Source organism: Periplaneta americana, chromosome 15 (genome assembly GCF_040183065.1).
Source record: "Periplaneta americana isolate PAMFEO1 chromosome 15, P.americana_PAMFEO1_priV1, whole genome shotgun sequence".
NCBI lineage: Eukaryota > Metazoa > Arthropoda > Insecta > Blattodea > Blattidae > Periplaneta > Periplaneta americana.
Window position 1 is genome coordinate 4,372,629 of NC_091131.1, and position 144,179 is coordinate 4,516,807.

The window sequence follows — 144,179 nt, forward strand, 5'->3', positions numbered from 1 at the left end:
CGATCTTACTCGTGTTAATTACGTAAGCATGAGCGGCTTACAGCTGTTTCGGTGCTATTCGACACCATCCTCAGAGCCTATTAGATCTCGGCGCTATCTCAACTTCGCTGCCTGTTGTGTGGGTGCGTTCGTGTGATGAAGAGTTGTGTCAAATAGTGTGTGTGTTCTGAAACTGATCTGTGTATTGAGAATTTGATCAGGGTGTGTTTTAGTGTGTCTGTATATTTCATATTGTTCTAGTATGTTGAGTTTTTGGTTTTCGGGTTGTATGTGTAGGATTTCCGTGTCTGTATTTATGTTATTGTATGTGTGGTTAGCATTAGTTATGTGTTCGGCATATGTAGATGTATTGTGTCCTCTGGTTATTGCTTTAATGTGTTCTTTGTATCGAGTTTGGAATGATCTGCCTGTCTGTCCAATGTAGAAACTGTCGCAACTATTGCATGCGAGTTTGTATACGCCTGTGTGGTTGTATTTATTTGTTTGTGTGTTGAGATGTCTTTGTAGTGTGTTTTCTGTTCTGTATGCTATGTTGTATTTCTGCTTTCTGAATGAAGATGCGATCTTGTGTGTGTTTTTGTTTTCGTATGTTAGTGTGATGTATTTTTTGTGTTCTTGTGTTTGTGTTGTGTTTTGTGTGTTTTTGTGTTTTTGAGTTTTTGTTTGTCTTCCGTATGACGTTGTCTATTATGTTTGGGTTGTAACCATTCTCTTTTCGCTTTGTGTTCATAGCCTATATCTTGTTTAGCGTGTTTTGTTTGGTATCTAGGGACTATGTATACTAGAAAAAAAAAAGAATACGTAGAATAAAAATTATTCGTTGAAGGAGGCCATGCATGATGCTATTATTTCTTTGCTGTTAAGTTACCAATCTCGGAATTTAATAAAGAATGTTCTGTCATGTTGGAAATTATGTCAAGGTCTGCTGAAACAGAAATTCCGTCTGGAGTTGTTATTAAAGCCAAACAAGCTGAAGATAAGAATAATTTCAGGGAGCCTCACCTGAAAGACTAGATTTTCAAGCTGGAGATAAGTTGTTGCCAATTAAATTTAAAGACACTTTTTTTTGGCCTTAGGGCCTATAAATGTTTTTTAGACCTGCAAAGGTGTAATGGGCTGTATTACAGTACATCATATCCATGGGGAAACTGAACAATTATGGATTAGTATGCCACAATAGTAATATACGTTACGAGAGCGGTATGTTGAAGTTTTCATGTTCGAGGGAAAGTTTAAAAAAGCGAAACGTAGTTGAGCTTTTTTAATTTCCGAGAATTGAAAGAAAACATACCGCTCGTGTATTGTACATTATTTTGTGCGAAGATCGTTTATTACATACCTGAAAGACGAATTTCTAATTAGTTGCAATGAAATCTCCATCTTGGTTTCTGTTCAATGAGGCCAATTTGCAAAACAAAAATATCTATCTTCAACATTGTTGCTTTAAAATGTTTTCTGTGTTTACTATACTCCAGCAGGCCGTGATATACGTCTATCTTTTTTTCCCCCAGTCTATAAATGCGAACTTCAAACAAACGGTAAGGTTATGTAATGATTTATTTTTCATTTTAATATTTTAACAATATTATTTATATAACATATTGCAGTAATAACATCTGCAAGTTTAATTTTGCCGGTCAAGGAGATGTTTAGAAATGGAAAATATCTTTGACATCTAATTCTGCACATTGAAATTAATTGTTACATTTGTGCAGTTATTCAGAGTCACCACCACCACTTAATTTTTGCAAATATTTAAACACAATAATTAACAGTGCAATTTAGGTGAAATTGCAGTGGTAAGTTTCCTATTTATAATTATTACTATATTGAACGTCTCTAAAAATAATATGTTAAAAGCCTAAAGCAGTAAAATCAATATGTCACTTAAGCGGTAAGAAGAAGGAAATTGTTATGTGTGTTCGGTTGGGAATACTGAATGTGGAATTTTAGACTTTCCGCGGAATGGTTTTTGTGCGGAAACCAAACAAATACGCACGATCTCGCACAAAGATATAATGGGCTGTATTACGGTACATACAGTACATCATATCCAAGGGGAAACTGAACAATTATGGATTAGTGTGCCATAAATGCAATTTTGACTTTGGCTTCAGCCTCAATGCGTTTAGAGTTCTCGTTTGAGGCAAATCATTTTTTTGAGTGACCAGAATGTTTCGAGTCAAGATGGAAAAAACCACACAAATTTCTTAGCTGGAGTCATAGGTGACAGCGACATTCTCCTCTTCTGCACAAAAGTTGATATAACACACAGAATGCTGTAATGTCCCGAGACTTGAACTCAAGACTCTGAAGAATTCGTCGCAGTGCGTGTACGCTATTTGTTGTGTTCTGGCGAAATACGGAGTCCATAAAACAATTCAAACTTTCCCACAAATTTAGCTACACTATAAAAGCGACTGCAGAATAGAGTAGGCCTACTGAAAATAACAGCTTGTCCTGCACGCATAGTGATTTAGGAGCTGCATTGAAGCCTATAAGTGACAGATTCAATTTACATCCCATTTCCATCAATATTAAAACAACTTTATTTTCAATCTCGAAATATATTTACATAAAACTGGTAAGGGGTCACACTGAAACTGTTGGCAAAGGGAGAGGGGATTGTTCAGCCAATTCTGAGCCCACAAAAAAGAAACTTAATAGCTCCCGTCCAATTTCTTACATTAAAATTGCTTATATTAAACAGAGTTAAAGAAAGCGATATTGGAAGTGGGAAGGACAATGGGTGCGAAGTACTAATACATCAGTCACAAGAGAGGTTTATTTATCTTCAGTGGCAGTAGAAAACCATTTCGTGCACACTGTAATTATCGAGTTTGCATCTCGCCATGGAAAATTTGGCCCCTACTTTGAACGCTTCGAAATCAATTCAAATTAATACAGCAAATCAATATTTATGTAAATAAAAATATTTACAATCAAGGTTACTATTGTAGGGGCAGGTTTTATAGATAAAGAAGGGGAAAAGATGCTAAAATAAGAAAAACAAAAAGGGGACGAAAAGATGCTCTTTCACTTAACTATTTCGGTAAACGCTCCTTGTCCTAATTTATCTAATTGAAATCAACTCAATCGAAAGCAGTAGGTTGCATGCCATTACTCTAGCTGACAGCCGTAAACTACATTCAGAGATCCGCGTATTAGAAATTAATGTTTCTTACTCAAACACAGCGTATGAATCAATATATTAACCAGCCAACCAGTTTATATTTATTATTTTAGCTGTTTTCAATCATTCTTAAAACTAAAATATAAGCGTTGCAAACTAGAGAATTTCAACGACCGAAAAGTGTACCTCTAGCCGTGTTATGCGTGATGTCTCAGCCACCCTGTACTTCCTAATCATCTCCAAATTTCATGGCTCAACTGCTGATGAGGTATCCGTGTTTATTTAGTATGCAAGTCATCAATCAAGCAAGCATTTTCGTTTAATAGCTACTATCGACTTCAGTACTATCGACTACGCAGCTTTCGATCATGACTTCTGACGTCACATCCAGCTATTTAGTCATCTAGTCAAAAGTGTGTCATTTTCTTCAAATTCTCAAAATTGTTATCATCTTTACAGAAGTTCCCTAAGCTGAGGAAATTTGGTCAAATCTAGCAACACTGGGGATCAGACTTTGACAGGAAGCAGCTAGCCACAAGAGAATCGAACCCCGTGCTTCGCCGCGATGCTTCGTTACAACTCTATCCTGAAGGTGCTCCACCCATCCACCGAGATAAGCACTTCACAAAATTCTCCCCTCGGGCGACATTGCTGCCGGTCGTGGGTGCATCAAAGAACGAGAGCCATCGCGTGCAGAAGTGGCAGTGAGAGAAGTGCCGGGACGCCAGGTTTTCGACTCAAACTTGCAACCGGGACGGAAATATAAGCCACAATTCCTCCACGAATATTTCAAGTTATTTATGTATCTTGTATATAAGAGGCACTATTTTCAGAGCAGGAATAAATGTTCTATAATCTATACAGAGTGTTAAAAATAACGTGTACAACGTTTCAGGGATAATAGAGGAGGTAAAAACAAATATCTTTTGTGCGAGATCGTGCGTAATTCCTTGGTTTCCGCACAAAACCAATCCGCGGAAACTCTAAAATTTCACATTCAGTATTCCCAACTAACACACACAACAATTTCCCTCTTCTTACCGCTTAAGTGACATATTGACTTTACTGCTTTAGGCTTTTAACATATTATTTTTAGAGACGTTCACTATAGTAATAATTATAAATTGGAAACTTACCACTGCAATTTCACCTAAATTGCACTGTTAATTATTGTTTTTAAATATTTGCAAAAATTAAGTAAACTCTACAACTCCACTAAAGTTACTGCATTCGTGATGCAAGTAACATTAAGGAAGGCGTGAAAAAATCAACAAGATTCCAGACTCATCATAGACTGGGGAAAAAAAAAGACAGACGTATATCACGGCCTGCTGGAGTATAGTAAACACAGAAAACATTTTAAAGCAACAATGTTGAAGATAGATATTTTTGTTTTGCAAATTTGCCGTCATTGAACAGAAACCAAGATGGAGATTTCATTACAACTAATTAGAAATTCCTCTTTCAGGTATATAATAAACGATCTTCGCACAAAATAATGTACGATACACGAGCGGTATGTTTTCTTTCAATTCTCGGAGATTAAAAAAGCTCAACTACGTTTCGCTTTTTCAAACTTTTCCTCGAACATGAAATCTTCAACATACCGCTCTTGTAACGCATTTACTATTGTAAGTGACAAAACTTTGGCAGATGCCCCGTTTATTGTGTACGTGTTAGTATAATTCATAAAGAACAAGACCAATTGTCGTTTCAGAGGTGGTGTTCAAATTGCCGTCCATTGAAGGCATTGCACAACTGGTACCTTCGTACTGAGGAGTGTCTGCAACGCTAAAAAATACCATTATTGTCTCGAATAACATGTGCAGCTTCAACAACGCGAGCAACTAAGTCTTTTGTCGTATCGTTCGGCATCTCACACACAAAACGTTTCACGTCTCCCCACAAAAAGAAATCCAGTGGGGTTAGGTCCGGTGATCGAGGTGGCCACGGTACCGGCCCACCCCTGTCAATCCAACGATCGGGGAAAGTGGCATTTAGGTGGTTCCTGACACTAAGATCAAAGTGTGGATGGACACCGTCATGCTGAAACCATATTCGTTCTCTGATGTTCAATGGGATATTTTCTAAAAGTTCTGGTAGGACATCGCGTAGAAAAACAAAATAATTACCACCACGGAGACTGTTAGGCAGCAGATAAGGCCCTACAAGATGGTCGTGCACAAACAGAACTAACCAGTGTGTGTTGTGACGGAAGTCAAGTCATCTATCCTTCAGGCCATCTAGCGGCAAAACGGCGCATCTACTAAAGTTTTGTCACTTAAAACAGACGTTTGTTTTTACCTCCTCTATCATTCCTGAAACGTTGTAAACATTATTTTTAACGCCCTGTAGATACAGACGCGATTTTTTTGTATTAACGATAAAGACCTATGCGAAATGTGTTAAAATTATTTTATGCATGGAAAATGCATATCACTTAATGAAAGACCAAAATTAAGTTGAACATATTCGAAAATTTTCGCGAAATTGATATAAAGCCCCGAGATTACTTTACAATCACGACATTTTCAAAAAAAAAAAAAAAAGTTTTAAGAACAATTGACGCGAAAAATGACTCTTCCAAATAAAACGTGAAAATTTTATTCGTTATAAAATATACATGAACATTTCTACATATTTCATTGTTCAGCATAACATCTGGCAACGATGTACGCGTAGTTTCAGGAACTACTTCCAGGGAGCAGCGCAAACAGACAAGGTTCATTTCTCTTTCTCGCAACAATGCTTTCGTGAGATCAAGAAGGCAGTGCCGCAACCCGCTCACAGTCGAATGAAATTCAATTATGAATTTTATTAATGACGAAAACAATTTTTTGTTAGTTTCAAAGGGATTTTTTCAGTAATTAAAAGGAAAAATATTATTTTATTATTAATTTCATGTTTCTTTAGGGTACGAAATATGCACGAATAGCATGTTTTTTTTTAAGAAATATTAAATGAAATTAAGCCATTTTAATCACCGAAATCAGTGTAAAATAATCACATAAAATCACACTCCTATCTATAGACTGTTTGGAGTTTAGAAAATACCATTTTTAGCGGACATAGTAACATAACTAAATTAATAAGTTACTAAGACATTCGATAAGTAATGACAACAATGCTGTAAATCAGCGCTCCTAGCGGTGACCATTGAAATCTTGTACTACGTGATAGAGCAGCGCTTGTTTCATAAATTTGCAACAATGAAAGTCTCGAAGTAGCCATGTTTTGTAAATACAGTGGCTGTTTCTGATTTGTAGTAAACAATGCAGCCCTAAAGGTACGAACAAAGGTGCTTAATAAAAATCCAAGTTGCAAGAGAGAAACATGCAGCTCGGTGCTTTATGGCATTACAAGAAGCCTGTGAGAGAGAAGTCCTACCATACTGAACTATTGCAAGTTGGGTGGAAGCGAAGCATTCGCTTTCAATCAAGAGTTGACATCCGAAGAGTTTTAGATTGGTCAGTGAGAGAGAGTCATACAGAGTTAGTGTGCACTCAATGTTGGTTGCTTGACGGTTGTCAGCCCACTTTGAGGTCTGTGGATACAGAGGGAAAAATTGGATCGGTGCCTGGTAGAGTTCTCGGGTAGCTCAATTGGTAGATACTTGGTACGTTTAACCAAAGGTCCCGGGTTCGATACCCTGCCCCGGAACAATTTTTCCTTCAAAATTATTCAAATCAACTTTACAGGGAGTTATACCTGAAAGCTTGATTTGCAGTGAGAGAGATATCTTGAAATTCTGCTGCAGATGGAGTCCGCCGTCTTCCAAGAATTTGGCAACGTATTGTTGACATGGCAGGAGACTATATTTGAAGTATGTAATGTCAAAAGTAACCTAAGTAAATGTAGTGTGAAACAGTAATTATGTTGCCCTAGTATTTACGTATATAAAATAACAGAAGTGGATCCAATTCTGATTGCTTAAAGGTGTTTGGTTTCGTTTCACAATCAACTAAAATTCTCGCTAAGAGTTCCTCATTGTTCACAGGTGACGCTTTTCACAAGGTCTAGAGGAAATGTTCAAGGTCTGGGGGGTGTGGAAGCCAACTAGCAGAATCCTCTCTTCAGATCCATCTTTTGGTGTATCGTTGATCTATGTGCGACGATTTTAGTGGAATGTAGCGTCGTACTGGATTATGGGTTCATTAACAAAGCCTATTCCTTTTAACACCGCCTTTCTCCCTACAAAATCTGTAACAAATTCACTCGAACATCCTGTAGGCTACTTACATGAAATGTACAATTAAAATTTATTGTATTACGTCGGAAGCCAAACGATATTTTAAAGTTAGGAATTCTCAGAGATAAAATTATATATTATGTTGTAAGTAGGAAGATCTGTTTGAGACAACTGAAAGGTGAGACTAAGAGAATTTGCGTAAGAACTGAAAGCCAGAAGCCGTACAATTAATTTCAGCATCTTGTAGTCTGCGATTATTGTTTCGTGAACTGAAAACTGGTCGGAAAAGATTAAAACAATCTCACGTGCATCACAAAACAAAAGAAATATGAATAAGCTCCGTTGTGGTCGTTAGTGTTCTTCCTTCAGGCAGATCCAGTTACCATAACAACGTTTGCCTTACGGACGATGCACATTTCTATCTCGGTGGAATCGCTAGCAAACAAAACCAGTGAACGTGAAGGAACAGAAAATCCTAACATTCACACAGACTGCAAGTAATGAAATAACGCTCTTTCTGTTCCCTCTATTAGTGCTCCAATGTTCTTAGAGCAGACTGTAAACGCAACCCGTTATAAAATCACATTACAACGGGAGAGTTATTTCTATTTCTTCTAAGAATGTGTAATAGTCTCAATGACTTTTTTCAGCAAAATAGAGTGAAACTTTCTAATTCCAAGTAACTTATGTAACGACATTGTCTACCATCACTTTGGCCATATCCTTGTTCCTTACATATAATAAGTAAATTATCAAAGACGTTTTTACCAACAACTCTGGCTGAAAAATTAAAGTCCATACGTTATTTCACGCAGTAACGCCAATATCCACAAACACAAAAACATCGGAAATTTGTATGTCAGTTTTCTTCGTAAAAATCATGCTTCGAAAAACTACTGTTACCTTGACAACACGTACTTTCTTACTATACGTTTCATACATTTCGCAAGAATTCAGTTCCTTAACATTTTCCTGGAGAATTTAGTGAATAACTGTTTTCAGAACTTAGGAGGGGTGGTACTAGGAGGAGGAGGAGGAAGAAGAAGAAGAAGAAGAAGAAGAAGAAGAAGAAGAAGATGAAGAAGAAGAAGAAAGTGCATAAGATTTGCTGATGATATGACGTTGTTAGCAGAAGAGGAAACGATATTAAGGAATATGCTTACTTACTTATTGGCTTCTAAGGAACCCGGAGGTTCATTACCGCCCTCACATAAGCCCGCCATTGGTCCCTATCCTGAGCAAGATTAATCCATTCTCTATCATCATATCCCACCTCCCTCAAATCCAGTTTAATATTATTTTCCCATATACGTCTCGGCCTCCCTAAAGGTCTTTTTCCCTCCGGCCTCCCAACTAACACTCTATATGCATTTCTGAATTCGCCCATACGTGCTACATACCCTGCCCATCTCAAACGTCTGCATTTAATGTTCCTAATTATGTCAGGTGAAGAATACAATGCGTGCAGTTCTGTGTTGTGTAGCTTTCTCCATTCTCCTGTAACTTCATCCCTCTTAGCCTCAAATATTTTCCTAAGCACCTTATTCTCAAACATCCTTAACCTATGTTCCTCTCTCAAAGTGAGAGTCCAAGTTTCACAACCATAAAGAACAACCGGTAATATAACAAGGGATATGCTACTGGAGCTAAGTGACAGCTGTGAGCAGTATGGGTGAAGATAAATGCAAATAATACGAAGACCATGGTCATAGGAAGAAAAGTAAAGAAAGTAAACTTGCGAATTCTAAATGAGGCAATAGAGCAAGTGGACAGCTTCAAATACTTGGGGCATAGTATAAGCAGTAACATGAGCTGCTGCCAGGAAGTCAAAAAGAGGATAGCAATGGCCAAAGAAGATTTTAATAGGAAACGGAACATATTCTGCAGACTTTTGGAAAAAGAACTAAGGAAGAGACTAGTGAAGTGCTTTGTGTGGAATGTGGCATTGTATAGTACAGAAACATGGACATTATGACGAAGTGAGAGAAGCATTTGAAATGTGGATATGGAGAAGGATGGAGCGTGTGAAATGGACAGACAGAATAAGAAATGAAGCTGCGTTAGAAAGAGTGGGTGAAGAAAGAATGATGCTGAAACTGATTAGGAAGAGAAGAAGGAATTGACTGGGTCACTGACTTAGAAGAAACTGCCTACTGAACAATGCACTGGAAGGAATGGTGAACGGGAAGAAAGTTCGTGGCAGAAGAAAATATCTGATGATGGACAACATTAAGATATACCTTACGGATCGTATACGGAGACAAAGAGGAAGACGGAAAATCGGAAAGATTGAAGAATGGTGGATTTGCAGTGAGGGACCTGCTCTTGGGTAGAAAACTATGAATGAATGAATGAATGAATGAATGAATGAATGAATGAATGAATGGTAGTTTACTGAATCTTACTCCATTTAAGGGAGAAACCTAATTTCAGGAAAGAGGACGCAAATTTCCGCCTGGATTATGCCTTCAATTCATGACTGGGTGTGATGTGGGCAACATGGAAACATTGCTGCCACGGAGCAGCTCCGCCCGGCTTGATCTGTCGCAGTGCGCGATTCGTGTTAATAAAGCCGTTCAGTGCAGTAATTTGTGAGCTGCGCCTGCATCAGAAAATCGGCCAAAAGGCCCGGGAGATGTCAAGCCTGTGACATTAATATACATCAAGCACAGAGCTGGGGGGAAGAAGCGTGGGATGAACAGGGGTGTCACGACACGACGGGACGGGGCGAGGGGAAGCAGAGTCTTTATGGAGAGAGGGGAAATGTGAAAAGGAGTAAGGCAGAGAAACAGGAAGGAGAGAAAACGTTAAGAGAAGACAAGAGAAGGAAAAAAAAGTAAGAAGGCTGGAAATTAAGCAAAGAAGACAGGAAAAGCGAAATAAGGGAAAAGTAACGAACATGAAAGCAAGGAAGAGAAAGGAAAAGTAAGGTAAAAAGAAGGAAAGGCAGAGAAAATTAACAACAAATTAAGAGAAAGGGGTGCAAAGAAACGATTAACAAGGAAAATCAAGGAAAGCAACAGCGAGTTAAAAGAAAAGAAAATCGAAGAAAAGTGAAGGGAAGATAAAAGAAAGGAAATTTAGAGGCTGATAAGAGAAAGAAAACCAAAGAAAAGTGACAAGAAAGGAAAATACCAAAGAAAAGTAAGAGGGAGTTAAGGGAAAGCAAAATGAAAGAAAAGTGACGAGGAGATAAGAGAAAGGAAAATAAAAATGTGACAGAGAGATAATATGAAGTAAAATCAGAAAAAGTAATAGAGAAGTGAAAAAAAGAAAAGTAAGAAAAGGAAAAACAAAAGAAATGTAGGCCTACCAGTGAGGTAGGAGAAATAAAAATCAAAGACAAATAACAGAAAAGTAAGAGAAAGGGAAATCAAGGAAAAGTAACAGAGACAGGAATATCAGAGAAAAGTTGCAGGGAAATAAGAAAAAGAAAAATAACATAGAGGTAAGAGAAAAAAAATCAAAGAAAAGCAACAGGGAGATAATAGGAAAGAAAATAAGAGAAAAGTGGCAGAGAAGTAAGAATAAAGAAAATAAAAAAGACTAACAGAGAGGTAGGAGGAGGGAAAATGAAGGAAAAGTAACAGAGGGAAATAGAAACGAAAATCAGAGAAAAGTTACAGCGAAGTAGAAGGAAGAAAAGTAACGAGTAACAGTAAATAAAATCAAGGAAAAGTAACAGGAAGGTAACAGAAAGGAAAATGAAAGGAAAGTAAGAGGGAGGTAAGAGAAAGAAAAATCAGAGAAAATTAACAGGGAAGTAAGCGAAAGGAAAAAATCAAAGAAAAGTAACAGAGAAGTAATACAAGGGAAAATCAGAGAAAAGTAACAGGAGGTAAGAGAAAGGAAAATAAAAGGAAAGTAGCAGGGAGATAGGAGAAAGGAAAAGTAACAGGGAGGTAAGAGGAAGGCAATTGAAAAGGAAAATGTTAGAAAAGTCGAGAAAATACACAGTAGGTGCTATACTTTCTCATTATAGTCCACGACTTGCGTGTTTCAGAACAATTCAGTTATCACATTGCTAATGATACCAGTATCAGTGTCTTGAATCGAAGAGTATGCAGAGGAAAAGCAATGTATGTCATATTTCTGTCAAGGGTGGGATGATAAGTAATTCAATATATTACTACAAAATGTATCGCTGTTCGTGCTGAAAATGACGGAAAGGATGACTACTGTATGTGTGGTGATCTCTTCTTTGCCAGTTTTTACAAGAACACACGAACAACATTAAAATTTGAAATAATCTATTGAATTAGATAATGATGTCACCCTTAAAAAAATTGTGGCAGTCATTCATGGTTTTTCCTCTGCACCCCACAATGATTATTATTATTGTTGGTGAAAAAAGTTGTATCTGTACCAGTTCATTCGTCACAAATCGGAAACAATACCTGTAAAATGTGTTACAAACGATTCAGTAGGCCGCCATTTCGCCCATTTTTTTTAAATAAAACCGATTAATGATTTAGCAAATGGGATTACAGTTGACCGCTCAGCTCAGGTTGAAATGCGTGTGCACGAGGCAGACGTGTGTGGGTAAATACGAGAGAGGCGCTGGAGATGACGGACAGCTCCATGAATATGCAGCACACACGACCAGGTGCTTATTGTACCTACAACAACAGCGTTGAGCGTAGGGAGTAACGACAGGCTAAAATTCAGGAATAGAACTACGTCCAACATGAACTTCATTCCAACTTTCTGCGAAATAATCTCACCGGTAATTTCGCTACCTTCTTTCCTTATGGTTTATGAATAATATTAATTTACTTATACATTCATTCATTCATTCATTCATTCATTCATTCATTCATTCATTCATTCATTCATTCATTTATTCGTTTATTTACCCACTTAGCTATTTATTTATTTATTTATTTACGTATTTATTTATATATTTATTTATTACTTATTCCCACATTTATTTATTTATTCACTTATTTATTTATCTACTTATTCATGTATTGACTTATTTATTTATTTATTTATTTATTTATTTATTTAATTACTTCCTTATTTATCTACTTATTTATTTATTTATTTATTTATTTATTTAATTACTTCCTTATTTATCTACTTATTTATTTATTTCCTCATTTATTTATATATAAATTTATTTATTTGTTGACTTCCTTATTTATTTATATATTACCTACATATGTATTTATTTTTCCATTTATCTATTTATCTATCTACTTATTCATGTATTGACTTACTTATTTATTTATTCATTTATTTACTTATTTACTTATTTATTTATTTATTTATTTATTTATTTATTTATTTATTTATTTACTTATTTATTTATTCATTCATTCATTTATTCATTTTTCTATTTAATTAATTACTTCCTTATTTATTTATTTATTTATTTATTTATTCATTTATTTATTTATCTACTTATTTATTTATTTATTTATTCACTTATTTATTTATCTATTTATTTATTTATTTATTCATTCATTTTTCTATTTAATTACTTACTTCCTTATTTCTTTATTTATTTATGTATTTATTTATTTACTTATTTATTTACTTATTTATTTATTTATTTACTTATTTATTTATTTATTTCTTCACTTATTTATTTATCTACTTATTTATTTATTTATTTATTTATTTATTCATTCATTCATTTTTCTATTTAATTACTTACTTCCTCATTTCTTTATTTATTTATGTATTTATTTATTTACTTATTTATTTATTTATTCATTCATTTTCTATTTAATTACTTACTTCCTTATTTCTTTATTTATTTATGTATTTATTTATTTATTTATTCATTCATTCATTTTTCTATTTAATTAATTACTTCCTTATTTATTTATTTATTTATTTATTTATTTATTTATTTATTTATTTATTTATGTATTTATTTATTTACTTATTTATTTATTTATTTATTTACTTATTTATTTATTTATTCACTTATTTATTTATCTACTTATTTATTTATTTATTTATTCATTCATTCATTTTTCTATTTAATTACTTACTTCCTTATTTCTTTATTTATTTATGTATTTATTTATTTATTTATTCATTCATTCATTTTTCTATTTAATTAATTACTTCCTTATTTATTTATTTATTTATTTATTTATTTATTTATTTATTTATTTACTTATTTATTTATTTATGTATTTATTTATTTACTTATTTATTTATTTATGTATTTATTTACTTATTTATTTATTTATTTATTTATTCATTCAATTTTCTTTTTAATTAATTTCTTCATTATTTATTTATTTATTTATTCATTTATTCACTTTCTTATCTATTTATTTAGTTATCTATTTATTTATTTGCCTATTTACTTACTTCCTTATTTATTTATTTATTCATTTATTTATTTATTCATTTACTTATCTATTTATTGATTTACCTATTTATTGATTTACCTATTTATTTACTTACTTCCTTATTTATTTATTTATTTATTTATTTATTTATTTATTTATTTATTTATTTATTTATTTATTTATTTATTTATTTATTTATTTATTTATTTTATTCAATAAATCATCGTCCTAATCATCATGACATCATGGCATAAGAGAATCTCCAGTTCCCACCACTATTAGACCCATATCAGAAATGGACTCTTTCCCATCTTTTCCTTGGTCGTCCAAGGTTTCGTCTTCCTGCTGCTTTGGATTCATAAGCTTGTCGTGGAATGCGAAATATTGGATCCTTAAGACGGGACCTCAACCTGTCCGTTTACTCGATGTGTTTTTCATGAAGAGCAAGTTTTCAAGCCCGTTACGAATATCTTCATGTTTAATTTTAGCAGATTTAGAACATCCCTCGATATCTCTCAGATATTTCAGGTCTGCTGATTGAATTGTATTCCAATCTCCTCTTCGTAATGTCCAAGTTTTACTCCCGTATAGCCATAACTTTGTAGAATTTTAAGATTGTATTTCTTCTAGCATTCTTTTATAAAGTTCCAGCTATAATTCCTATTCTTTAAATAATACTTATTTGTTATAAAATTGTATCATCAACTAATGATTTTTTTCATCGTATTGGACATTTTCTTACAAAAGCTACGACTTTAATTCTATACATAAAAATTTTGAACCAATAATTGAGGTGTTTCCTAGAACAACAACTTAACATACCGGCATATAACTCCATTTTTCCGTTTCTAGCATATCCTATATTGAATCCTTTTTTTATTTTTTTATTTTATTGGGTTATTTTACGACGCTGTATCAACATCTAAGTTATTTAACGTCTGAATGATATGTAGGTGATAATGACGGTGAAATGAGTCCGGGGTCCAAAACCGAAAGTTACCCAGCATTTGCTCGTATTGGGTTGAGGGAAAACCCCGGAAAAAACCTCAACCAGATAACTTGCCCAGACCGGGATTCGAACCCGGGCCACCTGGTTTCGCGGCCAGACGCGCTGACCGTTACTCCACAGGTGTGGACTATTGAATCCTTAATAACACATTTCCTTCCTGCCAAAATAATATTTACCTTCAAGAAACATTTGAATGTCCTTCTGCGCAATGCTGTTATACGAGATCTAAAATGTTTGATACTCTGTATCTCAAATTCAGGCTTTTGTAGTTAAGTTCTTGTTCCAGAGAACATTTAATTGCTACAATCTTCCATTTCTTAATTCAATATTTATTTTTGTACCTTTTAATTATCTTTATTTTAACTCCTTCCTCTCGCCACAATACTTCCTTCCGCACCTCGTCTTCTTTAGTGCTTTTCCTTCTTTGGCCGGTTCTGCACACTTTGCCCAGCCCTGGTCCGCAAGGCCTGGCGGCTGCCACGGCGGCGCTTCTCCTTATTTAGCTGTCTTCGGATCCAATCCCGAGGAAGACAGACTAGTTCACCTCCTAATCAATGCCGCGTTCTCTCCAGACGGCCTTTTTCATGTTTTTTTCTCTCCATTTAACGCGTCGTGCGTGCAATACTCTTCACTTTGAGGAATTCGCAGAATCTGTCTCCTTCACTGGACTGCGTGTCTCTTGCTAGACGTGGTGCATACTGACCAGGATGTAGAGATGGCTGATATTTCACAAACCGATATTTTGTCACAGGTATTTTTTTGTCACAGATAAACCTGTGACTGATGACGCGAAATATCTGTGACAAAATATCGCTATCGAAATCTGCTCCGTATTCAGTACTCTGTGACTGATATTTTCTCCTCTACGTCGTTGATTTGCGCATGCGCATGATACAATAACAGCAATCTGGGGGTAGTTTCTCCATCTTATTATAAATGATGTAGTTATTACACGATTTAAATAATAACACCATTGGTTACCAGTACTTAATCTTGTGCAAAATCCTGTCTGAACAACTGTTTTGTTTTGTAATTATTTTCCAATGTTTTTCCGAATACTTATGTTTCGTTAATTTTTATTCTATGACTCAATATTATAATGTTAATGTACGACTTAAAATAATTTATCCATTATATTATATACAATAAAAAGGATCAATTTTTTAAATGATTAGGATAATAATATAACCTCAATTTCTCCATACCCAACTACATTTAACAATGATCAACTGGTTCAATATCTACAATATAACCTTTTGGTACATGAGGTTATCTTTCGACATGTTACTGTTCAGTTAGGTATTTATTTGTTAATGGTACATGTACATAATTTCTTTGTTGGATTTTCCCATATAAATCACTGATGAGTGGTGTGTATAGAGAAATCGTATTCATATTTCATTGCTCTTCAATATTTCCTGCTAATTTTTATCGGTGTGACAAAATATCGGTGTAATTCATGCATATTGAGCTTACGTATCGATATAAAATATCGGTGTGACAAAATCACCGATAAAAGTCACAGATATTTAATTGTCACAGTCACAGTTGTTACAGATACTTGAAAATATCGTTTAAGCTCATCTCTACCAGGACGCGACACTGCTGTGATATCACGCATCCTGGCATTCTGACCAACCTCCTGATCACGCATAAATCACTTCTCTAGTTAATCTTCTTCTTCCTTCAGGCTTAGGTCACAGGCTGTTCAAACTAGAGATCGGATAAACTGTTCCTTTTAAGAAACAGTTTCGACTGTAACTGTTTCATGAACGAAACTGTTCCAAAATAACAGTTTCATAAGAATATGTTTACAACATCAGTGCCAACTGTTCAAAGTGTTCCAACTGTTTGAACCTGTCATCTGCTTCTGGAAACATGTTTCAAAGCCCTTGAATCGTCTTTAAATCAGCTGTTCAGTATATTATAACAACGAAAGTCATTTTTCGTAGGTTACTGTTAAGGGTACAGTAAATAACTACAGAGTGATTTATATAGAACTGACACATTTCTTTCATTAATTGTTTCAAAACGAATTGTGCTAGCGACAACTTATTATACCTAAAATGTAGAGGAATTTTGGGAGATTATTTACCTCTATAGAAAATGTTGAAAATGTCCTCCATCCTGCATAAGGCACAACTCAACAAGTCGTTCCATGTTACTGGCCACTCGTTGGAGGACTCTGTTGTCAATAGCTTGAATCTCCTGTGTGATGTTGTGCTTCAGATCGTCCAATGTCTGGGGACGTGTGGCGTAAACCCTGTCTTTTAAGTAACCCCATAGAAAGAAGTCCGGCGTTGTCAAATCCGGAGATCTCGGTGGCCACAAGTTCCTGGAAATTATTCGGTCGTCAAAGAAACTTGCAATTAGTTCCATGGATTCATTTGATGTATAGCATGTAGCACCATCTTGCTGAAAATATCCTTGACTCAGCTCTACATCGTCCAGCTGCTCAACAAACTCCATGAAAATCAGTCGGTACTCTGCAGTGTTCACAGTCTGGTTAAAAAAATTGGCCCCACTATTCTCTGTGCGGATATTGCGCACCAAACTCCGATTTTAACCGGGTGCATAGGTGCTTAATGGATGACATGTGGATTTTCGATGGCCCAATGGCATGAGTTCTGTGAGTTCACATAAAGAGTCGTTGATTTAATGTGTACTGCATTTTCACATTGACACAAAATGTCGAAAACAGCTGCCAACAATAGGAATAAAACATAAATATCTGCGCATCTAGTGCTGTCAACAATAGGAATAAAACATAAACATCTGCGCATCTAGTGCTGTCAACAATAGGAATAAAACATAAACATCTGCGCATCTAGTGACAAGGAATCGAAACTCCAGAACATTCTGCTTAATTTGGTGCTAAAATTGGGTCATTGAATGAATTTCCAACGGATTAATTAAAGAAAGAAATGTGTCAGTTCTATATAAATCACTCTGTACAATTCAAAATAAATCGATTTTAGTAAAAATAACGCATATAACCCTAGGAGAGTTTAATAACGATGACATTAGCCAATGATATTTTTCGCGGTATATTAATAATTAACACTATGTTAGGGCACCATGAACATATTCTCCATCAATGGAAAGCTAATAATTAGGAGATTTGTTGGGGTATTTGATTCCTACAATTAAATTGCGCGACCCTACATAGGCTACTGTTGCACGAAGGCCGTGTGGGACATGGATATTACATCTACTTTCGATTGGAGGTCTATGATAGCGCCACACATGGCCTTTGCATACAGCAAAGAAGAGGAAAACTGTTTAGAAACTGAAATGTTTATCTGTTGGAACCATGTGGAACCTTGAAGTTATCACTGGAGCAGCGTAACACTCTTTGGAACAGTTGGAACAGGTTATTTCAAGAAACTGTTTCGTATGGAAACAATTTCAATTGTGAAACAGTTTCAAATAAACTGTTCCAGCTTTGCAAATCAAGATTTCAGGTACAACTCCCTGTAAAGTTGATTTGAATAATTTCGAGGGAAAAATTGTTCCGGAGCCGGGTATCGAACCCGGGACCTTCGGTTTAACGTACCAACGCTCTACCACTGAGCTACCCGGGAACTCTAACCGACACCGATCCAATTTTTCCCTCTATATCTACAGACCTCAAAGTGGGCTGACAACCGTCAAGCAACCAACTTCGAGTGCACACTAACTCCGTGTGACTTAAATTTGTTCCAGCTTTTTTTTTACCCATCTCTAGTTGAAACTTCTTATTAAAACATCTAACCTTAGGTCGGCCTTGTGCTCGTTTACCGTTTACTTACTTTACAAATTTGCACGTGTCGAATTATTCACTTTGTTTCGCAGTGTTGTGAGAGTCGTAATTCTATTCACCACTAGCTGAAATCACCCGTCGTTGCCTGTGTTTTCCTTTCTGCTTCTATTTTTAATTAAACTGGTTGTTAGGCTTTTCGGAAATCTCGGAAATCCAACTACAGACAACCAAAACGAATTGTCTTTACTAAGCTTTCCTCATCCCTAAAAGATTAATCTTTCTATAGCGTTCACGTACATGAATTAGTGAACTTCTCAGCCAAATGCCAAAGGAACACACCCACACAGGAAACAGAACAATTGGCGCCAAGACCAACAACGACCAGTTCTGAAGATGACCCATACATAGGTCGAAACATGTAAACGAGGTACGTTGAAATTTAACACAGGAAAGTCTTATCATACATATTCCGAAGTGATACAGTGTTAAAAGTTGTGTAATCAAGATGTATATGTAGAATAATTAATGTTTTAGGGCTTTAGGGTATCTATACGCACTTTGAAGGGAATGTAACCCCAGCTGTTATTGAAATCGAGATCAAAACAAGATTAAATTGGATTCTAAGAGATCAGGGGGAGTGAATTTAAATGTCAAAGCATACAGCCAGAATTGTTCGTTTCTCGCTACAAACGCCAGACAAAGAGAACGTGGTTCGCCTTTCCTATTCTAGCAACAGCTACTCGTTCCTCACATGTAATCAGTTATGATCAATATTTTTCATCCGAGATGGAATGTCTAGAAGTCTAATAGCCGGTTTCTCCAAGTAATGTTAGCGCATTTAATGACTGTTAAACTATTGATACTCTGTTAAATATAGACCCTAGTTTATTCAACACTAGTTTGCTTTAGCGGATTGATATTTGTTAACTTTAAATGTACGATTTTAGGCAGCTAAATCATATTTTGACAAGTACTAGTTAAACATGGCGGTTGACATTACAGCTGTTCAAACAGAAGTTATGAAAATATTTTTCTCTCTCTTCAGAGAATGTTTCAACATGACTGGTAATGTAACTTTTAAAAGATACTTCAGAATGTTAAATACATTAATGTTAATAAAGAGGAAGGTAATTTTTAAAAGTCAACTGATTATGATATTGGCTGCTTATTTTGATGCTGAGCTATTACACAGGGTGAATGGTAATCTCTGCACCAAAATTTAAGAGGTGATTCTACATGTTAAATATAGCAAAACTTTTATTATACTGTTCCTTCGATGAAGCACTGTTAAGCAGGAAAAAATAGTCTTTGCCCAATGTTTGCAGCGCTCTATTGTGGTAATGGCCCAAGAGAAATCACTGATTGCTACACAAGCAGGTAGGTAAAAATAATCTGAACGGTTTAATGTATTGAATATTTTTTTGCAAATTAAACAGTTTAGCCATGAATTTAAATTGAATAATAGCGAAAATCGTTTAATAGTACATTATGCAACGAGCCTATAATGAAGGTAATTAAGAAGCGAGTAGGGATATTTATGAAACGAGCGCAAGCGAGTTTCATAATTTTCATACGAGCTTCTTAATTACCATTATAGGCGAGTTTCATACGACTTTTTATGCTCGACCATATTTCTAACTTGAAATTATTAATTTTCTTTGTATCTGACATTGACCAATGTCCCGTATGTTGTGAGATGTTGGCAGACGCGAAAGTATTGATTTTTTCCGAGGAACAGATGTTCCTTGCTAGGCCATAAGAACCTACAGAGATAACATTGAAATTAAATTAGACATTGAAAAACGAGATGACAAATTGAATTTATTTGAATATTATTTACAATTAACGCTAATTATTATAGTAACAGAACATAACCTTCTGCGACAGTATTGGATTTCCAGCCTCCGTGACTTTTCGCTAATTCTCTTTTGATTGCATATCCGAGAATAATCGATACTTGCGGTTTTATAACGGTAGAAAGCTGACCTGTCATTGGCTGAACAGTTGTAGCCTGAGTCGTCATTGGCTGAAAGACCTGACCTTTAATGAATAGGTGTACTTTAATGACATGCATTATAGGTCTGCTACCAGGTGTATAATTACTACATTTCGGCATGGTCGAGCATAAATAAATATTACAACGCAACCCATGTCGCGTGGTACCGACTGGGTACAGCAGAGGGGAAGGGGGAGGTAATGAGTGCAGTCCGCGCTTGCTTAGAGTTATTGCAGTACCCGTGATGTGATGTCGAACGCTTCACAACGGTTTCCTCTAAAACGGTGACTGTTAGAGAAAAAACTTATTTCGATTTTTCAAATGTCTCTTCATGATCTATTACCAGTTTCATTTTGGTGCAGAAGTTACCATCCACTCTGTATATTATACTAAATATTCAGAAACTATGGGGCTTGAACGCGGCATGGTAACTGGGAATGACGATTTACATACTGTCCATGATAATTAATAATTTGTAACTCGACGTAGCCTATATTTTCCTTAAAATTTTGCAATAAATTGAAATCAGACTTGAATATCCAACAAAAAAAGGTCACTTACTTCAATTCAGCATCTATTACTTAGGCCTACTTTGCATTCTATGCTACTGGCTCTTTTCAACTAACTACAGCCGATGTCAGTATTGTTTCAAAATGAACTGTGAGTAAATATAGATCATCAAAAAAATTTAAGCAGTAATTGCTTCTTTGAAACAACATTACACAGAACTTCCACATGAACTTGAAGCAGAAAAGGTAGAGAATTTTATGCAATACGGAATTTTCCTGGGTTTTGGATACAGTTGCCTACACTCACATCCCTATATTGCCACCTGGTGCCCACAATGCTGAGATTTTTCGAAACAGAAAGTCATGTTTAGCATTTTAACTGTTTCACCTTACTCTATAATAAAATTATTATTCAAAACAAGTCACCTACAACTTTCATTTGTCAGCTTTTTGTTTATGGATCACGACCTACTATAACAGGATGCGATTTTATAAGTTACATGTTTAATGACTTACTCTACAATACAGAATCTAAAGTACAATTTCAGTCCATCAAAAAATTGTCTTACATGTGCAAAATCATTACCAACCGCTGCTGAGTAGTTCAAATAGTGTTAAGAAATGTTACAGTTAAGTAATGGTTGTTTTAATTAAGGAAACGTTGAAAATAAATAGATTTAATTTTAACATTACTTAGTTACTTACTTACAAATGGCTTTTAAGGAACTCGGAGGTTCACTGCCGCTCTCACATAAGCCCGCCATGGGTCCCTATCCTGTGCAAAATTAATCCACTCTCTATCATCATATCCCACCTCCCTCAAATCCATTTTAATATTATCCTCCCATCTACGTCTCGGCCTCCCCGAAGGTCTTTTTCCCTCCGGCCTCCCAATTAACACTCTACACGCATTCATGGATTCGCCCATACGTGCTACATGCCCTGCCCATCTCAAACATCTTAAAGCCAAGTTAAACATTACTTGGAGAAACTGGCCACAAGATTTACAAATTACGACGAACTTTCGAGAACACACTGCCTAGCCTACCGCCTATTTGGATAGTACGGGAACACTGCTGAATATATCTTTAGGAAAAAGAAAGAGCTTAAATTTGGAGGGAAAGTTTTGTACGTGTCTTAACAACCCATCAAAGACGAAGGCGTTGGCCGCGCCTTCTACTATGTATGACATCTAACAGTCCAGGTTCTTATCCTCACATGTGTGTGGGGTCGGAATTCTTGTGTTCGCTTTTGCTCGGAATTCAAGCCTGGAGATGTGACTCAACTGCTGTCGTTTGGATGTAAACTGGCCCCTGTGTGCTATACAAAGCAGCGACACTCATTAATAACGGGCTGCGTGCTGACAGGTGCAGGGGCAGGCTGTCATTGTTGCCACTTACTTGACGAGGGCTGTACAAAGTCAAGCGTGCGAGAGCCAGGAAACAAGAAAGAAAACAAACGGGGAAATGATTGAAGGAAGAGAGGGGGAAATTAGTAAAAAAAGGAACAAAAAGAAATAAGCAAAAAAAAAGTGCAACGAAGGTGACACATGCTTTCTCATGGTACGTTTTTCGAGCTTAGCAACAATGTCATGTTCGGAATTATGTTACTGTATATACTTCATTTTCTTACATTATTATTTGAATAGATCCAAAAATGACTTACTTACTACTTACTTACTTACTTCCTGGCTTTTAAGGAACCCGGAGGTTCATCGCCGCCCTCACATAAGCCCGCCATTGGTCCCTATCCTGAGCAAGATTAATCCAGTCTCTATTATCATATCCCACCTCCCTCAAATCCATTTTAATATTATTTTCCCATCTACGTCTCGGCCTTCCCAAAGGTCTTTTTCCCTTCGACCTCCCAACTAACACTTTATATGCATTTCTGGATTCGCCCATACGTGCTACATGCCCTGCCCATCTCAAACCTCTGGATTTAATGTTCCTAATTATGTCAGGTGAAGAATACAATGCGTGCAGTTCTGTGTTGTGTAACTTTCTCCATTCTCCTGTAACTTCATCCCTCTTAGCCCTAAATATTTTCCTAAGCACTTTATTCTCAAACACCCTTAACCTATGTTCCTGTTTCAAAGTGAGAGTCCAAGTTTCACAACCATAAAGAACAACCGGTAATATAACTCTTTTACAAATTCTAACTTTCAGATTTTTTGACAGCAGACTAGATAATAAAAGCTTCTGAACCGAATAATAACAGGCATTTCCGATATTTATTCTGTGTTCAATTTCCTCCCGAGTGTCATGATCCAAAAATGACAAGGCGGAAAAAATCAAGGCTCTGTGCAATATTTGAGGCGTAGGGTAAAGGTTGGTAAATTGTGATAATTCTTCTTGAGAATTTATTACAATTTTACTGAGCGAGAGGAAGATCGATTTTTTTTTTTGTGTCAACGTATTAAGGGAACGTTCTTGGACAAGTTGCTGCACAAAACCGGTCCTTCTCTCGCTCAGTAAAATTGTAATAAATTCTCAAAAAGAACTATCACAATATTACTCGTATCACAATTTACCAGCCTTTACCCTGTACAAGGGATAGAGTGTAGAGGGACACAGGGGATAGAATTGAAAATCTACGTATTCCTCAAGGACAGATCACATCACAATATTAGACGCAGGAAACAGAGGACCGATGTAGGAAATTTTTCGTTTTTAAGTAGACCATGACAGACTGGAACCAGCTGCCTGCAGTCGCTTTTGAGGGCTCTCTGCTAACAATTAATAGATTGAAAAATGACTTAGATGTGTTGTTATTATTTATTATTATTACTATTATTATTATTATTACTATTATTATTATTTATTACTATTATTATTATTTATTACTATTATTATTACTATTATTATTATTATTATTTATTATTGCTATTATTATTTATTAGTATTATTATTATTACTATTATTACTGTTGTTATTATTTATTATTATTATTACTATTATTATTATTTATTACCATTATTATTATTACTATTATTATTATTTATTATTACTATTATAATTATTATTTATTATTATTACTATTATTATTATATTAGGGGAGAGTCGGGTAGTATCGGACATCGGGTAATATCGGACAGTGAGTTTCTTTCATCTACCACACGATGATAGTACCTGATTGACGTGGTTACGTTTCTGTGATGTCGCATAGAGAAACGTAACCATGTCATTCAAGTACTACCATATGGTTGTAGATGAAAGAAACGCACTGTCCGATATTACCCGATGTCCGATACTACCCGACTCTCCCCTACTATTATTATTATTATTATTTATTACTATTATTATTAGTATTATTATTACTATTATTATTAATATTTATTATTATTACTATTATTATTATTTATTACTATTATTATTACTATTATTATTATTTATTATTATTATTGCTATTATTATTTATTAGTATTATTATTATTATTACTATTATTATTGTTGTTATTATTTATTATTATTATTACTATTATTATTATTTATTATTATTATTATTATTATTACTATTATTATTATTTATTATTACTATTACAATCATTATTTATTATTATTACTATTATTATTATTATTATTATTATTATTATTATTAGGGGAGAGTCGGGTAGTATAGGACATCGGGTAATATCGGACAGTGAGTTTCTTTCATCTACCACATGATGATAGTACCTGATTGACGTGGTTACGTTTCTGTGATGTCGCATAGAGAAACGTAACCATGTCATTCAAGTACTACCATATGGTTGTAGATGAAAGAAACGCACTGTCCGATATTACCCGATGTCCGATACTACCCGACTCTCCCCTACTATTATTATTATTATTATTTATTACTATTATTATTAGTATTATTATTATTACTATTATTATTAATATTTATTATTATTATTATTACTATTATTATTATTATTATTATTTATTACTATTATTATTATTTATTACTATTATTATTATTTATTATTATTATTGCTATTATTATTTATTAGTATTATTATTATTACTATTATTATTGTTGTTATTATTTATTATTATTATTACTATTATTATTATTTATTACTATTATTATTACTATTATTATTATTTATTATTACTATTATTATTATTATTTATTATTATTATTATTATTATTATTATTATTATTATTTATTATTATCATTATTATTGTTATTATTATTATTATTATTATTACTAGGGGAGAGTCGGGTAGTATCGGACATCGGGTAATATCGGACAGTGAGTTTCTTTCATCTACCACACGATGATAGTACCTGATTGACGTGGTTACGTTTCTGTGATGTCGCATAGAGAAACGTAACCATGTCATTCAAGTACTACCATATGGTTGTAGATGAAAGAAACGCACTGTCCGATATTACCCGATGTCCGATACTACCCGACTCTCCCCTACTATTATTATTATTTATTACTATTATTATTAGTATTATTATTACTATTATTATTAATATTTATTATTATTATTATTATTATTATTATTATTATTATTATTATTATTATTATTATAAAAATTCATATTGGCAATGTTTTATATCTACCACTCTTCAATAAAGTTAAGCATAGATTTTGAAACGTAGCCTACATTAATATACAGTAAGTCAAGTCCTCCCCTTCGCTACCGCATTCCTTCGTTGTTGAAGTAGATTCAATAGGTCCAGCTACTCCTGGATCAGAAGATTCACACGACTGTATGGCGTTGCTCCCCAATCAAATTTAGCACTGCCTAGGAAGTTCATATGAATGGCAACATTTCTCTACACGCTTTTGACCAGTTCTTAAAGTAAGAATATCATTATTCATGTGTTACGCAGTTTTTATTTATTTCACAACGATCATTTTACTCAAAACAATCGATTTATGCATCTGAGTGGGGAAGAAATAAAACTTTAATTTCAAGACACCATAATTCCTGGAAGGGATTCATACCTGTAGATTCTCAATAAGCGCCTATTTCAGCCCTTAAATCGCAACGCACGCATAGAATTTCGCTCTCATGGAGTTCTACCGTGGCATGATTCATAACAGATGAACGGATGCTGAATGTACAGCATTAATATTTAGGAATGACTGCATTTCAGTTTGGCAATTGAAAAATCCCCAGATCTCTCCCTAAAATATCCGACCTGACCCCCCCCCCCCACCCAAAAAAAAGTCGCCAATCCCAAACATGAAGTTTAGACGCTATATGTTTATCAAATACCCTGGATTTAGCGACTTTTTGTCTAAATTGGCAACACTGGCTGTGAATGTGTTAAGGTATACGTCTCTAGAAATGTACGATTTATTTTTAAAATTTGGTAAATAGTGTTTTCGCCTCATCTGGAAGCTCATTTCTTCTAGTTTTCAAAAATATATAACTTGTATTACCCATTACCTCTATAATTTCGTAATTATTTGAGGATTTATAATATAAGCGCAGTATACTTTCTACACCTTACGCCATCTTCAGTGTCTGTTTTGTCCTATTTCACATTTTCCGACTTTTTTATCCTTCTGTCGGGCAAAAAGTAGACTCCCAATTGGGAAAAAAACTACATTAAAGTACAAAATTAAAGAACAGACATGTTTTAAACTATTTTTTTTTTAATTTACCCATATACATATATTTTTTTTTTCTAAAGTGCCTTGAATATTTCAAGATAAACAAATAATTTTAGTATGTAACATTCTCCATGGGTAAGGGATAATTTTGGCGAAAGCAATTTTACCCTAGGCCAATTTCTAATGAACTTAGGTCGGTCCAAAATTTTATTAATCTTTAAATTTTTTTTTCTTTCGCCCCCAAATTCGATTTTCAAGTTTGAATTATATAAATTGCCTAGATTACTTCCAAGAATTATGTCTCCAAAGTTTGAAAGACGTTACCGAAAAATGTGGATTTTTATCCTAAGAGTTGATGTATACCTCAATAATTAAAGCGATCGGTCCCTAGATATAACGAAGACGGGGAATCACGAGCCACACAACATTGTTATAATATTTTCTTCAACCAATAATAATTATTTTTATTTACAAAATGATTGGCTTGCATCAGTCCATGTGGAGCTAAAAGTATTCCGACAATTTCTTCGTCAGGGCTTGTTTCTAATCAATATTGTTATAGCAAAACAAACATGACATTGGCTTTGTTTTGGAGTCTGTATTGACACAGCCGTCAAAGGTTAGGACTTCCTTTTGATAAGTTGATGAATACTGAGAACTCTGAGTAAGCAACACATCTGCAGCTGTTGAGAACAAGGCAACATCTGCTAAGATGGAAATTTTACAAGAAAAATACAGAGGAAAACTTTGGTTGTACTCACATGTGCTGAACTTCCAGGCTTCCTCTGCTTCTTCCTCGTTCTCTTGCAATCTGAGGACCAAAACTTCGTTACTGCCTCCTCGTAACACCTCTGAAAGGAAAAAGAGACACACATCTCTCATTTTACGCGTGTATACAGTCTACAATCGGCGAAAGACACCTGGAGTATTGTATTGTATTGTATTGTATTTATTAACATTCCATGGTATTCATACATTGCTTCACAGCTAGAATATGGAACAAGTCAAAAAACTTAATACTATTATAAAGTATTAATTTATACTCACAGTCTAGATGAAATATATACAGACGAGATTTACAATATAGTCTACTAGTACAACACAAAGTTTTAGTATCAATTTCATGAAGTGTTATTGAATGTCATGAATTCACCTACAGAATAGAAGGCGTGAGAAATTAGGTACTTCTTTAATTTGGCCCTAAATAATATTATGTTTTGAGTTTCATTTTTTTTATATCCATAGGGAGGCTATTAAAATTTTTTACTGCCATATAATGCACTCCTTTTTTTTGATAGCATGATAGACTTGCCGATGGTGTATGAAAGTCATTTTTTGACGTGTATTTATGCTATGAACTGTTGAATTAGTTACAAAGTTTTCACGATTACATACAGGAAGACTATTAATGAAAAGATATACTGACAAGCCATGGGCATTATTTGTAGTTTTTTTTTTAAATAGTCCTACACGATTCCCTAGATTTGGCACCTACTATTATTCTAATTACTCTTTTTTGGAATAGGAATATACTGTTACTATCTGTGGAATTTCCCCAGAATATTATTCCAAAACTCATTACCGAGTGGAAGTATGCAAAGTATATTGTTTTTAAGGTATTGATATTTACTATCTTTTGCATAGATCTAATAGCAAAACATGCTGAATTTAGTTTGGGGATAATGAGTGGTTTGGAATAAACTGATAGGAGTCCTAAAGAAAATTGGTGTGGATTGGAAAGAGAAGAGGTTGTTCAGTAATCTTTATATGAAACAACGAGTCAAAGTCAGGATAGGAAAAGAAATGTCAGAAAGAAGTGAAACAGGAGAGGAGTACGACAAGGATATGTATGTACTTGGAGGATTTAGTGAAGAACTATTTTTAGAACATGGGAGAAGTGATAGTAATAGAAGAAAAATAAAGTGCATAAGATCTGCTGATGATATGGCGTTGTTAGCAGAAGAGGAGATGATACTAAGGGACATGCTACTGGAGCTAAATGACAGCTGTGAGCAGTATGGGATGAAGATAAATGCCAACAAGGCGAAGGCAATGGTCATAGAAAGAAAAATAAAGAAGGTAAACTTGCGAATTCGAAATGAGGCAGTAGAGCAAGTGGACAGCTTCAAATAACATACTTGGGGTGTACTGTAAGCAGTAACATGAGCTGCTGGCAGGAAGTCAAAAGGAAGATAGCAGTGGCAAAGAAAGCTTTTAATAGAAAAAGGGAGCACTTTCTGTGGACTTCTGGAGAAAGAACTAAGGAACAGATTAGTGAAGTGCTTGGTGTGGAGTGTAGCATTGTATGGGACAGAAACATGGACATTACGGCGGAGTGAAGAGAAGCTACTAGAATCACTTGAAATGTGGATATAGAGAAGGATGGAGCGTGTAAAATGGACAGACAGGATAAGAAATGAAGCTGTGTTCGAAAGAGTGGGTGAAGAAAGAATTATGCTGAAACTGATCAGGAAGAGGAAAAGGAATTGGCTGGGTCACTGGCTGGGAAGAAACTGCCTACGAAGGATGCACTGGAAGGAATGGTGAACGGGAGAAGAGATTAGGGCAGAAGAAGATATCAGATGATAGACAACATTAAGATATACGGTATATATGCGGAGACTAAGAGGAAGGCAGAAAATAGGAAAGACTGGATAATGCTGGGTTTGCAGTGAAAGACATGCATAACACTATGAATATATATATATATATATATATATATATATATATATATATATATGGATACCTATATTAAGAAACAGAAATCAGCATTCTGAGTTTACAGAAGAAGCTAAGGTGATCAAAATGGGACACAAGAAGAAAGACACCGGAAAATTGTAGTAATCATGTCCTTAATAAGGATCATGGAAAGGCATTGAATCGCACAATATTATAAATCCTACAAGATGTATGGCTTCTATCAGCGAATTACTATGAAGGTGAAGTTGAGGAAGGGTCACGGCGAAATGCGTTTCATCGTAAGTGGTTATCAAAATATGAGTGTGACTGGTTTGTGTATTCTAAGTGAAAGGAGTTCTTTACAAAATATATGTTTTTTGTCTCTATTTCTCACACAGTTCAGGGTCGATATACAACAAAACCCGTCAATAGATACAAGGATTTCCACAACATAACATATAAAGACTACAAAAAAAGTAAGTAATATAGGAAATCTGCTGAGAGAGCCAAGAATTTCATAGATATGAAGGAGAGCAGGACTGTAGGCATCACAGAACAAAATTAATACTGCAGCTCATAATCATACAGAGGCCCAACGTGGGAAACTTGCCTCAGTTGTGACCACCACCACGGTACTAGATACCACCTGGTACTTCAAGGAAAATGTCAAACAGGGGTGTGTACTGAGGCCGGCGATAAAGTTATAGGCCTGCAACAATATTGTAAAGTACACGTCTTTTGGTACGTACAATGAGCTCATAGATACCTATTGTGAAAAATTAAGCTGCGAATTTGTCGAACAAGTTGTAAGTTAACCGCAACTGCAGAAGAAACTGCAGAAATTAATGATATCTACCAACGTTACATAGGAGCCAGGCTTGTGGGCACTATTGAAATTAAATCCTAGTTACGCGGGAGTTCCTCAGTCTCACTTCCCATAATGAAGTTAAAAAAAAAAAATAATATCCTATGCTTATAACAACATTGTATCAGTCCTGCCCCGACAAGGCCCGGAAAAAATCCTGTAAGTTGTCAATATAAGGTTATTACGTAGTCGATAACTCAGACAATAGGTTTCTATACAAAATGTCTTAGACATTACCGTAATACAATAAGTAAATTTGTAAAGCCGTCAATCACAGAATCTGTACGATTAATTATAATATCAGGTTAATATTAAATCAGAAAAGCCTTAAATTACAATTCATTCAATTTACAAAAAATCAACTTGAGAATAAAACCAATTCCGAAGATCGCCAAAAGGCAATAACTTTAAGTATACACATATCCATCATATTCAGTTATCAAAAAGATCCTATAATTACACGGTAAGTAAATCATTAAAAGAATAAATTACATTTTAACTTAATCATCCATATCTTCATTTTGAAAGTCAATCCCTCACACAGTCAATTAGACAGTAAGTCAATCATACACATCGTCAATTAGACAATAAGTCAATCATTCACATCGTCAATTAGACAATAAGTCAATCATTCACATCGACAATTAGACAATAAGTCAATCATTCACATCGTCAATTAGACAATAAGTCAATCATTCACATAGTCAATTAGACAATAAGTCAATCATTCACATCGTCAATTAGACAGTAAGTCAATCATTCACATAGTCAATTAGACAGTAAGTCAATCATTCACATAGTCAATTAGACAATACGTCAATCATTCACATAGTCAATTAGACAATACGTCAATCATTCACATAGTCAACTAGACAATAAGTCAATCATTCACATCGTCAATTAGACAATACGTCAATCATTCACATAGTCAATTAGACAATACGTCAATCATTCACATAGTCAACTAGACAATAAGTCAATCATTCACATCGTCAATTAGACAATACGTCAATCATTCACATCGTCAACTAGACAATAAGTCAATCATTCACATCGTCAATTAGACAATAAGTTAATCATTCACATCGATAATTAGCCTTTTTGCTATTAAAGATCGCCAATTAGTAATTCGATCATTAAGGTCAATTAGAGAGCAATTGAATCATTAAGGTGGTGAATAGCATAAGAAGTTAATAATAAAGAATGTTGTTTACACAGGAATGCAGTGAATATAGCCTAATTATTTTAAATTAGACAAGAAGTAACATACTGTGAAACGTACTAAAATTAAAAGCCAGGAAGTGAATCTATTTGATACGTAGCAAATTCGACAGATTGTGAATACTTAAATATTCGGATTTGATTAGAGTCAGTCTGAAAGTCAGAGAGATAAATTTGTCTGTCACAAAGTATACGTGTAAGCCAGTCAACCACTCCTGTCGACACGAATCTGTAGTCAATGAAATGCCGGCCGAACGTACAGAATTACGTGAATACGTGCCAGCACGGCTTGGATGGGACACTAAACTTCCTGCAAAGAGAGATGAAAGACCTCGTGCACAACATTTCCTGGACGCGTAGTGCAGAAGCCGCCACTGCCCCTACATGATGCAACAGCCGCGGGCAAGGCAGGCGAGATGCGACCTTGAGACTGACTGGATTCTGGGCGACATCGCGAACGATGGGATCCCTTCCGGTTTCATACAACACGCTACGAAGCTAATCTGAACGCGCACACAATAAATTAGCAACGGATTCTTATGCAAGTCCATCTAACAATGCGGAACAAGTTGCTGTCGTTATAACAGCGATTCAACTGTTTAGTATTAATTAATGTGATGCACACAGTTCGTTACTAGGGAAGATGTGCATAGCAACGGATTCTTATGCAAGTCCATCTAACAATGCGGAACAAGTTGCTGTCGTTATAACAGCGATTCAACTGTTTAGTATTAATTAATGTGATGCACACAGTTCGTTACTAGGGAAGATGTGCATAGCAACGGATTCTTATGCAAGTCCATCTAACAATGCGGAACAAGTTGCTGTCGTTATAACAGCGATTCAACTCTTTAGTATTAATTAATGTGATGCACACAGTTCGTTACTAGGGAAGATGTGCATAGCAACGGATTCTTATGCAAGTCCATCTAACAATGCGGAACAAGTTGCTGTCGTTATAACAGCGATTCAACTCTTTAGTATTAATTAATGTGATGCACACAGTTCGTTACTAGGGAAGATGTGCATAGCAACGGATTCTTATGTAAGTCCATCTAACAATGCGGAACAAGTTGCTGTCGTTAAAACAGCGATTCAACTCTTTAGTATTAATTAATGTGATGCACACAGTTCGTTACTAGGGAAGATGTGCATAGCAACGGATTCTTATGCAAGTCCATCTAACAATGCGGAACAAGTTGCTGTCGTTACAACAGCGATTCAACTGTTTAGTATTAATTAATGTGATGCACACCGTTTGTTACTAGGGAAAATGTGCATAGCAACGGATTCATATGCGAAATGTGGATTTTTACTGAAGTCCATCTTGAAGAATTGTTTCGAAAGAGAGAGCATTTAAATTAGAGAGAATGTGGAGAACAAGAACGTCGTCACAGAAGTGCGTGGCGTAATGTAATATTGAAATCAGTGGAGGAACGCCCGCTCAGGGGAGGAGAACCGGCCAGTTGATTACAAGGGTGCGGCCTGGATAGGAAGCCGTGCTTTCATTTCTTTTTTCGTAGACTTGAACAAGGCCCCACCCCGGAAGCGACATGATTGAACTTATAAAAATCAACTCCAATCTGCACAGCACGGAGGTCAGAAGTAAGAGCAAGTCAAGAGCTTTTCGAATGAACTTTTTCCGATGTTAGCAAAATGTATGTAATTAAATTTGTTCACACTGCCATTGGGTATAAGCTCGGTGGCAGTGGTTACCAGAAATTATTATGATAAGCAAATCAATTATTATACCCTTTTTATCCGTACAATCTTATTTAAATGAACTATATTAACCTAAAATTGCTACAAGCTATTTTGGAGTGATTTGCATTTCAAACCTAAATAATTCTGTGGCCGGGAGGAAAAAGGTCTTAAGTAAAAATTTTATACTTTTCAGGAAAGCAGTAGAAAGGTTGAAATTGGTGTCAATTATAGAGTTTTTTTAATTAAGAGGTTTTTCCTGGATAATATTTGTTTATATTTCTTCTAAAATAGGTTATGTTGCTCATTTAATAATTTTCTTGATTATTTCCAAAAATAGCCGCACGTAATCTCTTTTAAGACTAGAACCCAAACTGAGTAGAAGGGACTATGTAACCATAAGACCTTTTTCACGTCAAAATAAATGAGAAATGCAAATTATTAGGAATGCAAAATGGGTCTTAAACAATTATAGGACTGTTTACCTGGTGCTTAAAGTTTTAAAAGGAAAGGGCATCAGTATGTGATAAAATTGCTAAAATACAAGTCAGACCTTTTTAATAGGGAAGCATGGAAAGTAAACATGTAATGGTTTGTAAGGAATAAAGTATTAAATATTCTTAAGTCCTTTATTCTGTGTGTGCTCGATTCGAAAAGTACTTAGGACATTTGGTAACGCTCTATAAATCCAGTCAGGAGGCTTATTTGACTTTAACCGTTTTACCAGATTGTAGAGAATTGTTTCCGATTTCAGAATATATAAAAATCTCATTTTCACAAAAAATTGACTTAAGATCTGTTTCCTCCCGGCCACAGAATTATTCCTCAAGCTGGTAAATGACGTCACCTTAATGCAACGTAAACTTTTTCAACAATTCACAATTTAGAGATACAAGTTTAAAGTAATTTTTAATCTTCTTAAGAACGACAACCCTCAAAGAACGATGCAGGTAGCTTATTTCAATCGTTTATAGTTAGACTGAAAAAGGAGAATTTACCCACGTCCATTCTTTGTTGCTCACATTTAATTTTGAACTCATGATCCTTCCTACAGTAGTAATTTGGCTTCTCTAACTGACCCGTTATGTCTACCCATACTTACTTACTTACTGGCTTTTAAGGAACCCGGAGGTTCATTGCCGCCCTCACATAAGCCCGGCATTGGTCCCTATCCTCAGCAAGATTAATCCATTCTCTATCATCATATCCCACCTCCCTCAAATACATTTTAATATTATCTTCCCATCTACGTCTCGGCCTCCCTAAAGGTCGTTTTCCTTCCGGCCTCCCAACTAACACTCTATATGCATTTCTGCATTCGTCCATACGTGCTACATGCCCTGCCCATCTCAAACGTCTGGATTTTAAGTTCCTAATTATGTCAGGTGAAGAATACAATGCGTGCAGTTCTGTGTTGTGTAACTTTCTCCATTCTCCTGCAACTTCATCCCTTTTAGCCCCAAATATTTTCCTAAGCACCTTATTCTCAAACACCCTTAACCTATGTTCTTCTCTCAAAGTGAGAGTCCAAGTTTCACAACCATAAAGAATAACCGGTAATATAACTGTTTTCTAAATTCTAACTTTCAGATTTTTTGACAGCAGACTGGATGATAAAAGCTTCTCAACCGAATAGTAACAGGCATTTCCCATATTTATTCTGTGTTTAATTTACTCCCGAATATCATTTATATTTGTTACTGTTGCTCCAAGATATTTGAACTTCTCCACCTCTTCAAAAGATAAATTTCCAAAATATATATATCCATTTTGTACAATATTCTCGTCACGAGACATAATCATATACTTTGTCTTTTCGGGATTTACTTCCAAACGTATGTTATGTCTACCCATATTTTTTTTATCTATATATGCTCTATACAGTGATGTTATCCTAGTGTTTCTACGTCTGTTTTTCAATGATTTCCATTTAAATTCTTTTATCATGTAATTTCGATGTCCTCTTTTGCCTTTAAGAAAATTAGTCGCCCAATTGAGATAACGATTATGCTCCGACAGTAGCTATCTCTCGCATGCAGTGTGTTATACAAAGGTCTAAATCCAAATATTTAGTACTTATTCAACGAGGTTAGCTCATAGTTCACAGAGGGAAAGTAGAATTGTCTGTGAAGGTAGTGAAGGTCGTTGCCTTCGTCGTAGGACGTGTGTGGATTTATTTCACGCTAAAGACCTTCAGCAAACCGCTGTGGCTGTGAAAATAACTGGTAAATCTAGAAAATATAGGTTCTTCCAATTTGATGCTCCAGTTTTCATACAATTGCATTTCAAAAGTAAATAATAATCTTCACATTTTCGTGTTCATGTGATTAGTAAATTTTAATAATGCAGAAACACTTTCATTACCATATCGACATTAAGTTATCGGCAAACGATTTCAGAAGTTTTCCACAACTTCAACAAGTTTGCAGATCAATGATTTTAAAATTGCAATCTTCATTACTTCAATAATATGTTGATATCCTTATTTACGGTACCCTTCATAAAACCCCGCGAGAAATAATCAAGATGATGAGATAGATTGAGTACGGTGACTAGGACCATCCAGAACCGAAACGTTTCGCAAACCGATCAGATTAATCACACAATACTCTCTCATAAAAATACTAATAATATTCAGGATTTTGTTTGGGGCATAAGAAAGATCCTGTAGTGTTCAAAATTAACACCTATTTGCTTGGACAAAATGAAGAAATTATTGTTCAAGTAAAGAGCTATAAAGATGTACTGGATCTGTCAAAATATTAGCCCAAAAAATGTCATCAGTCAAAATATTGCTCCTACAATGTCATTTTTAAAATATCGATCTAATAATGTCGTCTGTCAAAATATTGTTCAAAATGTCATCTTTCAAAATATTGGTCCAACAATTTCATTTCTAAAACTATTGATCCAACAATGTCATTTATAAAAAAATATTGATCCAACAATATCAAGACATCGTTGTTTCGAAGCCTTTGTCTTAATTTACATTAAGTAATGAGTGCCTTTTTTTCCTTTTCTGTATAAGTATTTTAATAGTAGTCTATGTTGCAATACTGGTGTAGAAAGGCATATTTTGCACATAACCGAGGGCTGCATGTCACACGAATCGCAACGTGTCTTTGTACACGTGGGTTACATAAGTTATTTTTATACTACTATAATTTTAAAACATAAATAACATAGTACATAACGTTTTAATGTTTTGTTTAAAACCTCACAATGCTACAAAACGCAGCCAGCTTTTGTTACTTTGTTACCATGGTCAGACAACTGTTCTACTTAGTAATTATTGTTGCTTTTGTTTCAAGTTAGTTTGAAGACTGCGATAAATAATTATGGATAATTATGTAAGTGAAGAAGAATTGATGGGAAATCCACCCGATATCGGACAGTGTGAGAAACAAGTTGCTTCCTGGAAAACCTGGACAACGATAAGACAGAAGATATCAACTGTTCGCAGTTTAGTCCAGGAATAAAAAGGTAACTAGGATCACAGAAGATCTTGTGTTAGCGTATTTCCTACAGAAATCTAAATTAATTAAGTCTTCAACTTTAAGGTCTATTTATTCAATGTTAAAATGTTCGCTGAATTTGAGACACAATACTGATATATCCAAGTTCTGAAATCTGATTGCATTAAAATGCCATTTACGAGTATATATAATTTAAAAGCAGTGCGGCAAAGTATTCTAATGCGGAAAAGCAGTGCGGCAAAGTATCCTAATGCAAAAAATCAGTGCTGTAAAATATCCTAATGAGGAAAAGCAGTGCGGCAAATTATCCTAATGAGGAAAAATATTGCTGTAAAATATCCTAATACGGAAAAGCAGTGCGGAAAAGTATCCTAATGCGGAAAGCGGTTCGGCAAAGTATCCTAATGAGAAAAAGTAGTGCTGTAAAGTATCCCAATGTGGAAAAGTAGTGCTGTAAAGTATCCTAATGAGAAAACGTAGTGCTGTAAACTATCCTAATGAGAAAAAGTAGTGCTGTAAAGTATCCTAATGAGAAAAAGTAGTGCTGCAAAGTATCCCAATGTGGAAAAGTAGTGCTGTAAAGTATCCTAATGTGGAAAAGTAGTGCTGTAAAGTATCCTAATGAGAAAAAGTAGTGCTGTAAAGTATCCTAATGAGAAAAAGTAGTGCTGTAAAGTATCCTAATGAGAAAAAGTAGTGCTGTAAAGTATCCTAATGAGAAAAAGTAGTGCTGTAAAGTATCCTAATGAGAAAAAGTAGTGCTGTAAAGTACCCTAATGAGAAAAAGTAGTGCTGTAAAGTATCCTAATGCGGAAAAGTAGTGCTGTAAAGTATCCTAATGAGAAAAAGTAGTGCTGTAAAGTATCCTAATGTGGAAAAGTAGTGCTGTAAAGTATCCTAATGAGAAAAATTAGTGCTGTAAAGTATCCTAATGTGGAAAAGTAGTGCTGTAAAGTATCCCAATGAGAAAAAGTAGTGCTGTAAAGTATCCTAATGTGGAAAAGTAGTGCTGTAAAGTATCCTAATGAGAAAAAGTAGTGCTGTAAAGTATCCTAATGTGGAAAAGTAGTGCTGTAAAGTATCCTAATGAGAAAAAGTAGTGCTGTAAAGTATCCTAATGTGGAAAAGTAGTGCTGTAAAGTATCCTAATGAGAAAAAGTAGTGCTGTAAAGTATCCTAATGTGGAAAAGTAGTGCTGTAAAGTATCCTAATGAGAAAAAGGAGTGCTGTAAAGTATCCTAATGAGAAAAGGTAGTGCTGTAAAGTATCCTAATGCGGAAAAGTAGTGCTGTAAAGTATCCTAATGTTGAAAAGTAGTGCTGTAAAGTATCCTAATGAGAAAAAATAGTGTTGTAAAGTATCCTAATGTGGAAAAGTAGTGCTGTAAAGTATCCTAATGAGAAAAAGTAGTGCTGTAAAGTATCCTAATGAGAAAAAGTAGTGCTGTAAAGTATCCTAATGAGAAAACGTAGTACTGTAAAGTATCCTAATGTGGAAAAGTAGTGCTGTAAAGTATCATAATGAGAAAAAGTAGTGCTGTAAAGTATCCTAATGCGGAAAAGTAGTGCTGTAAAGTATCCTAATGAGAAAAAGTAGTGCTGTAAAGTATCCTAATGAGAAAAAGTAGTGCTGTAAAGTATCCTAATGCGGAAAAGTAGTGCTGTAAAGTATCCTAATGAGAAAAAGTAGTGCTGTAAAGTATCCTAATGAGAAAAAGTAGTGCTGTAAAGTATCCTAATGCGGAAAAGTAGTGCTGTAAAGTATCCTAATGTGGAAAGTAGTGCTGTAAAGTATCCTAATGAGAAAAAGTAGTGCTGTAAAGTATCCTAATGTGGAAAAGTAGTGCTGTAAAGTATCCTAATGAGAAAAAGTGGTGTTGTAAAGTATCCTAATGTGGAAAAGTAGTGCTGTAAAGTATCCTAATGAGAAAAAGTAGTGCTGTAAAGTATCCTAATGTGAAAAAGTAGTGCTGTAAAGTATCCTAATGTGGAAAAGCAATGCGGCAAAGTATCCTAATGCGGAAAAGCAGTGCAACAAAGTATCTTAATGCTGTAAAGTAGTGCCGTAAAGTATCCTAATGAGAAAAAGCAGTGCGGCAAAGAGTCCTAATGCGGAAAAGCAGTGCGGTAAAGATACTTTGCTGTACTAATCTTCAACTCTTTTATTTCAGTGTAGTAAAATCATGTGCTTCAATATTGTAAAATCAGGTAGGCAAATGTTACATTACGAAATGGTAGTATAAAAACATTTTTGTTTGCATACTGTAGGGCTATTTTGTGAAAAATTTTTTGCATAATTTCCGATGTCTGACAATAAGAAATTGAACTGTTGCAAAACGCAGAGAACTTATGAATGGGTACGCACGTGTCGTCTTAGGACCCTTCTCCACATATCTGATAAGCCCGTCTGTATGTAGGCTGTATCAGGTATGTGACGGGCATCCTTGCCTTTCAATTTACGAGGGGGCGGCACAAGGCTGCGGTCATTAACTATTTATGTTATTTGCTCTCCTTGACGGAAGGTCGTCCCAGCAGGAAGTCGCATAATGGGGATATGTATAACTTGATAGCATTTGCATATTTCATCCGTAGTTATGTAAGTAGAGGGCTTTCGAATCAATTCCTGACACGGCACCGAATCATCCCTCCTTCCTAGAACTGTGAATACGCAACAGACACTGATCGTAACTACAAGTCTGAGTTACCTAGAATGGGCACATTCAACTAAAACTTATACAAGAGGTCTGTAGGCCTATTATACAGGGACATCATTTTATTTTTACTAACATTTTTAATATTAACCTGGCTATACCTTTGCTATCCCTTTCCACGACTGGAGTTCGATGATACTGGCGTAAAATACAAACAAGTCACTTTACTAGGTACACGAGGGAAGAAAACTAGTACATCCATTTACGTAAACTAGAAAATTTCGCAATTCTGAGTTTGATCAATGGGAAATGGGAAACTTTGGAAAACAGACGTAGGACAACTAGAATAACATCACTGTATAGAGCACATCTAGGTCAGAAAGCATGGGTAGACATAACGGCTCGGTTAGAAAAGCCAACGTACTATGGTAGGAACGATCATGATTTTAAAATCAAATGTAGGAAACAGAAAACGGATGTAGGTAAATTCTCATTTTTAAATAGAACTATAAATGATTGGAATGACCTACCTGCAGCGGTCTTTGAGGGCTGTCCTTCCTTAAGGAGATTCAAGAATAATTTAAAGAGTTGTGTATAAAGTGAAAATTAAAATTAAGATGACATTCAACATTTAATTTTTTAAGGTGGCATGTATTTATCTAGCCTGACGAGTTTACTTCCTTGGTTTGAATTGTAAATTATTTAAAAATAGCGTGTAAGAGGGCCTTAGACTAGAAATGTTTAGTTTAAATGTAGTTCTGTTTATAAGTATGCATAAGAATGCAATTATTTGACTTATTTGAACTGTTGTATCAGTGAAGCGAGGTGAGTCAGTGAAGTTATGGTTTTACAGTGCAGTGAACAGTTCCGATCAGTGATAATTTATAGCGTCAATGAAATGTGTTCTATAGTGTCAGTGAAATGTGTTACAGAGTGTCAGTGAAATGTGTGCTAAAGTGTCAGTGAAATGCGTCATAGTGCCACTACAGGGAATGAGATGAGAGTAAAGTGAAAGACTATTGAAAATTATGTAGGACCTATACATAATCATGTAGGTTGTGTTGTAAAATTAGGTGTTTTATTTTATGTTTTATTATTATTGTGTTAAATTGTATTGTGTATTCTTATTGTATTGTGTATAAAATTGTATATGTGTTGTAAATTTTATTATGTATTGTAAATTTTATTGTGTATTGCTTATCATTTTAACTGTGTATTGTTAATATTGTATATACCACTGCCACCGGGTGCTTGCCCACTTGCAGTGTAAATAAATACATACATACATAACGTTTTTTTTAAATCAAACTACAGTACAGTACTACTTACTTACTTACTTACTTACTTACTTATTGGCTTTTAAGGAACCCGGAGGTTCATTGCCGCCCTCACATAAGCCCGCCATTGATCCCTATTCTGAGCAAGATTAATCCAGTCTCTACCATCATATCCCACCTCCCTCAAATCCATTTTAATATTATCTTCCCATCAACGTCTCGGCCTCCCCAAAGGTCTTTTTCGCGCCGGTCTCCCAACTAACACTCTATATACATTTCTGGATTCGACCATACGTGCTACATGCTCTGCCCATACTACAGTACAGTATTAACAACAAGTGTTTTTACTCACGAACTGAGTTATCCATGCGAACGTATTCATTATGCAGTGTATATTATACTGTCTACAGCACATTAGCGTACAATATAGAGAATGAAGTTAAATTGAAAAATAATCATAATATGGATATTCAAACACATTTTTTAATATGGTGGCCGTTCATTTCGATATATGTGCATATTATCGCACTATAAACTATCGTATCTAATTCCAATTACCAGTTTCGTCCTTCGTACTAGTAACTCATGTTGAAATAATTCTGTACCTACTCTATAAAAGAGTACCTTACGTACTGTAAATTCAATCTTCACTTCTGCCCTACCCGCACAGATAAAATTACTCAGACATACTATCTACTGTCCGTCCAAGTGGTTATGTCGCAGGGTCGTAGAAAGGGGGGAAATCACGTGACAATTAATTACTTAACGAGGTCCTTTATTTAAGTTATTTTAAACAGTTGCTTAATATTACGTAGACGTCCAATTCCTAACAGAAATTATTGTTTTCAGAAAAGAGCTAAGACATCCAAGTCACTAGCTTTTACAGAGGGACGAGCAGAAGCAGATGGGGGAAATCGGGATGCGACGTAGGCAAACGGACGACAGTACCAGTGCGAAAATATTATTCAATATTGAAAGCTCTTTCGTCACTGGAAGACGCGAACATATTTCTGGAACGTACTATACTCACTAACTCAGTACTGTTTACTATATACAGCCTTCGTTCTGTGTGGAGGACAGTTGGAACTTCATTAGTAGAAGGGGTGGGAGTGAAAAAAAATGATGTCCCTGTATTTACTGGCAGAGTTTCAGGTTTGAGAAATAGAAATTTAGGAGCCTAAAACGCTTTAACTGCTGTGCTTTGCTTAGGTTCTATGAAAGTGAAAAATCTAATATTGTTCACAACTTCTCATATAAGTACATACGAGTAGACACATACTGTAGACTACATTACATAAAACACAACGAAATGTAACATTACATTTTATCATATTATTGCATAGCCTAGTACCCGAAATGCTTACGTTAATTGTGACAAGTCATTCTTATACACATGGTGTTTACAAAAGAATTATAGAGTTCCAAACCACTGCATTTTATGTATTTTTTTTTTATTTTTAATGACAAGTTTCAATCGAAAGAATAACTGTCCATGTTTGCTGTGCTTCACTCAAAGGCCCTCAATACGTGCACCTCTGGTCACCCGGCACACATCTAAGTGGTAGTCAAATTCCTGCGATATTCGATCGAGCATGTCTGGTTTAATAGTCTGCACAACACGAGTGACCTGTCCCTGGAGATTCCGGAGGAAACGAGACATTTGGGTTATGTTAACTCCGTCTTTTATATACCCCCACAAGAAGAAATCACATGATGTTAAGTCCGGGGAATGTGACGGCCACCGGAGGAAATGCTTGTCCACATCTGAATAGTGATTGTAACGATACATTTTTCAACAGGATGGCGCTGCCTCTAATGTCCATCAAGATATGAGACTTCACTTCAATCATGTACTTCCACAGCGCTGGATTGGACGTGCTACAGATGTTTCGCAGTCAGACACAAAGTGGTGGGCTCACGTTAAAAGTTAAACCTGTTAAATTGCGCAAGAAACAATATTGTATCTAGGACTATGGGCCACAATATTGCCAACCCTAGAAGAAGTATACTAAGCTTAGAATAGTACAGATAAAACGATTGTAACGTGTAGTGTAGGAGATCAATGCACATTTCTAACACCGTTTGAGTATATAAATGCTACACAACTGTCATAATAAAATAATTTGAGTGAACACAGTTGTAGACATGGAATTGCAGTTGGCCTACTCCCAAAAATAATGTAACTAATAAACGACACCTGCTATGAAAGGATGGATTACGCAGGAAGATAACAAACCACGGACCTATTGTGCTACTTACAGTGGAATTCACCTGGGTAATTCTCTTTCAGGACAGAGTACATTGTATCTACGATGTTACTAGTGTGCAATGAACTTGCAGGAATGTCATTCCTTTATACTGCTATTTCAGTTAGAAGCAAGGAGCTGTGTTGTCAAAATATCTCATGATTCATATCTTCCTGAGCCCTATACCATACTTCATACATGATCATGATACAAGATGTAATATGTGCAGAGACCCGAAGTATAGTATAATATACCTGTATTTGTGCCCTAACTATAACCTGCAGAATTTCTTCAGCATTTTTTCCTAATGTTAGTGACTTTTTATGTATGTGCAGAAACCCGAAACTACCAGCTGACACACCAGATTCTATGATATATACACATCGTAAATATTAAAGTCTTGGTCTTTTTAGGGTACGCTGGGAATCCACGCTACAACACATTAACGGCTTAAGAGTATTACACAAAACTAATGATCCTTACATTACTTCCACTAGGGACCTTATCGAGGAGAGTAAAACATGTTTAAAGAGCCTTAAATTAACTCCTGCTAATTCTTTTTTAAATAATCGTGAAAATTTTGTGGACTCTCGAAAAGTTAGAGACGCTTTAAGAGACAAAGAATTTGAAAATTGATGTACATTGCAACAAAAGGGTAAAGGAGTGATTCTTAACAAAGAGTTCCCCCAGCAAACAGCTGGATAAGAAATCACAAAGGTCTAACCCTCTCGGAATGGATAGACGCCCTTAAAATGGTAGGCTATGTCGTTCCGGTCCGAGCTGTACCGGGTAGAAGTCGGGATGGTACCCGCTGTAGGCGCTGTCTCAGCGAGATTGAAACTCTTCCCCATATCCTTGGCTTCTGCCCCCTATAGTGAGGCCCTTCGCAACATCCGTCACCATGCGGTCCGTTCTATGCTGGCCGAGGCACTGAAGGAAGTAGGGTTTACAGTCCATCAAGAGGTGCAGGGACTAGCCACGCAAGGAAGTGTTCGGCGAATTGATATCATTGCCATTAAGAACAACTCGGCATACATTCTCGATCCCACCATCAGATTTGAGACACATGCAGATCGACCGCATGAGGTGGACAGTGAAAAGAAACGGATCTATGAACCAACAATCCCGTTCTATAAAGATAAATATAGCCTGTCCCACATTGATGTAATAGGTCTGATGGTGGGAGCACGAGGTACCATACCCTCCTTCTTTGCCAACAAATGTAAAAACCTGGGGCTAACACACAGCATTGTGAAGGAAATAGCCATTAGTGCCCTCAAAGGTTCGGTTCAGATATTGAGAAATCATTTGTATGGGAGTGATAATGGAAATTTCAAGTTATCTTAACCGATGGCTGTTGTGGTTTAGATATCAATGCCAATCACTCCGTATTATTATTTTTCTCGCGGCATTCAAATCATTCTAACCTATCTGATGATATTTCCACCCCCCCCCCCTTTCTTAACTGTAAATGAGCACAAACTCTACTTGCGTATAAATTTTTCTCACCTTTTGCATATCCGATTCCCTAACCGTTTCAAATGTATGTCATTTTACCTTTTAGGTGTGTTTCCAAATTATATGTAATACGCTTTGTCAAATCTGGCAACTTTTTCATAAGGGAAGCTAAATTTATTATATTATTACCTCCATTGTGACCTAACTATAACCTGCAGAATTTTTTCAGCATTTTTCTTAATGTCAGTGACTTTTTATGTATGTGCAGAGACCCGAAGTATGGTATAATATACCTGCATTGTGCTCTAACTGTAACCTGCAGAATTTTTTCAGCATTTTTCTTAATGTCAGTGACTTTTTATGTATGTGCAGAGACCCGAAGTATGGTATAATATACCTGCATTGTGCTCTAACTGTAACCTGCAGAATTTTTTCAGCATTTTTCTTAATGTCAGTGACTTTTTATGTATGTGCAGAGACCCGAAGTATGGTATAATATACCTGCATTGTGCTCTAACTGTAACCTGCAGAATTTTTTCAGCATTTTTCTTAATGTCAGTGACTTTTTATGTATGTGCAGAGACCCGAAGTATGGTATAATATACCTGCATTGTGCTCTAACTGTAACCTGCAGAATTTTTTCAGCATTTTTCTTAATGTCAGTGACTTTTTATGTATGTGCAGAGACCCGAAGTATGGTATAATATACCTGCATTGTGCTCTAACTGTAACCTGCAGAATTTTTTCAGCATTTTTCTTAATGTCAGTGACTTTTTATGTATGTGCAGAGACCCGAAGTATGGTATAATATACCTGCATTGTGCTCTAACTGTAACCTGCAGAATTTTTTCAGCATTTTTCTTAATGTCAGTGACTTTTTATGTATGTGCAGAGACCCGAAGTATGGTATAATATACCTGCATTGTGCTCTAACTGTAACCTGCAGAATTTTTTCAGCATTTTTCTTAATGTCAGTGACTTTTTATGTATGTGCAGAGACCCGAAGTATAGTATAATATACCTGCATTGTGCTCTAACTGTAACCTGCAGAACTTTTTCAGCATTTTTCCTCATGTCAGTGACTTTTTTGTGCAGAGAACCAAAATATAGTAAAATTTACCTGTATTTGTGCCATAACTGTAACCTGCAGAACTTTTTCAGGCTACTTTCGATTTGTTAAAATAATTGCAAGATATATAGGCCTAATTCCCGTACGACTTCTTTGTGTCAGTTTTATCGATTCAAGTACTTTAATCTGTCTTATATTCTTTGACTCCTCGTATTTTAGCCGAATTTCTGCAAGGAACTTCTTTGTTCCCAGTCTACAGATTTTTGAACAAGGGACGATCGGAATGAACTGGAAGTGCCTGCTTAAGGGAGATCATGGAAGAGGTGGTAGGGTCCTTGCTCGACGTTGCTACGTTTAATTGGTTGTGAATGTTTGATTATATGTCCACAGATTTCAAATGAGAAACAAGGGTTATGAATGCAAACACACTAGATACATATGCTGGTCCTCATTTTATATGTAACTTATATATAGGGCTTATATATTATACATATACTGTATATGTAGGCTTATATACATACAGAGTGTTCCATCTATCTTGCTCATCCAAAATAATTTTTTTCTCAAATGCCAAATGATTTTTTTTTTAAACAAAAGTTGCTTAAGTACAATCGAAAATTAATACTATGGCCATATCTTTGTTACCACCTTTTTCATTAAGGAGATACGAGTAATAACTTAATTTCTTTAAATGGCACCATGTATATTTTATTCCATGAATCATTTAACCTCTTCAAAGTCTGTTCAAAAATACATCATAATGTACCATTCTAATAACTAAAACATTGAGGCGGTCCACACCTGTGGAGTAACGGTTAGCGCGTCTGGCCGCGAAACCAGGTGCCTAGGTTCGATTCCCGGTTGGGACAAGTTACCTGGTTGAGGATTTTTTCGGGGTTTTCCCTCAACTCAATAAGAGCGAATGCTGGGTAACTATCAGTGCTGGACCCCGGACTCATTTCACCGGCATTATCACCTTCATTTCATTCAGACGCTAAATAACGTAAGATGTTGATAAAGCGTCGTAAAATAACCTACTAAAATAAAAAAAAATTGAGGAGTGCAAGAGAATATGGAACTTATAGTATACGTGCTTCCTGCAATTGGGAATTAAAATGACATTATGTAGCATTTCAATACCGTTTTGGGCTTAATTTTGTTAGTGGAATCTGACAGATATGCCAGATTCGTAAGAACCACATTTCCTGATCTTTTGGAGGCCATATATGAGCAACAGAATGGCTAATGGTACTGGCACCTTAAAAACTCGTGTTCTGTACGATCTTACACCACTAGATTTTTTCCTTTGGAGAGTTGTCAAGGACGCCGTCTATCGAATTATTTCAGCAACACCACAGGACATGCAACAACATATACTGATCCTTGTGCATCCATTCCACAGGCAAGACTAGAACGATCTATGGCAGAGATGGGCATCGTGCCTCACTTGAGGATTTGTGCCTCACTGACCTTCACAGAGCTTATCGCTCTGAGTGACATCATCCTCACAGTCCCCGTTCCTCCCTCACGTAGCTCCTAGGCGTGGCCAGTTCTATATCAGTTTCATAAGCAATATCAGTGGTGGCATAATGGCATTATCAAAGCAGTGTGTGCGAGTTAGAAAACGATTATTTCATGAGAAATGGGAGGAAGAGTTTTTTTTGCTGTTTAGAAGGGGAGAACATACGATGTATGTTATGCTCGAAAATCCTATTAGGCATTAATAAATTTAATATACAACGACATTACTCCTTATGTCATAAAGAACATGCTGAATTAGAAGGTAAGACAGATTAAATGTTATTTTTAGTACTATTCCGAAGAAAATTTATGATCTTAACATTTGCACATTATACCTTAAACACGCTGCATTAAAAGGTACGAGGAATTAAATGTTGTTTGTACATATTATTTCCAAAATAAATTTATAAAAAAAAAATATCAAATGTAGAAAACGAAATATGATTTTCTGAAATTATTTTAGGTCGAGAACGTACAAATCTATTAAGTAATCTTGAGAAACGCCAGAATATTCAAGAAAATAAACGTAGACAAAGTGATGGAATATTATTGGCTAGTTACGCAATTTCTCGCCTGTGATTTAAATCAATTCAGCGACGGAGAAACAGTAAAGAGGTTTATGATTAAAGCTGCCGAACTAATTTGCCAAATTGAATAAAGGTTTTCGAGTCTCTCACGTTAACCAAGCGCTTTCCTAATAATTCGCCACTGACCGCCTTAGCGATTACGATAAGGTGACGCAGGTCACAGCAGTTTATATTTCCCATCCCACTCTGCAGTCTCCTCTCCTAGTAAACAAACTATTTCAAATCGAGTGCCTCACATAACCGAAAATTGTGCCCATGTATGATCTATGGAGTCATTCAAAGGTTGTAATTCTGCATTAATTCCAATAGTCACCACTTGGAGCAGGACATGTTTTACTAGTAGGAGTACCAATTTGTTACAAAGTGCTATTTTACCTCAAACTTGCGACGAGTATTAAGCACCACGTGACCTGTCGTACTTCATACTGTTCGCTGTACTTCGGTACGGCTACCTCAGCGATTGCACGCCCTTTCTGCCTAATGTGGGACAAGCAACTCCAGTCAGATGTTCTCAAACAACTTAGTTTGCAGTCAGCTAATTAGCTAAGATCCTTCGACTGCAAGGAAGTTACACGGAAGGAAGCAAACCCCTAACAACAGCATAAAGTACAGCTAGCCGAACTTGTGCCTTACCGTAGCATGATGACGTGTCAGCAGGTTCGTGATTGAAGCTGCGGGCTGCAGAAGACGTCGCTGGCTCTGGAGGCCTGCCTGAAAACAAATTAGGCATAATGAAAATGATGGCAATAACATTACACGTCTTATGCTTTTCACAATAATTTAATTCCTTATATTGCAAGATTTTCAGTTCTGGGACTGTTACTTACTTACTTACTTACTTACTTACTTACTTACTTACTTACTTACTGGCTTTTAAGGAACCCGGAGGTTCATTGCCGCCCTCACATAAGCCCGCCATTGGTCTCTATCCTGAGCAAGATTAATCCATTCTCTATCATCATATCCCACCTCCCTCAAATCCATTTTAATATTATCTTCCCATCTAAGTCTCGGCCTCCCTATAGGTCTTTTTCCCTCCGGCCTCCCAACTAACACTCTATATGCATTTCTGGATTCGCCCATACGTGCTACATGCCCTGCCCATCTCAAACGTCTGGATTTAATGTTCCTAATTATGTCAGGTGAAGAATACAATGAGTGCAGTTCTGTGTTGTGTAACTTTCTCCATTCTCCTGTAACTTCATCCCTCTTAGCAACAAATATTATGCTTTCCTACTATCAGCAGAGCACCCAGAACACAATAATTGTGAATTGTGATTCGGAGTTGAGCTGAGGCGCGTGTTCGATTCCCGCTTAGGCTGATTACCTGCTTGGGTTTTCTCCGATGTTTTCCCTAACCGTAAGAGAAATGTCAGGTAATCTATGGCGAATTTAAATTTAAATTTTTAGGTTATTTTACGACGCTTTATCAACACCTTAGGTTATTTGGAGTCTGAATGAGATGAAGGTGATAATTCCGGTGAAATGAGTCAGGGGTCCAGCACCGAACGTTACCCAGCATTTGCTCATATTGGGTTGAGGGAAAACCCCGGGAAAAACCTCAACCAGGTAACTTGTCCCGACCGGGAATCGAACCCGGGTCACCTGCTTTCGCGGTCAGACGCGCTGACCGTTACTCCACAGGTGTGGACTCTATGGCGAATCGTTGACCTCATCTCATCGACTCTAAATAACCTAGTAGTTCACACAGCGCCGTTAAATAACCGAGTAAAAAAAAATCTAAGTTATAATTATTATTTGTTAAACATATTCCTAACATAAAGCCATAAACTGGAAATTCTCTCATTCAATGTTGAGAAGGGAATAAGAATAAAAGTAAAAGAAATGTTAAAAATCTCTGGTCAATTCATTTCCTTTCTTGTAAACAAAATAAAATTTAAAACATTTCTTTCATTTAGCTACCCTTTTGCTACCTGTATCGTTTCGAAACACACAAAAGAAAAGTATATTCACAATTACTTACTTACTTACTTACTTACTGGATTTTATGGAACCCGGAGGTTCATTGCCGCCCTCACATAAGCCCGCCATTGGTCCCTATCCTGAGCAAGATTAATCCAGTATCTATCATCATATCCCGCCTCCCTCAAATCCATTTTAATATTATCTTCCCATCTACGTCTCGACCTCCCCAAAGGTATATTAACATTTAATAAGAATAAATTTATTCATTCCTTCATAGTTTTCTGTACAAGGGCAGGTCTTTCTATGCAAACCCAGCATTCTCCAATCGTTCCAATTTTCTGCCTTCTTCTTAGTCTCCGCATATGATCCATAGGCCTATATCTTAATGTCGTCTATTATCTGGTATCTTCTTCTGTTGCGAACTCTTTCCCCGTTCACCATTCCTTCCAATGCATCCTTCAGTAGGCAGTTTCTTCTCAGCCAATGACCCACCAATTCCTTTTCCTCTTTCTGATCAGTTTCAGCATCATTCTTTCTTCACCCACTCTTTCCAACACAGCTTCGTTTCTTATTCTGTCTGTCCATTTCACACTCTCCATTCTTCACCATATCCACATTTCAAATGCTTCTATTCGCTTCTCTTCACTTCGTCGTATTGTCCATGTCTCTGCTCCATACAATGCCACACTCCACACAAAGTACTTCACTAGTCTCTTCCCTAGTTCTTTTGCCATAGGTCAGCAACAGATGTTGTTTTAATAAGTTCATTGCTCTATTATTTACAAAACATTAACATTCTTCTTGCAATTTTTCAAGAGAGTTTTGGAATTCAATTGCGTGTTATCTTGGGTAGCCTATCTGTGCTCTGGGTCTCTGATCATGCGCAGTGTTTTTTATATACATCTGAGGCTTTGAATATTCCAACGGTCCAATATTTCTCTACATTTTCGCAAAAATTCCGAATTTGGTTTGTCTCCAAAGTCAGAGTCTTTTCATTCACACTTCATGCAACGATAAAGTAAAACAGACTTTAATGATATTTCAAGCACTACAAAAATCGTAGTATATTCAGACCTAAACCTGAATGTGCTAAGAGTCAAACTCAGGAAAAGTAAAGCCATGTGTTTACGTAAGATGCACTGCATGGTATTCCGTCCCATCGTGCATTGCGTCACTGAGCGTAATGATCCATAGCACTTCAAATGCCGCCAGTAATCGTCAAAAAGTCATTTGGATAATAACGACTGTCTTCTTTTTCTACGCCACGTCATTTCCACATCATCATTACCATTGTTGTAGGCCAACTCAAACGAGACATTTTGTAAATGTTTGTAACTTCTTATGTTTTCCGTTCTTCGGTTGTTTTCCTAATTTATTTACTTACTGTCCATGCATTATTCTGAGACTTACTGAAAACAGTATTTCTATAGTTCTTTCAAGTATCTGATAATTAAGGCTGGTTCACAATAAACCGGGAACGAGAACCAGAATGAAAACGAGAAGCAGAGGACATGATAATGAAAATTTTTGATTCACAATAAACCGAGAACGTAGACGACTATGCATATCGATATGCATGTCAATAACGATATGTAAAGTCGATATTACGCATTCTGATATTATTTGTGTATAATTGACCATGAGTACAAGGCAGCCAACATAAACACAAGTTAACCAACTTCGAAATTTCAACTGAAACATTTCATTAGGCACGGTACTATAAATATGCCCATGCATCTTTATTATCACAACCTATTTTAAGTCTACCATAACGTAAAATAATCAGAGAAGAAACATTTGTAATAGAACAATAATGAACACAACAGTAGTTATTGAATTGAAGCATGAATATATAGTGTGTAATACAACCAATACAGTAATAAAATATGATTCACTTCCGATCGGTGTTCAAAGCCACGTATTCTCCTTCATTTTCTCATCTTTATACGAGGCACGCCTCTTATCGTAAATGTGAGGATTTCAATATTAGAATCTCATCAAATAAAACTTGCTCCATGATGCACAGCACAGAACAAAATAATTCATAGGTTATGTCACGGTCTTCTTGCTACAAAATATACGACGACAAAATAGCTTTTAGATGGCAATAGAATGAATCTAGTGGGCTGTGATCAGAAACGTGAGCGCCGAAGTTGAAACTTGGCCAACTCTCCGTTCCCGATCTCGGGCTCCGGCAAGCTTTTCGTTAATTGTGAATGCTCACATTTAAATGTACACATTTTAACAATTTTACCGTTTTCGTTTTCGTTCCGATTCTCGTTTCCGGTTTATTGTGAACCAGCCTTTACTGTAGCCTATTGTAAGTCACATTTTGCTTCTTTTACTGGAAAGAAAAACACAACAAATCTTCAAAATAAGTGTTAATGTCAGGTTTTTTTATAGCCCCACCGTTTCTCGCTTTCTAGCAAAAGTAATGAATATATGATAGTTAAGGATCTAAAGACAATCGTTCCTTATTCATTAATATGCAAAAATCTCAAGGTCAGTTTCTTGTCTAGTCTAGAACTGAGAGAATGATGGAAATCACATCGAAACCAGTCAAACAGGTAAAACAACACAACAACTGAAATATTAGCACAGTGAAGTTGTTATTTATTTGATTTAAATAACTTAAGAATTCATCACCAAGTTGGCCCAGACGGTAGCGTTTGTGACTCATATTCGGGAGGTCCCGGAATCAAACTCAGTGGTAGGTCAACCTGACTGGGGTTTTTCATGGTTTCTCTGAGTCACAAAGGCAAATGCCGGATTGGAAATTTATATACCATGATTTATCACCAATATCATAAACATTAATCAAAATCTGTAATAAGTGACATGAACACAAGCTATCCACAACACACAACAGGAACAGTAAATCAACAGTAGTAACCACGGCCTGCTGGTATACCCACAGATCCTTAACACGCAATATGACCACAGATATTAAAGCGGGTATAAATAAACTAAAAAAATAAATAAAAGAAGTGTATTTAGGAATCAAAAATCATTTTTTTCTGCTTAGAGAAAGTTAGAATTTATGAAACAGTTATATTACCGATTGTTCTTTATGGTTGTGAAACTTGGACTCTCACTCTGAGAGAGGAACATAGGTTAAGGGTGTTTGAGAATAAGGTGCTTAGGAAAATATTTGGGGCTAAGAGGGATGAAGTTACAGGAGAATGGAGAAAGTTACACAACACAGAACTGCACGCATTGTATTCTTCGCCTGACATAATTAGGAACATTAAATCCAGACGTTTGAGATGGGCAGGGAATGTAGCACGTATGGGAAAATCCAGAAATGCATATAGAGTGTTAGTTGGGAGGCCGGAGGGAAAAAGACCTTTAGGGAGGCCGAGACGTAGATGGGAAGATAATATTAAAATGGATTTGAGGGAGGTGGGATATGATGATAAAGAATGGATTAATCTTGTTCACGATAGGGACCAATGGCGGGCTTATGTGAGGGCGGCAATGAACCTGCGGGTTCCTTAAAAGCCAGTAAGTAAGTAAGTAAGTAAATAAGTAATACGTCCTTAACAGTAATATGTTACCACGAAATGCTTACTTTTTTATGTAACAAGTCTGTGTGTGATATATCCTGAGAAAGTATTGTATGTAAAATGTCTGTGTTTCATATATTGTGTATCTTTTTCTATGTATTATATCTATTTTATCTTATATCTACGTATTTGTATATAATATAACTATGATTTTCCAATTCACTGCGGGCTAAAGCAGGGAGATGCACTATCACCTTTACTTTTTAACTTTGCTCTAGAATATGCCATTAGGAAAGTCCAGGATAACAGAGAGGGTTTGGAATTGAACGGGTTACATCAGCTTCTTGTCTATGCGGATGACGTGAATATGTTAGGAAAAAATCCACAAACTATTAGGGAAAACAAGGAAATTTTACTTGAAGCAAGTAAAGCGATCGGTTTGGAAGTAAATCCCGAAAAGACAAAGTATATGATTATGTCTCGTGACCAGAATATTGTACGAAATGGAAATATAAAAATTGGAGATTTATCCTTTGAAGGGGTGGAAAAATTCAAATATCTTGGAGCAACAGTAACAAATATAAATGACACTCGGGAGGAAATTAAACGCAGAATAAATATGAGAAATGCGTCTTATTATTCGGTTGAGAAGCTTTTATCATCCAGTCTGCTGTCCAAAAATCTGAATGTTAGAATTTATAAAACAGTTATATTACCGGTTGTTCTGTATGGTTGTGAAACTTGGACTCTTACTCTGAGAGAGGAACATAGGTTAAGGGTGTTTGAGAATAAGGTTCTTAGGAAAATATTTGGGGCTAAGAGGGATGAAGTTACAGGAGAATGGAGAAAGTTACACAACGCAGAATTGCACGCATTGAATTCTTCACCTGACATAATTAGGAACATTAAATCCAAACGTTTGCGATGGGTAGGGCATGTAGCACGTATGGGCGAATCCAGAAATGCGTATAGAGTGCTAGTTGGGAGACCGGAGAGAAAAAGACCTTTAGGGAGGCCGAGACGTAGATGGGAGGATAATATTAAAATGGATTTGGAGGTGGGATATGATGATAGAGGTAGGATTAATATTGCACATGATAGGGACCGATGGCGGGCTTATGTGAGGACGGCAATGAACCTTCGGGTTCCTTAAAAGCCAGTAAGTAAGTAATAACTATGATTTTTATTATGTCCTACACATTTAATGTAATATGTGTATTTTATGTCATAATTATGTATATATTTTATGTAAGTGTTTGTACAGGGCTATAATATGTATGATTTAATTGCAGCCCTAATATACCTTCGAGTAAAATAGGCTTCTATAAACTTGGAAATTCAATAATAATAATAATAATAAATTAAAAAGAAACTTTCGTTTGTTGGAGTTTCATGGCAGACACGCTATATATTTTATTGTGGTTTTAATTTATGTTTATAGTTTGATTTTTCTCTGTTACTGTATATTTTATGTATTTGTGGTGGTGTGAGAAAGGAGGCTAGCACCCCCTGATGGTATTAACTACATCAAAATAAATAAATAAATAAATAAATAAATAAATAATAATAATAATAATTTTTCTGACTTCTAATAGCTATGTAAGATCTTCTTCACATTTTTCATGTCTTTTCCGCAGTTTTTGATCATTGAAGCTAATAAAGCCATTGGCTTCTTTTTCCAGTTAGGTAATTATTTTAATTCATTGCTTAACTGCTGAAATATTTTCTAACCTTCCCATATATTTTCCTAAAGATTCTTCCACTATCGCTTCGTCTAAAAAAAATATAAATTAATACATAATCTAAAAGTCATGCCCCCATGTTTTTCCTTTTTCAACTGTCTCCTAAATACTGACATCCAGAGTTTCTTCGTGGTTTATCGTTGTCTTGGACGTGAACGATTCGCCATAGCCATACAATCCTTGGTTTTAAATGACATTGTTAAAGAGGACTCATCCCGCCGGATGGGAGGGCAAAGGTTAAGAGGCTCAAGGACTAGCAGTCTCCTTTCCAATTAATTGGACACAAGGCGCAGGTGACCCAGATCACGTGACCTTGCAGGTCAAGCAGGCGTCCTCGCCCGACATTCGCTGCCGCCCGCAGCGCTCATTGTTGACAGTAATGCCAACATACGCGGGCGAAATTCAAAATGTGCAAAATTTTAGAGGAGACATTCAGATACGAGTACCTCGACGGCTAAGAAGGAATTTGGAGGTTTACAGTGGAAAAAAAACATAGGCCTATCACACATAGCGAAAGCCGAATAAGATGCACCCTTCACAGGTCCGTGGGGTACCCTATTCTGGGAAAGAAAGAACCTATGGCTGTTCATGTACAAAAACACAATAATTCTGCTCTGTTCGATCTAAAGCTCGGATGAAAACCTGCCTTGTAAAGTTTTTTGAGCTTAATCATTCAGTACGACTTCTGACAACACAAATATTATTGTTTAATAACTACACGATCTTTTAAAAATATCCATCTCCTATAGTGTATCCATACTTTGCCAGCAACTGTGTCCATGTTACCTTAACAGTTCGGCAAATATTACGAGGTTTGCTTTGAAACTGGCAGCGTGAATGAAAACCGCTGGGAATTATTGGAAGCTGAACTACACTTTGTTAGAGAAGTTCAAGGAGACTCCTCGCCTTTGTTTTGAAGCAATCATAGACGAGAAACTTAAATTTGCATGAATACGAGGTTGCAAATATTACCAAAAATTTTAGAGTTTCTTTTTGCAAACTCGAAGTGTAACCACAATAATAATAATAATAATAATAATAATAATAATAATAATAATAATAATAATAATAATAATAATAATAATACTTACTACTATTTACTGGCTTTTAAAGAACCCGGAGTTTCATTGCCGCCCTCACATAAGCCCGCCATCGATCCCTATTCTGAGCAAGATTAATCCAGTCTCTATCATCATATCCCACCTCCCTCAAATCCATTTTAATATCATCCTCCCATCTACGTCTCGGCCTCCCCAAAAGTCTTATTCCCTCCGGCCTCCCAACTAACACTCTATATGCATTTCTGGATTCGCCCATACGTGCTACATGTCCTGCCCATCTCAAACGTCTGGATTTAATGTTCCTAATTATGTCAGGTGAAGAATACAATGCGTGCAGTTCTGTGTTGTGTAACTTTCTCCATTCTCCTGTAACTTCATCCCTCTTAGCCCCAAATATTTTCCTAAGAACCTTATTCTCAAACACCGTTAATCTCTGTTCCTCTCTCAAAGTGAGAGTCCAAGTTTCACAACCATACAGAACAACCGGTAGTATACTTGTTTTATAAATTCTAACTTTCAGATTTTTTTGACAGCAGACTGGATAACAAAAGCTTCCCAACCGAATAATAGCAGATATTTCCCATATTTATTCTGCGTTTAATTTCCTCCCGAGTGTCATTTATATTTGTTACTGTTGCTCCAAGATATTTGAATTTTTCCACCTCTTCGAAGGATAAGTCTCCAATTTGTATATTTCCATTTCGTACAAAATTCTAGTCACGAGACATAATCATATACTTTGTCTTTTCGGGATTTACTTCCAAACCTATCGCTTTACTTGCTTCAAGTAGAATTTCCGTGTTTACCCTAATCGTTTGTGGATTTTTCTCCTAACATATTCACGTCATCCGCATAGACCAGCAGCTGATGTAACCCGTTCAATTCCAAACCCTCTCTGTTATCCTGGACTTTCCTAATGGCATATTCTAGAGCAAAGTTAAAAAGTAAAGGTGATAGTGCATCTCCTTGCTTTAGCCCACAGTGAATTGGAAAAGCATCGGATAGAAACTGGCCTATACGGACTCTGCTGTAAGTGACTGAGACACGTTTTAATTAATCGAATAGTTTCATAATAATAATGATAATAATAATAATAATAATAATAATAATAATAATAATAATAATAATATATAATCTAATTTTTAATTTTTACAATCATTTATTCTATAATTTGTGCTTATCTATTGTGAATTGTATTTTATTTTTCTCGCTTTTATATAGCTGCTGTATTTGTATGTTTTAGATCGTACTGTCATTCATATTCTCCATTTTGTGTGTACAGAGTGGGTACAAATACATCCACTTTACCCTAACTGTGTGTCCTAAGCGTCCAAAAGTCAGCATGTCCCCCATCATTCTCCTCACACAAAACAATGCGTCGCCAGGTTCGGTGTGACATTCGTCTCAGCATTGCTGTGTAATCTGTTGCAAAGCTCGTCGCACCACGTCCTTCAAGTCATCAGTGGTGCCGTACCGTTCCTGTGCAACAATGCTCTTGACAGCGCATTGTCACAGGTTTGTACAACGCTGGATTGGCTGTGGTTCATCCATCATACCAGCCCCTCTCGACTGGCCACCTAGCTGCCCTGACTTCATCTATGGCAATACGCTGTGGGGTTTCAATTTTGTATTAGGAGAATGAAGAGAGACATACTAACCCTTCGGACACTTATGACACACAGATTGTGTAAAGTGGATGCTGACCGGAATTACATAAATAGTGCGTAAACTTGAGGTGTTTATAGGGCGTAACAGGACTTTGTGCCCACTCTGTGTTGTATTTGTTCTCTTTGCATTATGCTCATTCTGCTGATATTCTCTTTGGCACTGAATATCGTAACTGAATTGCACCCAAGCATAAGCATTTGCCCCTTCAGTTATCATTATCATGTTTTTGGATATGTAGAATCAGAAGGAAATAAATTTAATTTAATTTAAATTTCAATTCTGAAATAATGATATAGAATCTGAACTAAATGAAGGGGTTAGGTACAGTTTACAGTAGTAAAATTTTGTAAATATTCCACTTTTTTTCCTCCATTACTGTATCTTGTACAATAATTAAAATTAGTTTGTCTAATACACTCTCCTTCTGCTATATGAAAAAAATATTTTTACGATTTAAAAAAAAATTAATTTTTTTTTTTTTTTTTTTTTTTTTTTTTTTTTTTTTTTTTTTTTTTTTTTTTCCCAAAATTCAGTTCACTGTGCAGTGATAAAGCGTTTCCCACATAGCTAGAAAACTATCCAATATTCTGTGATTAAATTTTTTTGTGTGTATTTATGCATGTTATATCTACAATATGATGTAAGATCACTTCTCTACCTTTGATAGATTGTCTGATAAAAAAATACATTCATTTAAAAAATGACCAAATATCAGTATTTTCTTCTAACACAAAATAAAAAAAGTATTATTTATCAAGGAATGTAGTTGAAAGAGCATGATATTGTAAACATGAGTTTCAGCAATAAAATAAAAGAGAGAGAACATGAAAAAGTTAACAAGTTTATGAGTGATGAGGGAAACGCTTCATCACTGCACAGTGAACTACCACCATTTTGAATTTTGAAAAAAAAAATATATATATATACAAATATTTTTTTTAATCGTAAAAATATTTTTTCATATAGCAGAAGGACAGTATTTCACACATACCAATTTTCATTATTGTACAAGACACAGTAATAGAGGAAAAAAAATGTTGAATATTTCCAAAAATTTTACTGCTGCAAGCTGTACCTAACCCCTTAAGGCTGTACTTTGAATAAGCTCTAGTCCATATCATTAGCAACTGTCTGCTGAATTTATAAAAAGTTTCGTCTTTGCTTGGAGGCCGAGACAAACTCTGAACTGATTTCGTGTCACGGGGCGGTGCAGCTAGTGACTTGTACGCTACATGCATGGGGCTTCGGCCAGTAATCGAATAAAAGGGGAATCCCCACAAGTTCCGAATCCGTGGACGGCACCAGGCAAGACGCGAGCCTTGCAAACTGGACGGAACCAGGGTCGACAAGCGATCACGTGTTAACACAGCTTGAGTGGGTACAGTGCAGTCAAATCTGCAGTGTGATGCCTCACACACAGCTTGCGTTGAGCAGAATCTGATCAATGTGATGTTTTAGTCTTATTTGGTATGAAAAACTAATCGCAAGATCTGTGCAAATATCCTCAAGCGATTAAAACACGAGTGGAAGGCAGCGAATATTTTATAACGAAGTGGAACAAACACGAGAACATCGGCGAATATCGAACTTCGCCAGACTCGACAAACTAATGTTCTATTAAAATGACTAAGAACATTGGGAAATAAATCAATGGCTTTCTCAAAACACGCCATCAAACGTTTCATATAAAACATATTTTTTTCTAGAAAAAGAAGCAAAAACAAGCAAAATAGCATTAAAGATTTCTGTTTGAAATACCTCAAATGACCCCTTGAAATTAATGGCAAAAAGAAGCAAAAACAAGCAAAATAGCATTAAAGATTTCTGTTTGAAAAACCTCAAATAACCCCTTGAAATTAATGGCAAAAAGAAGAAAAAACAAGCAAATAGCATTAAAGATTTCTGTTTGAAATACCTCAAATAACCCCTTGAAATTAATGGCAAAAAGAAGGAAAAACAAGCAAAATAGCATTAAAGATTGCTGTTTGAAATACCTCAAATGACCCCTTGAAATTAATGGCAAAAAGAAGCAAAAACAAACAAAATGGCATTAAAGATTTCTGTTTGAAAACCCTCAAATAACCCCTTGAAATTAATGGCAAAAAGAAGCAAAAACAACCAAATAGCATTAAAGATTTCTGTTTGAAATACCTCAAATAACCCCTTGAAATTAATGGCAAAAAGAAGAAAAAACAAGCAAAATAGCATTAAAGATTTCTGTTTGAAATACCTCAAATAACCCTTTGAAATTAATGGCAAAAAGAAGCAAAAACAAGCAAAATATCATTAAAGGTTTGTTTGAAAAATCTCAAATAACCCCTTGAAATTAATTGCAAAAAGAAGCAAAATAGCATTAAAGGTTTCTGTTTGAAAAACCTCAAATAACCCCTTGAAATTAATGGCAAAAAGAAGCAAAAACAAGCAAAATAGCATTAAAGATTTCTGTTTGAAATACCTCAAATAACCCCTTGAAATTAATGGCAAAAGGAAGCAAACACAAGCAAAATAGCATTAAAGGTTTCTGTTTGAAAAACCTCAAATAACCCCTTGAAATTAATTGCAAAAAGAAGCAAAATAGCATTAAAGGTTTTTGTTTGAAAAACCTCAAATAACCCCTTGAAATTAATGGCATTACTACGGTTCAACCCGTATGCAATTCTCCGAGACGACCGATAAGGAGAAAAATGTTAGTTCACTACGACACCCAGAGGGTTTAGTATGACAGAGAATTCCCTGCGTAACGTCAGCTATCTTTGAAGGTCAAGTGAGAGAAGACGAACACGAAATGGATGTCAGCATAGCTCCAGATCATTGTGGATTGTTCAATTAATGTTAGATGCCGAGAGGTGTGTTTGTTGAGTGTTTAAAAACATAGAATATTCCTTATAGTGATTTTAATGACTCGCCTAGAATGAAACTGCACTTTCTCCAAATTATGGAAAATGTGATGAAGATATTTTTGAGTGCAGAATTCAGCAGCCAATGTGATAAGCTGCTCGTTTGAAGTCAAACTACACTCTAGCTGATTTAACTTTAGTAGTGAAATCACTGTTTGCAGTCTAACTTTTCGTCTTTCCTGAAAAATCACATTTTTTTGATAAAGTGCAGTTTGATTGTAGGCGACTCATTTAAGCTTTCATCGAAAGCTCTAGAAATATCATTGTTGAGGATCAATGAATAAGAGCAGTTGGGTGGGGGGATATGCATCATGTGGGCAAGATTGTGCTTTGGCTTTTATACCTTAGATTTAATCTAGTTGGCTAGCAACAAGGAAACCCGGGTAACGGCGAGTGTTCTAGTTCGTAATTAGAGGTAAAAATGAAGACGAAGTGAGAAAGAAGAAGAAGAAGAAGAAGAAGAAGAAGAAGAAGAAGAAGAAGAAGAAGAAGAAGAAGAAAGGAAACGGAAGCTCAGCAGAGAGATCAAACTGACATCGGATTGTCCCTCAGGCTTAGCGCACTCTTGCACGCAGTCCAGCCTCTCCCCGCGCGCCTTATTACGTCAGCAAGAAGATTTCGACGTCATTAAAACCAGCAAGACGGTCTGGTGACACGAACTGACATCGGAAATATCTCGACGTACAGTCGGAGCAAACGAAATGAAGCACGCCACAACTAAAATCGGGAGCAGTTGATTTCAAACCACTGGGCAGCTTATCAGAGGCTGCATTGAAATAACAAGTCCACCCCGTAGAATTTGTGTAGTTTAAACTGTGCTTCCCTGGAAATCCTGAGACAGCTTTCTCTAGTCTACGTAATACCACAGTCTAGTATGTACAGTCACGAAGCTCTAGGCCTATACGTAATAAATATGCGTCCATAGATAGTTGCTAATCACTAGGATCGCTACTATCGCCTCATTACAGACAATGCGAAATAGTATGTGCACAGTCTATTGTTCCTAGTACCCTCAAAACTAAAGCTTCGTGACTGTATATAATAGACTGTGCTAACAGTTTAAGCGATCATACTGGTTTGCAAAGAGAGAAGAAAATATATTTCATATGTCAACGACCTGTTAAAACCGTTAGGCTAATTCCTGATGGAGAAGGCTTATGTAGCTGCAATTAAACTATTATTCTTCCTAAGTTAGAAAATATGTTCGACTCCCTTTAAATCCGGCTTCTTACAAGCAAATATTCTCATAGGGACAGAAATGTTATGTTTTATTTAACGACGCTCGCAACTGCAGAGGTTACATCAGCGTCGCCGGATGTGCCGCAATTTTGTCCCGGAATTTATATGCCAGTAAACCTACTGACATGAGCCTTCAAGCACACTTAAATGCCAGGCCTGGGATCGAACCCGCAACCTTGGGCATAGAAGGCCAGCGCTATACCAACTCGCCAACTAGGTCGACTTGGGAACAGATAAAAAAGGCAAGTTTATTTCTTCCACCATGTTAATAATGCCAAAAGAAGTGCTTATAAAAATTTTGGCCACTCGAGTGCAATTACGAAGGTTTCCCAGAACGTAAGTTTCCCTGGGACCGTTTACAGGAAGAAAACATAATTTCATGGAAAGATTTACTGAAACAGATACAGATATTGTTGAACTATTTTTCAACATATTCTCCACCGTAAATGTTGATCCCACGGCATGACAAATGTTTCAATTCAGGGGAGAAATATGTTGAAAAATAGCTCAACAATTGCTGCATCTCTTACAATAAATCTTTCTATGAATTTGTGTTTTCTTTCTCTAATCGGCCCCCGGGGAACTTACTTTCTGGGGGCCCTCGTAATTGCGTTCGAGTGGCCAGAACTTGTATAAGTACTTATTTTGGCATTATTAACATGGTGGAAATAAAGAAATTAACTTTTTTTATCTGCCCCCATGAGATTGTTTACTTGTTAGAGGTCGTCCATACTGACGTTCCAGAGCAATCAAAGAGCTGCAAGCTATTTTCGAGATATGTTACGCACTTAACATGTATACTACATACTAATTTCTGTACGATCATATTTTTAGAAATGCAATACTGTATAATTTTACTTTCACATTGAAAATATACAGGATGTGTAATAATTATAGGTACAAACTTCAGAGATGAAACAGTCCAGAAATCAGCCGTTTACGAAATCTATGAGGTTTTATTATCTCTTTTCAGTACATGTCCTCTGTGATAATAAAACATCCGATATACACTGGAGGGAAAGAGCGTCATATGTTCAATATGATCACTGAAAATCGTATATGTTCGAATATTCCTGGCGTATCTCTAATGTGTTAACAGCCACTGACAATGCGTTACCTGAGTTCATTAATATTATCAATAGGGCTGGAAACATTTCAAATATCCCTAAAAAAAAGAGAATTCAAGTCGGGAGACCTGGGAGGCCATGGTGTTGGTACGCCTTGACCGATACACATCTTGTGAAAGCTTGTGCGTTAAGAACTCTAGAATGTTCAAATGAAAGTGAATCGGCGCTCCGTCATGCAGTATCACAGCAGCTGCTGTACGTCATCCAAAAGGTCGCGTAGGTCATGTAGAAAAAATGGACCTAAGCATGACCGTTAAAGCCACGGTTTGTTTACGGCGATCATCGCCGGATGCACATCGTCGGCGATTATAAACGCTGGCGATGATTGACAGGAAGTGGCTTCTTTATCAGCATACATCGCCGTCAATTCTCATTTGTTATGTTGTCATAACTCGATTCAATATTTCTACATGGCCTTCTCTAAATATCGATTATTGAACATGTATGCGGCGATGTGCGTCCTGAATTTGCTTCAGAAGCAACCTCCAGCGATCTGCGTCGCGTCCAACGAACTACTGTGCTCCAATCACGAGAAAGTCTCTGCCGGATGAGACGAAGGAGGGTGATGCTGTGAATGAATGTTGATGTCATAAGATGTCATAAGGTCACACACGTGGGTACTCTTATCTCTATTGGCTAACTCTCACAGCACAAACCATAACTTTGATACAGACATATTGATACTACCCTAGTTACAAAATTAGATTACAGTTAATCTCCTGGTCTTTTAATCCCTCCATACAGGAAATAACATACGCAGGAGAGCGCATGGTTTTTAAACTGACGTTATAACGGTAATATTATCTATCTACTTCGTTCCAATAGATGAGGCAATAGTAAGCACATTCCTTTCACGGTTGATCTGGTTGGAGAACAGTACGTTGGCGATCATCGCTGTAAAGAAACCGTGCGCAATCATTTCAACTGCTAGCAACACCAGGTGACAAACGCCAGCGAAAATCGCCGTAAACAAACCGTACCTGAAGTATATCGTACAAGAAATCTGACTGCAAAGCACTAGATGTATTCAGTTGGCGGCCACAGTGATGACCAGGGAAAGGATTTATATGTAAATACATATTTACTTATAAAGCTAATATAATTTATATTTTGCATTATCTTTATGTTTCACAATGTGTAGGGTTGAAAAATCCTACTTTTATTTTCCATATTTTTCCATATTTTAGAGTTTAGTACATATTTTCGTTAATTTCCATATATTTTCCATATTTCATATAAAACAGTCCATATTATATTAGGTTTAACAATAAAACAAAACAAAATTCCATTAACTTTTAAAAATACATTTCAACAATAGAGATTTAAACACATGTTCAGTAATCCCTTTAACATCAGAGTTATTTGAAAATTAGCAGTCCTATCAACAATGGGAAAGTAAGTTACAAAACTGTATTAATTTAATTTAAAATTTTTAACAGACTTCAGTTGTGCAGCTCAACAGTTAAATGCCAGTCAGAGTACACATAGGTTCAGTTTTGTAAATCATACTATAAAGACGGTAAATATGCCAAAAGTACGTCATTCAGTCAATTTAAAATCAAAACTAACAAGTTACATTTCAGAATTTAAAGAAGATGGTTTATCAACTGACAATAAAATATTATTTTGTAATTTGTGTCAGTGTGCAGTATCATCTACACAAAAGTTCCTGGTGCAACAACACATTACAACTAGTAAACATCAGGCCAACAAACAACTAAATTCCAAGCAGAGACAATTGTTTTTAACACAACCAACAACATCGAATGTAAGATCTGAGTTTAACATCGACCTGTGCCGTTCTCTCATCTCTGCTGATATTCCTCTCTACAAACTAAAGAATAAGGTCTTCAGGGAATTCCTTGAAAAATATACTCAACATACAATCCCGGATGAGTCAACACTTAGGAAGACGTATGCTCCATCCATCTACGATGAGACAATACAGAAGATAAGAGATGAAATTAAAGATAGTTCAATTTGGGTTTCCATTGATGAGACTCCCGACAAAGAAGGTAGACTTGTTGGTAATGTAGTTATCGGTTTGTTAAGTGAACAATATTCTGAACGAATTCTTTTACATTGTGATGTTCTAGAAAAGTGCAATAACAAAACTATAGTTAAACTGTTCAACGAAGCTATGGGTATCCTGTGGCCAAAGGGTATTATGTACGATAATGTGTTATTCTTTATTAGCGATGCTGCCCCTTATATGGTCAAAGCTGGACAAGCATTATCTGTTGTATATCCTAAATTGACTCATTTTACTTGTGTGGCGCATGCATTTCATCGTGTGGCAGAAGTGGTCAGAGACAATTTCCCTAAAGTAGATTTGTTGATTTCATCAGTGAAAAAAGTATTTCTCAAAGCTCCCAGTAGAGTTAACGTGTTGAAAGAAATGTACCCTGAAATTCCATTGCCACCAAAGCCAATTTTAACTAGATGGGGTACATGGCTAGAAGCAGTTGAATATTATGCCGAACATATAGACTCTATTAACAATGTTCTCCTTGCATTGGACTCTGAAGATGCAGTCTCAATTGATACTGCGAAAACAGTTACCTGTGACATAAGTGTGAAGAATGACTTAGCTCACATTCAGCATACATTTTCATGCATCATAAAAACGCTCAAAAGTCTCCAAAATAGGCACCTTTCACTATCTGAAAGTTTTGAAATTATAAATAGTACTGTGGAACAACTGAATCGTGGTAGAGGTAAAGTTGCAGATGCAGTAAGAGCTAAGGTGGACACTGTACTTTCAAAAAACCCTGGATATGAAGAACTACAAAAGGTTGTTGCTGTGATGAGTGGTGAATCAACAGTGAAGATTAACTTGGACTTATCCCCAGCAGACATTGTGAAATTGAATTATGTACCAGTTACTTCTTGTGACGTCGAACGCTCTTTTAGTCAGTATAAATCTATCCTCAGAGACAATAGAAGAAGATTCACTTTTCAGCACTTGAAAGAAATGTTTGTAACCTATTGTTATGGTAACAGACAATAAAAATTGTGTTTTGTTGAAACTACATTGGAAGATAAGGTACGTCCATTATATTTTTTGTTTAGTTTGATTAAAATGTACCAATATTTAACGTACATAGTCATTTTTTTTATAATTTTAAGTCCATATTTAATTCCATATTTTGGTAAAAATCCATATTTAATTCCATATTTTGGTAAAAATAACTACATATATATTTACATATTTCATATATTTTTAGTCCATATAAATCCGTTCCCTGGTGATGACATATCTCGGAAACGGCTGTTTCCACACTTATGTTTATTAGGACTTTTTGCGTTGTTTCACTGTCCTGCAGTCATCCTGCAATTTGTACCCGTAATTATGGAATATTCTGTAGAGTAGTCTAAATTAATTTTTTAAGGGATTTACGTATTATAAGCCAATATGTAACTATTAAACCCCAAGAAGAGGGTTTGCTGATGCTCCGCCATTTTAGTCAATGTGACTATTATATATTCAAGGGAAGAGTGACACAGCCACCGGGGTCAGGGGCTCAAGCCTCCCCGAACGAAGGGAAGAAAGAAAGAAGAAAGAAAGAAAGAAAGAGAGAAGAAAGAAGGAAGAAAGGCGAAAGAAAGAAGAAAGAAAGAAAAAGAGAAAGAAAGGAAGAAAGAAGAAAGAAAGAAAGAAAGGAAGAAATAAAGAAAGAAGAAAGAAAGAAAGAAAGAAAGAAAGAAAGGAAGAAAGAAAGAAGATATAAAGAAAGAAATAAAGAAAGAAAGAAAGCAAAAAAGATAGAAAGAAAGAAGAAATAGAGAAGAAAGAAAGAAAGAAGAAAGAAAGAAGGAAAGGAGGAAAGAAAGAAAGAAAGAAGAAAGGAAGAAGAAGAAATAAAGAAGAAAGAGAGAAGGAAGAAAGAAGAAAGGAAGAAAGAGAGAAAGAAAGAAAGGAAGAAAGAAGAAAGAAAGAAAGAACGGAAGAAATAAAGAAAGAAGAAAGAAAGGAAGAGAGAAAGAAAGGAAGAAAGAAGAAAGAAAGGAAAAAAGATAGAAAGAAGAAATAAAGAAGAAAGAAAGAAAGAAGGAAGACAGAAAGAAGGAAAAGAGGAAAGAAAGAAAGAAGAAAGGAAGAAAGAAAGAAAGGAAAAAAGATAGATAGAAAGAAGAAGAAATAAAGAAGAAAGAAAGAAGGAAAGGAAGAAAGAAAGAAAGAAGAAAGAAAGGAAGAAAGAAGAAATAAAGAAGAAAGAAAGAAAAAAGAAATAAAGAAGAAAGAAAGGAAGAAAGAAAGAAAGAAGAAAGAAAGAAAGAAGAAAGAAAGAAAGAAAGAAAGAAGAAAGAAAGGAAAAAGATAGAAGGAAAGTAGAAATAAAGAAGAAAGAAAGAAAGAAGGAAAGGAAGAAAGAAAAAAGAAAGGAAAAAAGATAGAAAGAAAGAAGAAGAAAGAAAGAAAGGAAAAAATATAGAAAGAAAGAAGAAGAAATAAAGAAGAAAGATAGAAGAAGAAATAAAGAAGAAAGAAAGAAAGAAATAAGGAAAGGAAGAAAGAAAGGAAAAAGAAAGAAAGGAAAAATATAAAACGAAAGAAGAAGAAATAAAGAAGAAAGGAAGAAAGAAAGAAAGAAAGAAGAAAGGAAGGAAGAAAGAAAGGAAAGAAAATTTTCTAATGCTTTGGCGAGTATGTATCTATTATTGTGGAAAGGTGTAATCTCTGAAACATTTATTTTTAATAGGTCTGTAATATATGAATTATCTTTTTACAACATAATTTTATTTTAAGAAGCTCGAATTTTCGATAACGTTACAAGTTCTACAACTGCTATTCGGGACGAATCTGTTAGCTCCAACCATTCCCCCCCCCCCCCAGCCAAGCACATGTCAGTAACACAGTCTGTACTCGAACCAACCACGTTTCACGTAAGGATACAGCTCTAATGTTGCTCTATGACATTGATTATAAATAGCGCCCCCCCCCAAATCATATCTCTGGGTGCGCTACTGCAAGAGAGTATTACTGTGCTAAAAAGATCAATAAAAGTTAGTGTTATGGCACACCCGATACATAACAGCAGCTAAGATGATTGAAAGCACTGCTTGTGACTTGCCGCGAGCATAAATATTGAAGAGTTATGGGACGTTGGCTGTAATTCACTGGTACTGTTACGTGCTATAACTCCACTAGTGCTGCTATGAGTTGTATTTAACAATAATCTGTTTCCCTAGCAACCAGTCCGCGTGTTCTAAATGCTTCTTACAAGGCCTGTTAACAACAGCCATCGTACAAAAAAAACACGATCGTACAAAAAATTTTATAGCATGTATAAAAGGTCTTCTTCTTCTTCTGTGTCATGAAATTAGGCCTTTTGACCTGTTTTCACATCAAGCGAAATTTAATGAGTCCTCCCATCTAGTGATTGGGCGTCCAACACTTCTACGTCCCCTTGGTTTGTATTGTAGTAACTGTTGGGGAATTCTGTCTGTAGGCATTCTTCGAACGTGCTCATACCAGCCATTTCTCATGCTTCCGATTCTATTTGTTAAATTAAAAATATTCAAGTCTTTTCTAATATCTTCATTTCGTTTCCTGTCTAATACTGTCACACCTTCTATTGAACGCAAGAACTTCATTTCTGCAGTTTCTATTTTTCTTCTGTCTGCACGATTAAGAGTCCAGTTCTCACTTGCATATGTTAAGGTAGGTACCGCCATCACTTTATAAAATTTTAATTGTGCACTCTGTAGTGTTTTATTTTTCAGTGTTCTTTTTATAGTGCCGCACATTCTGTAGAATTTATTTAATTTAACATTAATATCTTCTTTCTGGCAGTATGATACGTTGCATCCCAAATAATTAAAATTGTTCACCTGTTCTATTATGTTGTCATTAATGCTGATTTTACATCTCATATGATCTTTTCCGTTGAATGCCATTACTTTCGATTTGCGTTCAGAGATTGTCATATTGAATTTCTTTGCTATTTCATTTAGTTTGTAAACTGCTAATTGTAAATCATTTTCAGAGTCGCTAAAAATTGTCTGATCGTCTGCGAACAGTATAGTGTTTAAAATTTTATTGTTAATTTTAAAATCCGTACTTAGTACTGATTGCCATTGTACAATTACTTCGTCAATGTATATGCTAAAAAGTGCAGGAGATAACGGGCTCTGACTCCTTGATTGATTTCTAATATATTGTCGCTTATTGGGTCTCCTTTGTCAATAATTATGTTTGATTTAAAATATAAGCTTTGTACAACTTTGATTATATTGTGAATTTTATTAGTAACAACAATGTAATTTATTCGCCACAACAATAATTCCTTTCTACAATTCACCTTAAACGCTCTCGTCAACAATTGGATCTTCACTCAACACCGTATTCGTTATAGCACTCCACCGACGACAATGACAATTTACTTGGACTATTACGCACAACAATGAACTGTTAATCTTAACTAATATTTACAAAGCACTATTTACAAATCAGAACTACCAGTTCTCAGTTCACAGTTCTTCTATCTCAGTCACTCGAGTTCACGGTATCTCGAACCACAGACCTTCAGAGACAGTTCACTGTACTCGAACTCGGGTCCCTCCAACTGCGGTCCACTGCACTCGAACTCAGGTCCCTCCAACTGCGGTCCACTGCACTCGAACTCAGGCCTTCGGATGCTGACGCAGATGCGGACGCACACTCGAGTCGAACTCCGGCTGGCTTGCTTGCTCTGGCTTTCTCACTGACTGAATAACTGAAAACTCTAAAACTGCTGTCGTTCCTTCGCGACCGTAATTTATAACCACAGCGACGTAGCCTCGAAAATTCGCGAGTCTTCCACTTCGACGGATTTCTGGAATAGTCGGGAAGGTCGTTCCACGCGTCTCTAGAGATGGCATTCCAGAGAAATCCAGAGCCCTCTCCTCTCTACCAGCACCAGATGCGCGCGCAAACTCGTCGCGTGACGTAATACACCCTCTCTCTTCTCTCCACCGCGCGACGTCACTCAATGTTCCGTGGAGCCTGTGCGATCTGCTTTCTTGCGGGACGCTGGTCGTGAGTTCGATTCTCACGTCGCTGTCACAATATGTTCTGGGAATCCTTTATCCTTTATGTATAAAAGGTTTGGACACTAATATGAAATTAGTTGAATATTCAAAGAGCGCGACAAACGTTCACGTCCCTATTATAATGGAACGATACTAACGAAACACGTACTCCCTTCTGTCAATGCTACAGACGCAACAACTGCAATGGAAGACCTAATGAAGTACACAACGACCAAATCAACTCGAGTCAAGTCAGAAGTATGTTTACGATGGACACAACTGCGTCATTTGACGGAGTTACAATACAAGAAACATGCAAACGCAGACCGTGTTCTGCGAAATGCTAAAATATCTGTGAAATCGATAGAGCAAGATATCCATGTCACTCTGCAGAAGTCTTCAGGCAGCACTCGTGGGCGTCATGTGACCCGCTCTGCTAACGCAGAGCATTGTTGTCGGTCTCTCTCACTGCCTGTACTGCGTGGATTTTAAAAATCCCACCGTTAAGAAACCACATAGTGTATTTCACAGGTACACTTGAGTTGTGAAGGGAGACATCCACCTGCGTGTACCCTTCACTGTGCAACTATTTATAGTCGGTGTAGAAACATTCGACAACACTGGTTTTCCTTTTTATTAAAGCAAAATGTTTCTGCAAAATATGGCACAGATATTACATAATGCAGTGCGACGAGTGGCATGTTTGTTACTGCCAACAAGCACGACTGTGCTGATGTAATTGCAATACTCGAATATTAACGAAAACGTAAAGGATTCATACTTCAGAAGTTATAAAAATGTTAATTTCCTTGAAGCCAAAAATTCAGATTTTTAATTGATTAGGCCCACTTTACGACGCTTTGCCAACTACTGTCGTTATCCGGGTAATATTTACTTACAAATGGCTTTTAAGGAACACGAAGGTTCATTGCCGCCCTCACATAAGCCCGCCATTGGTCCCTATCCTGTGCAATTTAATCCATTCTCTATTATCATAGCCCCACCTCCCTCAAATCCGTTTTAATATTATCCTCCCATCTACGTCTCGGCCTCCCTAAAGGTCTTTTTCCCTCCGGTCTCCCAACTAACACTCTATATGCATTCCTGGATTCGCCCATACGTGCTACATGCCCTGCCCATTCAAACGTCTGGATTTTAAGTTCCTAATTATGTCAGGTGAAGAATACAATGCGTGCAGTTCTGCGTTGTGTAACTTTCTCCATTCTCCTGTAACTTCATCCCGCTTAGCCCCAAATATTTTCCTAAGCACCTTATTCTCAAACACCCTTAACCTATGTTCCTCTCTCAAAGAAGTCCAAGTTTCACAACCATGCAGAACAACCGGTAATATAACTGTTTTATAAATTCTAACTTTCAGATTTTTGGACAGCAGAGTGGATGATAAGAGCTTCTCAACTGAATAATAACACGCATTTCCCATATTTATTTTGCGTTTAATTTCCTCCCAAGTGTCATTTATATTTGTTACTGTTGCTCCAAGATATTTTAATTTTTCCACCTCTTCGAAGGATAAATCTCCAATTTTTATATTTCCATATCGTACAATATTCTGGTCACGAGACATAATCATATACTTTGTCTTTTCGGGATTTACTTCCAACCCGACCGCTTTACTTGCTTCAAGTAAAATTTCCATGTTTTCCCTAATCGTTTGTGTATTTTCTCCTAACATATTCACGTCATCCGCATAGACAAGAAGCTGATGTAACCCGTTCAATTCCAAGCCCTCTCTGTTATCCTGGACTTTCCTAATGGCATACTCTAGAGCGAAGTTAAAAAGTAAAGGTGATAGTGCATCTCCCTGCTTTAGCCCGCAGTGAATTGGAAAAGCATCAGATAGAAACTGACCTGTACGGACTCTGCTGTATGTTTCACTGAGACACATTTTAATTAATCGAACTAGTTTCTTGGGAATACCAAATTCAATAAGAATATAATATAATACTTCCCTCTTAACCGAGGCATATGCCTTTTTGAAATCTATGAATAACTGATATACTGTACCCTTATACTCCCATTTTTTCTCCAATATCTGTCGAATACAAAAAATCTGATCAATAGTCGATCTATTACGCCGAAAACCGCACTGATGATCCCTATCCGGGTAATCTTTTGGCGAATCCTCGGACCTCACCTCATCTCACTACATCTCGCCAAAATATTGTAAAAAATTGCACAAAATTGTAGAAATTGTAGAAAATTACTAAATTGTAAAACTATAAAAATTTGTAAAAATTGTAATTGTAATATTGTAAAATTTTGACTTGTTCCACATCTTAAAGCTTCATTGCTCATGTAAGATTTATGGAATAAAATAAATGAATGAATGAATGAATGAATGAATGAATGAATGAATGATAATGTCAGTGAAATGAGTTCAGGGTCCAGCGCCGAAAGTTACCCAGCATATTTCGCTCTTAATGGGTTGAGGGAATACCCTGGAGAAAACTTCAATCAGGTTTTTCTCCACCCTCCTCCAAATGTTTAACACATTATTCGGTAAGTATTGCGAATAGCATCGTGACTTTTGTCCATATTGATAGAAAATCTAATAAAGAATCATTTATCCCTCTGGCGTAGTTCTAACGTGGTCGGGTTTCGTGTAAATTCAATTTAAAAACCACTAATTTCAAGCCACTGAACGATGCGAGCAGATTGCAACGTCGTAGCGAAAGAGGGAGGATCGCGTACAAAGACAGACCTCTTACATCTTCATTACAAGAGGCAAGACTGTGTTAGCGGCGATGTTGCCAGACTGTTGAAACTTCCAACTTAGTTTTCTAATTAGGGGAGAGTTGAGTAGTATCGGACATCGGGTAATATCGGACAGTGAGTACTACCAGCTGTTGGTAGATGAAAGAAACGCACTGTCCGATATTACCCGATGTCCGATACTACCCAACTCTCTCCTAACCGTGCATTTAATCACAAAACCTATCGTGTACCCTATCGTACCTTTCAATCCGCAGGGTTGTTTCACTTCCACCCTTTAAGCTAATGAAATATGAAATTATAATTTAACAATAATGGAGTAATAGTGGAATGACAAAAACGTTGTGGCTCCAACACTCAGCAACTTGTTTTGCACACCCATTCCCTCTGCTGACAAACAGTCAGCAATTGCAACCAGGTCTCTGTCCGTACTTGATCCCGGGCGTTTTTGTAAAGAGATCACCATCTAACGTCACTGTCAGAGAGCCCCCCCACACCTGACGGAAGACAAAACACCCGCGCAAGACCCGACCTAGCGGGGGGAACCGACAATCGATTTCTGATAGCGTTCGTGGGCTTCACACCGCACAGCCCGGGGAACACGACTTGTCTTTGTTCACACTATGAAGGTGGCATGGAGCAATGGTGCAACGAAAACAGCAGGGATAAACAGAGGCGCTCGGAGGAGAAATGAGCAGCAGCTTCCACGTCAGTTTCACTCTCCCATGTTGTTGTTGTTGTTTTCTAATGCCAGGCGTTTGACAATAAAGTCATTTGACCTCTTGCACTCCAATATTTTTCAAAGATATTATCATGGCCAGCCACTGAAGCACAGATTTTGAGGTGTTCCGAATCCATTTCTTGGTTTGAGTTGCACAATGGACAGTTAGGGGACTGATATATTCCAATTCTATGCAGGTGTTTGGCCAAACAATCATGGCCTGTTGCCAATCTAAATGCAGCTACAGACGATTTGCGTGGTAAATCGGGAATCAACTGTGGATTTTGATGCAGAGAGTTTCATTTTTTCCCTTGGGATTGAGTTATCAAATTTTGTTTGTTGAAGTCTAAGTATGTAGATTTAATAAATCTTTTCACAGAGTAATACGTAGATTTAGTAACAGGTCTGTAAGTAGCAGTGCTGCCCTTCTTTGCTAAAGCATCCGCATTCTCGTTTCCCAGGGTTCCACAATGGGATGGTATCCATTGGAATACAATTCTTTTATTGAGTGATATTAATTGAGAGAGCATTCACTCTCCTATAAAACAGTGTTCAGAACGAGTAAGTTGGAATACTGAAATTTATGTATGAGAATATTATATATTATTTAAACATGATAACATTAAACAAATTATTGCAAACAAACGAGAAAGATATCAACAGTAACTTTGTACCAGAAAGAAAGACGACAAAATTAATTAATCACCAAACTAGAAAAGACCATTGAGACAAATTTATCTCCTTTCTTGAAAATAACAATCATAATAAGACCTCAATCACAAATATACAAAATACTGAAATTTCTTGATAAATAAATTAAAGAAACAATGTGCCGTATTCATAGACATTTTTAGCGCGGGTTTCCGGTGGATGATCAGCTTTTTTCGTATTCATAAACCCGTGTTAGCGATAGGATATAATTTTAATTCTGTACTAGTAACCAGTGGATAGCCGGGGCTAGCTTAGTACGCTCGTAGCGCGTGCTGCGAAATGTCTATGAATAACACCCTATGAGTTCAAGTGGGTCCTATCACCACGGCATGGCGCGTCCTCAGGTTGCGGATAGAGGAGACGGCCTCCAGGTATGGAGGGTAGATGCGAATATATTGAATAAGCAGTCGTGGACAGCCGATAAGGGGTGGTCCTCCAGCTTGGGGGTTGGGCGAAGGGTTAACAACCCATCGCCGTAAAACACAGCTTGTTACGAATCCCTACAATAAGCCTCGGAATGGGACTGATTCTCCGGCACGACCACAGCAAAGGAATACCGGTAAGGTTATGAGATTTGGTACATGAATGGAGAAAGTTACACAACGCAGAACTGCACGCATTGTATTCTTCACCTGGCATAATTAGGAACATTAAATCCACACGTTTGAGTTGGGCAGGGCATGTAGCACGTATGGGCGAATCCAGAAATGCATATAGAGTGTTAGTTGGGAGACCGGAGGGAAAAGTACCTTTTGGGGAGGCCGAGACGTAGGTGGGAAGATAATATTAAAATGGATTTGAGGGAGGCGGGTAATGATGGTAGAGACTGGATTAATCTTGCTCAGGATAGGGACCAATGGCGGGCTTATGTGAGGGCGGCAATGAACCTCCGGGTTCCTTAAAAGCCAGTAAGTAAGTATGAGTTCAAATACTTAGGCTTACTACGGGAACATGGTAAAATTATTATTATTATTATAATCATTTATGTCATCAAAACACTGTCCCCCTGACGTTCATATATTCTGATAATTCTCATACACAAAACATTAACTTGAATGAACTTCTTACAATCCTACGAAACTTGAAACTAACAAAGTACCAGGTGAAGACTGTATAAATTTAATGTGCAGGACAAGCTTTCCTCTTAAGATTCTCTCCTGAACCTGATAAGGAATGGACAAGAACCACCCAAAAATTGGTCTAAATCTATTGCAATTCTAATATATAAGAAAGGTGATCGAAATAACTGTCACAATTATAGTGTGAAAAGCCTATACTTACTTACTTACTTACAAATGGCTTTTAAGGAACCCGAAGGTTCATTGCCGCCCTCACATAAGCCCGCCATCGGTCCCTATCCTGTGCAAGATTAAGCCAGTCTCTATCATCATACCCCACCTCCCTCAAATCCATTTTAATATTATCCTCCCATCTACGTCTCGGCCTCCCTAAAGGTCTTTTTCCCTCCGGTCTCCCAACTAACACTCTATATGCATTTCTGGATTCGCCCATACGTGCTACATGCCCTGCCCATCTCAAACGTCTGGATTTCAAGTTCCTAATTATGTCAGGTGAAGAATACAATGCGTGCAGTTCTGTGTTGTGTAACTTTCTCCATTCTCCTGTAACTTCATCCCGCTTAGCCCCAAATATTTTCCTAAGCACCTTATTCTCAAACACCCTTAACCTATATAGTAGTAGTATAGTAGGAGGAATAAGAATAAAGTGCTTAAGATTAGCTGAAGATGTGGCGTTGTTAGCAGAAGAGGAGATGATACTAAGGGATATGCTACTGGAGCTAAATGACAGCTGTGAGCAGTATGTGATGAAGATAAATGCAAACAAGACGAAGACCATGGTTATAGGAAGAAAACTAAAGAAGGTAAACGTGCGAATTCTAAATGAGGCAGTAGAGCAAGTGGACAGCTTCAAATTCTTGGGGTGTACTATAAGCAGTAACATGAGCTGCTGCCAGGAAGTCAAAAAGAGGATAGCAATGACAAAGGAAGCTTTTAATAGAAAAAGGAGCATCTTCTGCGGACCTCTGGAAAAGAACTAAGGAAGAGACTAGTGAAATGCTTTGTATGGAGTGTGGCATTGTATAGGACAGAAACATGGACATTAGGACGAAGTGAAGAGAAGCGACTAGAAGCATTTGAAATGTAGATATGGGGAAGAATGGAGCGTGTGAAATGGACAGACAGAATAAGAAATGAAGCTGTGCTAGAAAGAGTGAGTGAAGAAAGAATGATGCTGAAACTGATGAAGAAGAGAAATAGGAACTGGTTGGGTCACTGGCGGAGAAGAAACTGCCTACTGAAGGATGCACTGGAAGAAATGGTGAACGGGAGAAGAGTTCGGGGCAGAAGAAGATAATTATCAGACGACAGACGACATTAAGATATTTGGATCATATGCTGAGACAAAGAGAAAGGAATAAAATAGGTACGATTGGAGAATACTGGGTTTTCAGTGAAAGACCTGCCCTTCGGTAGAACACTGAATGGATGAAAAGTCTGTTGAACTCGAGATATATCATTTTTGCGAATATAAAAAAATACATTTACGGTTATTATGTACATATTTGGGGAGAAGAATAAAACAGTTTTCGAAAAGGAAGATCATGCTGCGATGGATATTTTACCTTGAAAATGTTCGTAGAAAAACACAGAGAATTTAATATGGAAAAATACATCGCCTTCATAGATTTCAAAAAAGCATTTGATAAAGTTAATCGCTATACATAGGCCTACTATTAAATGGTAACATATCACATCAAATTAACGAAAACATATTTCACTTATACGAAGAAACTTCAATTGCGGTAAAAACTGGAGATACTTTATCACCTTCAAGAAAATAAATTCAGGTGCTAGACAAGGTTTCTCCACACTTCCACTCCAAATTATCTTCGTTCCCGGTTTAACTACTTATCCTCCAGTCACAATCTAAACACCAGGTCACAGGAGAGCCAAATCCTAGCAATTCCTGCCCATAGAACATCCCACTATTCATCCTCTTTTACTGTCTTAGTCCCCCGTGAATGGAATTCTCTACCTCAGAAGATTAGGGGCTGCCAGACAATAACCACTTTCAAGAAAATGCTAAACGATTTCTTACGGGCGCAGTCAAATTGAAGTTGTAATTGTGATCGAGTTTAATAATTTAATTTAATTTAGGTATGACTATCATTAATTATTATTATTATTATTATTTTTTTTAATTATCTCACTGAACTAATTTTAATAATTATTATTTCTGCTATTTATTTTGTTGCATTTGGTCAATTTTAATGTAGACTATTATATTGATTGTATTTCACCTCACTGCCATTTCTATCATTCATTCTCATTATCATTTGTCGTTTTGTTTGTATCTTGTGCTGAACTGTAATTGGCCTTGTGCTGTTGTTTCGCACATTAATATTATAAATAAATAAATAAATAAATAAATAAATAAATAAATAAATAAATAAATAAATAAGTAAATTATTATTATTATTATTAGATAATTATTTTATTGGTGTTGTGAAGATGAAAAGAACTGTCATTATATTATATTAATTATGTATTATATTGTCTTGTATTGTAATATTGTATTGCTTTGAATTGTATTGTATTGTATTAATTATGTTATATTCACAGCACTATAGTGATTTTCTATCATACTGGTTGAGTGGAAGAGAAGGCCGAATGGCCTTAACTCTGCCAGCTAAAATAAACCAACATTATTATTTTATTATTAAGGTTATGGACTTTCTCCACTTTTATTTAATATCTATATCAATGCTATCAACAAAGAATTTAAATTGACACAACATGGGTATATATCTGTAAATCACATCTACATTTACTTACTTACTGGCTTTTAAGGAACCCGGAGGTTCATTGCCGCCCTCACATAAGCCCGCCATTGGTCCCTATCCTGAGCAAGATTAATACATTCTCTATCATCATATCCCACCTCCCTCAAATCCATTTTAATATTATCTTCCCATCTACGTCTCGGACTCCCTAAAGGTCCTTTTCCCTCCGGCCTCCCAACTAACACTCTATACGACTATTATATAATATATTAATCTCTGGAGACGACTTAGTACTTTTAGCCTCTACAGAAGATAACGTACAACGATCTGTAAATAATTTGAAATCAATAGCAGATCGTATTCAATGGAAATTTCTACATACAAATGTAAAGTTATGACCTTTTACAGAAAATAACCAATACCAAGCAAAATTAGTATCAGTAATCAAATATTACAAAGAGTAAATGAATTCAGTTATTTTGGATATAAAATATCATTTATGGCAGAATCAGATATACCAGACAAAATTCTTAAAAATGGGTATCATCAACAGCATTGTGGAACCATCGTTAGTCCAAAGACATACACGCCTCCGCCTCTATAAAACCTTGGCCAGATCTGTACTATGTGATGGCAGTGAGGCCTGAGACGTGATGAAGATCGCATAACTGCCAGTGAAATAAAATTCATGCGCCGTACAGCAGGTTAGACTATACGGAATGGGACAGGAAAAGAAATGAAGATGCCTTGAACGAGCTCCAAGTGATACCTGTTCTGGATCACATATCAAAGCAATTGGCTCCAACATGTAAATCGAATGTAAAACAATAGAATACCGAAATATCCAACAGGGAAAGGTCGTCAGGACGTCCTCAACAAAAAACGATGGAAAAAGACTTTGATAGACCGTAACAGTTCTTCAAAGGACTAGAACCTGTGAGGATGATGATGATGATGGTGATGGTGATGGTGATGGTGATGGTGATGGTAATGATGATGATGGTGATGGTGGTGATGATGATGATGATCATATTATTTAAACATACAATGGAAAAATCATTAACTTCTAATTTCGCTAAGCAGATATGGCACAACCTACGAAAGATATATTTGCTTATTATTTATTTTTTAATGATTTATTTATTACTGTTTACTTATTTATTTATTTAATTTCATTTATTTTATTATTTGTTGTGATTATTTATTATTATTATTATTATTATTACTATTATTATTATTATTATTGTTATTATTGTTGTTATTATTGTCATTGTTATTTTATTATTGTTATCATTGTTATTATTGTCATTGTTATTTTATTGTTATTATTGTCATTGTTATTTTATTGTTATTATTGTCATTGTTATTTTATTATTATTATTGTTATTATTGTCATTGTTATTTTATTGTTATTATTGTCATTGTTATTTTATTGTTATTATTGTCATTGTTATTTTATTATTATTATTGTTATTATTGTCATTGTTATTTTATTATTATTATTGTTATTATTGTCATTGTTATTTTATTGTTATTATTGTCATTGTTATTTTATTTTTATTATTGTTATTATTGTCATTGTTATTTTATTGTTATTATTGTCATTGTTATTTTATTATTATTATTGTTATTATTGTCATTGTTATTTTATTGTTATTATTGTCATTGTTATTTTATTGTTATTATTGTCATTGTTATTTTATTATTATTATTGTCATTGTTATTTTATTGTTATTATTGTCATTGTTATTTTATTATTATTATTGTTATTATTGTCATTGTTATTTTATTGTTATTATTGTCATTGTTATTTTATTGTTATTATTGTCATTGTTATTTTATTATTATTATTGTTATTATTGTCATTGTTATTTTATTGTTATTATTGTCATTGTTATTTTATTATTATTATTGTTATTATTGTCATTGTTATTTTATTATTATTATTATTATTATTATTGTCATTGTTATTTTATTATTATTATTATTATTATTATTATTGTCATTGTTATTTTATTATTATTATTATTATTATTATTATTATTATTTTTATTATTATTATTATTATTATTATTATTATTATTATTATTATTAATTTAATTGTTCTCTTAATAATGTCATAATTACTAAGAAAGATTGTATTAGAGATCTTGGTGTCTTACTTGATTCTAAATTATATTTCCATGATCATGTGCAATATATTTATACCCATTCATTAAGAATGCTTGGTCTAATTAGGTCTATAACTTATTCTTTTTCTACTCCGATGTGTTTATTAATTTTATACTACCCATATACATTGGTCAGATCCAAGCTTGAATATGCATCTGTTGTATGGAACTCCATTACTTCCACTGACTCGGCTAAATTGGAAAATATTAAAAAAGAAAATTTATTTCCCTGTGTTCTTATAGATTTTTACCAAATTCTGATGATTATAAATCTGAGATTAACTGTAAATATTTTAACTGCTGCAGTTTATTTGCCAGACGTCAGGATCTTGATTATTTATTTTTTTGGGTAAAGTGATATTGATTGTGAATCATTCATAAGCAATATCAGTCTTCGTATTCCTGCCAAGGGTTTAAGATTTCATGATTTTTTTTATAATGGAAATTCTAAATCTCTCTCCCCGGTCTGCAGATATATAAGATATGCTAATTTGCATGGGTTGAACTTGGATCCATTTAATGTGTAGTATATACTTTTTGAGTTTTATATCAATTGTTATTAATTTATGCCTTTTGTTTAGATATGTATTATAATATTCTAGTCATTCTGTATATCTTTGTAATACTATTTATAATTCCATTCTTTCATTTCCAATTATCATCTCATATAACTGCCATTATTTTAATGATCAATTGTACGGTACTTATATTGTAATTTATATCATTGCTATTGTTTTTCTTATATTGTCTTTGTGCTGAACTGTAATTGGCCACTGGCTGTTGTACAGCACATTAAATATAAGTAAATAAATAAAATCAAATTAATTATTATTCAAATAATAATAATAAGTATTCCAGTCTGCTGTCAAAAAATCTGAAAGTTGGAATTTATAAAACAATTATATTACCGGTTGTTCTTTATGGTTGTGAAACTTGGACTCTCACTTTGAGAGAGGAACATAGGTTAAGGGTGTTTGAGAATAAGGTGCTTAGGAAAATATTTGGGGCTAAGAGGGATGAAGTTACAGGAGAATGGAGAAAGTTACACAACACAGAACTGCACGCATTGTATTCTTCACCTGACATAATTAGGAACATTAAATCCAGACGTTTGAGATGGGCAGGGCATGTAGCACGTATGGGCAAATCCAGAAATGCATATAGAGTGTTAGTTGGGAGGCTGGAGGGAAAAAGACCTTTGTGGAGGCCGAGATGTAGATGGGAGGATAATATTAAAATGAATTTGAGGGAGGTGGGATATGATGATAGAGACTGGATTAATCTTGCTCAGGATATGAACGAATGGCGGGCTTATGTGAGGGCGGCAATGAACCTCCGGGTTCATTAAAAACCAGTAAGTAGTAGTAAGTATTATTATTATTATTATTATTATTATCAGTGCACAATTAAGTATGCTTGTACTCCACAGTCTGTTCCTTTACACGTTATTTAGGACTTACAGAATGTGACGTCACAAATGTGGCACACTTCTATTTGCATGCAATCTTTAAATTGTTATTTTATAATGGATGATTGTATATTCAGCAGGTATTAATTACTGGCTCTCCAGTAAATTACACATTCATATTCTGTTTACGATAAACATATTCCCCCCACGTATAATTCCCACCCCTAGATTCGCGATTTGAGACCCACGACAACAAATAAGGACAGCGAGTGGTGTGCAGCGAGCACGACTGCAGAAAAAAAAACATGACTGTGAGCTCTAACCTCACTTACTGCCGGACGACAACTGGGGACACGACCGTGTTTACATCACGCGTTAGGGGAGGGGCATGATGGTGACTGGACTGCCGTGTTCCCTTCTCCAGCATCCAAATTCGAGATTTCATCATATGCAATTACCGATGTGGAAATACAACACTGAAGCCTTGAGCAGCTACCTCCAGTGCCGTCTGATTTTACCACCACTATTAATACCAACACTACCACCACCAGTATTATGTTCAATGCATTTATTCACCGAATCACAAACAGGTACAGTTGAGACTCTGATGACCCGATCCGCAGACGGGCTGCTCCAGGATTTCCCTCAGTCAGTCAGGCAAACATCACCACATCAGTGAGTCCCAGGGCTGTAAAGAAATGAAATAGAAGGATTATATTATAGCTTACGGTAATTTCTTAGTACCCGGTACTCGTTACATAGGTCGTTTTTATGTTTACACAGTGGCTCCTTTCTGAAAAGAAGACAACAAACACCTTTAAGAACAGCTTAAAAGATAACCTTATTAGCATTTCACTCCAATCATTCTGATTTAAAATATTACTGACTACACTGTTGCTTTTTTCTTTAGACATCATCCTGATTGTGCTGCATTTTCAAAATTGTCTCATAATAATCTCTTTCTATTGTCTAATATCATTTGAAATATATTAACATTCTATGTATTTTAGTTTAATTCTGCTACACAGTTTATTTCAGTGTTTAATTAATAGTTCATAGTATTTTGTTGTTTAATTCGTAAATAACTCTTGTATACATGTAACTCTCATCTAAATCAAATTGTTGAATTCTTTGTAAGTTCATGCATATGTATATACACTTTTTGCTGGTTGAGTGGAAGAGAAGGCCTTACGGCCTTAACTCTGCCAGCTAAAATAAATCATTATTATTATTATTATTATTATTATTATTATTATTATTATTAATAGTTTGTTACTAGATGTGATTCTAGTCAGTTTGTAATATATTTTTTTATGTGTTCTTAGGTTAGGTTAGGTTAGGTTAGTTTAGGTTGTAGTTCATTTCCGACAAAATAAAATATTTGTATCGTTATCTATAATAATGTATTCTTAGGTTAGGTTAGGTTAGTTTAGGTTGTAGTTCATTTCCGGCAAAAGAAAATATTTTTACCGTTTTTCTTTTCAGAAAGGAACCACTGTTTAAACACAAAAACGACCTATGTAATGAGTACCGGGTACTAGGAAATTACCTTGCTTACATAACATATAGATTATACTTACTTCTCAATGAGGTTTGTTTACTGATTAAATTATAGACTACAATAAATATGAGTGAAACTAGCGCTGAGGTAGTTCCGATGATTTTTGGAGAGTGAAACGTTCAAATCATGTTTATATTTTTTTATTTTTGTGGTGATGCAGATGATCGTATATGAAGAGTCCACTGCAAGAATGATGGATGTCACTTTCTTGTCGAAAATGAACCAAGACTATCAATGCATAGCTTATTACATATTATAGAATGTGCATTGAGAGTTATATGGCATTAACACTGATAGTCATTGTCCAGTAATGATCGGAAAATCACAGTTAAGCTTTGAGCGCTAAGCATTTCAAACTTTCAATTGCTTCTCCTGCAAAATGTATTCCAAATGACATCCACCATTCTTGCAGTGGACTCTTCATATGTAAGGCAACAAAAAGCCTAACCTAACCAAACCTAATATGTCACGGCAAGGTGTACAAGCGGATTAAGAAAGGGGAACTATCTCAGCGCTAGTTTAGCTCTGAATCACATTGTAGATTACAGGTTATATTGGTACAGGTGATTAGATTACATTCTCTGTTCGATACGGTTCCAAATTTCAATAGGTTCCAGATTACATTGCATATTGCCGGGACTTAATAAAATTAGATTAGGATTAGATTCTAGGCCCACATTATATTACACCACTTTCTGGATTAGCTGAGGTTATGGGTTGACTAGGTCATATTATGTAAGATAGTGTGACTAACAGTAATTGTATGTGTTTTACTAACCTACAAATTCGTAACCAGCATGAATTCCTTGTTGCTCTCCTGCTCTCATTTTAACTAAAGCCTGCATCGATTCCAAGTCGTATGCAACATGATAAGCAGTGATTTTCTGTCACTCGAAACTTTGTCAATGTAGAAGGCCTCTTTCGAGAAATAGCACATTTTTACGTTTGACACATTCTTATATTTTGTTGTTATTAAAGAAGCTGACGAATATTTACTTTAAAAAGCATAAAAAATAAAAAAAAACATAGAAACTTTTCAAATGATAACATTTCGTAATAAAACAATCTTCAAATCAGTGCTGACAACTTGTGTAAAGAAAATTCACATTATATAACTCGACCTACGATAATATGTTTTCTCTAGTTCTATCAAGAGGTACTTTTCTTTCTTCCAAAGCTGAGAGTATAGAAAAACAGCAGGGAGCATATTGTATTGTATTTATTAACATTCCATGGTATTCATACATGCTTACAGCTAGAATATGGAACAAGTCAAAAAACTTAATACTGTTATAAAATCTTAATTTATAGTCACAGTCTAGATGAAATATATATATAGACTTGAAACGATGGCATAAAAAATACGTGTAGTATGCTAGCATTCAAAGATAACTGACCCTACTGATCGATAGTGATCGATAATTTGTTCGTGAAGTGTGGCTTCTTTAGTTATTACTTCTATGAATAGATATTAAAACTTTCATCAAGTTCAGGAAAGAGGAATCTTAAAAGGAAACCTTGTCCTAAAACTAACCCTTTGATTGTACTAGTAGGTAGTAGCACCAGGGTATCGATAATTATACAGTATGGACACTTCGCGTCTTGACGTAGCACAACTGATTTCAATGACCTTCAAACCAGTTTGAGCGTGAGATTCTGTTTCTCCCAGGAGTTGGAACTGACATCACAACAGCTAGCAGTCGACACAGCGGAAATATAACTTACTTACTTACTTACTGGCTTTTAAGGAACCCGTAGGTTCATTGCCGCCCTCACATAAGCCCGCCATTGGTCCCTATCCTGAGCAAGATTAATCCAGTCTCTATCATCATATCCTACCTCCCTCAAATCCATTTTAATATTATCTTCCCATCTACGTCTCGGCCTCCCTAAAGGTCTTTTTCCCTCCGGCCTCCCAACTAACACTCTATATGCATTTCTGGATTCGCCCATACGTGCTACATGCCCTGCCCATCTCAAACGTCTGGATTTAATGTTCCTAATTGTGTCAGGTGAAGAATACACTGCGTGCAGTTCTGTGTTGTGTAACTTTCTCCATTCTCCTGTAACTTCATCCCTCTAGCCTCAAATTTTCTTAAGCACCTTATTCCCAAACACCCTTAACCTATGTTCCTCTCTCAAAATGAGAGTCCAAGTTGCACAACCATAAAGAACAACCGGTAATATAATTCTGCAAATCTAATCTTTCAGGTAAAGCTCCCTGTAAAGCAGATTTGAATAATTTCAAGGGAAAAATTGTTCCGGGGCCCGGTATCGATCCCGGGACCTCTGGTTGAACATGCCAGCGCTCTGCCAACTGAGCTACCCGGGAACATATATATAATTTTTTTTATAAATTCTAACTTCCAGAATTTTCATAATTCACAGTATCAACGGTTTCCAGCTAATTATAGTGATTTTCACAATCATTACAGGGAGATGGACTTAGAAAGTCTATAATGCCGACATATTTGTACACAATTGCCGACATTGACTGTTATCTTTGCCATCTATTCATAGAAGTAATAACTAAAGACGCCACACTCACACAAATAAATTATTGATCACTATCGTTTAGTAGGATTCAGAGATCTTTGAACGCCAGTTCAATAACTTTGTGACTGGTTGGTGTAATCATTTCTACGTTTTATTTTCCATTACATAAGTAAGTTGTAAACCATAAAGCTTTAATTTGTTTATCAATATAGCTCACTGTGAACTCCACAGTTAAATACTTGAGTTTAATCACAAAATATTCCTCCAACATACAATTCTGAATTTAAATAATCCGATAGGCTACATTATCCGCCCACCTAAATTCTGCATTCTCTGCCGGATTTTTATTACACGAAAAGAATACTAACATGGAGAAAACTCATTTTAAAAAAATCCTCAATTATGACAGTTTTGTAATATTTAATACTCAATATACAAATTAAATCCAACTAGAACTTTGCTTTTGCATAAACGCATCCTTTTCTCATTGCATTTACTGGATAAAACACAATTCACTTCAATAAATGAGCCGTTCAGAGCAGAAGTGGTGTAAGTCAGAAATGGATAATGAGGGTTAAAGTTAACATTCTGTAAAATACAGCGCAAAGTAGCAATTAATGTTCAATTTATTTAAACTATTAGTAGTCGGTGGATAGCACGAAGGACATATTAACTGCTACTTTGCGCTGTATTTTATAAAATTTCTACTTTAAACCTCATTAACCAATTTTGACTTACATCACTTTTGCTCTGAACGGCTCAAATATGAACTTCATGTTATTATATGAAAAATAAACATAAACATAAGTTCTTTTGAAATATAACTACCATATAATAATTAGTCCACACCTGTGGAGTAACGGTTAGCGAGTCTGGCCGCGAAACCAGGTGGCCCGGGTTCGATTCCCGGTCGGGACAAGTTACCTGGTTGAAGTTTTTTCCGGGGTTTTCCCTCAACCCAATATAAGCAAATGCTGGGTAACTGGACCCCGGACTCATTTCACCGGCATTATCACCTTCATCTCATTCAGACGCTAAATAATCTAAACTGTTGATAAAGCGTCGTAAAACAACCTAATAAAATAAAAAAATAAATAAATATAATAATTATTTTCACTCAATGTTAAGAATGTGTTTCTGAACTACAGCGTTGCAAATCTTTAAATGCTCTACTAAAATTGAAACACCGAACACAGCCATCCCCTCACGCTCCTGCTGCACCCTTCAATCGCAGACTTGATCCCTCGAACATGTAAACTTGTTGATCGTTTGCACAGCGACATGAGTTGCACTGGGAAGACGTCACTGTCAAAGGATATTAAAAAACTCAGATCCCTCCTCTGGCAAGCTACACAAGCTGACAGACTTGCCCCTGGCTCTTCTGGGGAAGACTCTTAATAAAAAGTGATGTCATGTGGTGGTGGTGGTGGTGGTGGTGGTGGTGGTGGTGGTGGTGGTGGTAAGTAGTAAGTAGTAGCAGCAGCAGTAGTAGTAGGTATACACTGAGGACATATACCTCTTCGAGGTCTTACTTTTAAGACATACCATCTTGTAAATGTTCAGAATAACAACAGATGCATTTTGTAAGTGTTTACCAAAACAAATGCAATTTGTAAGTGTTTAATAGTATAAAAATGCAATTTGAAAATGTTTAGCATGAGAACAAATGCAATTTGCAAATGTTTAATATAACAACAAATGAAACTTGTAAAATTTCAGGATAATAAATGCATTTTGCAAATTTCTATCATAACAAATGCAATTTGTAAATGTTTAATATTAGAAGATTTTTTTATTGCAAGCAAAAATTAAATACAATAAAATATATTTTACAATATTATTGTAATACTCGTACATGAACATTCTTCAAAATTCGAAATTGATTACCAATCTCATAGTAAAATAGCCTACATATTACAATTTATTGTATAAATACAAGGTAACTGGGTCACACCCGAAAAAGCAAGATGCTTGAGGTCGGGTGTGACCAAGAATGAAAACTGGATAGAAGAAAAATAATAATAAAATAATAATAGTAATAATAATAATAATAATAATCACAACTATGATTAAACTGTTAAATGTAATTACACGTAAGTTTAAAAAGAATAAGAATAAAAACAAAAACAAACAAACCAACTGTACCATAGCCTATACATAAACATACTAAGTTAATAATACAACATTTTTAAGGTGACAGAAAAAAAATAAATAAAGAATAAGAATTTACAAGATTATAATTTTAAAAACAGTTCAAGCACTTCTTTTTTGAATAATGTATTGTTGCTGTCGTCTGCGATACAACGAACTTTTCTGTTGATTTTCGAGTTCGTCATTTTTTCCGGTTATTGTATGCTTATTTAAGTTGTGTTAACTCTCGCTAGTGGTTTTATATTTTATTTTATCCGTCTTAGTATTTATTTTATTATTGTAAATATTTTTGTTTATCACTATTATTATTATCACGATTATTATTATTATTATTATTATTATTATTATTATTATTATTATTATTATTAATGAATTATTTTATATTACAATCTTCGTATCATTTCTGTCACGATTATTCTATTATTATTATTATTATTATTATTATTATTATTATTATTATTATTATTATTATTGTTGTTGTTGTTGTTGTTGTTGTTACTATTATTTATCTTATCAGCATTACTATTTGAACCCTGTAAAATTTATGTAGACTACTGGACTGTACCCGAGCACGAGTATTATGCTCATTTCGGGTATCTATTCACATGTATTCAATTCAAATGTAAATCGTAAATAAATTTGAATTTGAATTTGAATAATTTTAGTTTAGGATTCCTCTTTATAAAGACATTATATAATCTTGGACCGTAATTAGAACTGTGTCTTAGACCTGCTTCAGTCTTACATTTTAGTTCAATGAGGGGAAGCGAAATATTGTATCTTCTTGTGTTGTGGCCATGATCGGATGATATGAATTTAGCTAGATATTTATGGTAGTGATTCAAAATAGTATTCATATAAATTTGCTTAACATTTAAAACATTAAATTCTTTATATATGAGATGAGTTGGATGATCAAGTTTTCTCCTTAAACATATTTTGATAATTCTTTTATGTAGTAATATTAATGGGCGAATGGTACTCTGTGACAATCCACCCCATCCTATAATTCCATACTGTATTATAGACTGAACTAGGGCTAAAAATGTTGTTCTCAATATAAGAACAAATGAAACTTCTAATGATTAATATAACAACAAATGAAACTTGTAAATGTTTAGTATGACAACAAATGCATTTTCAAAATTTCTGGTATAACGAATTCATTTTGTAAATGCTTATTATAACAACAAATGAAACTTGTAAATATCTAGCATAACAACAAATGCATTTTCTAAATTTTTAGTAGCCTATAACCACAAATGCATTTAGTAAATATTTAATGCAATAATACAGTATAATAAATAGATTGGATTGTTAGGGCTGAAAAACTAACTTTTAGGCTCTTAAAATATGCTGTTAAATCATTTCAACATGCCCTAGATAAATAAATCGTATAATATATAAAATCAAAATTTTATACATCCACAAATAAGTATTTTCATAAAATAAAATCAAGATACTGTACATAACTCCATTTAGTCTACCTGTTAAATTTTATTATAGTGTGTTCAAAAATGAAACTGAGCTTGACATAAAATTAACCTTGATTGCATTCAATATATTGCATACTATGGAATGAAACGAATTTCCTGTATTTTTAAAGGGACTGGGATACAAAAATAACAATGTTTCATTCGTCTAATGAGTCGCATGTGAATGGTCAAAATTCATATTCTCAGTTTTTTTTTACAGTAAGACCTATACAACATTGGCTCCAATAAATTAATTATTTACAGTAAACAGAGTTCTGGGATTAAATAATACACAGTATATATATTTTTGGCAGCCTTTCCTATAAATTTAACAGATTCTAAGAGCTATAATCTTTTCGCTGTCAGAACAACCCTAAAATAAACAATACCACGTGATTGAAATGTGTCTTGATTGGCCACAGCTTGTCGCCACCGATTCCGCCTACATTGTTTCATGTTAAACATTTCCCGTTAGTCATCAAAGTAGGGCTAACGTTAGTACTAAGCATTCGTCTTAGTTACTGTATTTCATAATTTAATGTTGTATGGTCTGTCGGACAAAAGTGTTAGACCATACCTGCACAAACAGCGCTCAACGAGCGCTCGCCGAAACGGAGAGAAAGATACGTCAGAATGACATAGACTTGCTATAGGTAGAGGAGAGGGAAACGACCACTCAGTTATCTAGTGGAGTGCAGTGTGTAGGCCTATTCTCAGTAACTGTTTCCCGTTGCTTACCTACTGCTACAGTACAGTATGGAGGAATCTAAAAGACGGAACATAACATTTAACGATTTACAGCTCCAACTTATTGATCTTCAATGTGACCTAAGGGCTAAAGATCGTTTGAATAATACTACTAGCCTGGTTGAGTTTTACAAGACTAAACATTAGCAATAATATCCACGACTACACAGGCTGGCTGTGAAAATGATTGCTATGTTTGGCTCAACATTTATATTTGTGAGCAACTGTTTTCTATAATCAACTTTAATAAAGGCAGACATCGAACATCTGTAACTGATGTTTCATTACGATCAGTAGGCTACTGTTCCTTTCAGCTGCCAACAGCATAAAACCCCGTTTTGATGTACTGATAAATAAAAATATAACAAAATGATAGGCCTATTGTACATTTAAGTAGCTATAGAATTTCTATTATTTCTGTAAAATAAATATTTCTTTATTAATTAATAATAGTCCAAGATAGTTTTGCAAACACTGAACGGGAATTCATTTGATAAGCACTCGTAATAGTACTTCCTTTTGTGTATATTTTGTACGAGATCACCCCTTCTTCCAGTCCACCCTTATACAGAGCGCAGCTAATATCTGCATTCCCCTCGTGAGCTGTGAGCCGGCTAGGAGAGCGCAAACCTTGTGCAGGCCTGCGTTAGATTATTCCCCTCTTATGTTTAACCACACACACTGAGGATGCAAAAGCTATTCTACCACGAGCTAACGTGGACAAGCTCAAGATCAAATGACGCCAACATGTTATAAGAACAGACTACCCTGATATTACTCTTTGTATTCAAGTGCTTTCATAATAAATAACAAATTTTTAACATATTAATTATCTACAGTAATTTTATTATAGGTTTTGATTTATCTAGAGAAAATCAAAACTAGAGTGGGATTTAATTGACTATTAGACGATTAGAAGGAAGTACATAAAGATTAGAAGAAATAAAGTACCTACTCTAATAAATAAAATATTAATTGACTTACTAAATACTAAACTAACTTAAAAATGTACTATTGTACAATCTCATCATTACAGATACTCCGTTAGATGGCAGTAGTGTGTTATGATCTGCTGTTCTTTTGTTACGAGTTGTGCCAACTATACAATCTTCGAATAATTTCGAGGGAAAAATTGTTCCGGGGCTGGGTATCGAACCCGGGACCTTTGGTTAAACGTACCAACGCTCTCCCACTGAGCTACCCGGGAACTCTACCCGACACCGATCCAATTTTTCCCTCTATATCCACAGACCTCAAAGTGGGCTGACAACAGTCAAGCAACCAACATTTGAGTGCACACTTACTTTGTGTGACTTTAAATTGTGGTTTTCTGTTACGTACAGTGACGTGTATTATGCAAATTAAGCTTTTAGGAATAACTCCCTGTAAAGTTAATTTGAATAATTACATATGCAATCTTCATTGAACTCTATAGGCGATTACTAGTCAAGATGGCTTTGTTGCTTCAGTTTCATTTTTATTAAAACAATTGCATTCCACTTCAATTATCAATATATATTAAACAATCTCTGATACGTGATTATCCATAATCTCATACAGCAGAAGCTGTAACATAACCTAAATAATATAAACAACATAAATGATAGAATATTTTTATTAAAGGGTGATGAAATAAACATGAATAATTTTAAAAGGTACAATTATTGAAAGTACAATGTTGCCAAACAAAGAAACAAATACTAGGGAGGTGATAAAAACTGTAGGATAAGCAGCCATGATTGGTTGAAACACGTAGTTCCGTACCGTTTTACTTACTTACTGGCTTTTAAGGAACCCGGAGGTTCATTGCCGCCCTCACATAAGCCCTCCATCGGTTCCTATCCTGAGCAAGATTAATCCAGTCCAGTCTCTATCACATCCCACCTCCCTTAAATCCATTTTAATATTATCTTCCCATCTACGTCTCAGCCTCCGCAAAGGTCTTTTTCCCTCCGGCCTCCCAACTAACACTCTATATACATTTCTGGATTCGCCCATACGTGCTACATGCCCTGCCCATCTCAAACGTCTGGATTTAATGTTCCTAATTATGTTAGGTGAAGAATACAATGCGTACAGTTTTGTATTGTGTAACTTTCTCCAGTCTCCTGTAACTTAATCCCTCTTAGCCCCAAATATTTTCCTAAGCATCTTATTCTCAAATACCCTTAACCTATGTTCCTCTCTCAAAGTGGGAGTCCAAGTTTCACAACCATAAAGAACAACCGGTAATATATCTGTTTTATAAATTCCAACTTTCAGATTTTTTGACAGCAGACTGGATGATAAAAGCTTCTCAACCGAATAATAACAGGCATTTCCCATATTTATTCTGCGTTTAAATTCCTCCCGAGTATCATTACTGTTGCTCTCAGGTATTTGAATTTTGCTACCGTACCGTTTTATTGGTCAAAAGTAGTATGATGTAGTAAAAAAAATATTGTACATATATGAGTCAATTTGTGTATGTTTTATCGTCTTTAGAAATTAAAGTTAAAATGTTCTTTTGAAATAAATACGAGGTTATGGTCTTTAAATACGGAACTATATTTTCTGCGCCGTGCATGTGTTTCGACTAGGAGCAATCGCGGATAATATGACATTTACGTGCTTGTATTTATATTATGATTATTATAACAGCGAAAAGATTATTATAGTTGGCCGGAACGTATCTCGCAGTTGGCAACACTGCACTAGACCGCTCTGGCTGGCGTCACCAGACCGCAGATCGACGCGAGCGGCAGCCCGCCTTCTGTGTGGCCGTGACGTAATGCGGGCTGACGCGAAGGCCAGTCTAGGCCGTGGCGGGCAGCGGACAGTTTGTGTCTGGCTGGAGAGTTTGGCCACGCGGCCTGTGCGAAATGACACGAGAATTCACTGAGGCGTTAATCGAAAAAGTGCGGGAGTACGTCTTCTTGTACGACACCGGTCACCCGGACTATAAGAACATTCTGAAGAAAGCTGAAGCATGGAGAGACATATCCGAGGAACTGGGCAAAAGTAGTAAGTCCGTATTTTACGTGCGTTACTGCATTCATAAATACTGTTACATTATTTATTAATCATTATAGAGTTATTTATAGGCTACGACCTAAAATTGTTAAGGTTATCAAAATTTATACACAAAAGACGAACATACAGCTACGTCTAGACATGTTTATTAAACTAGAAAAAGCTTTCGATTCAATTAATAGAGAGAAGCTTTAGGCTAATTCACACCGGAATAGTTTACAGGATATATATTATATATTATTTTAATGTACCGAAGTACATATGATATTTCCATGCAGATATTCTGCGTCATCATACTGTAAATTTATTTAACTCACAACAGGGTTTTATTCTTCCAACAATAATTCCTTTCTACAATTCGCCTTAAACGCTCTCATCAACAATTGGATTTTCACTCAACACAGTATTCGTTATAAAACTCCACCGACGACAATGACAATTTACTTGGACTAGTACGAACAACAATGAACTGTTAATCTTAACTAATATTTACAAAGCACTATTTACAAATCAGAACTATCAGTTCTCAGTTCACAGTTCTTCTATCTCAGTCACTCGAGTTCACAGTATCTCGAACCACAGACCTTCAGAGACAGTTCACTGTACTCGAACTCGGGTCCCTCCAACTGCGGTCCACTGCACTCGAACTCAGGTCCCTCCAACTGCGGTCCACTGCACTCGAACTCAGGCCTTCGGATGCTGACGCAGATGCGGACGCACACTCGAGTCGAACTCCGGTACACAAGACTGGCTTGCTTGCTCTCGCTTACTCACTGACTGAATAACTGAAAAACTGGAACTGCTCGAGTTCGCTGGCGTCTCTTCTTTTATAGCGAAATCATAGTTGCGAGAAATTTCTACAGGTGTGTAGAGAATTATCTGGATATCTCCACTTCGACGCACTTCTGGAAGGGTCGGGAAGGTCCATTCCCCCTTACTCCGCATGCAGCAGTTGCGCGTGCACTCTCCCCACGTCGCGTGGGCCTTTCCCCTCTCCGCCGCGCGCCGTCCCTCATGCTTCATGAAGCCCGCGCGATATGCTCTCTCGCGGGACGCTGGTCGTGAGTTCGAATCTCACGTCGCTGTCACAATACGATGAAAAAGTAATGGAACAGAGAAAAATTGTCTCCGGCACCAGGATTTGAACCCGGGTTTTCAGCTCTACGTGCTGATGCTTTATCCACCAAGCCACACCGGATACCCACCCCGGCGCCGGACAGAATCGTCTCAGATTAAGTTCCAACTCTTGGGTTCCCTCTAGTGGCCGCCCTCTGCACTACGTCATAGATGTCTATGAACGTAGGACTGAAGTCCACACATGTGCTGAAGTGCACTCATTATGACTAGTTGGCCGGGATCCGACGGAATAAGCGCCGTCTTAAATCACGAAGTGATTTACGCATATCATATATATTATTTTAATGCACCGAAGTAGGCTACATATAATATTTCCATGCAGATATTCTGCGCCATCATATGTTGAAAGAGTAATAGAACGAAGAAAAATTCTCTCTGGCGCCTGGGATTTGAACCCTGGTTTTCAGCTCAACTTGCTGATGCTTTATCCACTAAGCCACACCGGATACCCAACCCCGGCGTCGGACGGAGTCGTCTCAGATTAAGTTCCAACTCTTGGGTTCCCTCTAGTGGCCGCCCTCTGCACTACGTCATAGATGTCTATGAACCTAGGACCGAAGTCCACACATGTGCTGAGGTGCACTCGTTATGAGTGACTAGCTGGCCGGGATCCGACGGAATAAGCGCCGTCTTAAATCACGAGACGATTCTGTCCGGCGCCGCGGTGGGTATCCGATGTGGCTTAGTGGATAAAGCATCAGCACGTAGAGCTGAAAACTCGGGTTCAAATCCCGGCTCCAGAGAGAATTTTTCTCCGTTCCATTACTCTTTCATCTTCAGAGGAAGTTCAAATTACAGAAACAAATCTTGAAGTAGTTTTGGTGGAAAATGGAGAGAACTAGATTTTTTTACCAAGATCATATGTTCAGCATCAGTAACTTATGAAGAAACCCACAGATTTTTTTCACTGAGGAGCATTAATTACAGACAAGCTCAACTCCTAATTCTTCATAACTTACAGCTGATTATTTCTAATAAACCAAGGGACGCTGACAACGAAAAAGTTTGCTGTTGTGATAATAATGACTATTCAAATTATTTTTAACAAAAATTAACGTTTTCCCAGTTTGTTTTAGGCCCATTTATTACATTCTTTATTCCTCTTGTAATGCGGGAATAGTCATGCTATTATTGTTAGTTCTCGGTACATTTTATGTTTACCTTACATTGTAAGTTGTACAATTTGTCAAAGTAAAAAAAAAAAATAGGAATAGTAAAAAAATTCCCAGTCTGGGAATATTCCAAAATAAATTTCTTCTCACGGGGATATTCCCACATTCAAACACTATAGTCGCGACGCTGTTATACTCCTCCTCTTTGCATACGTCTTAGGAAGTGAAGGCTCTATAAAGTCTAGGTAGTTAGTATCGTTCGTCATTTTTGTTCTTTCGTTGCCGAGCTGCCAGACGAGGAATCTATTTGCCACATTGTTGAACATTATCATGTCGTAGCTCCTATGATATAAAAATCAAACGCACTTAATTGAGCAAATAATTGAGCGGCAAATAACGTCCTCGTATGCTTTCTGCGAACGCCAACGAAAGAGCCAAAATGGCGGGCGATTATATTAAGTACTTATCGAGCCTTAGGAAATGCATAATGTCATCATCAGTGAATCACAAGACGCACACGTTTAAATGTAGCTGACCTGCAACGTGATTGGCTGCCGGAAATAAGAGCGACGGGACTATAGTACCGACAACTCTCAAAACTCCCATTATTGTTGTGCCATCCGTAACTGCAAATATCAACTACGAAAATTTTGTAGTAGGGATCAACTATAGCTCAAACAAAAATCGAAAAATTATTTTTGTAACATAAATACAGAACATTTTAGTTTCATATGCTCCCCAAGCAGGTCGGAAAGTTCTCTGAATCCTGTCACAGCTTGTGCCCAATCTCTTCTGCGAGTATGGGCCAATACAGCTGCTAATGCCGAAGTTCTTGACAGACTTCTTTCACAATATTGGAAACAGTTCATCGTGCTCCTCTAGAAGACAAAGCGATGGTCTGATGTCTGTCGCCCGTAGCCAAATATCTGAAACAAGAATTGAAAACAATGAACCCTATATCAGTGATGTCAAAGCAAGCGCATTTTTCTGACCTTGACGTCGTGCGCGGGCATCAAGCGCTAGATATGCTAGGAGGAATAAGCAGCCTGTTGGATTAAGAAAACAGTGGTGCACAAACTTCAAACGGAACGTGAAATTTTATGTCGTTATTTTTATATGGCCTCTTTCTGTTTGATATTATCTATATTGTCTGTTAAACAAAAGTACTAACACCTATTTCTTAATATTGCAGTTGTGTTTTAAACGTTAATAACATAATAAAAAGTAAAGAAGGAATATTCACACAAATTCCATAATAACTACAACTATACTGTACTAAATGAATTAAACACATCATTCATAAAGAAAGTGTTATCCCATAGAAAGACACTGAATATGACATCATAAGTTGAAATTGTTATAGATGGTATCTTTAGCCTTATAAAAGTAATCAAAACAATATTATAGTACAAAGCAAAGTTGTCTAGATATATGTTTTAACTGCAACTAATATTACATAATAAAACTCTTATCGCATTATGCTTTTAGGTGATATTGGTGCGCAACTTTCTGTTATGAGAATATTAAATTATCTCGAAATCTGCTGAAGCTATACAGCTGACGTTTCACCAACATATATGCACATATATTTTGTTTGTGATGTAATATTGCTTTGTTAATTCATTTCCTTACAAACATTTTCCATGCGAATATTTTCAAACATTTTAATACACTATCTTCAGTAATACGTATTTACGATATATTAGATTTACGAAAACATTGTTTTAGTACCTGTAAGGCTACTGAACAAGCACATCTGAACTTTTCTGCAAAAAAGTTGAGAAAATATTCCTTTTGAATAAAAAAAGCAAACTTGTGAATAATGAGCATTAAAATTAAAACTTTCATTCTTATAATGCACTTATACTTATCAGACAAATCTAAAAATTAACATGGATACAGTTTTAATAAGTTCTCTTCCCTTTATCTATTGAATCAGTGCTGGCCATCCCTGAATATAGCTCGACCAAGCGGCATATACAACTTCTTTCGTCTGTCTCTTTCCTTTCCGCTGTAAAGCGCTCAGGCTCTCCTGGCTCTAAAGCGCGCGCTTGCTCCTATTGGCATCAGTTGACATGACTGAACCACAGTCTACTATATACAGTCGCGAAGCTCAATATGTAGTAAAAATGCAAACATGGGTAGTTGCCCACCACTAGGATCGCTACTATCGCCTCATCATCGCAGATCTCTCTCCCAGCAGCCGACAAAATATGTTACACTTTCGTTGTCGTGTTCTTTTGGAAAAATTAACACCTTCCTTCCATTATTGAAATATTAAATGTATAAAGTTAATTTATTATTTTAATGAAGTATATTAAATTCCACCACAAACTCGAAGATACCTGCAAGAAATAAGTTAATATAATTTTTGTTTGTGCAAAACGAACTGAAATTTACTATAATAGCTTCACTCATTCAAGATTATAGCGATAATTAACTATGAAACCAATAAATATTAATTTGCATTTCTCTTTACAAGAATAATAATGGAAATATGAATTAATGGAGTAACTTACATGTACCGGTACTTGTAGTGTAGGCTTACGTAGTTAACAAAGTGGGATGAGGGTAAGCAATAATAACACCAGAATTGGAAATAAAACGTGATCAATAAATTTTATTGTAACAGACTTTTTCTACGTCTCTAGTAAAACAACAAATAAAAATAACAACAAAATTAACAGCTATAATTAAAAACATATCCTTTGAAGAAAAAAGTAGGCCTAAGCAATAGTAATCCCACCAGAATTGAAAATAAAACGTGATCAATAAATTTCATTAAAACAAACTTAATTTTTTTACGTCTTTAGCAAAATAACACATAAAAATAATAACAAAATTAATAGCTACAATTAAAAATATATCCTCTGAAAAAAAAGTAGACCTAATCTTTATTTCTCTAGAAATTTAGCAGCCTAAGTGACAGAACTTTAACCGGTATCTAATGTCCTTTCAGTTAGACTGAAACATTTCATTGTGAAATTTATGGATATAATGTATTCTAACAGTCACAAAGAACTTCAAATTAACAGTTTTGTTTCTGCACAGCATTCTTGTGGAAACCCAGGAACCTTTCTGAATCTTTCGGAAATCGGAAAAAGGATAACTCTGGCCTCTTTCTCTCACTGTTGCTACAATTTATAGCACTACAAACGTCTCCTCCTTGTCCCATATTATTATTACAATTATTATATTTTAGCCATTAACATTTTCATTATAACCAATAACGAACATTTCACAAGCATCAATGTGAAATACGCAACGAGCTAGCACTCGATAGAAATACGACACAGTCCAAATTCGACCATGGACAGTCTATTGTTTCTAGTTGCTAACCGCTTGGAGCGCTTTATCATGGGGTTTGCAAAAAAACACCTCAAGCTTCGCGACTGTATATAGTAGACTGTGACTGAACTATACAATAGTTTTATGGGCAGTGTCGAATTGAAATTATCTGCTCCGTGATTGTATAATTAAAAATCACAAAGAAATTGTTTTCTTTTTCCATTGTATTTCTTTTTATTTTCAGGTGAAACTGTAAAACAAAAGTGGAAGAATTTAAGAGATTCGTACATCAAGTATAAGAGGTTCATCAAAGGTACGACGCGACAAGCCGCCAAAAAATATCAAAAATGGCCGTGGAGTAATCATTTGGAATTTCTGGACTACACACTCAGGCCACGATCGACGACCTCCAGTGCTTCAGATACCCAGATTACAGAAACCCCACCGCCATGCAGAGAAGCAGAGGACAGCTGCCCGGTATTTCCAGCGTCGCTCGAAATGTCTCCACCACCGATGAAGAAACTTAAACATCAGTCAACGTTGGAAGTGGATAAAGTTATTGACTACTTGGAACAAAGAAACACAAACAAAAATCAACTGGACGGCACAGATCACCTGTTTTTGAGTTACGCAGAAACTTTTAAAAAGTTACCGCCAAGAAGGCAAGCACTGCTGAAGATAGAGTTAGCTACATTATTTGCACGCGCTGAAATCAGCGAGCTCGATGCGCAGACCACGGCACCGCGCTGTGCAGGCCTCACTACTGACAAGTCTAAAGAGCCACAGGACTTTGTACAGACTTCTCAGTAAGCACCGCCCTTGAACAACACATTCCAACTACTGATTTTTCACACGCTTCATTGAAGGATGCATATGAAAATGCATACTTCTTGCAACCTAAATGACTACATAATTGAAGACTGAACATAAAAGAGGCTGTAAGCAAATACCTTACTATAATAATACCGGACAGCTAGCAGTTTTGCGTGGGAACGACGCTGGTGCTGCTACCTACCTGCCGGTGTGGAGATACTCGCGAAACAAGCTGTAATCAACTGCAATGTATATTGTTGCTGGGCTAGTTAATAGTTTTATTAATTAGTGCTGTGTTAAAATGTCAGGGTGTATGTGTGCTGTTTATAATTGTGACAATTGCAGCATTACAAATTGCTCCAAATCGTACTTTCTATTTCCGGCAGTTCATAAAACGTGAGTCAACAAAATTTGTTATTAAGCCTAATGCCTTCGTCTCTGTGTTGATAGAACAATAAAAATTAGCTTTTTTATTTAGGCCTAAAAATGAATAGAAGTTAAAATATATTGGAAATTTTAAGGTTTTAGCAAATTAAGTTTTATTGTTGTCCACATGCCTTTACTAATAATTATTACAAGCATCAGAATACTACCATTTTTATTTTTGCAGTTGTCAGCAATGGGTATATAAAGGATTATTGTAAATTCATTCCTAATGTCAGAACTGATTTTGTCTCACTAAAGCAAAGAAAAAACATGTAACAATTAATAATTACGGAAAGTAATATGAAGTATGCAATATTCTCATAATATGCAGCTCTAATATAAGGTAATAATTTTACATTAAATACTATTCAACATTTCTTAAGTGTTTCATATATAATTCCACATTATATTTACGTTTTAAACAATAGTTCCAATCCCGTTATGTCAATATTTGTATATGTGGACGTAATTCTATCCCGCTCCGCTAGATGTCAGGTCCGCGATATTTCGCACTTACGCCAATGCTAGTAGTATACAGCTGTCCGGTATTATTATAGTAAATACCGTAAATGATGAATCTTTAAAAATTAGTTTTTTTCCAAAAAAAAAAAAAAAAGAGTCTATGTCTCTGGCTTAATCCACTAAGAAAAGAGGATAAGCTTCATTGCAATTTTATTTCAGAACTTGGCTTCTCTTATAGATTTGCAAAATGTATTATATTCCATTACTAGTTACACAAGAAAGCCTATTTTCTAGAGTTCTTCTCTTTGGCACTTACAACCTTTTTATGTCCCGTCTTCAATTGAAGACCTACCTGGAATAAGGGTGTAACCAAAAAATCTTAAGACATGTTTCTGGAGAAAGGAAAATAATTTCAAGAGCAAATTTCGTTAGGCATATATTTACTATCACAACCATTTGATTAATCAAGGATACAAGTTTATTCAGCTATTGTATGCAATGAATGTTTCAAAATTACTTTTTTTTTTTTCATCTAAGTAATATATCTAATTAATTTGATGTTACATCCTTTTTCCGGGGAGGTCTTCAATTACGTCTTGAAAAAGTACATATTTTTTATATTGCTTTAAAGCTTAAATAATAAAGTATCCTGACTGATTATCTCAAACAAATGCCTAGTCTTTCCTTTGCATCACTTACTTTTGTCTAGTTCGTTGTATACTTCACAATACTCGGCCTCGATAGGCCTAATATCTCTGATACGTACAGCCTTAGAAAAAAGTTTTGTAGCATAGATACTTTGTAAGTCCCTGGAAGGGGGCAGTGCGCATGATCAGAGGACGAGCGGCCTGGTTCACAAGAAAACGACTAGCTGAGGTAGTAAAATTAGTTTTGTTCCGTTGTATGTCTGCTCATGCGCACTGCCTCCTTTCTGGGACTTGTAAAGTAGGCCTACCTGGAAGACAAAGATTTTTTCTAAGACTGCATATCTCACTTCACGAGGAAGAACAATTGTCTGAGTAGTATAATATTACTAGCCAGCGATGTATGCAATGGAGGGGGAAGGAACTAGCCACTCTACCCCATCATCTTCTGGCTTAGTTGCCTCACTTTTGAGGCTTAAACCTGTCTTCGGACTAAATAATAAACAATAGGCCTAAATCATGTATTTCCTCAAAAACTATCGGCACATACGAAAATGTTTATACGACTACCCACAGACGATGATATACCGCATGCGTTCCATATCATTGCATCGTATGGTATAGCATAGTATAGTATAGTATAGTATAGCATAGCATAGCTTAGCATAGTATAGTATTGGTATAGTATATTATAGCATAGCATAGCACAGCATTGCATCGTATGGTATAGCATAGTATAGTATAGCATAGCATAGCATAGCATAGCTTAGCATAGTATAGTATTGGTATAGTATATTATAGCATAGCATAGCACAGCATTGCATCGTATGGTATAGCATAGTATAGTATAGCATAGCATAGCATAGCATAGCTTAGCATAGTATAGTATTGGTATAGTATATTATAGCATAGCATAGCACAGCATTGCATCGTATGGTATAGTATAGTATAGTATAGCATAGCATAGCATAGCTTAGCATAGTATAGTATTGGTATAGTATATTATAGCATAGCATAGCACAGCATTGCATCGTATGGTATAGCATAGTATAGTATAGCATAGCATAGCATAGCATAGCATAGTATAGTATAGTATAGTATAGTATAGTATAGCATAGTATAGTATAGCATAGCATAGCATAGTATAGTATAATATAGTATAGTATTAGTATAGTATAGTATATTATAGCATAGCATAGCATTGCATCGTATGGTATAGCATGGTATAGTATAGTATAGTATATTATAGCATAGCATAGCATTGCATCGTATGGTATAGTATAGTATAGTATAGTACAGTACAGTATAGCATAGCATAGTATAGTATAGCATAGCATAGCATAGTATAGTATAGTATAGTATAGTATAGTATAGCATAGTATAGTATAGTATAGTATAGTATAATATAGTATAGTATAGCATAGCATAACATTGCATCGTATGGTATAGCATGGTATAGTATAGTACAGTATAGTATAGTATAGTATAGCATAGCATAGCATAGTATAGTATAGTATAGTATAATATAGTATAGCATAGTATAGTATAGTATAATATAGTATAGTATAGTATAGTATAGTATAGTATAGTATAGTACAGTATAGTATAGTATAGCATAGTATAGTATAGTATAGTATATTATAGCATAGCATAGCATAGTATAGTATAGTATAATATAGTATAGTATAGTATAGTATAGTATAGTATAGTACAGTATAGTATAGTATAGCATAGCATAGCATAGTATAGTATAGTATAGTATAGTATAGTATAGCATAGTATAGTATAGTATAGTATAGTATAGCATAGCATAGCATAGCATAGCATAGTATAGTATAGTATAGTATAGTATAGCATAGTATAGTATAGTATAGTATAGTACAGTATAGTATAGTATAGTATAGCATAGCATAGTATAGTATAGTATAGTATAGTATAGTATATTATAGCATAGCATAGCATAGTATAGTATAGTATAGTATAGTATAGTATAGTATAGTATATTATAGCATAGCATACTATAGTATAGTATACTATAGTATAGTATAGTATAGTATAGTATAGTATAGTATAGTACAGTATAGCATAGTATAGTATAGTATAGTAGAGTATAGTATAGTATAGTATATTATATTATAGCATAGCATACTATAGTATAGTATAGTATAGTATAGTATAGTATAGTATAGCATAGTATAGTATAGTATAGTATAGTATAGTATATTATAGCATAGCATAGCATAGTATAGTATAGTATAATATAGTATAGCATAGTATAGTATAGTATAGTACAGTATAGTATAGTATAGCATAGCATAGTATAGTATAGTATAGTATAGCATAGCATAGTATAGTATAGTATAGTATAGTATAGTATAGTATAGTATAGTATAGTATAGCATAGTATAGTATAGTATAGTATAGTATAGTATAGTATAGTATAGCATAGTATAGTATAGTATAATATAGTATAGCATAGTATAGTATAGTATAGTACAGTATAGTATAGTATAGCATAGCATAGTATAGTATAGTATAGTATAGCATAGCATAGTATAGTATAGTATAGTATAGTATAGTATAGTATAGTATAGCATAGTATAGTATAGTATAGTATAGTATAGTATAGTATAGCATAGTATAGTATAGTATAGTATAGCATAGTATAGTATAGTATAGTATATTATAGCATAGCATACTATAGTATAGTATAGTATAGTATAGTATAGTATAGCATAGTATAGTATAGTATAGTATAGTATAATATAGTATAACATAGTATAGTATAGTACAGTATAGTATAGTATAGTATAGTATAGCATAGCATAGTATAGTATAGTATAGTATAGTATAGCATAGCATAGCATAGCATAGTATAGTATAGTATAGTATAGTATAGCATAGCATAGCATAGCATAGTATAGTATAGTATAGTATAGTATAGTATAGCATAGCATAGCATAGCATAGCATAGCATAGCATAGCATAGCATAGCATAGTATAGTATAGTATAGTATAGTATAGTATAATATAGTATAGTATAGTATAGTATAGTATAGTATAGTATGGAATCGTGTAATGTAATGTAGTACAGAACTGTACAATATAATACAGAATTGTATAGTATATATGGAAGTTAAAAATAGACACACTCAGCAGTAACCACATCATCGCTAGTCAGCAATGTCTCCATTTCATTCGCATTACAAGCCATGCCGAACTCCCTGCTCGTGTTGCTTCTCTCACGATTGATTGTTCTTGGCCTGGCAGTGACGTAGCAGTGACGTCGCACGCAGGAGGCGCTGCTATCGATCCGGTCGTAGTACGTACGGTAGTATTATCGACACAACAATGGGCAGGAGTGCCACTACTGCAGCGCTAACATCGCATCAATCCCGCGCGGTGGGTGTCACTTGAGAAGCAGTCAACACAACGCAAACCATGTCTTAGGCAGGTTTTAATTTACAGTAAGCATTTAATATTCTGCAATTTGTTTGTTTAACCACGGATCTCGGAATGGGTGCCCATATTGGGTGAGGTGAAAGATTGTGCGTCAAAAAGTGATGGAAGAAAACTTCAACTTTTACATTATAAATAGGCCTACCGTTAAATCCAGAAATTTACCTGTAGATTTATCTGTCTGAGGCATCACAATACGCCAGGCATGTCAATTGATGCCCACAGGAGCAAGCGCGCGATTTAGAGCCCAGGAGAGCCTGAGCGCTTTACAGCGGAAAGGAAAGAGACAGACGAAAGAGGTGGTATATGCCGCTTGGTCGAGCTATATTCAGGGATGGCCAGCACTGATTCAATGGATAAAGGGAAGAGAACTTATTAAAACTGTATCCATGGTAATTTTTAGATTTGCCTGAGAAGTATAAGTGCATTATAAGTGTGTAAGTTTTAATTTTAATGCTCATTTTTCACAAGTTTGATTTTTTTATTCAAAAGAAATATTTTCTCAACTTTTCGTATAGAAAAGTGAAATTTTCAGGTATAGGCCTATTTATTTAGTAGCCTTACAGAATGTTTTCGTAAATCTAATATACCGTATATACGTATTACTGAAGATAGTGTATTGAACAGAGTTCCCGGGTAGCTCAGTTGGGAGAGCGTGGGTACGTTTAACCAAAGGTCCCGGGTTCGATGCCCGGCCCCGGAACAATTTTTCCCTCGAAATTATTCATAGTGTATTGAACATTTTGAAAATATTCCCATCGAAATTGTTTGTAAGGAAATGAATTAACAAACCAACTACTGTTACATCATAAGCAAAAGATACGTGCCCATGTGTTGTAAAAATGTCAACTCTATAGCTTCAGCAGATTTCGAGAAAATAATTTAATATTCTGATGATAGGAAGTTGCTCACAAATATCACCTTAAGAGCATAATGCGATAAGAGTTTTGTTATGGAATATTAGTTACACTTAAAACAGATACAGTACCTAGGTAACTTTGCTTTGTATTGTAATATTGTTTTGATTAGTTTATTGATTACTTTTGTAAGGCTAAAGATACCATCAATATAAATTCCAACTTATCATGTCATACTCAATCTCTTTCTTTGGAATATCACTTTCTTTATGAATGATTTGTTTCATCCACTTAATACAGTATAATATTATACTACTATGAAATGTAAGTGAATATTCCATCTTAACTCTCTATTATGTTATTAATATTTAAAACACAAGTGCAATATTAAGAAATCAGTGTTAGTACTTTTGTTTTACAGACAAATTAGATAATATTAAACAGAAAGAAGCCATATAAAAATAACGACATAAAATTTCACGTTCCGTTTGAAGTTTGTGCACCACTGTTTTCTTAATCCAACAGGCTGCTTATTCATATACACAACCCTTCCTCTTTCCATACTTAGCGCTTGCTGCCCGCGCACGACGTCAAGGTCAGAAAAATGCGCTTGCTTTGACATCACTGCAATACGCGGTGTGTAAAGCGCACTTGCATGGATTGTTGTGCGGGATGCTGCTTGCGCAGGAGCAGGCATTGATCCCACTACTCCCTTCAAGAAGCTAATGAGAAGGATTCGGGTCACGCGCATTTCCTTATTAACGCATTTTCGTGTCCATTATTGCGACTGCCTTCTCAACTCAGAGGCAGGAATTCTATTCTGCCAGTTGCCGTGAGAACTTTCAGCTCAGAAATTTCCTCCGAAGGGAACAAATAATTCACGGACGATTGACAGTGGACTTAATACACTTAAAATAAGGCATTTAACTCAAGTAGCAATATTTGCACCTAGGCAGTACGTGAAACCAAAAGCACATGTATTAGACCAATGTCTTACAGTCCAGATCAGGTTTTATCAACATTTCTTGTGTTGTAATTACCGTCACTGTATATGCCAACCGTCTGGTGACGAGAATATTGTACGAAATGGAAATATAAAAATAGGAAATTTATCCTTTGAAGAGGTGGGAAAATTCAAATACCTGGAAGCAACAGTAACAAATATAAATGATACTCGGGAGGAAATTAAACACAGAATAAATATGGGAAATGCCTGTTATTATTCGGTTGAGAAGCTTTTATCATCCAGTCTGCTGTCAAAAAATCTGAAAGTTAGAATTTATAAAACAGTTATATTACCGGTTGTTCTGTATGGTTGTGAAACTTAGACTCTCACTCTGAGAGAGGAACATAGGTTAAGGGTGTTTGAGAATAAGGTGCTTAGGAAAATATTTGGGGCTAAGAGGGATGAAGTTACAGGAGAATGGAGAAAGTTACACAACGCAGAACTGCACGCATTGTATTCTTCACTTGACATAATTAGGAACATTAAATCCAGACGTTTGAAATGGGCAGAGCATGTAGCACGTATGGGCGAATCCAGAAATGCATATAGAGTGTTAGTTGGGAGGCCGGAGGGATAAAGAGCTTTGGGGAGGCCGAGACGTAGATGGGAAGATAATATTAAAATGTATTTGAAGGAGGTGGGATATGATGATAGAGACTGGATTAATCTTGCTCAGGATAGGGACCAATGACGGGCTTATGTGAGGGCGGGAATGAACCTCCGGGTTCGTTAAAAGCCAGTAAGTAAGTATATGCCAACCTCGGTTACTGCTAAGCGTGCTGGTGAAAATAAATAGGGCTTAAGCATAGAGATAAACAAACAAATAAAATACATTACCAAAATGGAAACGAAAACAAGCTTTTCTTCATTAGTACGCCTTAAGAATTTCTTCTCGGTTAACAACTCCAAGAGCCACTGGCATAGTTCAGGTGGTAGTGCGTTTGTCTGCTGATCCATAGTTTATCTCGGGCGTGGGTTCGATTCCCACTTGGGTTGATTACCTGGTTGGGTTTTCTCCAAGGTTTTCCCCAATAGTAAGGCGAATATCAGGTAATCAATGGCGAATACTCGACATCACCTCGCCAAATACAATCTCGCTATCACCAGTCCCATCGAAGCTAAATAACCTATTTCATACAGCGTCGTTAAATAACCAAGTAAAAAAAAAACAAACTTCAAGTCCTGAGTACAATTTATGGATAGTTGTGCCCTTGCTTGTTCGTAATATCATTTTTCCTCGACGTCCTTCAATTTTTACTACTTCACAAACACACTTACGGTAGAAATACAGGTCTGTTATATTCAGAAAAAAGTTATAATTGCGTGAAACGTTAATGCTGTTTGTCATTGTTAAGGCCCATTCACAATGAAAATTAAATATAACCGTAACATAAACACAGAAGTTTGCGCCCAGGCTACCAAATGGGATCATTCACAGTGATTCACATAAACATTGATAAAAAAAATACCGTAAGACGTTAACATGGAAGTTTGCAAACTCCAAACTTTCATGCTTATGCTTACGTGATTTGCAAACAGAACACAATCGTGGAGCGCTGAAGTATACGACAGAAATGAGGAAATGGCGTCGTTGTTATGTTTCCATGGTTACCAAGTATGTTTGCTGTTATGTTTATGTCCCCATCGTGAATGATGGTACGACTTCTTAATTTTACCGTAACGTTTTTATTCGTAAGTTAACGTTTACGTTATGTTTAATTTTCATTGTGAATGAGCCTTTATTGTGAGCATGGTTGAAATTGTAAGAATGTTTGAGATTTGAAACAAAAGTTTGATATTTCGTTTCATTTCCGTCTTCATATTCCCTTGCATTTAAATTTAACAAGGCGCAGCCTTCTCGTTAACTACTTCATAATGGCTTCCTCATTCCATGCGGCCTAGTCTGCAAACAACAATGCAATTGATAGTCGAAACGATTCACACATCAATATGGCGCCAATTATTTGTTTGAAATTGTAATGACTAATAACAATAATAATAGTAATAATAATAATAATAATAATAATAATAATAATAATAATAATAATAATATGTCATTACAGAAAATTTGATTCACTTCGAAATTAATATCACATTGAAGTAGTTTAGCATTAGACTACCATTAAATTAACTACATTTATGTATTCATGCTCGCTACATTTGTTATACCTGGTAAGGTTTATCTTGTCTCAGTAGCAATAAAACCAAGTCCATTCAAATGAGGGTGGAGATTACAGGAGGGTTGTAAATTTTCAGGATTCCTTTCAAAACCTTGTTATTGTACAGGCTGCCGGAACTCAGTTTCTTGAAAGACGAGCTCAGTGACGGAACTACACAATACGAATAGAGATATTGTGTTATTTTATTTTGCGCTACAGAATGTATCAATTAGTCCCTTCCGCCACTGGATGGATGGACGGCACCGCTCCACTCCCCCATCCCCATAACAACACAGACAAAGTAAGACATATCTCCTTTCTCTCTCTTTTCACAGTGAGACAAGATACATCACACAGCCTTTAATCCCCCTCATTTTCGTACGAATATTAATTTTTGATTAAAGTAAAATAATATTTAACGAAAGGTACGATGTAACTTCAAAAAATTATAAATATTTTGTTTCCATTTCTTCACCAATAACAGATCAACACAATCCCAAACCCCTGCCACGTCCTTCTAGATTTAGGGCGATGTTGTGAAGTACAAAATACGGCGACGGTGACGTACAGGCCCTGCGCTGGAGAGGAGCTCAAGCAAAATAGGATTTTTCCCGCTTCCCGCTAATGTGCTTTCCCCACCCACCCCAGCGAGTGACGTAATGGGCTTGAAATTACGATTAACCTACTTGTCTGCAGGAGCATCACTGGCGAAAACGGGGCGAAGATTGTCTTACGCAGCACAAAGGTCTGTGCAGTAACTGCAGGTATAACAGTGGTTGTCAGCACTTGCTGAAATGGGTATCGGGTAAGGAGTGTATCGAAATGTGCACCGTCGTGCAGAAGGGAGAGGGAGAAAGCACACCCCAGCAGCCACGAATGAACGATAGTGCATTCTCTTATCCGCGGGTAAGAGACGCTAGCCCGAGGGTGCACTGTGCTGATCACCGCTGCTCTAAGAGATATACTGTCTACGCCCATCACAAATTCCATTTGGTCCCACTGGAATCTGAATTACTATCTCCACTGTTGGAAGCCAACATTCTATAATTGTTTTCAGTTTCTGAAATTACCAAACCGGAAGTGACGTGTAGCAGCTATCATTCGAGGCTCTGTTGTCACAAGTGGAGAGGATGAAATTTGCCTATAGCAGTGATTCCCACATTTTCTGAAAGCGCGACCCAGTTTTGGACGATACTTCTGTTTGTAACTCCCCATTATCGTACTGGTTCTTGACCCCATTCAAAAAATTCAAGTCCCTGTAAAATTGCAAACAAGTATAATTTTACTCAAAATCAGTGGACATCACTCAAAGTATGATTTCAGTATTTTCTGGAAGAAATTAAAAAAAAAAACGAAAGTCACAGATGGATACTGAATCCGTTTTTAGACAGTTGCGTTCAACCTACTGAAATTAAAAACATGAGGGAAAAACTCATTCAAACATGTACAATAGTGGCAATAAAACTGGATCGACCCTTGTAACTGATTTCAGAGCCTTGTTCACTCTAGAGCACGATAGACTGGTAACTAAGACTTTCGTGGTTCGAATCCTGCCTGGGAAGGAAACTTTTTTGTTCCGTATTCAAATTTATTCCCAATACTTTTCGATTGCTGGAAAATTCATGTTCTGGGAATAATACGTTAATTAAGTAGTAAAATATCGCTGCAATTGAAAAGTATTGGGAATAAATTTGAATAAGGAACAAAAAAAAGTTTCCTTCCCAGGCAGGATTCGAACCACGAAAGTCTTAGTTACCAGCCTATCGTGCTGTGGAGTGAACAAGGCTCTGAAATCAGCTACAAGGGTCGATCCGGTTTTTTTGCCACTACTGTACGTAGTGATAGAATGTTAAATGTAAACTTTTTTTTTTATTTTGCATACCATAGGCCAGTTTTGAATCGAAAGAATGCCTCGAGCTTGCGAAAAGAGCTTAATAACATTTGCAACTCCGTATTTATGCAAAATAAGTTTGTCGTCTATAATTGCCATCAAAACAAAAGCAAGAAATCTCCTTGAACTTTAAAATGATATCATTGTGTGTATCAAATACTTCGTCAATATTTCAGAAGCTACTTTCTGAAAAACAGGCACATTTATCGTATTAATTATTGTTTACAACTACTGATTTATTATTATTATTATTATTATTATTATTATTATTATTATTATTATTATTATTATTATTATTATTATTACTTTTTATGTTGAGTGGTCGTATATTTTTGTGCTTCTAAATACAAATTATATGTACTAATAAGGCGTTTTTTAAATTATTTTGTAAATCATCTCAGCTCTTTACATGATCCCCTCTCTGGTCTATAGTATTATAGTTGTCATCAGTTTGTACGGGTGTACTGAAGACTTGGATAATGAACTATACTTGTAATGTAGGGCCTATTTTCAACAGCGGGACATACATAGTTAAAGAACACGCAAACTGATCGTGATTCACGTGGTCTGGCAGTAGTAAATAAACTCCATTTATCGGTACTATTGATACAGAATTAGTCACAATGGCTGAATGCAGCCTATTAATTATGTAAGTAATTCCATTGACATGTACAACTCCACCCGTACAATCAGCAATTTATGAAAAGGAAACAAATAAAAACAAAAAACGACACGATTAATGTTTCTAGGTAACGAGACGCGAAATATTTACCACCGTTATGGGTCACAGTGTTGCCACATGTATGTAAGCCAACATAATTTCCAACTCTCCCTTGCGAAGTTCCCTGCTTCTTGGAGATGTCTGCCTGACGTTTCGTATGACAGTGCAGACATCTAACGACAGTGTCAGGAACCACTGTAGAAAACAATGTTAAAGTCTGTGTGATGTATCTTGTCTCACTGTGAAAAGAGAGAGAAAGGAGATATGTCTTACTTCGTCTGTATTGTTATGGCAATGGGGGAGTGGAGCGATGCCGTCCATCTATCCAGTGGCGGAAGGGACTAATTGATACATTGTGCAGCACAAAATAAAATAACAAAATATCTCTCTTCGTACTGTGTAGTTCCGTCACTGAGCTTGTCTTTCAAGAAACTGAGTTCCGGCAGCCTGTACAATAACAAGGTTTTGAAAGGAATCCTGAAAATTTACAACCCTCCTATAATCTCCACCCTCATTTGAAGGGACTTGGTTTTATTGATACTGAGACAACATAAACCTTACCAGGTATAGTAACAAACTACACGTAGTAGTAGGCCTAAGTGACAGCAATATGCATTCAATTTTAAAACAATGCAATTATTGTACTTCGCACATATTTCAAAAGGTCCTTACGACAAATAAATTAATGAATAAACACATACAAAAAATATCTGTCCTAAGAAAAATTGCTGTACACAAACAGCATGCTAGAAACCACTGCCACTGTGATACTAAAACCTGCCTCTGCGACAAAATATAAAAATTGATTTTTGCAATATGGCATTACTTTCTCTTATACATCGTGGAATGAAAAAGTAAAAGTAATGCGCACATATTACGAAAGACAAAGCAAAACATATTTCCCTTAGGCGATATTTCCAACGCATGCTACACACAGCAGCACCAACCGTTTCGAAGGTGCTGTTGACTTGTTTTCCGAAACGCTAACAGCGTGCTACACGCAGTTTTTGCGAATGTTTGATTTACTGGGCGGTGATGAATGGAGGATTTGAGATGTTAAAGATAATTGAAATACTCTGAAAAAAGTGCCACAAATTCCCATGAATCACCGCGGTGGAAAGCCATTATGTTTCTCGTTGGAGTTACTTCACACCCTGCCATCGTAAAAAAGTTGTTCTTATCGATCAGGCGTTATCAGACCTCCGGACCGGCAGCGAAACTAGAGGGTTGAGCGAATTTCAGATTACAGGGAATGCAATGACAACCAGCCATAGGCACCCAATACATAGGTGCTCGGAGGGAAGTCGAATAGGAAGAGAAGTATGGCAAGGATGCCCTTTATCACCTATTTTATTCAACATCTACCTGGAGGATTTAGTGAAGAGTTTTCAGAATATGTGAGGGATGATAGTGGGAGGAAGAAGAATAAAGTACAGTGAAACCTCTCTTCACGGACACCTCCAAGATACGGACACTCCTCATATACGGACAGATTTTTATGTCCCAAAAGAAATAATATAGAAATAATGATAAATTTAAGTCTCGTTTACGGACACTCTCAGACACGGACACGGACAGCTGTTTCACAGTCTTAAAGCTTGTTTTACCTCCTGACTGCGGACAGAACTTAAGAGTTCAAGACCTAGGCCCGATTGTATAAACCATTTAATCTTAGATCAGAGTATTTTAAAAGTATTTATTTCAGTCACTGACTTCACAGCATATGTTTAAGGTGCTACACCTTTACATTACATATTTCAAAGACGTATGAACGTTTTCGTTGGTCTACGCCAACATCATCAGATACGAAGTACATTTCAGCAATATCAGTGCTCTCTACATAATATCTACAAATACAAAACATACTTAGTGGCATGCAAAATGAGACATTAAAAACCAACATTGCTGTGATGCACATTGACATTCTATATGACTGCCTTGATTGTCACTTACTTAAAATACACGTATAGATTACAAAAAATATTGATTTATATATATATATATAAATGCAAGTCTTCACATATGAGATAATAAAATGACATGATTTAAAAGTGATAAAAAAAATAAAATATTAAACTAAGATAAAAATTATGAATGTGAAGAGTTGCAAAATTACAGTAATTACATTTATTATATTTTTATTTCTGTTTCACAATAATATATATATTTCCACCATTCAGAAACGTATGTGAAACAGAAATAAAAATGTAATAAATGTAATTACTGTAATTTTGCAACTCTTCACATTCATAATTTTTATCTTAGTTTTATATTTTATTATTTTTATCACTTTTAAATCATGCCATTTTATTATCTCATATGTGAAGACTTGCATTTATATATATGTAAATCAATATTTTTTGTAATCTATACGTGTATTTAAGTAAGTGACAATCAAGGCAGTCATATAGAATGTCAATGTGTATCACAGCAATGTTGGTTTTTAATGTGTCTCATTTTGCATGCCACTAAATATGTTTTGTATTTGTAGATATTATGTAGAGAGCATTGATAACTTATTGCTGAAATGTACTTCGTATCTGATGATGTTGGCGTAGACCAACGAAAACGTTCATACGTCTTTTAAATATGTAATGTAAAGGTGTAGCACCTTAAACATATGCTGTGAAGTCAGTGACTGAAATAAATACTTTTAAGATACAATATAGACTTCTCTGAAAATTAAAAATGAATTGCAAAATCTTAGATCAGAGGTTAAATTGATCCTTGTTTCAGCTGAACTTGGAATTTTGTGTTGTATAAAGTCTAATCTGAGATTAATTTATCTTAAAGTCAACTTTGAATGAAGAAATTTCTCCGATTAAGTTAGATGATCCAAGTTCAGTTATTTCTTTTCTGTTTGAAATATACGAGTGACAGATTGTGCAAATAAAATATCCATTATTATTAATATTAATAGATATGATAAGTACATTTATATATATTTCTTTCAATTTCTTGCCTTAATACACAATCTTATATTTTATAAGGTTCTATCGTGTTCAGCAGTATCAAATAACATAACCTATAATTATATTATGTTTATAACAACCATTAATTATTAATGGATATGATAGGTACATTCATAAATTTTCAATTAACTGTATTACTAAACGAAAATTGTCGTTTTATAAAGCTTTATTATGTTTAGCAGTATCAAACACCATAACATAACAACTCGGAGAACAGTCAACCTTCTTCTTATTGTCCGCCATTGTTTACATTGCACAAAAAACCAGTGTCTCCAACAGAGTGTACGGAAAGTCGCCAAAAAGTAGTTGTAAAGTCGCTAGATTTCTCATTATCAACAAAGAAAGATTAAATTTTGTCACTATAGGGTGCTAAAAAGGTCACTAAATCCCTATTTAAGCAATATGAAAGTTAAAAGAAATTATTGTTGAAAAAGAGTTAAAGTCGCTAGATTGGCAACACTGAACAAACCTGTGTAACATGGTCCGCGCATCACGTATTTCACCTGTTTATGCGATGTTGCCAAATCCTTTTCACGTGAACTTAGATTGCATTTGAACAAAGGTAATTTGATCGCAGAAAAGTTTTATACAATAGAAGAACTGTCTGAACTCGGTTCACTTTTCGATCTTCGATCAAAGTTGATCTTTAGTCAGGGAGTTTTATACAATTGGGCCGTAATGTGTTACAAAAAATGGAAAATTTAGTTTTTGGAACTGTACAGAAATTACTTAACATGAAAGAAGGCAATAAGGGTCTCGTAGGCTACAATTAGCCCAGCCGGCTACCCCTTGTTAGCTGGATAAACAAAGTCATAAAATTTAACCTGTGTGATGGGTCCAAGGTTTCCACGATCGTGAAATTGTATTCGACACATGATAGGGTTAGTAGGATTATTCTCTTCACTTCAATCAGTTGTTCTGTTTCGAGAGACATGGCACCTGAACGTAAAGGTTAAGTTGAAAACTGTAAATTACAGTACTGCTTAACTGTAGACCTAGATAAAATTGCATGGCACAGTACTGTATTTTCCTTCTTCGGTCTTATCTACTGTAGTTCAAAGTTACAAAGAATTTACTGTAGCACAGTAGAGTGTATTTAGAATTAATCTACAGTATTACATTTCATTTAAAGCGTGAAGGGATACATAATGCATATTATAAATTTACTGTTAGATTGGGGAGCCTCCCTCCCAATAAAGGACACCTCCCAGATGCGGACAGATTGTTACGTCCCTTCAATGCCCGTAAATGAGAGATTTCACTGTACTTAGATTTTCTGATGATATGGCGTTGTTAGCAGAAGAGGGGATGATGCTAAGAGATATCTACTGAAGCTAAATGACAGCTGTGTGGGAATATATTAAAGAAAAACTACTGTTTCAGCATGAAGACAAGTTATGTGTACATGAGCTGTAAAAATTCATCTGTCTAGCTCCAACAGTTTTAGAGAAAAAGTTCCTTGAATTTAACATTGTCAAGCTAGACAATTCCGTACGTCTATAAGTGGAGAGCCGTTGAGCTAATTCTCTGAATATTTCATATGATTTCATATTTCTGTGAAGACCTCGAAGTCCGGTTCCTTGAACGTAATATCTCAGTCCAGAATAGCCTATAATACTTCAGGTTTTGCCTCAAACTCTTTATCATGTGATGGGAAATACTCGAGAGTTTACACGTTGAAATTCTGCCAACCGTAATTTGTGTGGACGATGTGCGTGTAAACCAGATTCGTTAAATCAGTCGTCACAAATGAAATACTTTTACCAAGAGGTGACTGAACCATTGGCAGCTTCTGTTGTAAAATATCTGACTTCCCTTGCTGCGACACTGGTACTATCAAGGGAACTGTACCATGTCCTGGTGCTTGAATTTAATGAAAATGAGTTTTATTATTATTATTATGAATAATTGTCTTTTTTTTGTATGCCTCATTTATTTTGACCTGCTGTTCACATATTATTATGCTTTTTTCTTTCTTTCTGTATGTTATATATTATGTCTGATTTCTTCTTATTTGTTGTTTATTTATTATTATTATTATTATTATTATTATTATTATTATTATTATTATTATTATTATTATTATTATTATTATTATTATTATCTTATTCAGTTTTGTGTGTAAAATTGTAGTGTAATTTGTTAATTTGTAGTGTTTTTGTAACGCAGTCTTTACTCCTGGTTGAGTGTTAGAGAAGGCCGTATTGCCTTAACTCTGCCAGGTTAAATAAATCATTATTATTATTATTATTATTATTATTATTATTATTATTATTATTATTATTATTATTATTTAAGATAATTTGCGTTCGTTAAGAAACGTGGTGATAGTCGTTCGTTTCGCTTTTTCCTCGTTTACGAAATATGACTTGAAAATCGATGCTACTTATGCCTCATATTCCGTAACACAGTATCACAGCTCTCGCATTGATGCTCTAGTCTATTTTCTCTTTCTCTTAACTCACTTTAATATAGTAGTAGTGCAATCCATGGCATCTGTCACTCATTCGTACACCATCCAAATCCATAGGTATGCAGCTGGAAGTCTAGGAACACGACTGTACATACTATGCTTTGAAGAACTGAAAAGGGAATTTGGACTTAAAGTAAAACAACATGTAGACAACGATAAGCCATTTAATATCCTGGTCGATGCAAGCATTTCCGGTAAACTGACAAAAAAAAAATCACGTGAGAAGATGGTTAAGAGATGTATTCTACCGGATGTTAAGAAAGACACACTACTACTTCTGGATTCCTGGAGTGGCCAGATAAACGACACTATATTCACTGATGAAGAAGTAAATAATATGTTACATGATAAGACAATTAAACTACAAATTATCCCTCCAAAAACTACAAGATTTGTGCAACCCTTGGATGTGTATTTTCTAGGCAATAGGAAAATTGAAATTCGAAGACTAGAAGAGTATTTCAGACATACAATTATCTGGACGGTGTACGAATGAATGACAGATGCCATGGATTGCACTACTACCCTATTAATGTGAGTTAAGAGAGAAAAAATTGACTAGAGCATTAATGCGAGAGCTGTGATACATTGTCGCGGAATTATGAGGATCCGAGTGTGCGCAAGAAGTGGCATAAGTAACAACGATTTTCAAGTCAATATACAGGGTGTAACAACTTTAATGTTTAGAATTTCTGGAACATGTTCCCTGACACGTTCTACGTCGATTAAACCTAACATACCTATATCCAAAGTTCTATAGGTTTGGAGTATTTGTACCCCAAAGTTAAATTTTTTAGTTTAATTTTATCGCTGAATACTGAAAGAAGTAACACCAGTTTCCGAAAGTGACATATCTATGTCATTATTTTTATTATTACCATATTACATTTTAATATCAACTACTTGTGAGTATGAAAGAAGCAGTGCAAAGTTGAAAAAAAAAATGTACTTAAGATTCCAAACACTGTACTTCTTGAAATTTGCCAATAGGCACGTGAAAATACCTGTGCACTAGGAATCCTACGATTTGGGAACCGTGCTTGATATGCCAAAACAGCTGCTGTTGCATTGCCATCACACAGTCCATACACATGAACTATGTCGCCGTATTCCTGATGTGTGTACACAAAAGGCATGTTTTAATGGTCAAAACTCAATAAAAAGACTAGTCACAATACGGTTTATTTTTCTCACAACTGTTATTTTAAACTGTTGTCTGTTTCGTTTCCTTAGCAACCTAAACAATTTTAATTTAATTTCTCTTAAAAGTAAAATTTCCTTCATTCACTGCTTTTCAAATGTTTCTTATGTATCTCTACTTAGTAATGCCATAAAATAGGTCTTGTATAAACGGTATAATGCTTGGAGCTGCAAGACGTTCTATTTTTTCCAGCTCTGTTATCTCTGTAACCTCTCAATTTCGGATATAGGTATGTTAGGTTTAATCAACGTAGAATGTGTCAGGGAACATGTTCCAGAAATTCTAAACATTAAAGTTGTTACACCCTGTATTTCTTAAATAAGAAAAAAGCGAAACGAAGGACTATCACCACTTTCTTCACGAACGAAAATTAGCTTAAATATGCATTTTCATTAAATCCAAGCTACACTACCTGGAGTGACGTGCTGCGCATCAATCTATGTCCCCGGATGTAATGTCCGATTTATCAATATTCAGTCTTTCTCTTAATGCTCTGCAACTTGCGAAATAAATAAATTGATAGAACATGATTGTCGGACGTCTAAATAAAGATACTGCAGTTCTTCCTGTCTTACAACGCCCTGCTCCTTCAAAGAGGCAATGTCGTCGCTCTAAATCAAAGCAGCACTGATACTCTGATTAGTACCCGGGGATGTCGACCGTGCCACAATATTGACAGGCAACGAACCAGCGACCGCCTGCAATTCGGAATGAAACTGTTCATGCATAAGTGATACGAACTGGAGGAGTCGCGCCGAGTATCGATCACGCGCCAAGGTCAGCGCTGTCAATTATTTCTGGCGCGGTTATAAATATGAAGAGTCAAAATTTACTGCACAGCCGCCGCGTTACGAAACAGCTTGAGCACCTCACGACACAGCGGAGACCTGAGGTGCTGCGAGGAGGCCAAACTGAACTGCAGATGATATCAAATCTTACAAGGATATGACATTAAATGAGCCGTTCAGAGCAAAAGTGGTGCAAGTCAAAATTGGATAATGAGGTTTAAAGTAAAAATTCTGTAAAATACAGCGCAAAGTAGCAATTAATATGTCGTTCTTACTATCCACTAACTACTAATTACTTACTTACTTACTTACAAATGGCTTTTAAGGAACCCGAAGGTTCATTGCCGCCCTCACATAAGCCCGCCATCGGTCCCTATCCTGTGCAAGATTAATCCAGTCTCTATCATCATATTCCACCTCCCTCAAATCCATTTTAATATTATCCTTCCATCTACGTCTCGGCCTCCCCAAAGGTCTTTTTCCCTCCGGTCTCCCAACTAACACTCTAAATGCATTTCTGGATTCGCCCATACGTGCTACATGTCCTGCCCAATTCAAACGTCTGGATTTAATGTTCCTAATTATGTCAGGTGAAGAATACAATGCGTGCAGTTCTGCGTTGTGTAACTTTCTCCATTCTCCTGTAACTTCATCCCTCTTGGCCCCAAATATTTTCCTAAGCACCTTATTCTCAAACACCCTTAACCTATGTTCCTCTCTCAGAGTGAGAGTCCAAGTTTCACAACCATACAGAACAACCGGTAATATAACTGTTTTATAAATTCTAACTTTCAGATTTTTTGACAGCAGACTAGATGATAAAAGCTTCTCAACCGAATAATAACATAAAATTAAGTGAATATTAATTGCTACTTTGCGCTGTATTTTACAGAACGTTTACTTCAACCCTCATTACCCATTCTTGACTTACACCACTTCTGCTCTGAACGACTCAAATCTGAAATAGTGAATGAGATGAAATTTAGATAGTACATGAAATGAAACCTAAAATAAGAGTTGAGATGAAACATCTAGCAAGACACGAGATAAAATCTCTAGTAAGATATGAGATGAAACCTTAAATAGTAGGCTATATGAAATGGAATCTCAAATAGTAAGTTACATGAGATGAAACTCAAATAGTACATGAGACTAAACCTCTTACAGTGCAAGAAATGAAACCTAAAATACTATATGAGATTAAATCTTAAATAGTAGACTATAATTATGAGATGGAACTTGAAATTGTACATAAGACAGAATTTGAAATAATACATGGGATGAAATGTCAAAAAGTACAAAAGATGAAACAAATAGGCCTAGTACACGCGATGAAAGTCAAATACAGTACATGAGAATTGAATAGTATATGAGATGAAACATCAAACAGTACACGAGATGAAATCTCTAATACTACACGAGACGAAACCTTAAATAGTATATGAGATCGGACCTCAAATAGTAAGTACATGAGACAGAACCTCAAATAGTGCGTGGGATGAAATCTCAAATACGACTTTGGATGAAACCCTAAACAAGACATGAGATGAAACCTCAAATCGGAGTCTACACGGATAGAACCTCAAATAGTAGGGGAGAGTCGGGTAGTATCGGACATCGGGTAATATCGGACAGTAAGTTTCTTTCATCTACCACACGATGATAGTACCTGATTGACATGGTTACGTTTCTGTGATGTCGCATAGAGAAACGTAACCATGTCATTCAGGTACTACCATATGGTGGTAGATGAAAGAAACGCACTGTCCGATATTACCCGATGTCCGATACTACCCGACTCTCCCCTACATGGAATGAAGCCTCAAATAGTATATGAGATGAAACTTGAAATAGTATAAGAGATTAAATCTTAAATACGATGGAACCTGAAACAGTAGGCCTACATGACATAGAACCTCAATATTACATGGGATTAAACCTAAAATAGTACACGAGATGAAACTCAAATAGTACATGGGTTGAAACCTCAAATATATATCACCTGATCTCAAAATAAATAATATATGAAACAGAATTTCAAATAAATCATTGCCTTCACATTGATGTGTGAACTGTTTCGACTATCGATTGTATTGTCGTATCGAGACAAGGCGTCCTGGAATGAGGAAGTGATTATTAAGTAGTTAACGGGAAGGAAACGCCTTGTTAAATTTAAGTTCGGATAGCATAAATACAGAAATGAGAAGAAATATAAATATTTTATTTCAAATCCAAAACTTGCTCACAATAACAATCACAAACAGCATGAACTTTCACGCAATTTAAAGAATTCGATAATTGTTTATCTTTTTGAGGTCGTGTATTTACTCTGAAGCGGTTAGACATTCTTGTATATCTTTTGCATTGATTATTCCTCAAACATCTCATTAATCTTTAACTAGGATCCATTCTTTCATTAAGGTGCATTCTTCTACATAATTCATGTGAATTGTAACTGTGACCACAATTTTATATTATAACTAGTGGCTTGTGCAGCAAATGCTGCTGCAAACTAAGTTCGTTAGACGTTCAAATAAAAATTTTTCAGATTTATTTTCAATGAAGAATACTTATCTTTTTGATAGTTATTTGCTTCCATAATAATGAAACATACTCCCTCTGAATGGATTTTCTAGGCCAAATACTTTCTCTTGAACCTATCCAACTTCAGTTTTTGAGTTTCAACGCGAAAACGCAAGTATCAATGTCAGGACGATAGCAGTAGCTATTTCAGGTCATTGTGGATTGTAGGCAAAACTTAAAAAAATGTCAGGTTTGCTAAGCTTTCGAACAATAGCATTTTCGTATAGCTGCTGCATGTAGAACTTGAAATGTAGAGCGTAAAATAATTTTATCCTACTAAGAGATCTTGCTGAAATGATCTGGAGACTACAAAATTTTCTAGACCTCAAGGCAATGACACATATCAATATCTACACTACACCGCCATTACTTACTTACTGGCTTTTAAGGAACCCGGAGGTTCATTGCCGCCCTCACATAAGTCCGCCATTGGTCCCTATCCTGAGCTACACCGCCATTAAGTATATAAAAAAGACCCAACCCCACTGGTTTAATAAGTATAAAAATATTTGATTTTTAATAACAATATTATCTTAAATTTTGTAGTTATATATAGCAGTCACTCAGTAAATTATAGAAATGAAGATCTAAATTAAGATATTCTCTACATTTACTTACATAACCTCAAAACGTTTCACTTTCATGTCATCAATATAGCATCAATATTATGTACAATTAATGAAGAATAGACGCATCATGATATTAACTATAATAATATTTAATTTCTAATGGTAATAATGTCATCAAACCACCTCAAGTTTCGTAGATTTGAATATCCAATACACAACTGTAGTCAGAAAATTATACACTGCAGAATCAGTTTTTAATAACAAATTGAATTGAGCTCTAAATATGTCGGCAATCCTGCAGGTCATGGCCTTCGTGTAATAGCCTATTGTTTATTGTAGTGTGTGTTTTGTTCTGAAATTCAATCAAGTCGGCCGTGATTCAATAAGTTCTCAAAACTGACAACAGATGGATTTTGGAAAATAGGAAAATTATGTAGGAAAATTGACATTTCACTGAAAACTACTACTTTTCCGAAAAACTTTGGATGCCAGGCATGAAAATGAGGGGTCACTCATTAAAATCCGTTCAGCCGTTTTCCCGTAATTTCCATTACCAGTTCAAATTATATATATATATATATATATATATATATATATATAGATTTTACTATAGTTTTTTGGTTATAAAATATGTATTTTGATGCCAACTACAACCCTAATATACCTCAGGGTGTAATAGGGTTTATTAAATCGGATAAAAAAAAATCCGTCGTCACTTTTCCGTAATATTCCTTACGGAGAACAGAGCTCCTGGCCATGGTACGTCCAATGAGTTACGACAGAGACATCTGTGAAACTTCTGGCTCAACATTCACGCGACCCAACTTCAGCTCGTGAAACACCGCAGAATGTGGAAAGGAAATGTATGAGACACTCACCTGCTACAACTTTTAGTCTCCGTCTGCTAAGGGGAATTGACAAATCATAAAACAAGTTGAAGGCAGTAAGTACTTGGAAATTAGGGCTTGTGGCAACATAAGAACCCTGCAAGACACGTGGAATACTGTCATTAGTATCTAATGCGTTTACACTTCTTGACGCCTAGAAACAAGACAGTAACAAACTGCACAAATAAGACACTTTCTTGATGTGTATGTCTTTCATAAGGCCGTTGTTGTTCACAGCTTGCCTGCACATCAATCTTCAGTGTCAAGTAGGCCGGTGCTAATGCTTCCAGATACGGGCATTTAGCTATACAGGGTGATTCACGAGGAAAGGTAAAAAATTTAGGATACGATATCTTAGGCCATTTTGAGTGAAAAAGTTCATATGAACATAGGTCCGTTTGCGAACGATGGCGGAGCTAGATGCATTTCTTGGTAAAACGTCTCGCCCCAATGTGAATCAGACGTTACCATATGCTGCTGATGTGAGACAAGGTCACCGATGAATGACGTAACATTGGAATCTGCATTGTGAGCGATGTAGATAAGAGAAGAGAAACAAACCGGGTGGTGGGGCGTTACAAATGTCACAACAAATACGCTATCACTTATCGGTTCACAGCAGTTCAGTCAGCTACCTACAGTACAGTAGTTATACAGGTACAGTTATCGAAAGTGTTAAGTTGTGTTTTTCAAGATGCCTTATAAATTTTCGACTGCAGAATACGCCGATATTGTGTATGTTTATGGTTTGTGTGATGGAAGTTCCTTGCATGCCGTCGCTGAATATGAACGACGCTTTCCGAACAGAAGGGTACCATATCGAAGAGTATTTACTGTCTATGGGGTTGGGTGAAAGACTTGGTATAGCAAAGGAAGGGAGAAACGAGAGAGGCGCTAATCGACCGTATTTTGGATGCGGCATAAGAACATCCACGTGCAACTCTCCCGAGCGAGGAGCGAGATTCACGCCCGAGCGCAACAGTGCATTGAAGCAGAAGGAGGTACCTTTGAAAATGTGCAAAAACATCGACCCCGACGTCCAGAATATTAGGTATGTATGCATACGCGAATATAAACTTTAAATTTGTCCGTTATCTGTCTCTAAATGCGAGTTAGTACAATAGAATTTCAGAAGTTTTTGTGAAATCAAAGAGCCGTATCTCCGTAACCGTTCGAAAACGGATCTATATTCATATGACGTTTTTCCCTCAAAATGACTTCAGAATTCACATCCTAATTTGTTTACCTTTCCTCGTGAATCACCCTGTATAACTAGCAGCCCGCGCTATCATTTTGAGTGGCTAGCGACAAGGTTGACAAAGTTGAAATGTTGGATAGTCCAAATTTTATCCCAACTTCATTCATTTGTGTGCATTATACAACAATAATGCATTCTAACCTTGATTTTAAATTACCACGAAAATGTTATGTGCTGACGAAAAGTCCTTGTGAGAATTCTTCTGTTGATTAAAATAAATGTAGGCGAAAAAACTGTTGACGAAATGTCTGTAGACGTATTGCTGTTGACGAAACGTCCTGAAAGCTGCTAGATTAGAGCTACTCTTATTTGTTCTCTACCAACTCAACTATACAACCTAGCAAAGATAGTTTTCAGCAATACTTTTTCCAATCTCTACTGATCATGCGCACTGCCTCCTTTCTGGGACTTCCCACTACGATTATTTACTCCTGACAGTCGCCGGCGATGTGCGCCTGGGTCAGGCGAGTCCATTTAGTTACGCCAAGGGGTGTTTGGGTTAGTCACTCATTGCCTTCCGAGCGATCGGATGTCATGCGTGCTGTAGAGCGATATGTTTCTAGTACAATTAAGCTGTACTGCATTCCTTTACCGCTCGCCCTTGTCTCTACTCCGGAGCTCTCCCCCACTCCTCCTATTACTTCCCCTCTTTCGCGTCGCCGAGCTGTCAGGACTAAATAATCAGTCTGAAGTATCTGTGCGACAAAACCTTTTTTTTTAAGACTGTAGGCCACAGAAGTAGCGGTGGAGTGTGATTTGAAGATCTGTGATTTTGTGCCTGTGACAAGTTTTTCACAGGTTCCGACTGTGATAACAGTTCCAAAATAACAGCTCCGAGAAATCGTCATCTCTGCTCAATATGTGACTCGCAGTGATGATAATAATAATAATAATAATAATAATAATAATAATAATAATAATAATAATAATAATAATAATAATAATTACTTACTTACTGGCTTTTAAGCAACCCGGGGGTTCATTGCCGCCCTCACATAAGCCCGCCAGTGGTCCCTATCCTGAACGAGATTAATCCATTCTCTATCATCATATCCCACCTCCCTCAAATCCATTTTAATATTATCCTCCCATCTACGTCTCGGCCTACCCAAAGGGCTTTTTCCCTCCGGCCTCCCAACTAACACTCTATATGCATTTCTGGATTAGCCCATACGTGCTACATGCCCTGCCCATCTCAAACGTCTGGATTTAACGTTCCTAATTATGTCAGGTGAAGAATACAATGCGTGCAGTTCTGTGTTGTATAACTTTCTCCATTCTCCTGTAACTTCATCCCTCTTAGCCCCAAATATTTTCCTAAGAACCTTATTCTCAAACACCCATAATCTCTATTCCTCTCTCAAAATGAGAGTCCAAGTTTCACAACCATACAGAACAACCGGTAATATAACTGTTTTATAAATTGTAACTTTCAGATTTTTTGACAGCAGACTGGATGACAAAAGCTTCTCAACCGAATAATAACAGGCATTTCCCATATTTATTCTGTGTTTAATTTCCTCCCGAGTATCATTTATATTTGTAATAACAGGAATAATAATAATAATAATAATAATAATAATAATAATAATAATAGACTAATAATAATAATACACAAAATTTAAAATGCCGGTAATGTAAATTGTAAACAATTTTAATAATGACCCCCTTGGCAAAGTTCTGCATACGCCACTGCTATAGACAACCAGTCAGATGGCATTCCAAAAGTTACTTTCTCGATGCTAGGTACACACGTATTTCCGAGCCTGGGTAAACCACTACTACTTTCACCCCACCGAAATTGCTTCTCTTTTCCACCAAATCATTACTTGGAGAGAGGAGTTAACAGCGTTGGTACGTGTTTATATTTTGGTTTTCATTACGTCTCTATGACGCACCGTTTGGGAAAAACAAAGCACACCAGACAAAAAGCGGGCAGGCTTCCAAGATGAAGTCCACTGCTGTCCTCCCCACTTTGTGGGGGCGAAGAGACCCAGGAGACCGACCACACAAAGACTCTGCCGGCACTTTTAATTCCCATAATGCATTGCGCGGCCCGCCCCCTCCCCCGTCATTGCAATGCTTTGTGCAGACTCTTCCTTCCTTAAACTGTCCTGCCACGCAGTCACGTCCCCATGGCGACCGAATGTGTAACATGCTTACGCGATCTGGGAATGGCTTTGCATTCTGTACTCTCACGTCTTTTGTTTGCAACATAGATGGTTTAACCGTCTCTAATCTAAATAATTGTATCAATACATGTTTTACGAACATTTCTTCAACTTGGTTAAGTTTTTACAGAATGATTTTGTTGACTCCAGTATTGTTCGTATTTCATTTAAATTATTGTAACCATGGCTAACAACCCATCACCGTAAAAAACAGCTTGTTACGAAACCTAACAATAATATATGATTATGTTTCGTGATCAGAATATTGTACGAAATGGAACTATAAAAGTTGGAGATTTATCCTTCGAAGATGTGGAAAAATTCAAATATCTTGGAGCAACAGTAACAAATATAAATGACACTCGGGAGCAAATTAAACGCAGAATAAATATGGGAAATGCCTGTTATTTTTCGGTTGAGAAGCTTTTGTCATCTAGTCTGCTGTCAAAAAATCTTAAAGTTAGAATTTGTAAAACAGTTATATTACCGGTTGTTCTGTATGGCTGTGAAACTTGGACTCTCACTTTGAGAGAGGAACAGAGATTGAAGGTTTTTGAGAATAAGGTTCTTAGGAAAATATTTGGGGCTAAAAGGGATGAAGTTACAGGAGAATGGAGAAAGTTACACAACGCAGAGCTGCACGCATTGTATCCTTCACCTGACATAATTAGGAGCATTAAATCCAGACGTTTGAGATGGGCAGGGCATGTAGCACGTATGGGCGAATCCAGAAATGCATATAGAGTGTTAGTTGGGAGGCCGGAGGGAAAAAGACCTTTAGGGAGGCCGAGACGTAGATGGGAACATAATATTAAAATGGATTTGGGGGAGGTGGGATATGATAGAGAATGGATTAATCTTGATCAGGATAGGAACCAATGGCGGGCTTATTTGAGAGCGGCAATGAACCTCCGGGTTCCTTAAAAGCCAGTAAGTAAGTAAGTAAGTAGCTAGAGGAGTGCTTGAGAGAAAGCAAGCTGTGACAGTCAGTATTGCCAACTGAAGTGTCCAGAAAATCGCCAAAAATAATTCAAAATTCGCTAGATTTCTTATTAGTTATTACTAATAGAGAAAGTAATATTTTTGTCGCTAGAGAGTGTTGAAAAAGTTTCTAAATCCCTATTTAAGCAATAGAAAACACAAACAAAAATTGCCGCCGAGAAACAGCTAAAAGTCGCTAGATTTAGCGACGTAATCGCTAAATTGGTAACACTGGTGATAGTCCGAGACACTTCACACATTCACCAATTCACATAAAAGTTTCTAGCTCTCTATTCATTATTCTTAACTGTCCAATAGACTGAAGCATTTTGTCAAGTTACCTCCCTAGACATTATCAAGTGATTGCAAACATGGAACACACACATATTATCTCTCATAATTATTATAGATAGTGAGTAAAAAGTATGGAAAATGCTTGTAACTTTATTATTTCTATTTTTTTTTTTTGGTAACTCTATAGCATCTATTAGATGCTTTATGGTTGTGCTAACAGATGGAGTTACTTGTGAACAATGTGACGCTGAAACGTGTGTTCAGGTTACTGCCCAGCGACAGTCCTGATGTATTTTTATATTTGTGATGATTGGTTAATTAATATTAACCCGGCACACTCACAATCACACTCACATTCATACATATTTCCAGACTCTAGACACCCAGGGAATTCCTCTTCTTCAAGGAAAATTCTAATTGTATGAAGAAACTATTTATACAAAAGTTTTAGGTTATCAAAGAAGGAATATTTTGAACATGTTTTCAAATATCATGCTTTTCATTTGAAGAGTCCACTGCAAGAATGATGGACGTCACTTTCTTGTCGAAAATGAACCAATACTGTCAATGCATAGCTTAAGACATATAGAGTTATATGGATTAACACTGATTGTCATTGTCCAGTAATGATCGGAAAATCACAGTTAAGCTTTGAGCGCTAAGCATTTCAAACTTTCAATTCCTTCTCCTGCAAAATGTATTCCAAATGACATCCATCATTCTTGCAGTGGACTCTTCATTTATAAAGAGTGTGCCAATGAGTCTGTTTTTTTTAATGGTACCATGTACCTATTTCCCTATTTTTTTTTATTCTTCATGTCTCAATACGTACAAAATCGTATTTTTTGTTGCCATTTATAAACTATTGTTTTGTAAAAATTACCTCTTTTGATGACAATGTAAGTGTACTCAACAATGAAAGAATGAGATCTTTGTCATAAGGTGCTTAGAGGAAAGAAGTGAGAAAATTTCCCCTGTTGTGAGAAAAAAAATAAGGTATACACATGAGGACAGAGCCCTCTGAGAAAGCAGTGAAGTAAGAAAGAACGCGCTAGAGGGAGATGATGATGACTGTGGTGACAATGGCGGGAATCCAATCCAGAGAGAAAGAAGAGGGGGAGGGCAAGAAATAAAGAGGGTTCAACACAACAAGGGGCAATATACTTGAATGGAGAACAAATGCAGGTGACAATACGTGAAGAAACGCCTTCCCTGCCTAATCTATCAGAGCAGCGAATGCGAGATTTCAGGATTCCACGATGACTGGAGGCTCGTGTTTCGCAACAGTACGTGGAGATTAATTTTTACGACGTTTCGGCACGACGTACAACTTTCTTCTACAGCGTAGTAACATTCAGAACCTGGAATCGCTGCCCGAAATGAATCAGTGCAGTGTATTGTACAGAACATCCGGGAAAAGCCAGTGCTATTATGGAGATCATACGGCGTATAGGCGCCTAAGCTCTGTACATGGAGAACTATCTATATTTTTACACGGAGATCTGTATTGATTTTCGATAATCTCTTGTTCCCAATATATCTTCTTTGATTTTCATACACATGAACATTCCACAGTGCCGAGCCCCAGAACTATACATATATACAGGGTGAGCCGTAAGTTACTTACTTACTTACTTACAAATGGCTTTTAAGGAACCCGAAGGTTCATTGCCGCCCTCACATAAGCCCGCCAGCGGTCCCTATCCTGAGCAAGATTAATCCAGTCTCTATCATCATATCCCACCTCCCTCAAATCCATTTTAATATTATCCTCCCATCTACGTCTCGGCCTCCCTAAAGGTCTTTTTCCCTCCGGTCTCCCAACTAACACTCTATATGCATTTCTGGATTCGCCCATACGTGCTACATGCCCTGCCCATCTCAAACGTCTGGATTTAATGTTCCTAATTATGTCAGGTGAAGAATACAATGCGTGCAGTTCTGTGTTGTGTAACTTTCTCCATTCTCCTGTAACTTCATCCCGCTTAGCCCCAAATATTTTCCTAAGCACCTTATTCTCAAACACCCTGAACCTATGTTCCTCTCTCAGAGTGAGAGTCCAAGTTTCACAACCATACAGAAGAACCGGTAATATAACTGTTTTATAAATTCTAACTTTCAGATTTTTGGACAGCAGACTGGATGATAAGAGCTTCTCAACCGAATAATAACACGCATTTCCCATATTTATTCTGCGTTTAATTTCCTCCCGAGTGTCATTTATATTTGTTACTGTTGCTCCAAGATATTTGAATTTTTCCACATCTTCGAAGGATAAATCTCCAATTTTTATATTTCCATTTCGTACAATATTCTGGTCTCGAGACATAATCATATACTTTGTCTTTTCGGGATTTACTTCCAAACCGATCGCTCTACTTGCTTCAAATAAAGTTTCCGTGTTTTCCCTAATCGTTTGTGTATTTTCTCCTAATATATTCACGTCATCCGCATAGACAAGAAGCTGATGTAACCCGTTCAATTCCAAACCCTGCCTGTTATCCTGAACTTTCCTAATGGCATATTCTAGCGCGAAGTTAAAAAGTAAAGGTGATAGTGCATCTCCCTGCTTTAGCCCGCAGTGAATTGGAAAAGCATCAGATAGAAACTGACCTATACGGACTCTGCTGTATGTTTCACTGAGACACATTTTAATTAATCGAACTAGTTTCTTGGGAATACCAAATTCAATAAGAATATCATATAATACTTCCCTCTTAACCGAGTCATATGCCTTTTTGAAATCTATGAATAACTGATGTACTGTACCCTTATACTCCCATTTTTTCTCCATTATCAGGGTGAGCCGTAAGTAATGTCATTAATAGGGAGCGGATTTTTATGTGCTAAAAATGTTAATATATTTATTTTTTAAGTGCTAGAAAGAACGAAAATATTTGCTAAAAATAAAAAAAAAATATTTGTTTTAAAATATAACAAAAATACCTTAATTAGCTTGGAAAAAAAAATGTTACTAGGTACTCACCAACCACACTTGAGTGCTAGTAGTTGGCCGAGAATTGCAGTGAACAACAAAGGTCATCTCCAAATTCTCCATCACAAATGCATGCCGATTATCTATGAACAACGACTTATACTGTGAAAACGATCTTTCCACATCACAGGACGTCAGACGTGCATATTTAAAGAGAGGAATGTCACAAACACAAACACCGTCAATTTCACCTACAGGCACACCCTCCAATACTTGAGCAAATTTACACATTTTTTTATATCCACTGTTTTTCCCAAACACATTCTGGAATTTGTCCCTTAGTACTTGTACTTCTGAACCTGGTAGCGAGTCTAGTTTAATTTCCACGGCACGCACCTCCCTGTTTCAGACAACAGGTTTTTGGATGTTTCGAGTTTTTTTATGGTGTCACACAAAAAGCTTAGATTTGCTAATAGGAAAGTCAAAACGTTTTTTAAACAACCATCTTTCAGTATATCTTGAAGGATACCGATTGACGAAGCCCGATAACAGGTAATCACAACAAGACGTATTGCCTTACTTGATGGACATGAGCGAGAGGCGAGAGATTTGTTTAAATTAAATAATGTTCATGCCCGAGCTCTTATCTGTTGTGTTTCACAAACAAAGCGTGGAATGAAATCATCTTCAGCAACAATAAACATTCCTAATTATGTGTTGCAAGATCTCTCCTCCTTGTCCACGTTAATTTATTCTCTAATAATAACACTGATATGCTGCCTAGCAGTTCTCAGAACTTGAGGCGATACTATTACGAAAATGGATCACGGATACACCACACAGCGCTTAGAAACACGAAGCAACCAAGAATTCTTAAAAAGATAACGCACTTCTGAGTAACATAATTGATTTAGTTTTAAAATGTTTAAAAGTTCTTGTAAAAAAATTTTTAAGTGAAAAAACTCCAAGATTTATGTGTTTATAATAGATTTCCTGAAAATATGTATTTACATATTTTTTTTGTGAAAATATGCGTTTTATGTGAAATAAAATTCGGGTTTTAAACTTGAAAATTCATGTTCGGAATGTTTAACTTTGTTAATTGTGTTTTACCACACGCAAAAATAATATTTAATTACAAGAAATCCGCTCCTTAGTCATTAATTTATTACAGGGGGTTATTCTTTGAGGCATTTCAAACAAAAAAGTTTAATACATAGTAACACTGAAAATATTTTTACTGGATTCGAAGGAATGACCAAGTCTGGAATAGGTTCGACTTAACTTTGCTTTGGCTTCTAGAATTCATTGTCGTTCCGAGTTGAAGGACTCTCAAGGATTAGGATATTTCACTTGCCTTGGTTATCCCGGAGTGTTGGTAAAGTGGATGGCTTGGGATTCCAAATTTCTGTCCTGGAAAACATCTCTATTGTTTCCTTATAATAGCTGGAAAGCCCGGTTGAGTTGTAGTCAACGGAAATACGAGGCACATCCAGAAAGTAAGTTTCCCGATTTTTTCCCCTTGAAAGTAAACGTAATTAGCCGTGTCAATTGCGCATGCGTAACAGATCTATGACGTATCAATCATATGCCAGCCGGACAGGTCCCGCCTGGTGCCAGTAGTGTGGCAGCAGTGGTCCGAAATGGAAGCTCTTATTCCTTCTCCCGCCGCCTGCGAGGTTCGGTCGGTGATAAAGTTCTTTAATGCACAAAGCATTGCGCCAATTGAAATTCATCGCCAGCTCTGTCAGGTCTATGGGCCGAACATCTCTCCCCCCCCTCTCTCTCTCTCTCTCACCTCAAGAAATTCCTGTCCTCCGGTGAGCGTTTTGGCAACGACGAAGAGCTGAAGACGTCTGTCACACGCTTGTTCCATTCACAGGCGGCAGAGTTCTACGACAGAGGGATACAAAAGTTGATCCCACGATACGACAAGTGTCTCAATTCTGATGGTGGCTATGTTGAAAAATAGCTGAAACATTGCTGTACCTGTTGCCAATAAATGTTTTCCTGAAAGTGTGTGTTCTTTTTTTTTTAAATAGGGAAACTTACTTTCTGGATGCGCCTCGTATTAACGGAGGAAAAAATCATCCAAAATATAAAGAATTTCCTAAATATTAAAATTTTACCAAAATACTTGTATTATGAAATGTAATATTACCAGTTGTTCTGTATGGTTGCGAAACTTGGACTCTCACTTTGAGAGAAGAACAGAGGATAAGGATGTTCGAGAATAAAGTCCTTAGAAAAATATTTGGGCTAAGTGGGATGAAGTTACAGGAGAATGGAGAAAGTTACACAACACAGAACTGCACGCATTGTATTCTTCACCTGATATAATTAGGAACATTAAATCCAAATGCAGATGTTTGAGATGGGCAGGGCATGTAGCACGTATGGGCGAATCCAGAAATGCGTATACAGTGTAGTTCGGAGATCTGAGGGAAAAAGACCTTTGGGGAGGCCAAGACGTAAATGGGAGGATAATATGAAAATGGATTTGAGGAAGTTGGGATATGATGCTAGGATTAATCTTGATGAGGATAAGGACCGATGACGGGCTTATGTGATAGCGGCAATGAACATCCGGGTTCCTTGAAGGCAATTTGTAAGTAAGTAGGCCTACTGTTAAAAATAGGAAATATTTGTGAATGATGAAAAATCCTTCGCATACCAATAGCAGAAATGCTTTGCCTCTAAATATGATAATTTTACTGGAAATAAAATGACTAACAGTAACGTCACAGTTAAAATGACCATAATCGTTGTCTTTTTACGACCACAGACACTTCATATTCTTTTCATAAAAACATTTAAGGCTGTTTTCATTTACTTCACAATCTCACAAAGAAAAAGAAAATTGTATCCTCCGGGCCGGATTTGAACCAGCGACCTATGGATTTCAGCTTTAACTATCCTACTACAGGCCACCGCTCTACCAACTGAGCTACCAGAGGAACGCGGAGGTGTTACGTTGTTGAACTAGTTTGCTGAATGCTCTCCTTGTTACATAAGAAACTCGCAGGAAATTGCGATACGTAAGTAGCGTGTCGAATCTTTGTATTAGGGACAAATTGGATGCCGCCTGTGCGGCCTTCAACGTAGCTTCAGGCCGACCTGCTCTGCTTTGCTCAGCCTCCCCTCGTTTGATTTGATGACTCCATTAATTCTAGGTCTAATGATCCCTAGAGATGTGACGTAAACGTACAGGAATGAGACCAAGAAAGGAATATTCAAGTGTATTCATTAGATGGTAGATTTTCTCAATCGCGATAAACACTAAATGTGCTCAAATGCTGTCAAAATAAGTGATTTTATGTCTCAGAGCATGTTTAGTACCGTAGAAGTGGGTAAAGTCAATCAGTGGGTGTAAAATCGATCGGTTGCGATTGTAATTGAAAATTATATATTTTCTCAGTTACTTGTTAAAATTTTGTTATGCTGACTTCATTTCCTTACATTGTAAATGTAAGCGAGAGGGACAACAAAAAGCCTGCGAATGCCAACAATGGGAACACTGAATAATTACCGTTGAAGTGAAAATTGTTATTTCCAACTTTTTCTCTTAAATGAAAACAAAGTCTTACAAACTCTAAATTATAGTCAGCAGTGAAAGGAGACAGGAAGTATACGTAAGTACTTTTCGTTGAGATTGTATCCTGAAATAATAGTTTTGCAGTTCGTAAATGTTAGTATTGAAACTTATTATTTTAAGAAAACTTGTACCTTTGTAGGGTTAAGTCGATCATGCCATCGACCTACTCGAAACAGATAGGACCAGCAGGAAGAATGAATTGTTCACCGAAATACCTCCAACTAACACTTATAAACAGAAAAGTGTCATAGTATAGCTTATATTGATGGGATAGTGGGGAAGGGGAAGACGAAATTATGGTGAATTTCTTGCGTAAGAGAAGCACTGCCAAAGGAACATATTTTGTACACCCCTCTGCACCTGACTATGGGAACAACGTAGTTTCCAAAGTGACATGAGGAGGGGAAGATTTCAAATAACATCTGATATAAACCTAAGCAATGTTGAATTGCATTTTGGATTATAATTGAAGGGTGGTATTTCAATGTAAATTTTGAATTCTTAAATCTTTGTTTGTTGGTATGTGAAGTATTAAAATGTGTTTTGATGTTTTATAAGTTGGCAATCATAGTCACGATTGTACAGTGGAGACCTATAGGCCTAATTGTATCGAATAGTATGATCACAGTAACAAAAGATACACTATATAATGCCATAGGCATATATTGAAGATTATTATTGTTTTTACACCCCTTATAGCAAATAAAATATATGTAATACACTTAATTTGTTTTTCAAAAACATAAACAGTGATCGACTTTACTCCGCAATATTTTAAAATCGATCTTAAACTAAAAATTCAATGGTGATCGACTTTACTCTATTTAAGCAGGTAACTTCGATCACAAGTCAAATAAAAAAAACAGTTTTTTATAGATTGTAATTCAATTCTTGTAACGTGTCTTCATAAGTGAAGGATATGACGACAAAATGCTGTTTTCTGAGAAACTTCGCTTCATTGCATGAACTCAATATCATTAAAAAATTGCATAATTTTGATCGACTTTACCCTCCTCTATGGTATATTAGGGTAAATGTTTAATCCGCGATGAAATTCTTCTGGGGGTTAATCTAGAGAACGTAAACAATAGGGTAATGATGCTTATGTCACGTTATAAAAACAAAATTTTAAAACGTTTGAAACGCTACAGGAAAAAAATAAAAATACGATATGCTTATTTTACGTAAACGAACTAAATTAAAAACATTATTATTTTTAAACTCTTCGATTTAATTTTAATGAAATATTCGGTGAACACGGACAACAAAAAAGCACGTAATCATGTTGAGTCCAGCCAATGTAAGAATCCGTTCCCCTCTTCATTGTACAAAATCCAGCTCTTGCATTTAAGCAAGGATGTGATTATGTCCACAAATTGTTTAAGTATGCATATTTATTATACTTCATTTGGTAGCACTCCTACTTGGGGATTGGACGAAGGGTTAACAACCTACCACCGTAAAAAAAGAGCTTGTCAACGCACGAAACCCCAACATAAGTCTCGGAATGGGACTGATTCTTTGGCACGACCACAGGAACATTAAATCCAAATGTTTGAGATAGGCAGGGCATGTAGCATGTATGGGTGAATCCAGGAATGCATTCAGAGTGTTAGTCGGAAGACCTGAGGGAAAAAGACCTTTGGGGAGGCCGAGATGTAGATGGGAGGGTAATATTAAAATGGATTTAAGGGGGTTCGGATACGATGGTAGTCTGGATTAATCTTGCTCAGGATAGGAACTAGAGAGCTGCAGAATAGGGCTTACAACCGGTTTTCATTCGACCGGTCAGAGAGCATCCAGCTTCCGATCGAATGTTTGAATTTCAACTGGTTGCCCCTCACGTTTTGCAGGCTAGACAGGACGCCGACATTTTCTGAGTACACAAACGGAGTAACAATTGAAGAAAATTTACCATGTGTAATTAAAATTACTTAATATAAGCCTACAATTGATTGCATACTTTATTACACTTATCTTCATAACATATATACAGGAACAAATGGTGGTCAGCGCGTCTGGCCGCGAAACCAGGTGACCCGGGTTCGATTCCCGGTCGGGACAAGTTACCTGGTTGAGGTTTTTCCCGGGGTTTTCCCTCAACCCAATTTGAGCAAATGCTGGGTAACTTTCGGTGCTGGACCCGGAATCATTTCACCGGCATTATCACCTTCATCTCATTCAGACGCTAAATAACCATAGATGGTGATAAAGCGTCGTAAAATAAGCTACTAAAAAAAAAGGAGCAAATGAACACCGGTAACAACAAAGGAAATGAGAGTAATGCATAATATGAACTCTGGTGCGTAAAGAAATGCAAGAATAGAAAAAATTACAATTACTTACTAAAGAGAAGAGAAAATAATTAGGTACATGCATTCTATTGTATTCTATTGTACTCAAAATGCATACCTCTAAAACAGCAGTTGTTAATGCCATTTAATTACTCTAAGCAGATGCATTATTTCATTAATAAATTATTTTTAAGAAGATTTGTTTTGCTCTTGACGATACCAACTATAATACTTGAATGAATGAATGAATGAATTAATTAATTAATTAATTAATGGAGTCGATAGATTGATGGATGGATCGATAGATGATAGATAGATAGATAGATAGATAGATAGATAGATAGATAGATAGATAGATAGATAGATAGATAGATAGACAGACAGACAGACAGACAGACAGACAGACAGACAGACAGACAGACAGACAGACAGACAGACAGACAGACAGACAGACAGACAGACTGACTGACTGACTGACTGACTGACTGACTGACTGACTGACTGACTGACTGACTGACTGACTGACTGACTGACTGACTGACTGACTGACTGACTGACTGACTGACAGATTGATTGATTGATTGATTGATTGATTGATCCCTCATCTGTAGAGTAACGGCCAGCGCGTCTGGTCGCGAAACCAGGTGGCCCGGGTTCGATTCCCGGTCGGGGCAAGGTACCTGGTTGAGGTTTTTCCCGGGGTTTTCCCTCAACCCAATACGAGCAAATGCTGGGTAACTTTAGGTGGTGGACCCCGGACTCATTTCACCGGCATTATCACCTTCATCTCATTCAGACGCTAAATAACCTAAGATGTTGATAAAGCGTCGTAAAATAACCTACTAAAATAAAAAATTGATTGATTGATTGTAGTGAGAGAAGAAGAATTATCAATAAAATGGTAGGCCTACACGATGATAAACGCGTCCTTGCAAGGGCTCTTGGAACTCCTGCATGACTCAATGTGGTCTGCCTTTGCCGTCCACCTACAAAGAGTGAGAAACAACTCGAATATTCGATAAACCGAACCTGAGACACTACGCGAGATGGAAGATCTTTGCATATTGACTATAGCGCCAGGCGTTCAATAGCAATATATAATTTATATTTTTTGTACCGGATGTGCACGACTCTAATAGGGACCGACGGCGAGCTTGTGTGAGAGCGGCAATGAACCTCCGGATTCTCTGAAGTCATAAAGGCTAAGCATATTAACTACAGTAAAGCTATGAATCTCTGAAGTCTTATTTCGTAAATAATGATATAAACCTGCTTAAAACACAATAGAAACGAAGATTTTTTAGCATTGAAATAATGTTTATTTCACACTTTCTTATTTTGTCAAAATAAATTTAATACTTTGGCAAAACTTTCTTCATATTTTGCTCCACCGTGCATCAAACATTATACAGAGCTTAAAAATATCCCAATGTAATAATAACAAGCAATGAACTAGGCCGAAACCTAAGAATCCGGGCCAGCTTATAATCCGTAGCAATGGGTTCTTTCACACAGAACACTTCTGGAACGCCTCCTCGTACTCAAGTGCTCGTTGTGTCGTGACACGCTTTCTTCATGTCGCATGCCACAGATGGGCTACTTTAGTCGCTACGCTTGTAGAATGCAAGAACACGTGTATTGCTCTCTGTATCAGATAGCGCAAGTATTTTATTGCTTTCCTTGTTTTCAGCAGGCATCAATAAAATGCACACATTTCTCACGTTCTTGCTAAGGACATCTACTTTGTATACCGCGTGATCCAGAAAATGTTTGCTCTTATAATAGGAAGGTGAGAAACAGAAACAATAATCATTCAAACTGTACAGATACCTGCGCGTATCAAGCTAGTAAACTGGAAGCTTTTTATAATGAACAATGATAATGTTATAGTACATTATGCAACGAGCCTATAATGAAGGTAATTAAGAAGTGAGTATGGATATTTATGAAACGAGCGCAAGCGAGTTTCATAATTTTCATACGAGCTTCTTAATTACCATTATAGGCGAGTTTCATACGACTTTTTATGCTCGACCATATTTCTAAATTGATATTATTAATTTTATTGTATCTGACCTGAAGCAATGTCCCGTTTGTTGTGAGATGTGCGCAGACGCAAAAGTATTGATTTTTTCCGAGGAACAGATGTCCACATTGACCTTGCTAGGCCATAAGAACCTACAGAGATAACATTGAAATAAAATTCGACATTGAAAAACGAGATGACAAATTGAATTTATTTGAATATTATTTACAATTAACGCTAATTATTATAGTAACAGAACATAACCTTCTGCGACAGTATTGGATTTCCAGCCTCCGTGACGTTTCGCTAATTCTCTTTCGATTGCATATCCGAGAATAATCGATACTTGCGGTTTTATAACGGTAGAAAGCTGACCTGTCATTGGCTGAACAGTTGTAACCTGAGTCGTCATTGGCTGAAAGACCTGACCTTTAATGAGTAGGTGTACTTTAATGGCATGCATTAAAGGTCAGCTACCAGGTGTATAATTACTACATTTCGGCATGGTCGAGCATAAAAATAATAAAAATTGTAATTATTATTATTTTTGTTGATATAGAAAATATTTCGTTTGATGCTAGTCTTGTAACGTAAATAAATAATACTAATATTCCTCCTAGGAAGATTAAGAATAGAATATATGGAAATCAAAATCTTTGTGATAGTAAACCTCTTATTATGCATACAATAATTGTTTGAATTAATAATATAAGACCTATTGCTAATGGGTGTCTTATTTGTGTAAAGAGTATTCTTGCAGTTAATATTATAATTATAGTATTTTTAATATCAGAAAGTAGTTTATTTAAAATATTAGTTTTGGGAATTAATGAAAAGATGTAGTCTTTTTTCTGAAGTTTTAAAAGGTGTGCCTTATTTTTTGGTTTACAAGACCAATATTTTTGTTAAATTATTAAAACTAATGAAACTTATCTTTTTTTCTATTATATTTTTTGTGGTAATTTATTCATCATTATCATAATTACTTTGTACTATTTTGTTTTTTGTGTATGTTTTCTCATAATTTATTTTCAAACTTAAAATTATAGCATTCATTCAGTCACGTCTATTGACATATAAATACCACTTTTATAACATGTTCACCTTATTTTTCAATATGAATTGATTTTAAATTATTCATATACTTTTATTTTACAACATTAATAAGAATACTACACGAAAATAGTGAAACTGCAGTTTATATTTATTTATGTAATAGGTTACGGAAAACAATTCACAACTTTGTAACCCTTCGTGCATATATGCCTATCTATGTTCTCCGTGTTGTTTATCTAGCCTTGTTTCAATCAGTCATTCAATACGGAATAATAGGATGGGGTGGAATGACAAAGACTATCCTAACTCCATTAATATTACTACAAAAACGTATCATCAAAATTTGTCTGCATAAACCACTTGATTATCTGACACTATTTATTCTGAATTCCAAGTACTAAAAATTGAGCAAATATATAAACATACACTACTAACTTATTTTCATAAAAATCGAATGAATTTTATAACTGAAAAACATATACATAACACCAGAAGAAATGTCCCAACTCTTTTGGCAGAACCTAAATGCCACACTACAGCTGGATTAAGACACAGTAGGAATTATGGACCATGACTTTACAATTCAGTATTGAAAAATAATCCAGACCTAAGCAATTTACACATTCTTAAATTTAAAAATAAAGTGAAAATGTGTGTATGATATTTGATAAATCTATACTAATAATAAATCTGTAGCCGAAATTTTTCTGGTAATTTTCGATTTTCCAAAAATAATTGGTCCTAACATATATAATTAACCACCCTCAAACCGAAAATCGCTTTTTTGAAATTTTTGTTTGTATGTCTGTCTGTCTGTCTGTCTGTCTGTCTGTATGTTTGTTACCTTTTCACGCGATAATGGCTGAACCGATTTCGATGAAAATTGGAATATAAATTAAGTTCGTTGTAACTTAGATTATAGGCTATATGGCACTCAAAATACATTATTTAAAAGGTGGGTTATAAGGGGGCCTGAATTAAATAAATCGAAATATCTCGCTTATTATTGATTTTTGTGAAATATGTTACATAACAATAGTTTCTTTAAAAATGATTTCTGATAAGTTTTACTCTTTGAAAAATGTTGATAGGACTGATATTTAACGAGATAAATGAGTTTTAAAATTAAAATAACTGCCATCTAAGGCGGTGTATTGAAATAAAAAACAAATGACTTCGTCTATAAGGGGCCTTGGACACAACAATCGAAAGCTATGAAACATAGCCTACAGACAATGTTTCTGTGTTTATATGAAGTAATATCAGAAGCTAAATTAACCGATTTGTATAATTAATTATTATTTCATCATTGGAAAGTGTAGTTTCTCTGGATGGACATAATGCTGTAATGTTATTACAGTACCTTGTGAGTGAATCGAGGACAGGTAAGATTAAAATAGCTTCTTATGCACAGAAAACTTGATAGGTTATTCTGTATATTCATTTCCTGTATTTCTTATAATAATGTTTATGAACATATTCATTTTTATCTCAGAGAATTAACGAACAACGAGAGTGTATTGATTTAGTATGCAGTAATAGTACGTTAGCTTAGCAATCCATTATTTTATAATTCAAATTTTAACTATGCTCAATTGAATCGTGTTAAAATACATAAAATACATATGCAATATATGCAATGCAAAAAAATTGGGTAATGAGCCAAGCAGATTATGTTGCGCTGTTGTAAAAGTTGTTCCTCCTGAGATTCAAGAGCTCCCACAACAAATTAAAAACTTTCTAATTCGAGTACATCCGTTATCAACACACTTTTTCATAATATAATATAATATAAAGATAATAATAAATCTGTAGCCAAAATTTTTCTGTTAATTTTCGCTTTTCCAAAAATAATTGGTTATAACAATTAAGAAACATGTTAAAGGAATTGTCATTGCACCAAATGAGTGGTCTCTGTATCAAAATGATCGCATTTTAATATTTTAAATACAATTTAAATTAAGTAACATATTAAACGATTTATCCTTCTATCAAACACGAATGTTCCCTGGATCAAATGTCCTATTTTAATTATGTAATGACTTTATATTTATTTCTAACGGGTGCAGCGGAGCGCACGGGTACGGCTAGTTTTATTATAATTTTTTTAAGTGTTACTAGCATTATATGGTACTATTTTTTATTGTATTTATCTGATGCATGTACCCTATAAGATAAAACATTATAATAAATACAAATAGATAATTTTCTTAATTAATAACAGTGTATATCTCCAATAAATGATTTCTTAGCATCGCCACAGATACACTTGATTGTACTTGTCACTAGAAAGTTATTGAAATTTATATTTTCCCCACCATTCATAAAATATTTTGATATGATACCTCTTGCACAAAAGGAGAGATCTATAACTGAAACTCGATTAATATATTTCAGTATTATTTGTATTTATCCTGGTAATAATGAACAGTTTGACTCGTAGACATTTTGTTTTTTCAGCATTAACTTCCCATGATTGTACGAGAAGATTCGAAGAGAACGGCAGTTACGTAGACTTTCGGCTCCCCCCTACTACCAATAATGCACAACACAATGTCAATATGGCGGTTGCTGTCATCTGCGATACAACGAACTTTTCTGTTGATTTTCGAGTTTGGCATTTTTTCCGGTTATTATATGCTTATTTAAGTTGTGTTAACTCTCGCTAGTGGTTTTATCCGTCTTAGTATTTATTTTATTATTGTAAATATTTTTGTTTTATCACTATTATTATTATTATTATTATTATTATTATTATTGTTATTATTATTAATGAATTATTTTGTATTACAATCTTTATATCATTTCTGTCACGATTATTCTATTATTATTATTATTATTATTATTATTATTATTATTATTATTATTATTATTATTTATATCATCAGCATTATTATTTGATCTCTGTAAAATTTATGTAGACTACTGGACTGTACCCGAGCACGAGCATATGCTCATTTCGGGTATCTATTCATATGTATTCAATTCAAATGTAAATTGTAAATAAATTTGAATTTGAATTTTGAATATGTTATTCCACAGCCTTCTTTATTATCCATGGATGTTACAATCGATATAAATACGGCCAGTTACGTTTCATATTCTATTGCTTCTAAGCGGAGTCCTCGTAACACGATAATATTTCCAATCGACAGCGACTTCGACTCTTCGACTCGGCATTTCTTTTGCAGCCCCGTGCACTATTATCCGTCGCTCTGGAGTGATTGTTAAAATAACGCATGCGCAATACAAAATGTCGGGGACGATCATTACCGATAATAAACGTTTTATAACTCAACAACCAACAATTTGATACAAATGACAATTTTGTTCCGAAAGACAGAGTAACTCGTCAAATGTTATAGTGATCAATAAATCTTAACTTCTGACATTTTGACTAAACAAATGAACATAGCAATGCGGAAATGTCCGCAACAATGGAGGGACTAATAGTGTCGCTAACCTAAAACTTAACAACAACAATTGAATATCTAGTGAAAATGACGAGAAATGGAATTACGGTGTTGCCAACAGAAGCTTGGAGAGTTGCTTTGTTCCCTGCAGCGAAGAGCATTTAAATAACTCTATTAGTTACTGAGTTGCAGAACTTTCTATTCTTACCGCGAACAGCTTCAGGTGCGGAAAGTCGGCACAAGCTTCAGACATAAAGGGTGACGTTCGCTTTCACAGGCCGTGATTTAAAACTGTCATATTTACAACACACATAAATCTACCCCCACTTTTATTTCGTTATCTCACGATTCCCGTTTTCGGCTGCCTGTTGTTATCTTTCTACTTCCTATATACTTTTCCTTCCTTATCTCACGGTTTCTTTCTCCTTTCTCCTTCATCATTAAGTATCAGAATTTGTTTTTCATGGCCTCTCAGCCGGTGAGCCACGAGAACTGGAAAAGAGTGAAGGTTGTCGTAGCAAAAATTAGAAAAATAAAAATGAAAGACTAGTAAAAAAAAAAGTGAGTTCACGAGAGTCAATTTTCAATGAACGCGCCGCCACGGTAGTCTAGTGTCTACAGCGTTGGACTTATAATCCTGTGGACCCGGGTTCGATCCCCGGTGTACCCCCGATTTATAACTTGTGTTGGGCAAGCCTGTGGTCCAGGTAACACAGGGGTTTTCTCCGGGAGCTCCGGTTCCCTGTGACATCCCAAAAAATATCCATTATCATCTAGTCTCATCGCGGGTGTAGCGTAGACCAGTCTCCTATGACGCACCCTGGGCAACGACTCTGTTGGTAAATTGGTCTACACAACTGGATTCATATGGGTGAATCACGAACAGTCAAGTACCTGCCAGCAATTAGTTAAAAAACAGTGCAAGTCAACGTTGTGTATGCGAGTGGCAAAGAAGAAAATGACTGACGAACAGCCAGAGTTTCAGATCAGTGGAATTATAGTCTACTATTTAATTATTTATTTATTTATTTATTTATTTATTTATTTATTTATTTATTTAAGCTGTTACAGATAAGGCCATCAGGCCTTCTCTTCCCCTCTACCAAGGGATTACAACTACAATTGTGTCAACCTTAAAAAAACATGTAACAATATTGAATAATTTCAAGGGAAAAATTGTTCCGGGGCCGGGTATCGATCCCGGGACCTCTGGTTGAACGTACCAGCGCTCTGCCAACTGAGCTACCCGGGAACTCCACCCGACAACGTCTCAACTTTTCCCTTTATATCCATATATCGGTGTCGGGTGGAGTTCCCGGGTAGCTCAGTTGGCAGAGCGCTGGTACGTTCAACCAGAGGTCCCGGGATCGATACCCGGTCCCGGAACGATTTTTCCCTTGAAATTATTCAAATCTGCTTTACAGGGAGCTTTACCTGAAAGACTAGATTTGCATGTAACAATATTGTATTTTTTTTTATATTTTCTGATTAACAACTTAAGAAAACGTGCATAATACCATGAATGAATGAATGAATGAGAGGGGAAGTGGGAGGAGAAACTTTGAAGGTACGTGAAAACACGTCCTTGCAAGGGGGGAGTTGGGGCTGTGAAAAACTGAATATGTGAGCTCCAAGGCTCTTGGCCACTTGTCTCACTTCGGGTTTCGCCGCCCCAGTGAAGGAGCGCTAGAAATTTCGAGGGGAAAAGCCGAAAATGGACGTAACTGATTAGCTACAACAAACAGGGGGGGGAGGGGAAGAGTACAGCGACCTGATAAGCAGTTAGTAATGCAATGGTACTAACTAGAAGGAGAAGTGATAGAAGTCTGGGCACGAAAAGATAATAGCCAATTTGGCTGTTTGAAGATTCGAACGCGTGCATAATACCGTAATTATCACACTAATATGACATTGCAATAATTTTCTGTCACTACATTTTACATTTCTACCATTAACTTGAAATAAAAATACATAAAACTGTGTTACTTCCATTTGCGAATAATGTAGCCTATACAAGAATCCCATAAGTCGCGTGCCATAGGGAAAACTGAAGTTTAAAGTATATCTTCGAAGTGCTGACCATATTTCAGTATAGACATGTTCAAAAGAGCGACGCACTCATTGAGAACACGTCATAAAGATGGCAGGGATTACTTGTCTCCAAAAAGATGTGATTTTCGTTTGCATACGATGAAGTAACGTTATCCACACATATGCATACACAACGAACTTATAACAACCCCACAAATAAAAATCAAGAGACGTGAGGTCAGGAGCACGCGAGGGCCAATATTCGATAGGTCCACGTTGACCAAGCCATCGTCCAGGGTA

At 35.8% G+C, this 144,179-nt stretch overlaps 1 protein-coding gene, 1 long non-coding RNA gene and 1 other non-coding gene across 3 annotated transcripts; 1 reads left to right on the forward strand and 2 right to left on the reverse strand.

The window, feature by feature from the left end:
* Positions 1 to 27,220: 27,220 nt before the first annotated feature.
* Positions 27,221 to 81,587, reverse strand: LOC138715607 (uncharacterized). Its single transcript, XR_011336509.1, has 3 exons — positions 81,512 to 81,587; positions 47,840 to 47,917; positions 27,221 to 27,307 (listed from the first exon to the last, which is right to left on the reverse strand). It is a non-coding gene; the product is annotated as an uncharacterized lncRNA (long non-coding RNA).
* Positions 81,588 to 92,147: 10,560 nt separating this feature from the next.
* On the forward strand, positions 92,148 to 100,280 carry LOC138715802 (uncharacterized). Its single transcript, XM_069848888.1, has 2 exons — positions 92,148 to 92,368; positions 98,159 to 100,280. Exons 1-2 carry the CDS (start codon positions 92,227 to 92,229, stop codon positions 98,722 to 98,724), a joined length of 708 nt encoding a protein of 235 aa, XP_069704989.1. The 5' UTR covers positions 92,148 to 92,226; the 3' UTR covers positions 98,725 to 100,280.
* A 32,049-nt stretch (positions 100,281 to 132,329) lies between these two features.
* On the reverse strand, positions 132,330 to 132,421 carry TRNAY-GUA (transfer RNA tyrosine (anticodon GUA)). Its single transcript is given in 2 exon segments — positions 132,330 to 132,365; positions 132,385 to 132,421. It is a non-coding gene; the product is annotated as a tRNA-Tyr (tRNA).
* Positions 132,422 to 144,179: the final 11,758 nt, after the last annotated feature.

Coding starts and splice junctions, on each gene's coding strand:
- LOC138715802 (XM_069848888.1), top strand. CDS start 92,227: ATGACACGAGAATTCACTGAGGCGTTAATCGAAAAAGTGCGGGAGTAC. Junction 92,369..98,158: donor CGAGGAACTGGGCAAAAGTA/GTAAGTCCGTAT, acceptor TTTTATTTTCAG/GTGAAACTGTAAAACAAAAG.